Source organism: Oryza glaberrima, chromosome 4 (genome assembly GCF_000147395.1).
Source record: "Oryza glaberrima chromosome 4, OglaRS2, whole genome shotgun sequence".
Lineage (NCBI taxonomy): Eukaryota > Viridiplantae > Streptophyta > Magnoliopsida > Poales > Poaceae > Oryza > Oryza glaberrima.
In genome coordinates this window covers 15,255,097-15,399,275 of record NC_068329.1, presented here as the reverse complement: position 1 = coordinate 15,399,275, position 144,179 = coordinate 15,255,097, and the positions used below count along the sequence as shown (strand labels likewise).

General features: G+C 42.1%; 8 protein-coding genes, 1 long non-coding RNA gene and 4 pseudogenes across 14 annotated transcripts in view; 8 read left to right on the top strand and 5 right to left on the bottom strand.

The window, feature by feature from the left end:
- The window catches only part of LOC127772180 (protein DETOXIFICATION 16-like), a 9,029-nt gene extending 924 nt beyond the window's left edge, over window positions 1-8,105 (bottom strand). The window contains exons 1-8 of one of the 3 annotated variants that reach the window (XM_052298176.1): window positions 7,992-8,105; window positions 4,229-4,426; window positions 2,498-2,791; window positions 1,460-2,004; window positions 873-959; window positions 734-790; window positions 348-586; window positions 34-152 (exon numbers count right to left, since the gene is read on the bottom strand). In XM_052298176.1, coding sequence (XP_052154136.1) covers window positions 34-152; window positions 348-586; window positions 734-790; window positions 873-959; window positions 1,460-2,004; window positions 2,498-2,758 — 1,308 coding nt within the window. In that variant the 5' untranslated portion in view covers window positions 2,759-2,791; window positions 4,229-4,426; window positions 7,992-8,105. Of the gene's footprint in view, window positions 1-33; window positions 153-347; window positions 587-733; window positions 791-872; window positions 960-1,459; window positions 2,005-2,497; window positions 2,800-4,228; window positions 4,427-7,991 lie in introns of all 3 variants that reach the window. The other 2 variants (XM_052298175.1, XM_052298174.1) reach the window with 2 other exon arrangements.
- A 3,530-nt stretch (window positions 8,106-11,635) lies between these two features.
- LOC127769332 (uncharacterized) lies at window positions 11,636-14,870 on the top strand. The gene is made up of 2 exons (XM_052294883.1): window positions 11,636-12,475; window positions 13,755-14,870. Exons 1-2 carry the CDS (start codon window positions 11,636-11,638, stop codon window positions 14,868-14,870), a joined length of 1,956 nt encoding a protein of 651 aa, XP_052150843.1.
- A 5,936-nt stretch (window positions 14,871-20,806) lies between these two features.
- LOC127769512 (probable magnesium transporter NIPA2) lies at window positions 20,807-25,755 on the bottom strand. 4 transcript variants are annotated; one of them, XM_052295101.1, is made up of 9 exons: window positions 25,567-25,755; window positions 23,878-24,047; window positions 23,656-23,712; window positions 23,389-23,479; window positions 23,144-23,304; window positions 22,596-22,723; window positions 22,376-22,513; window positions 21,843-21,935; window positions 21,056-21,357 (listed from the first exon to the last, which is right to left on the bottom strand). In XM_052295101.1, exons 2-9 carry the CDS (start codon window positions 24,002-24,004, stop codon window positions 21,199-21,201), a joined length of 954 nt encoding a protein of 317 aa, XP_052151061.1. In that variant the 5' UTR covers window positions 24,005-24,047; window positions 25,567-25,755; the 3' UTR covers window positions 21,056-21,198. The 4 variants fall into 4 exon arrangements, with proteins under 4 accessions (XP_052151059.1, XP_052151061.1, XP_052151058.1 ...); XM_052295098.1 differs by lacking the exon at window positions 25,567-25,755 and adding an exon at window positions 24,668-24,868; XM_052295099.1 differs by lacking the exons at window positions 21,843-21,935; window positions 25,567-25,755 and adding an exon at window positions 24,668-24,977 and having other exon boundaries at window positions 20,807-21,357.
- A 14,779-nt stretch (window positions 25,756-40,534) lies between these two features.
- Window positions 40,535-43,799, top strand: LOC127770688 (homeobox-leucine zipper protein HOX29-like; annotated as a pseudogene).
- Window positions 43,800-44,671: 872 nt separating this feature from the next.
- Window positions 44,672-49,434, top strand: LOC127770686 (nuclear transport factor 2-like). The gene is made up of 9 exons (XM_052296496.1): window positions 44,672-44,891; window positions 44,975-45,118; window positions 45,217-45,550; window positions 45,635-45,888; window positions 46,502-46,664; window positions 46,749-46,870; window positions 46,962-47,027; window positions 48,428-48,494; window positions 48,938-49,434. Exons 1-9 carry the CDS (start codon window positions 44,826-44,828, stop codon window positions 49,186-49,188), a joined length of 1,467 nt encoding a protein of 488 aa, XP_052152456.1. The 5' UTR covers window positions 44,672-44,825; the 3' UTR covers window positions 49,189-49,434.
- Window positions 49,435-49,623: 189 nt separating this feature from the next.
- LOC127770687 (chloroplast envelope quinone oxidoreductase homolog) lies at window positions 49,624-52,999 on the bottom strand. The gene is made up of 4 exons (XM_052296497.1): window positions 52,735-52,999; window positions 51,580-51,721; window positions 50,787-50,878; window positions 49,624-50,574 (listed from the first exon to the last, which is right to left on the bottom strand). Exons 1-4 carry the CDS (start codon window positions 52,816-52,818, stop codon window positions 49,882-49,884), a joined length of 1,011 nt encoding a protein of 336 aa, XP_052152457.1. The 5' UTR covers window positions 52,819-52,999; the 3' UTR covers window positions 49,624-49,881.
- A 24,159-nt stretch (window positions 53,000-77,158) lies between these two features.
- On the bottom strand, window positions 77,159-79,180 carry LOC127772326 (uncharacterized; annotated as a pseudogene).
- Window positions 79,181-88,303: 9,123 nt separating this feature from the next.
- LOC127770810 (putative wall-associated receptor kinase-like 16) lies at window positions 88,304-96,626 on the bottom strand (annotated as a pseudogene).
- A 4,499-nt stretch (window positions 96,627-101,125) lies between these two features.
- Window positions 101,126-109,617, top strand: LOC127771156 (wall-associated receptor kinase 2-like). The gene is made up of 3 exons (XM_052296995.1): window positions 101,126-102,043; window positions 107,940-108,104; window positions 108,246-109,617. Exons 1-3 carry the CDS (start codon window positions 101,170-101,172, stop codon window positions 109,424-109,426), a joined length of 2,220 nt encoding a protein of 739 aa, XP_052152955.1. The 5' UTR covers window positions 101,126-101,169; the 3' UTR covers window positions 109,427-109,617.
- A 1,397-nt stretch (window positions 109,618-111,014) lies between these two features.
- LOC127770808 (zinc-finger homeodomain protein 11-like) lies at window positions 111,015-111,567 on the top strand (annotated as a pseudogene).
- Window positions 111,568-112,009: 442 nt separating this feature from the next.
- On the top strand, window positions 112,010-113,953 carry LOC127771158 (uncharacterized). The gene is made up of 3 exons (XR_008017103.1): window positions 112,010-112,458; window positions 112,999-113,100; window positions 113,645-113,953. It is a non-coding gene; the product is annotated as an uncharacterized LOC127771158 (long non-coding RNA).
- Window positions 113,954-118,892: 4,939 nt separating this feature from the next.
- Window positions 118,893-130,018, top strand: LOC127771155 (wall-associated receptor kinase 2-like). Its single transcript, XM_052296994.1, has 3 exons — window positions 118,893-119,912; window positions 128,151-128,291; window positions 128,619-130,018. Exons 1-3 carry the CDS (start codon window positions 119,033-119,035, stop codon window positions 129,815-129,817), a joined length of 2,220 nt encoding a protein of 739 aa, XP_052152954.1. The 5' UTR covers window positions 118,893-119,032; the 3' UTR covers window positions 129,818-130,018.
- Window positions 130,019-133,710: 3,692 nt separating this feature from the next.
- Window positions 133,711-138,217, top strand: LOC127770807 (wall-associated receptor kinase 2-like). The gene is made up of 3 exons (XM_052296603.1): window positions 133,711-134,584; window positions 135,046-135,186; window positions 137,004-138,217. Exons 1-3 carry the CDS (start codon window positions 133,711-133,713, stop codon window positions 138,215-138,217), a joined length of 2,229 nt encoding a protein of 742 aa, XP_052152563.1.
- Window positions 138,218-144,179: the final 5,962 nt, after the last annotated feature.

The following is a 144,179-nucleotide window of genomic DNA, read 5'->3' as shown; positions in this document are numbered from 1 at the left end:
TAATGTTTTCTCTTATGTGAGCAGTAGAATTACCATGCCACCAAGATGGTAGACGAAGGCGAAACACAGCGCCGCTGGAATTCCCACGAGGTAGTACGCTCCAAGGTTAACAATGGCACCAACCTTTTGCCACCCACAGCCTCTTGCAACACCTGAAGAATCCCTCACTGTCAATCATTTTCTTGGGGATAATATGTTTGTTAAAAACCATATATACAAATCAATCATACATAGATGGATATGAAAAGAACCGATTAACGCGTGAAAAAACTCAGACAATAGTCTCTCAATTACATGCATTTTTTTTTCATTTATTTTTGGTTGAGATCGAGCATCGATCATCTGACCTGACAGAACACACTGCAGGTCATCGAAGAGGAACGAGACGGCAAGAATGGGCATCATCTTTGCGACGTACTGGACCACCTCCTCCTCGTTGCTGTACGCGTAACCCCATAGATGGCGCACCAGGATCATGGCGAGCCCGATCGCGACGCCGACGCCGAGACCCAGCACCATCACCACACGGCTGGCCAGACGGGCCGCCTCCGGTCGGCCGGCGCCGAGCTCATTCGAGACCCGGGTGCTGAGAGAGATCACGAAGAACAGGGCATTGTGATGTCGTTAATTTGTCATTGTAAAAGTTCATGAACAATTGTTTTGATGAAAAGAAAAACAATAAATTGAAAGCAATATTTATGATAAGGTGTTTGATTTGATCAATATATCTGACCTTATGGCTGAACCAAGGCCGAAAGGGATCATGAATGCCAAGGAACCCGAGTTCAGGCTGCAGGAAATTCAGTGGTACACGATCAGAGGAGGCAAACTGGATGCAGAATGTGTGACCAAATCATGAAAACATCACTCACCAAATGGACAATACTGATGCTTCCAGCTTCGGATTTGGGAGTAGTCCGGAGAGCAGCACAAGGAGCTCAAACGACCACCACTCCAAGCTACAAAACATGCAAATTTCAGCTAAATTCGACATGAGACAACGAAATTTACCTGAACTCAGAGTGACTAGCACAATAGTTTTCTTAGAGTAATTTTACCGTTCTTAACAAGGTACCAAAATGTATCATATTTTCTAATACTCCTATAAAACCTGATATCTCCTGTTACTAAATTTTTCAGTCCAAAATTTTGATATCCATAGGTATTTTCTCAAGTACTATAAAATTTCATGAGTATGGTGTTGTGTGCTTAGAGATGCACTTGATAATACAGTATTAACTGGTAAGGGATGTGTGGTTTCAATTCCGAGGTCCCATGTTTAGTCCCCAACCTGCTTACAATTCCTTCTTAAAAATAGTTTGAAGAACATCTCTACCTCCGAATCTCTCCTTTTGTGTGTGTGTGTTGCGTGCTGAGTATTGTGTGCGCGTGTACATCTATCGTGTAATGAAGAAAAAAGTACTATAAAATTTATTTTTTTAAGTAAAAGGAAACTTACCAGACCATGAGAGCAGAAGGAACAGCGAGCCTCATGAAGCCGACCAAGTCGTGGAACGCCTCCGACGAGAACCCCGTCCACGTGCTCCGGCACGCTGGCGACAGCCTGACGTAGGCGGCCAGGGCGGCGGCGTTGGCGAGGTAGGCGACGGCGTTGGCGAGCGCGGCGCCCTTGCTGCCGAGCCCGGCGCCGTACACCAGCAGCCAGCACACCGGCAGGTGGCACGCCGCGGCGGCGCCGGAGCTGAGCATCACCGGCATCACGGCGTTCTGCGTCTGCAGGAACCGGACGTGGCACTGCAGGGGCCCGTACGCCAGCAGCGCCGGGATCATCCACCGGATGTAGCTCCCCGCCGCCGCCGCGATCTCCGGGTCCTGCCCGAACAGCAGGAGGAGCTCGCCGGTGTAGGCCCAGACCGCGGCGACGCACACGCTGGCGAGGCCGAGCACCACCATGGCGCGCTGCTTGTACACGCCCACGAGACGGTGCTGCTTCGCCCCGAACGCCTGCCCGCACAGCGTGTCCAGGCTGCTCGCCATGCCAGCCTATACCATGGACGATGTGAACCGGATCGAACACGTACCAAGATGTCAACGAAATTCAAGATCATGTCGGGACTGATGGGGAATGAAAATGAGGTTTTGGGGATGGGTAATTTACTAATTTTATCATCTTTGAGCTCAAGGTATCGAGAAGTACCAAAATTTTCGAATATAAAATTTGATAACTCCATGTATTAAGTATCTTGAGGAAACAAAAATGTTTAGTGTAAAATTTAGATACTTCAAGGTATTTTCTCGAGATGCCACGCCAGATCAAACAGATTGAACATGTACTAAGATGGGAAGCGAATTCAATATCATGTCAGGAATGAATATAAGGTTACGAGGATAGGTAATTTTATAGAAGGTATCGAGAAGTACGTCGAATATAAAATTTGATATTTTTAAATACTAAAAAAATTTAGTGTAAAGTTATCTCGGGTTACTTTCTTAGGAACCGTAAAATTTATATTTGAGAAAGGATTGGTGTGTGTACCAGGAGGCTGAAGCCGGTGACGCCGGCGAAGGAGGTGGCGATGGAGGCGCTGGAGAGCTCAAGCTCGCCGAGGTGGCCGACGAACATGACGGAGATCATCTGCACCACGTTCTGCAGCAGCCAACCGGCGATGAGCGGCCCGGCGAGGTACAGCTGCTTCCTCACCTCGGCCACCACCGCTAGCCTCGAGCTCCCTCCTTTCTTCTCCTCGCCATTGCCGCCTCCAAGAAGAGGCTCCTCCATGCTTGGTGGCGCCGCCATGGCCACGCCCCCCAAGCTTAGCTTCTTGCTCTGCTTCTCAACTTCAAACAGAAAGATGAGTGTGTTTACAATTACAGATGAGGTGAACTACTTACTGAAGGTTGTGAGCAACAGCAAATCAGTCAATAATCTGACAAGTCCTTATAAGGGCTTTGCGATTAATTGGAGGAAACTGCGAGGAAACGAAGCACACTAACTTGACAGCCAAGTTCAACGTGACTAAAAGGCTAAACAAGCTGAGGAAAGAACAAGATACGTTGTCTTATCTGGCAAAGTGATTATGACAGTAGTATATATATACTATCTCCACCGCAAAGAAAAAAAAATGTAACGATCTGGATAGCAAAACGGTCACCACAACGCTAGTTCGAGCAAAAGTTATTATATTTTAGGACGAAAATAGTAGTATTGTAAAAAGAAAAGTACGGAACAATTATAGTATTGTCAAACTATTTTGGAAAACAAATAAAGTATGTTTTCAAAAGTTGAACCAAAAATATTCAAAGGGATATTGATGGTTAAAGTTTAAATGTATTGCCAACGCACATTCCAAAATGTCGCATATTTATGACTGGTAAGAATATTTAAGAAAGGCTAACGAATAGTAAAGAACTGGATTCTAAGACTGTTATCACCACTTCAACAGCCAAACAGATCCTGCTTCGATATGGCTGAAATAACTTGCAGCCAAAGTGGTGAAGTGCAGTAGGGAAGAAAAACCAAAGGAAACAACAGTCAAGCTTGGCAGCCAAGTTCAGGCGTTCAGCATGCCTGACATAATACTATTATACTCGATTAGGACAAGAATGTGTAGCTAGATCCTTTGCACCACGAGTCAAAGGATGAAACAAATTATATATACTTTTAGGTGGCGAAATCAACCAGACTTCCTCCTCTTCCCTCTAGTACTTGTTAACAGAGTCAAACAGGTCATCTTCAGACTGTTTAAATTTGTGTACACTAATCCACGATTTTAGTTCCAGTTAGTAGTATATATTGGATGACTAGATCAAATCATTTTGAAACAGCACATGTCCAAATTTCCAGCTCTTTTAAGCTTATTTTTTCATGCCTGACGCTCACGTGCCAAAGAGACCCATTCTCGACGACATGCAAAGACTCACCGTTGCAACAAATTATGAGGAAAAATATGCATTTGGTTCAGAAGTTCAGAACCGCAAAACTGAACCAAAGAACGGGAATTTCTAAAATTCAAATCATGTCAAGCGGAGAAATTTTGTAATTCTTTCGCAACGAAGAGGCAAATCCGAGCGTAACAGATTTCGCTGTTCCGAATTATTAGCGACAGAGCAAATTCAAATTCATCGAGATAAAAGAAAAGAAATTCCAAGGCGTACGTCAAAAACAGCAAACTCCTCCCGCAGAAGCCGATCTCTCCGGCGCCACAAAAAATTGACTAATTGAGGAAAGAAACACATGACGGGGAGCGACAGGTGGAGCCGTACGTACCGCAGGTCGTCAGCGTCGCCGGCGGCGAGACGCCGGAGTGGAAGGAGAAGGCGCCGCCGCCGTCCGTACGTCCTCTCTCTCCTCCTCCTCCACCTCGGCTAGACGAATGAAGGGCGCGGCGGCGGACCAGGAGGCGAGGCAAGCGGCTAAATGGCGAAAACGAGTGTTCGGCTGGATTTCATATTCATTAACCCCTTCCTGAAAAACTTATTTTATCAATATACCAATCGAGAAAGCTTATTCTGAAACTATAAGCCTAGATGAGGGGTGAAAAAGGTCGAAAATGGCATCATTTTATTACTCTCTCCGTTTCATATTACAACTCTTTTGACTTTTTTTTTCTCAATTTTTTTAAAGTTTAACCAAATTTACAAGAAAATATAGTAAAAAAACAAACATATTATCAAAATATATTTAATATTAGATTTAACGAAACTAATTTGATATTTTATATGATGCTAATTTTTTATGTAAGTTTGATCAAACTAGAAAAAAGTCAAATAACTTATAATATGAAACGGAGGGAATATTATTTTTATGAAAGCAGTATCGATTCGATAAGGAATTTTTCATATTTATGAATTTAACCATTTAGTGGCAACTTCAATAAAACACACAAAAATTAGAAAAACTAAATTTACAGTCAGCAACAATCAGTAATGATATCATTTATTATTATTTTTACAGAAATAGTTTCGGTATGGTCAGAAAATTTTTATGCTAGGTCGTTCCCTCTCATGCGACCCTCGATTGGACGCTGGCAGCAATCGTTCCCTCTTATCCATGTTAGGTCGTCATACGATTATAACATGTGTGTCTATCTATTTAAGAGAGAGTCTAAGACATGGTCCAACTCTAACTCTAATATACATATGTGTGTCTATCTATTTAACATTAACATTGACCGTCACACGAGCAAGGGCTTGGCTCGAGGGATAGTAGCTCCGGCCATGCCTTGAGACCTTGACGCCGATGAGTCCGGCGTCGACCCAACGGTTTAGTTTGTACAGATATATTTACCAAATAATTTTAATTAAGAAGGGCTAAAAATGTTTAAAAAAAACACAAGTGGTGCATAATTTGGTGCACCGATCGATCGAGCGGCGACTTCCTGCGGTGGTGGGGCCATGGCTACCACGATGAACAGCGAAAAGTAAAGATCTATCGGATCAGTGAAAGGGACTCTCTCTCCTCTGCTCCTGGAAAGATTCAGTCGCCTTCAACCTCCAGCAATATTTTCGATTTCCGCTGTATGATCGATCGATCCGGTGGTGATCGACAGACACTGTTCTTGGCACGGCACGAGCGATCGATGGTGACACTGCCAGACTGACCGTGATGAGTGTTCAGCGAATTCCAGCCAATTATAGCTTATTTTTGTTCCCCCCCCCCCCCCCCCCCCCCCTGCATCTTCGGTGTCGGATAATGAATGGCTCGATCGATCTCTTGTACTTGGCGTCCATGGGAAGAGACAAAAGCAGCTAGAAGGCCGTTGTTCAAAAGATCTTTTTTTTTAAAGAAAAGAACTAATAATGTTCAACGCATCGGTGTCGATCTCTGGGGCACTCCACAACACCAGCTGTGTGAAAAAAAAAAAGATTCCAAAACAGTAAATTTCAAAAAAAAAAAAAAACTGTTCTAAGGCATTTGTAATACACACAATATCGTTTGTTGAAAAAAATCAGTTTTATGATTTGTTTTAAAGAACTCAAAGATATTTTAAGCCAATATGTTTCGTGGAATCTCATACAAACTCCCTCCGTCTTAAATACAGTTGTGGGTTTCCGTGTCCTACGTTTGACCGTTCGTCTTATGCGAAATTTTTTTATTAGTTGTATTTTTATTGTTACTAGATGATAAAACATTAATAGTACTTTATGCGTGATTTATTTTTTAAAAGAAAATAAATAAGATGGATGGTCAAACATTGAGTACTAAAACACATAATTGCAATTAAAATGGGACGGAGGAAGTAGAACACTTGTACAACACTACATTTTAAACAATCTTTTCGAGAGTATATATTCCTATTAATATGCATAAAATACACAAACGTATATGCACTTTCAATGAGCAATGTTATTTAAGGAATTGTTGTCGTTAACTTTCATCTCTTACTCTCTTTGAACATGGGTTAAGAGTGACACTTGCTAGTGTGTGTATGGAGTGTGCATCTGTGGCTAGGACTTAGACCCTAGGATTACATCCATAATCATGTTTATGTTATATTATCCATTAAAAATTTGAAGAAATCATACAACCCATTAGCCATTAGTTGATCTAGGTGAGTCCTAGGCTTAGGTAATATCGGGCTCCGCCACTCTGTAATTGTAAAAAGAATAACTTGTTTCTATCATTTGATACATTTCCTTCCTTACTCTACCACTACCAAATATGTGGAGTTAGAATTTTAGATATAAATTTCTGGTAGTTCCTATAAGAACAAGGATAAATAAATGAAAGATAATGAAAATTCTTCACGTCTGACGCCCGATGGGGGAAGAGAAAAAATCGGGCGCCCCACGCCTCCCGCCCCTCCCATGCTCGCGCGACGCCCCCACAATGTGCACCACCACGCGTGCCGTTGCAACAAACCACCCGCATATCACGGAAACATCCTATTAGGGGATTCGTTTCATTTTTTGTTCCACCAACAATATTTTAGCTAGTGTACTCGTGATGTTTCACTATATATAGATCAAATGTTGCAGTGGATTTTTTATATTGTTTTAATAATTTCATCTTGATGGACACGTGGTTTGTTGATGTACACGGGGTTTAAGTGTTGCAATGGCTTTAAATCGTTTGTTGCATACGTTGAATCAAATTGTTTCATCTAGAGATCTGATTGTGTTTTAGTTTTTTTTAAGAATTGAAACATTCTTTCGCTATTTGCCGAAATATTATTTTTATATACGGTGAAACGCGTCCGATTTTTTGGAAACCGATGTTTCATACGTTGTAACAAAAATGTTTCATGTGGTGATTTGGTTGTGTTTCAGCTTTTTATTACAAGATTGAAACATTTTTTATCTACTTGGTGAAACAGCGTCCGATTTTTGATAAAAGAAAATCGGGCGCCCGATTTGTAGGTGCCTCGGAAAGATAATTATTGTTTATTGTCTTTACAAATATATACTCTTATGTATGTGCATGTCTTTTAGTTTTGCTAATATTTATTCTAGCTAGGCTATGTCTGAATGTCTGCTAGCTTATTCTACATTTCTACTGGCATATATTTATTCTATTAACTTTCGTATCCCTAAAATTTTAATCCCATATTCGCCACTTTGCAGCAACATGCATGTATATAAATGCACAAACAACCATCAGCAACCACACTTTATGGAGAAGACGGCTAGGAACCCACTTTGAAATCATTAGTTCCTAAAACTCAACATTAGAGATAAAATCACATCATCACCCACTAACAAACAAGTATTCATTCAATCATCATAAAAGCCCATGCAAGTAGAATGCATCATCTACATTTTATCATATTTTAAAGTTTCACATATAAGCATGTCAAATTATGATAGGGGTGTTACGAAATTTGTGGGCCTAATTAACGCTCACGATTCGTTGCAAACAAAGTACAATTAACACCGAGATGAAAAAAAAAAACATCTTGTGTGTTCAATTTCAAATAAAACATCTTGTGTGTTCAATTTCAAATAAAATATATTGTGTATTCAAATTGACAGAAAGGCAAAGAAGAAGAAGTAGAGGCAGCAAGAACAGAGTAAGATGCGAGAACGCGTACCGCAGAACAGAGAGAGGAGAGGAGGAGATCGATAGAAGCCGTCGTCGTCTCCTCGTCCTCCTCCTTCTCCGGCGAGCGGAGGAGGCCAGGGACGGATGGACGGGCAGGCGGGGAAGCGGGGGTGGAGGCCGTAGCTAAGCTAAAAGGCTGCAGCGAGAGAAACGAGTGGCGCCAGCACGCGATGCATGCGCGTCTGCACTGCACGGTTTGGTTGAGGGGGGGGATCCAAGCCAAGCCGAGGCGGCTACGTGCCTACGTGCAGTCGTGCACGCGATACGGCGGCAGCGTGACGACGAGCGTTTTCATTTGCCCTTTTTTTTTTTCTCTCCTCCTTTTTCTGACTCGATCTCGATCGGAGCTGACGCTACTGGGTCTCTGTAGGTTGTCTCGTCCATTGGAAGGGACGAAATAAAGCAAACAAGGTGATGGTTTCATCTGCTGTTGTGTACCTTGAGGATAGGCAATGAGCTCTAGCTTCTACAGTCGTAGCACGTGGCACCTCAGCTCACATGGTATATGAAAACCTTAGGTTTTATTGACTGATAAACAGCCAATGCTCTGGTACGGAGTGTGAGCGTGTGCACTGTGCATAGGATACACTGCCCGGTTTGCACTGGTCCCAACTCGCGCTTACTCCATACTTGCAAACAGAGAAATCGAACTAAAAATTACAAAAAGTACTACAGAACATTATACAATTCCAACGGAATAGCTAACGTCACGATGATGTCATCATGTTATTTATATACTTGATCTAGCTAATTCCTACGGGATATCATATCCGATACTTACGATACCGTGCTGACATCATGTTGGCGCCAGCTATTCCATTACAACGGTATACCGTTCTTTAATCTCCCTAAAAAAATATTATTGCATATCATACACATTAAGGAAAAGGTATATATGAGGTCCCTTATCTTGTCACCAAATTACAAAATCCTCCCTCAACCGAAAAACCAGATATATAATTTCCCTCAGCTTACAAAACCGGGTCACTCTAGATCCTTAGGCAGTATTGACCCTAGTTTTATTTAACGTAGCAACTGAGTCAGCGTGGAACCCACTAGGTCCCACATATTAGTGAACCACAGCTTCCTCCTCTCTCTTCTCTCGTCTCTTTATAGTGCACGAGCGAGCATGGGCGGTGGCCGGCGGCGAGCAAGGAGAAGAGCGACGGAGAGGAGATAGACGGAAGCGATGCAGGCTGGCTAGCGAGCTGGAAAGGCTACAATGGTGGGTGGGCGGTGGAAAAGCAGCAATCGGGCAGCATCTACAGCGGCGCTTATCTCAGCGGAAAGGCGGCAGCATCGAGCTCGGGGGTGAAGCCGGTTTACGTCAAGGACCCCGCCCTGCCGAGCAGGACGCACCGGTTGCTGTTGGTGCGATCCATGGTGGACATCATCGGCCACCTCCGCACGTCCCCATACCCCCGCCTTGACCTCCCCACGCCCCACCTTGACCTTGTCGCACCTCGCCTCGACCTCGCCGGTCGAGTCATCCTCCCACCTCCCTGAGCGCCGCCTCGACTGTGACATCCTAGCCCAATGAGAATGAGGCATGTGTGGCCCATGTGAGCTGTGTGCGTATATTTAGTACCACCTTGCTAGTTTAGCAACGATGGAACCGACTTATAAGGCCTTTGTCCCTCCAACCATGCCACTTCCGGTTTAACCCTTTTACACAAAGCGAGGATGAAAGTGTAAGTGGTCTGGTGTGTGTAAGTGGGCCCGCCCGTTGATTGGGCTGGGCTACGCGGTTCTGGAGGGAGGGTTGTTACAAATGGTATCAGAGCCGACCCTCGCGGTTGCGCGTACGGGTCAGTGTGCACAACCACGTACGAGTCAGTGTGCGGGCATTGCCTGTATGCCTCTATGGCTGGGTAAGTTGGACCGACAGGGACGTCGGGTCCTTTGAGGGGGGGTGTATGTGACATCCTGGCCCAATGAGGATGAAGCATGTGTGGCCCATGTGAGCTGTGTGCACACGTTTAGTTACCACCTTGTTTAGCAAGGGTGGAACCGACTTATAAAGCCTTGTCCCTCCAACCACCTTGCTAATTTAGCAAGTGTGGAACTGACTTATAAAGCCTTGTCCCTCCTCCCTGCCTCGGCTCTCCCGCAACGCCACCATCCCCGTTCATCTTATCCTTGCCCGTCTTCACCAACAAGCGTCTCTCCCGCAGCCACCTACCTCCCGTGTGCAGGGGAGGAGTTCACTGGTGAGTCCCTCCCCCATGCTCCCCTATTGCTCTCCACCCGTGCTTCCCTGCCTCGGCTCTCCCGCAACGCCACCATCCCCGTTCATCTTATCCTTGCCCGTCTTCACCAACGAGCGTCTCTCCCGCAGCCACCATCCCCGTTCATCTTATTCCTGCCCGCAACGCCACCATCCCCGTTCATCTTATCCTTGCTCGTCTTCACCAACGAGCGTCTCTCCCGCAGCCACCATCCCCGTTCATCTTATTCCTGCCCGCAACGCCACCATCCCCGTTCATCTTATCCTTGCCCGTCTTCACCAACGAGCGTCTCTCTCACAGCCACCATCCCTGTTCATCTTATTCCTGCCCGTCTTCACCAGTGAGCGTCGCCACCGTCAGCCGCCGAGCGCCTCTCCTGCTGGCCACCACCCTTCCCTTCTCCAGTTCTCCCAGTTTGACACCGACCATCCTAGAAGCTTGGATTGAGATGTCGCCGAGTACCTCTCCCGCCGGCCACCACCCTTCCCTTCTCCAGTTCTCCCAGTTTGACACCGGCCACCCTAGAAGCTTGGATTGAGATGCCGCCGAGCGCCTCTCCTGCCGGCCACCACCCTTCCCTTCTCCAGTTCTCCCAGTTTGACACCGGCCACCCTAGAAGCTTGGATTGAGATGCCGCCGAGCGCCTCTCCCGCCGACCACCACCCTTCCCTTCTCTAGTTCTCCCAGTTTGACACCGGCCACCCTAGATGCTTGGATTGAGATGGGAAGAGAGAAAGGATAGGGTGGTCTTGGATTGAGATGGGAAGAGAGAAACGATAGAGGTTGAAGAGGATTGATGTGTTGACATGTGTCCCGCCGGCCACCACAGAGAGAAAGGATAGAGCCACCCTAGAAGTTTGGATTGAGATGGGAAGAGAGAAAGGATAGAGGTGGAAGAGGATTGATGTGTTGACATATGGGGCCGACGTGGGTCCTACGCTGACTCGGCCTCCACGTTGGACAAAAACCAGGGTAAATACCGCCTAAGGACCAAGAGTGACCCGGTTTTGTAAGTAGAGAGATATCATATATCCGGTTTTCCAGTTGCGGGTCAATTTTGTATTTTCGCTGACAAGATGAGGGACATGTACTTTTTCTTACACATAAATGAACCAGGATATCGGTCCATCAATCTGGGCCTCAGCTGGCTAACATGTTTAGGCCCAATTCTAAATAGTTCTCAATCTCCGCCCATCCAAATTAGGCCCAAAATTATCCCCTCGCAACACCCTTCTTTAGTCCATATTACCTCCCCTCACCGTCCTTCACCCAAATCGCCTCCTCCTTCCCCGCCAAAACACTCAACCACCCCCAAATCCCCCATCCCCCTCTCTCCTCTCTCTTCTCTCCTCTCTCGCCAAGAACGCAAGAACGCCAAGAAGAGGCCAAGATCGCGAGAACGCCCATGGATCGGCAGCGGCGGCCGAGCTCACCCTCCTCCCCCTCGTCGGTGCGGACGCGCGGGAGGAGCCCGATGTCGCCGTCAATGCCGCAGCCGCTGCCGCTGCCGTCGCCGCCGTCGAGCCCCCGTTCTGGCGCCACCACCACCACCACCACCTCGGTGCGGGCGCGTCCGAGACCACCGACGGCGCCGCCCGACGCCCCCTGGCTCGCCCGCTCCGACGGTGGCGCCGGGTCATCGGACGTCGCCGGGAGCAGCAGCGGCAGCGGCAGCAACGTCGACGAGACCCTCGCCGCGATGAGGGACGCCGCCTGGGCAAGATTCTACGCGGTCATGGGGAAGGGGAAGGGGAAGGCCGGGGAGCGCGGGAGCTTCTCTTTCCCCGACCTCGGGGCGCCGCACGACGTCGTCGACGCGGCGGCGGTGGTCGACCACTTCGCCACCGTGGAGGCGGAGAGGAGGGCGGGGGCGAGGGCCCAGTTCCTGGACGCAACGATGGAGGCGACGGCGAGCGCGCGGCTGGGGAGGGTCAAGAGGGAGCTCCTCGTCGACCGGAGGGTGCTCGACCACGCCGGGCTGGAGCGGTGGCTGCGGCGCGGCGAGGCCGTCGCGGAGCTCGCGTGGTTCGCGGAGCTCTGCGCCGGCGAGGGCGGCGAGCCGGTGCCCCCGCTCGAGCTCTTCGAGTCCGCGTTCCGGGCGCTGCAGGCGGCGCGCTCCGACGAGCTCCACCGCGGCGCCGGTTTCAGGAAGCGCTGGGTTGGCCCGGCCGCCGTGCCGGAGTTCTTCCTCTGCCCTATCTCCAACAAGGTCATGGTGAATCCAGTCGTCATCTCCTCTGGAAAGGTGTGCCGAATCTTTCGCTGCTTCCTCAATTTCTTCAGTTCTTGTGGCTTGTTCTTGTGCTGTTCTTGGTATTCAATTCATTTGCATACCCTGCTTGGACATTGTAATTGATGTTCTCTGATAGTTTCTACTACTAGTTTCTTAGTGCTGGATTGGTACAAATGTTGCAAGATCGCTTCGGATTGGTGACAATGTGGAAATATTTTCTTAGTGCGATCTCTTAGCTTTGTTCAATTTCTGTCTGTGAGGAACTGAGTTTTTATCTAGAATTATAGTCCAAGGAAAATCCGTAATGGTATTATTGCTTTCGATTCAAGAAGTGCCATGTTTTGTTCTTTCCATAACAGAAATCCTCTTGGGTTGCTTGATCCTTGTTATGCTGTTTCTGTCCTGCCAGGGTGTGAATTCGGATGTCCTATTACTTGTTCTGAATAACTTGTTTCCACCTAGAGATTGTTTCAGAAAACTTTATCTAGAATTACAGTCCAAGAAAAATCCGTAATGGTATTGTTCATTTGGATTCAAGAAGTGTTTTTGTTAATCATAACAGATTTCCTCTTAGACTGTTTCATTCAAGTTCCTGTTGGAATCTTGTTAGGTTGTTTCTGCCAGGGTGAATTCAGATCCCCTAGTTGTTATGCTTACATGTTCTGAAGTACTTGATTCCACCTAAAGTTTGTTTTAGAAGACATTATGCTTGCTTCTTTGGGCCATAGGATATGATATCACCAAGGAGAATAAAAATTATAGCAATTTGTAAGAGTTGTTTTTCTTTGGGAGTTATGTTTGCTTCAAACAAGGAAAGAAACATTATCCTGATGTGAAGAATACCCTGAAGGGCTGATTTTCAGCATGTTGTCAAGTTGTTCTCTTTCATCATGTAGGTTTGAGCAATGGCCTTTTACGAAAGCCGATTCAGGGACTGAGCTGTCATTATAAGTTAACCCCTTTCTCAAAATGGAGCTTTTGTCTGAATGATTCAGCAATATGCCTGGAGTGAAGCTAGTTGCAGTAGAAAATTACATATGTTAAAATTTGTTTATCTTTAAACTTTTGATCGTCTAGTACAAGGCATTTTTGTTTATCTTTATGTATCTTCATTTGTCTTGTTAAATCTCCCCTTATATAGTTTGCTAATTACTGTACTTCTTATTCTTATTCTGTTCCAAGGATTTATCCCTTTTGTCAAGAATAAAAGAGAGCTTCCATAGTGAATATTAACTCCCTGATTCTACTTCTTGTTTTTTCATCTCACTGATTGCATCTGTTGTGTCTACAGACTGTTGAGGTTTTAGCATTGGAGAAATGGTGGAGTGAAAATAGACGCCTCTGTCCAGTAACTGATGAGATTCTCGACAACAGCATATTCATCCCCAATATCCTCATTATGCTGTGCACAGCACTATGGCGTACAAGAAACGGCATTACAGATGTGACAACAATTGCAGAACCACCAAAGATTTCTTCTGAGGAGGAAGCCCTGTTCAGGGAAATTAACCTCTTGGCACTCTCCCCTAGCTTGTCTGACAAAACATTTGATGCCATATTACGCCTACATGAACTCATCAGCAATGCGCAGTCCTCGCTCCTGCATCTGCTTGGCCAAAGCCCAGGGATGATTGCAAAACTTGCATGCCTCTTGCCAGAGACATGCCTGGACCCTGATCCCGGATTGGACGACATTATCCTCAAGATCATCGCGAAGACAGCTTCCTACAACCCCAATAAGGTGATATTAGGAGATGATCAATATGCCATACCTGTGCTGATTGCAAGGGCATTGCTAGGGCCTGTGGACACAAGAGTCAAGTGTGCTCAAATCCTTGGGTTACTGGCTGACAACTACTACAACAAGATCAAGATCGGTGAACTTGGAGGCTTCGCTGCGCTGATGGAGCTGCTGCTCTTGGTAGGAGACAGAGAAGTCAAGAGGACGGTGGCGATGGCGATCGCCAGTCTCTGCGAGGCCCAGGAGAACTGGAGCAGATTTGTCAGAGAGGGAGTAGCAGATGCTGCTATATCCTTGTTGCGCGATGACAACCTAGTGGATGAAGCCCGCAGCATCTTCTTGAAGGCTACTGGTTTTGAGCTGGCCATGACACAGGTTCTGGATAAGCTGATGTCATTTGGCGATGATGCCAACTGCTTAAAGATGGTTGAGAGCATCTGGAATACCTTCATCCGGACGAAATTAAGACGAAGGCGCCCCAACTTTACTCATGCATCTTCCTCAACAAGGGCCAGTGACGTATTTTCTGATACATCTTCTGACGGGAGTGTAGAACTGCCTATGCACGTTGAATTGACAGACAAGGCCGAGGACGATGTTAGGACCATTGTTTCATGGCTGCAGAGGAGGACGTGCTACCCGCGGACGTACAAATACGAAGATTGATCATTGGCAGGCCAACATGTGTAAAGAACAGAGAGGAGTGTAACTGTGGCTGGAAATCATACCTGATTCTTGACAGAGCACATTTTCTGTTAATCTGTACGTGACGGTAGCTCAAGTGCTCAACTCAAGCTAAAGAGTTGTTCTGATCTTTTTCTGAATGTCAAACTGATAAAAGATAGTATCTGAAAATAGCATTTGTTATATTGTTTCAGTTGTACAGCTGAGATACTGTATTGATCAATTCTGTCATTACACATTCCTGAGAATTAATATAGCTTAAATGGATGTTGCATGAAGTTGAGCTGCATACTTGGGAGATATTGTGAGTGAAGCCGTCTGGCTAAATATGAGCATTGGAGACCAACATTTTGAACCCTTTTTCTATGATAATTAGTTATCTTTTTCGAGAATGTCATAATTAGTATGAGATAGTGTGCACTCTGGCATATCTGATCCTGATCCTGCCAGATTAAGATTAAGAACATATATACAACATGACCTTATATTTACTAGTACCATCGTTTTGCAGTTGTTTATCTGTACCACAATTTGTAAACAAGAGTCCAGCTCCAGCTGCTCTCTTGATGCACTGTTTACCGTCTGAAAACCGCAGGCCTTTTAAGTTGAGAACTTACTCCTACCGTTGAAGGAATGAAGTTCTATAGATGGGCAGCAATTTCCCCAGCCAAACCATCTCAAAATCCATCAGCTAAACCATTTCTTCATATGGGTTGGACAAAAATCATTTTATCAATGGAACTCATCTAATAAAATTTGCATGTCCATTTGCTTAATTCACCTGCCTTCTGTCAACGCACCCAACATATATGATTTATGCCCTTGTCTGAAAAACATCCTGCATCTATATTTTTCTTAGCAATGACATGACCATGGTAGATAGATCACAAAACATAAGGTATGTAATAGCCCATGAGTTAATGGCCCTGCATCTGTATACTTATATTATATATATATGCCCTAAACAAAAAACTGTGGATTGACTGATCTCACCGTGGTGGCCATAAACGTGGTTATATATATATTAGATATGTATAAATGTAAGTGCCTAAGTGGTGGGTGTGTGTGTTAAGCTTGATCAATTCAAGCCATGGCTGAAGCTTTTCCTGGGGAAGTACTTGCGCGCCCGCAGCTGCCGGCCGTTGATGACCAGCTTCACCAGGTGTTCCCCGCCGAGCACCGCCGCCGCCACCGCCGCGTGGCGGAACACGATCCTCCCGTACGTCGGCGGCTGGCCGGCCGGCGTCCGCTCCATCATCACCTTCTCCAAACAGTCGCCCCACCTCCTGCAGATGATGTTTGCAGGTTAGTTAGTACTTATGGATGCCTGCAAATTCTGAAGATACTTGGTGTTTGGTGACATTCTACTACGGATTTGACAAAGTTTTCTGAAAACCAACATAAATGGGAAAAGGTTTTTTTTTCGAACGATCAGCACCAGACAACGCGATAATTCATTGGATGGAGTAGGAAAAAATCACAAGACTATTGCCTTGGAAGATAATAGCCAGGAAAGAAAAAAATTCCACCACTACCACCACGCACCGACAACACCTACGCACAGGTAAATGGGAAGAGTTTGAAAACCATGATCATGGAAATAACACCTCTCAAGTTTGAAGTCCCCCAAAAACAGCACACTCAATCTGTATCTGATGGAGATTGAAACCTGGTTCTCTAATAGACAAAAGATGATCAAATATTTTAAAACATTAACCACATTCTTTCAAAACAAAAACAAAAAAAAAAAAACATTGACCATATGTAAGAGAATTCTGCGAATGCCACCGTAATCCCTCATTACTTGGGAAATACGATAGTACATATCGTGCACTGCCGAATGAAAACTTACAATTTTTGTTGCATTTTCTATAACCTGGATTTACATGATTCAAGATGAAACTATTTATAACTTGAATGAAAAATTGAAGTTTTAGTTATTAAATTATAAAACATCGAAAATCAACTTTCGAAAAATATATTGTAATGATCTTAAGGCAAAAGGTTTGGAGATTCAGAGTTTCTATATGTTATACAGTACACATAAGAAATTAAGATCCAAAAACAGAATTACTCCAAAATGTTAACGCAAGAAAGTTTCAAGATAGAAAGAGGTGATGAAAAGCAAGGGCAAAAATACCATTTTTTTTATCTTTTATTATTCTCTCAAGGTGATTAATTTGTTTTCCCAATAATAAATGCATGAGTTCCAACTAATCGGTCAAAGTTTATCGCATGCACGCAATTAATTACCAAGTGCATTGAGAAATGGAGATTGAGCTACGTACTCAGTGAAGTACTCTTCGATCTCTTCGCGCGTTAATGGCGACCCCTTGGAGAACGTGATAAACAGCGACCGGCAGCCGCCGTCGCCGACCGTCGCCGGCGCCGGCGCAATCGGCCGGCGGTACGGCGCCGCCAGATCCGCCGGGAGGACCGCGCCGCCGCCGCCGCCGCCGCCCTCCTCGTGGCGGCGCAGCAGCGCGTACAGCCTGTCGTCGAACACGAGCGCCCCGACGCCGTCGAGCACCTCTGCGACGCCGCGGCGCGGCGCGTCGTCCGGGACGAGCGCGAAGAGGCGGCGGACGTCGACGCCTCCGCCGCCCAGGACGGACGAGATGAGCGTCTCCCCGGCGCCGGCCCAGCGGCGGGCGAGGTCCAGTGCGGCGGCGCCGCCGTGGAGCACGGCGCGTGCCTCGGAGGCGAGCCGCGCGGCGTCGTGGCGGGTGCGGACGAGGCGGCGCGCGCGGTCGACGGCGTCGACGCTGGCGCCGCCGCCGCGGCGGCCGAGCCACATGAGCAGCGCGACGGCGTTGCGGGCCGGGGGAGGGGGCACGCCCAGCGAGAGCAGCTGGTCGTAGGCGGCGCGGTCGACGCGGTGGAAGGCGAGGACGTCGCGCACGGTCGGCTCCGCCATGGCGAGAGCGCGGCGCGGCGAGGCGCGGCGAGGCGGTTTATTGGTGGCGGCGGGGGGAGAGGAGACGGGGAGGGGGGTGACGTGGCGTCCGTACGCTTTCAAAACGACGCGGCTGCGCGAAGTGGCGCGTACACTGAAAATGGGGGAATTTATTTCTTTTTTTTCTTTTTGATGGGCAGTGAGAATGGATTAGAAATGCAATGGAATTCGCTTCCTTCCAAGGTACACTATACTTGCACAGGTCAGCCATTCAGCTTTGGGATTGAGATCCTCTACAGTCAATGCACCGCGTCTTTGTCACTGACATGTAGGTCTGATGATCTACGGGCCCACATGTAAGTGATAAAGGCATGGCACAGTCGATTGCAGAGGATCCTGATCATCAGCTTTGCGGTTATACGAATTAGTGAAAAAATATATTACCTTTTTTTGAAATTTCCGATCTTCTCGCACAATATTTAACCATTCATTTTATAAAAATTTAATATAAATATGTAGAATATAAGTTAAGATTATATCCTATTTGATAAAACAGGTCATATATAACAAAATAAATAATATTTATATAAATGTTTTCAATAAGACAAATAGTTAAAAGTCAACGGTGTAGTCTATTATAAAATGGAGGGAGTTTTATTTTTCTATACTTTGGAAGGGTGAGTGGCTATATATTTGCAACATCGTGAGATGAATCATTGTCAGGGAAGTTAAATCCTCTTTAATAGGACGGCAGAAGCGAGAGGGCTACGGAAGTTGATCCATCCCATAGTTTGTTTGGAAAAATTCCCTTTGGGAACTACTCCATCGCATCATTTACTCTTAAACTTATTAATCGTAACTAAAATTAAAATTTTACAATTTAATTTTGGTGTTGATTTTAATGTTTTTCCATAATAGTAGCCAAGAACGCATGTATAAAATATTTACCCATAAAATTATTTTTCTATCACTAATAAGCGTTGCGCCCTATAATCAGCTATAGGTGAAATGATAGGACTGTTCACTAGAGCCCATTTAAAACGAATGAATGATATGAAACGGAATAGAAAAAACATATGATTTTGGTAGGGATACATGTACAAAGCAATAGAAAAACTGCATAAACCACATGAATTGGATGAGAGACTCAAAAGAAGAAATTTTAGAAAGATCGAAGATCTTTGCTAATATATGGGTTAATTATTTTTTTTCATGGGCGTCTGCCCTGAGAAAAAAATCGAAAAAAAATCGAAAGCTCGAAATAAGAGAAAAAAAAATCAGGCACTTCAACTTCCCATATTCTATCACTTATCTCCTCCCATCTACTATAGACTAGATAAGTAGCTAGCATGTTGTTCTCCCCTCACTCCATTCATTCATGTATGCATGCACAAGTGACACCTCACCTATGCCATGCATTCATGCATCCTTCGTAATATAATTTTCAAATGATATTTTCTTTCAAATTACTTTTGTAATCTACAATCTGATTGCACTACTAAAATTATTGCAATTAAATATTTACAATAAGATCATATATGGTTATATTCTGATAAAAATAGTCTTTTAAATGGATTTATTTTAATTGTTGCTATGGTTTTATTTAAATATTTCAACTAGTGCTTTTAAGATATTTCACTAGTCAATTTGTAAATGTTGCACAGTGTGCTCTTTGAAGTGTTTGAACAAATATTTACAATGCTTCATCAGTTGCAGTCTAATGTTCATACATAACTAAATGTTTCGATAATATTAAGTTCTTGCAAATGTATTTTATCTTTCATTTGATTTTTTTTCTTTTATATTTTACTTGTTGGGACGTAATATTTCACATAGTGGTCATTGGTTTTACGGCCAGTATTTTTTGAATGGTACATTTCTTTGAAATATTTTATACACCGAACTAAAACATTTGACATGTGATGATAGATCTTTCTGTAAGTGATAAAAAGAACATTTATTTTTTCTTATTAAAATATAATCATGTGAGATCTTGTTAAAGATTTAATTGAAGGAGTATAACGGTGTAATTGTATTATAAATCAGATAATTAATTTAGAAAAAAAAAAGTTTGGAGAGGGGGAGGTTAAGATAGGAAGGAAGTTCCTAACATACTAGCATGGAGATTAGTGGATGTCGTCTATGGCCATGCATGCTTGCACATATGCTTCTTTCATGCGCTAGAAAGCTAGGCCGCTAACCAATCAACAGGGATGGGAGTAGAGCAGCGAGGGGGAGTGTCCGACTCTTAAAAAAAACACCTAATTTGGAATCGGCTCCTAATATAAGGGATTTTACCCTAATTATGGCCGGAGTTAGTATGTCTCAAGAGTGGGGTTATATATCGTAAGTTGTCTTAAATCCAACATAACATTACAGTGGAACTTGCTGCATATAAAAAAAAACATAACTGATTATGCTTGGTTTGCAAGACTAGGTGGCTCATTCCTCCTCAAGATGTCCCCATAATGTTAAACCAGGTCAATGGTTTTTCTTATGACCTAATTTTAAGCACATTACGGCACCTCCAATGCACATGTTATTTGCATATCCTCAAGAAAAAAGGGGAAATGCAAGAATTGTTCTTTTTAGCTGGTGGTTACTACTTATTGCAGTCAACTTTTATATACGTTTTGCAAAAAACTTTCTATATGAAAGTTGTGCTGAAATAAGCAAAGGCCCACCATCTAATTGAAAGTAAACAATGCAAGCATTATGCCTAATATGGTTGCTTAGGATTTTGCTTTATTGTTTAGTCAGAAAAATATTGGCAATGTCAAATTCTTGGCAACAAACCTACTGAATGAAGTATTCCATTGGTAATGCTGATCTTTTTAGGGTGGCTGGTTTATACAATTAAGCAAACAAACTTGCATTTCAGAAAACGATCTTACACTCACAGTTAAGGAAACATGGACATGTGGTGGTTACGGTCTTACGGTGCCGGACCTTTTACGCCCCACACATTAGAAAACAGTAAAAACAAAATAATTGCTTTGCATATAGCCTCAAAAGCGAAATATCTGTAACAGAATAATTGCTTCTTTAATTTTGAAAATTCGCATGCTATACGTGCAACAACACATAGGAGTTGATGATGAGCCATTGCTTTGGCATTTCAAAGCGCGCACTTACACTCATGAACTGTATTTACAAAGGAATAGAACTTTTAGTGCTCCTTGAACTGACAAAGTGTCCCTGATTAATGTATCAAAATAACCCAGTGAAAAGCATATGATTCTGCATCTATATATATATATATATATATATATATATATATATATATATATATATATATATCCCCTAAATTTCCAACGAGCTAAATCAGTATCATTTAAGTGGCTCCACGGCACATGGTGAGTTGTGATCCTAAAATGTACTTGTATATGTTAGATGCTCAACATATGTGACTAGCTAATGATTCTGGAGTTCGCATTCTCCTCTCAGCGAAGATGATTCAGATTGTTCGTTCCCCATATCTCTGGTCTTGTGCAGAAGAAAAGTTCCTGCAACAATTGTCACAAACCCACAAAGCTCGGTTGCTATCTGCGTTGCATTCTGAGAGGCCCAGTCCTGGAATGAGCATTTAGGGGCCATCAAATATGTTTGTCAATCTCCAAAAAAGTTATATTAACAATGGGCTAGCACCTATCGGAAATGTTTAGTATCGAATGGCGGAAGATGAATAATGGAATATCATGCATAATTCAAATATTAGTTTTTTGAGTCAAGTTAAAAAAATTGCTACAAGTTCAGTAACGACAAGAATCTCGACACAGAGGCCCATTTTATGAATACTGAATTGTCATGCATACTGGCATGAAAAAAATTTCTTGGCCAGCAATGCCATACTAGACATGAATGCACCAGCTTACAACGGATGTTAAAATTTTAGTTTTACACAGCAAATTTTAAGATGATGCCATATATAGCTTCCCGTGAATAAAGTCTCAAGAAACACATTGAATTTTCAAGTCTGGGTTTCATCAAATAGGAAAGTGGTTTACAGTAGAAATATCACATGAACTAACGAAAGATATGATCGATGTGTAAATCACCTTGTACATGATCATGTTGGCAATAATAGTAAGAATAGTGAACATCACATAATAGACTGGAGAGACAACAGCTGTGTTGAATGAATCAAGGGCCTACAATAACAAAAAAAAAGTTCAAATAAAAAAGATAAAGGGAAAAAGACAATATTGATGTCAATATGCTGGCCTCACAATGCCAGAAAAAAGATTTAAATTATTAGAAAATGTAAAATTAAAGAAATCTAGGTGCTAAGACTCTACACTGAAGTATGTCAATGCAAAAGATTCAGTGTGAAGTAAATAATATTTTACGACAAGACAAGATGTATGTTATTGGAATAAATCATTCATGTAAGCTATATAACAGCCTCAACTCTCAAGCATTTATTTTTCTGAACGGAAGACCCAATTACATTGGAGTAGGCTAGAGATGAAACCCATGTTGAGCCACAACCAAAATAAATAGATAGTAACAACAATAACATCTATCAGAAACGCCGTGATCCCATCAAGTAAAAAACTGCTGAATGTTTCCTTAAGATGTGACCGGTTACCTTGTTCAAGTAATTCAACTGCACTAAACAGCATATAACCACCACAACAATAAAGAACCAGGTTGGGACGTAGATAAATTGATTCACTCCATTAAATGAAAGCTTCAAGGCAATAGCCACTGCTTTTACACTGATAACCTGCCTCAAGTATATTACTTCATCAGAACATAATGGATCAACTTGATTCAAACAGTTCAGTTATGATGCATAGCGAGCCTACCGTAAGAGATCCCATCAGAGAACAGATTGCAATATATGCGAGCATTTTCCTTTGTTCCGTCCGATGAACGACCCAGAAAATCAAAATAAGTGCAACAACTACTGCCATGCAAGAATAGACTATGAAACCTGCAAGCACAATGTTACACTTATGCATCAAAATGAATTTTGAGAAGGCAAGTAGTATCCCTAACCTGTAGAATATAATCACGAGTACTAATTCTGGTAGAATGATGGAAAAAATATCAGCATAATGAATGATTTCTCCAAAAAACAGTCATGCAAGTGAAAATTCTCAAGAAACTGATTTTTTGAGCATCATTTTCTTATGTGTATCAACCAAAAAAATTGAGAAGCCAACATGTTTAAGGATGCAAATAGACCCTTAGATAGAATTCTTCAAAAATTGCAAAATAGTACTGCTTCTCTTGTTTGCCAAGTTACATTTCAGATCAGCAGGTCAGCACTTTCTCCAAAGGTAAACATACAGCTATATCTACTGAAATGACAACTAGAACAACTGTTAAAGCCCTTTGAGATAAGAGCTACCTGGTTGAGTTGCAAGATGCCATATTTCGTTAACTGAATCGATCTTTTTCTCCTTTGGAGCATGTAGAACTATACCAACTGAACCAACAACGCATAATATGCAACCAACAATACCAAACATATGCAACCTCTCCTTCAAAATAAAGTGTGCTAGCACTGCACTGAATGAATAAAAGTGTGTTAAGGAAACATCATACTATTGATTAATCAAAATTATTTCCTAGATGCAAAGATATGTGTAAAACCTGAATATGATGCTCAGCGCTCCTAGAGGAGTGACAAGTATTGCAGGAGCAAATGCATATGCTGCGAAGTTGGCCACCTCACCAAGAATCACTGTAACAAATAGATAAAATCTGTAGTGTGAACTTATGTAGAAGCTACCTCAGTAGTTCCAATAATTTCTTGTCATAAATATGTATCATATAACAAAAGGAAACTGGATTAGACTGAGAATGCCTTCTTTGCCACACATTATCAACAGAAAAGAGCACAATGTAATCCATACTTACTAGCTGTCATCCCTATCCACCATAAAGGTTCATATAAGTATGAGTATCCTCCAGAACCTGCAAATCATAAGGATCAATAATGGATTATAATGAAAGAACCTATGTACATTCTACTTGAAACATAACTGCAGGACAAGGGATTTGAGCATTCTTTAAAAAAAAAAAACCTTCTATGCAATGTAGAAAATGAATTATTTAACCAGAAACAAGAGGAGGCACAACCTGCTCTTACCCCAGCATCCCCAGCTTTCTTCAACCCAATCTTCTTAATCACAAAGCTTGAACCAATAAATGCACTTGATGATGTGGCCAGTGCGAAGCCCCTCACATTGTCTATAGACATCACCATCTCTGACAGTCTATTTGCTTTCCAAAACAGAAGAATCCAATATCTGTCCTACACAACAACAGAATTTCCATTCAGTAAACCACTTCAAACTGTTCAGATTCCGCATCTCGAAGAAACACAACAATCTCGGGTTATTCCTATTAATGGATTTTCATAAGCCCATCCCTACAGAGGAGAATATGATGTGAATAATCACATGTGTTCAACATTTCTAACGCAGATACTATAGGTGATAGAATCAACTCTGCGTGCCAAACTGTAGCAGTAAGGTTCATCCATAACCATTACAAGAACAAGAAGATAACCTAATAGGGAACCACTAAACTATTTCAATTTTTTCGAACAACCTAATAGGGATCCTACACTTGTATCTCTCAGTAAAAATAATCGTGGGCATGTATTTATTAGAGGCTTAGAGCTCACAAGATTCTGTTCACGGAACAGAGAACTTCTAGTTTGATAAGGAAAAAAAAGATAGAATAAACAATCTATAGAGCGGATTGTCGATCCAAACGAGTTCAACAATTCAATTGGAATTTTCCGATTAAGGTTGGAACAAAAGGGGAAAAAAAGAACGTGGTGGGGGGAGTGCACAGGCAAAACAGAGTGATGAACAAGCCAAATAATGAAAACAATACAAAAAAAAAAGAGGTAAAAACATACAGCAACTACCACAACTTTTAGTTGTACGACCAACAAATAAAGTCTCCAATCGAGGTTCCAAACCACTTGATGAGAAGTCGGTTCCAACGGATCGCGAAAAAGATCGGTCGTCTCTCATCCACTTCCTTGGAAACAGTGAGTTTCATTTTCATGGGCGACTTCCGTTTCATTGGCACCTCAAATTACACACACATTATGAGGCACAGGGAAAAGGACACGGCCAAACTCTACGCATATAGATACTAGACGATAAAAAGAAGAAGGCCAACACGGGAAAAAAGCATTTTTGGAGAAAGAAAGGCGCAGGCTTTTGCACGGTCTGTCCAAGCAGGGCAAAAAAAAAAAAAAAAAAAGGTCGATATCGACGAGGCGATTGCGCTAGCGATGTGGGTATTCACGCTCCAAATTATTGCTTCCTCATCAAGAACTAGTACTAGTAGTAGTACAAAGAACAAAAGAATCTGTGGCTAATTGGCGAGCAGCAAAGCAGGAATGCAGAGACAAGAACTACACAAACACGGATCACTAAACCGATTTCGTAGAAAGTGTAGCACATGATTCTCTCCCGATCATCATCAACAAAAATAATAATAATAGAAGTCTCAAAATAAAATCTATCTCTGGTAATGGTAAACGCTAAAGTCTCAGGATTAATCTAGGGTTGAAACGGCAAGAAAAAGAAAACCTCCCGAAACGAAACGAAGAGAAATCGGTATTACGACTGACAGAATAAAGACCCATCCCTCCCCACTCCCCACCACAGCCGCTCTAGGGTTCATCCAGTTCCACGAGGAGGCGATCAGGCGGAATGGCGGGACAGGGACAGGGACAGGGACAGGGAGGGTTCACGTACGTACTTACGGCAACCCGGGGGGGAAACGCGAGAGTGTGTGACGAACCTGCCGGTGGAGGAGCGATCGCGGGCGGGGGGAGGGCGCGGAGGAGACGGCGACGGCGGTGGCGGCGGCAGCGCGGCGCGGGGAAGGAGGCGGTGGTGGTGGTGGTGGTGGCGGTGGCGGTGGAGATGGCGGTGGGGATCGTGGAGTAGTGGGGAGGGAAGGTGGTGGGGGTGTGGGGAGTTGGGGGGGCTGGGCTCGGATTTTTGTGAGGGGAGAGAGAGAGATCGGGTTCCGTTACTATTGGAATTTCGGAACACACGGGCATGGGGCTTGGCACATTGGCAGCCACCATATATAAATATAAAAAATTAAGGGACATAAATAAATAAATAATACTACTTTCGTTTAAGTCAAACTACTTCATGTTTGACTAAGTTTGTAGAAAAAATTAATAACATTTTCAACCCAAGACAAATTTATAATATATTCAATTATTGATTTAATGAAACTAATTTGGTATTATAAATATTACTATATTTGTCTATAAACTTAATCAAACTTGAAATAGATTGACTTTAACTAAAGTTAAAACGTCTTATAACCTAAAACGGTGGGAGTATTAGTTTACATGCCAATGTTATTAAGTACTCCCTCCACCTTAAAATATAGGAACGTACTATAGATGGGACACACATTCTAATATTACGAATTTGGACAGAGTGTGTCTCATCTATTAATAGGTTCTTATATTTCAAGATAGAGGTAGAAATAGTTTGGTGCTCTATAGTCTGGTAGTGTTTGAAATTGGTGAAGATGAATGTTACGTTGGCGCACGTAAAACGAAAAATTATTAACACATGATTACTTAAGTTTTAATAGTTACAAACTTGACAAATTAATTTATTTGATATTTTAAAGCAACTTCTATATAGAAAGTTACCGCACGAAACACTTTGTTTAGTAGTTTGAAAAAGTGCTAACGGAAATCGAGGTAAAATTTGTATCTTAGGGTATGTTTGGCATCTCCAGCTCCCTCTCTCCTAGAGCTGAAGTTCAGCCAAACAGTTTCAGTTCCACCCAAAATAGGAGTGAAACTGGGTGGAGCGCTCTCATAAAATGAACACGAGAGGTGGAGCTGAGTTTAGGCAGCTCCACAACTCCACTTCAGACTTAACTCTTGTAGCTAAATTTAGGAGTTGAAGCTCTATTAGAAAAAAGAGGACATACGCATGCTTATATTGATTCTAATGGTCTTTTGGTGAAAAAAAAAACCTATTGTCTTCAAAAGTAATATCTTCATTTTTTATATAAGACACCATTAACTTTTCGCATAATGTTTTACTACTTCTCTTATTTAAAAATTTAATATAAATAACTTAATGATAAAACATGTCACAATAACATAAATATAATTGTATAGACTTTTTAATAAGATGAATTGCCAAATATTATGTTAATAGTCAGCATCATCCACACACTAAAACTATGGAAGGAGTATAGCGTTAGTGTTTTTTTTTTCAGAACCATATTAAAGACTGGTAAAAATTATAATTTCTTAAAAGTCCAAATATACAGATATAATTTTTATACATATAATCTATATTTTTTTAGAAAAAAAATGATTGCATGAAAGATAAATACACTCAATTATCACACACGCCACAATTACCCGCTCACAAGTCGCGATAGAAAAATTATTTTCTTTTGTTTTTAAATAACTAGCGGCGGGTATTATTCAGTTTAAATTTTGAATAGTCGTCTTTTAGACTTTTACGTAGAGGATTTACAAATGCTAAAAGATGCCATGTTATTAAAGTGCGAGCCTGATTAAATTTATATAGTAAAATCAAAATTATCAGTTATCTGAAAACAGATGGACTAGAAGAATTCTCTCACAAATCAGCAAACGATCCTGCGACCCTGTCACCCTAGGCAAGCTGGTGTGCACGATCCTGAGTTTTGGATCGTGCCCTGCCACGACTCAACGAGAGATTGGAAAATATTTCGGTTTGGACGCACGTCGAAGGTGTACGGTTCTTGCGTGCATTTTGGGCCTTTTGGCCCACCAAATCCCTTTGATAACCGTTCCTCTACTTGGTAATCAGTAGCCTAATGAATAAGTCTATTCGGTGTCCCTCCTCTTTTACCCTTGATTAAATTGCATCCATCAACTGCAAAAACCGTGTTTAACACCACTCTAACTTCAAAAACCGGTGTAAATTGACTCCTTCAATGATTTGGAAGCGGTTTCAGTTGATGTGGCAGGTTGATTTGGTCCAAGTGTGATGACGTGGTAGCTCAGTCATCAAAGTAGTTGAAAATAGAGCTGAATGCCACATGTAAGTGACAAGGTAAAAGTAAAAAATGGTGGAGCCCACTTATCAACCACTTCTTCCTCCCTTCAATCTCTATCTCTTCGATTTGGGGTTGGACAGAGAAGTAGCCAAGAGCTCTCGGATGGCGCAAATCTCGATGGGGAGACCTGTACTAATGTTGGATGTAGCAGTAGTCCAATTGTGACGGTTGTCGATGTAGCCAGCAAGGGCGAGAAGGATGTAGCCATGGCTGCCGTTGTGCATGGCGGGGGCTATGGTGCTCGATCGATCAGTCCACAGAAGAAGTACACAGTTACCACTGTGCAAAGGTAACCTACACCATTATTACTTCATTCAACTTAATCAATCGGAAAAAGAAAAGGGTTAAGGGAAAAAAGAGCCGGTCTTGTCCCGTATGATGTAACGGTCACTACTCACTTGTACATCACTCAACTCACTGTTCGTGCTTTTCCTACCCTACCACTCGCTAACTATCGTTGGAGCTTGTGGCCACAAGATCCAACACATTAGAGGTTGGGGAAAAAAAGCTTGGAAGCAAGGAAGAGCGCGCCGACGACGCAGAGGAATAGAGATGGAGAGGAAGATGACAACGATGACGACGATAACGACACTCTAAAACTTATAGACACGTGGTGGGTGAATTTGCCGGCTTCGATCTCATGGCTGCCAGATATGATGGTGGTGAGCTGGTGGCCGTGGATTGAAGCAGCTAGAGGAGGGGAAAACGATAAAGACGGCTAACAATGATGATGATTTGTGGGTGCTTGAGCGAACAAATGAAACAAGAAGATGATGGGAAGCATTAACCCGATGTTACGCTGCCCCTGCGCCTGCTTGTCCCTCATCTTCACCTATACCAATTTGTCCTCACGTTTTTTGCGTTTCTCTCAAGCCTGGCTATGGAACTTTTTTTGCACGAGCTGGTACAACCTCTAGTGCACATATAGATACCTAAACAATCAGTCAATCACCGTGCAATATCCCCTCATACGAACCACCCTCCATCTAGGTAAATACACACTCCCTCTCTACCATACGGTTGAGAGGCCGATGCAAGTGATGTACAATGAAAACGACTAGCTGCCATAGTACAACGCATAGCCGATCTAACGTCTCTAAGAGGAAGTTAAATAGTATCGCCATTGATGGGCTACAAATTTGTACACATCAGCAATAGAAGGTACCAACAGATGTTACGGACAATAACTAGTTGCTAAGCTACATGCCCATGCTTCTCTAAGCAACTGATTTTTATTTTTTTTGATAAGACTAGTTTCCCTCGACCAAATCTTGTACCTTTTTTGATGGGCCATGGTCTATGTAGCGCCCGTTCCGTCTTGGCGCCTAGCGGGAAAACTAGCTCTTAAAAATCCTATTTGCGAAATCCGTTTCTTTGCTTGTTGTCTAGTGCCCGTGCCATCTCAGGTCTCAAGTCCCCGATCCACCGTCGAGTTCAATCCCGAATCCAAATCCTTCCCAAATCAAATCCCTCCGCAAAAGTCTATTTTGCCTCCCTAGGGTTCGATGGGCCGAATCCCCCTCGGCCCATCTCCCCCTCCCTCCCCGGCTCGCTCTCTCTCTCTCTCTCTCCCTCTCCCCCGCTCTACCCGAGCGCTGCTCGCGCGAGCCGCGCCGAGCCCTCCCTTCTGCTCCCGCTGCCGTTCCCGCCGACGCCGCCCAAATAGCCGCGGCTCCCCGCGCGCGCGCGCCGTGGTGGCCGACCGCCTGGTCGCCGCCGCCGTCAGGCTCTGCCCGCGCCTGCCGCCCGTGTCGCCGCTCCGCTCCAAGCCGGTCCACCGTCATCGCCGTCGTCACAACCCGGCCTCGCCACTCCGCGAGCTAGCCTCCAAGGGCCGGAGGCAGAGCCCTCCGCCCTCTCTGCCGCGTCGCCCTCTCTCCCTCCTCCTTTTCCCGAAATGGAAAGGAGGCAAGCCTCCTTTCCCTCTTCCTTTCTCCCTTTTCCTCCCATCGCCGGCGTCATCCTCCCCCCCCCCCTCTGTCGCCGTTTTGGCTGCGAGCGCCGAGCGCCAGCTCGCGCCTTGACCGCCCAAGGTCGGTTTCCAAACCGTCATTGCCGCCCTTTAAAGCCTAGGTGCCCTCCCTCCCTTTCTCTTCTCGTTTTGTCCCATCGTCTCCACTCCATTGTCGCCGCCTCCCGTGCTCTGTTCGCCGTCGCCGTTCGCCGTCGCGCGTGTCGGAGGAGCCGGCACGAGCGAGGACACGGAAGGGGACTCCGGGCGCACCCTCTCCTTCCTCCTCCCCGGCCCGAGGCCGGAGAGATCGCTCCCGTGCCGTCGGCCTCTCGTCACTGCGCCCCTTCACCCCGCACGGTAGTGTCGCCCTCCGTTCTCCCTCCTCGTTCCATCTCCTCCCCTTAGACTCTGGTAGTAGCACGAGTAGCCTCCCCGTAGCTAGCTGGCGCCGCCCCGACCGTTGCCGCCGCCCGCCGTGTGCTCGCCGCCGTCGCCGCCCGAGCTCGGAAGCGCCGCTCGTCGCCGGCCCCGCTCGGCATAGCTCCGCCCAATCCGTCGCTAGCAACGGATTCCCGTAGCCGCGTAGATGCTCTCACCGCCGGGAATCGACCCCTCGTGACCTCATCGCCGTTTCCCCCTTCTCCTGCCGCCGGTTGCCGCCGCCGCAATCCGCCGCCGTCGAGCATCCCCCGGCGAATCCGAGCCGTTGGCTCGTCTCCTCTCGTCCCGTGCAACCTCCCGGTGTGCTCGCTTTCGCCTGTATCGCCGTGGTTCGCTCCGCCGCTCGCCGCCGCCGCCCGCCGTCCGTTTCGGCCGACGTCGTCGTCTACCTCCCGCCGGCCCGCGTGGCAGCCACGTAGGCGCCACGTCGGCGCCACCTCGGCCACGACCGGATCGGCTGACCCGGCCAGCCGCCCCCTCCGTTTCTCTCCCCGTGCGCGCGGTCCACCGCGAGCCGTGAGGCTGCGCGTGGGCCCGTCGCACCGCGTCCTCCGCGAACCGCGCGCATGCGCCGCGCCCCCCTCCCCAAACCCTAGCACGCCCGCGTGCACCTCGCTCACGGTGAGCCGAGCCGCCGACAAGCGGGTCCCACTCGGGACCACGCGGAATGGACCCGGCCCACCGGCTCTTTCTCTCCCCTCCCCGCTCGCGCGCGCCATGGGCCGCCTTCTTGGGCCGGCCGGCCCATTAAGCTCGGCCGAGCCGCCCCTTTCTCTCGGGCCGCGCCCTAGCCGCCCGAGGGAAGTCTAATTTCCCTCCCTCTTTCTTTTTCTTTTCTTTTCTTTTTCAAAAAGGGTTTAAATAAATCCTTTTCCTTTAGACCAAAAATCCAATAATCTTAGAAATTCAATATCTTCCCAACCGTAAGTCCGTTTGACTCCGTTCAACTTCCAAAATTCCTCAAATCTCGAGATCTATCTAATGGCACGCTTAGAGGTCAATAATAGGGCTTTATTTTTTGCCGTTTGTTGAGTTGCCCCGTTTCGCGTGTAGTGTCGGAGCCCGAAGATCCGCAGTGCGAGGATTTCGAGGATCAAGCTCCAAATCTCGAGCAAGGCAAGCCACCTTTGAACATCTTGAGCCTATATTTGAACTTAATTAATTTGCTTGCAAAATATTATGCATTGATAGGATTGCACTTGATCTGTTTGCCCCGTCTGCAAGGCAGACCGGTGGGCCTACCCAACTTGTTGCATCTGATCCCTCCACTGTTAATTGTTATACCATGTTCCCTTGTAACCACCTAGTCGCGCCTCGATATTCGTGCACTCTGTGCGAGTATCGACGGTCGCCTTCAAACTTAAAATCTGAGTAAGTTCTTGGGTAAAACTTGGATTTTTACAAAAGACTTGAAAAACCCGACACCTGGGTCGGTGCTTGCGAACTAAATGAATTTCCAAAACCGCGGACCGGGGAACGTACCGGGAGTACGGTTTCCCGCTCTTGCACTTAAGGACCGTTTCCTTGGAATTTCATCCGAACATAAGACAAGTACGACCACATGGGTGGAATGGGACACCCCTGGCTGAGTAATTAGCCAATCGGGGGAGCCTTGATGCCAAGAGACATGTGGATTCGCCGGGGTGGTGTCGGGGAGGACCCCTGGGCTTCCTGGCACAGTATGGTCTGGGACCTAATCTGGTGTTGGTCTGGGACCCCTCTCGTTGGCATATGGTGAACCTGTGTCGGCTTTCGAAATGCCTTGTCATGAAAGCCTTAAGGTCTCTAGTCGTGGCCGTTCTGCACGGGCTGGATGATCCGGGTTAGTAATGTCGTGTGGGTAAAGTGTACCCCCTCTGCAGAGGTTATTAAACTGTCCGAACAGCCGTGCCCACGGTCATGGGCGGATGTGAGGTGATTCCTAGCGTAGTTTTGTTTGACTACTGCCTTGTGAAATTTTGCTGTTGTGAAATGGGTTTGATGTTTGGAAAATCTGCGGCTGATGGGACCAGCCAGGCCCGGGTGGCCGTTTGAAAGCTATTGGCCGGGTGCCAATCTTGATCAATTCAAAAGACTGATACATTGCACAAACTCCGACCGGACGAGACGCACATTCTCATCCGTGTCGTTTGAGAAGCACTCACTTAGTTGTTTCAGGAAAGAGTTCAAATAAAATCAATTGCAAAAACAACAGCCCTTCTTTGAAGCCTGCATTAAACACTTCTTTCCCATGGCTTGCTGAGTACTCTCGTACTCACCCTTGCTCCTTATAAATTATTTCCCCCCCCCCAGTTGCTGAAGAAGATGAAGCGGATCCCGCTGACGAGGAGTTCCTTCAGGAGCAAGCCGGCTACGATGAGTTTTAGGGTTTCGGCCTAGTTCCCAAGTCGCGCCTGTGATGTGTGGTCCAAGTCTTGGCTTCCGCGTTCCTTTTGTAATGCAGTTGTGAGCTCGGGATCTGTCCGCAGCCCAACATGACTGTACCCCTACTCTATAATAAAGAGACCTCTGTTGCTGTGATATTCTGTCTTCCTGTTATACCAGCACTGTTTCCTGGGACTGGTATCAATTAACAGGTTAATTTGGAGCGTCACGGGCTAGTTCCGCTCGGGACTAGTTCGGGGCGTGACAGTCTATTGGGCAAAAGCTAGGACTGAGAGCTGGTTTGTATAGATCTCCATGACTTGCATCGTTTAATGTACTAAACCTCGGCGCTTGCATTAGCACCGGCTGCCTTCTCTCTTCGGTTTTCTCTCTCTACAATCTGTTTGTTTGATACGGATGCTTGTATCGCCGACTTACAATATTCTATTATACCCAAGGTTGTCATTATTAGGATCCTAGGTAGTATAGTTTTGCTCAAAGTAGAATTGTATCGTAGGATCGGGATACTATGAGATTTTTTTTGAAGTTTAATTTAATATTTATATTAATTACATATAGCCATTGTATAAAAAATATAGTAATAATATATGTCATGCAAATAGAGACACTTATCAAGAGAAAACCATATTGGTTTTGATATATTTAACTGATTTTTATATAAACTTGAGCATATTTATTTATATTATTTTCAAACCATCTTATTTTAAATAATATTTTGTAGGATTGTATGGATCGTAGAATCGGAGTACTACCTAAGATTTCATAGGATCATATAGTAATAAATAGTAGAATCAAGATACTATGAAAATTAGGATACTCTGTTCGTTTTTTCTACAAGAACATGATAAAATTTTGGATACTCGTGACACGCTTTTCAAACTGCTAAATGGTGTGTTTCGTGCGAAAACTTTCTATATGAAAGTTGCTCTAAAATATCAGATTAATCCATTTTTCAAGTTTGTAATAATTAAAACTCAATTAATCACACGTTATTACCACATCGTTTTGTATGAAACACTTAATCTTTATCTTTATCTTTATCTTCATGAGATTCAAACGCCACCTATGGTATCGGTGGGATCAGTATCGTTTCCGGTTTGGTAAAATCATAATATTATAAAATACTATATAATACAGATCGGGAATCTGATAACCTTATTACGGCCCCGTTTGGTAGGGCTTCAGATTCTGTGATTCTAATTCTGATTCTCCCTGAATCAGATACTGAAGAGAATCAGAATCAGTAATTTAGGTGTTTGGCTAGAAACGTTAACTCGAGATCCTAATAGGGAAACCCAAAGATAAATTGTCTATATAACCCCTGGACTAAAAAGATATTTGATTGATATAAATTTATTCTGACTGAAATGGTAGTATTAATATTTGTTAGAAGTACTTACGAATATGCACAAATATTTTAGCACAATTACTTGTAAAAAAGACCAAGCTTCCATATAAGGTTAAACAATACAGGAAGTACATTGCATTGCATCAAAGACAATATCCATTACAATATTCCACTCATGGATTGATTCAGTTCTTGCAAAAAACCGTGGTTACAATTTTCCAAGGAGAGCAGAACCAGCACAATACATATTTCTAAGGATAGTTCTTCCAAAAAAATCTCTCTCAGATTTTTTTGTAAAAATCTCAGTAGCAATGAAGTGTTCTTTGGTACCAAATACAGCACCACATTCCTTCACTAGAGCCATGACATCTTTGATGGCACACCCTGAAGTGTCCTCCCTCCTAACAAGAGACTCAACAGATGCAGCTGACTTCTCTTGATTATCAACAAAACGACTCATTTGTTCATAGAACCAATGTCCACCACTAGTCTTTGGTTTCTTGGCTTCCTTACCAGCTGCTCCCTTACCTCTCTTGGGAGGAGGTGTGAAATTCTCATCTTGACTATCATCATCATCACCTTCATTCACAGCTTCTGTATCAACATTAATAGTAGTGGAAGGTTGGGTTGAACTCTGGGGTAAATTTCCACTAGAAGGATTCTAGTGGTCATCTCCTGTGTTTCGAAGGTCTTCAAATATTTGTTGGAGCAAATGTTCATTTTGAATCCCCCGTAACTTGAACTTTGTACAACCTGGCAAATCCTAAAGAAACAAAAATGGAATAATTAGAGCAATGACACAAATATTTGCAAATCATGATTAATAAATTACCATGAACACAAATGTGTAGCGTACCTTCTTGGCTCTTGATCACCAATCATCAGATGCAACGATAGTAGCCCTAGCTTGGTCCCAACCTAATCTTGTCTCTCTAGCCATCAGTTTCTTCCATAGATTATACTCATTCTTCAGCTTGCTCCATTTATTCTTGAACTGCAGCTTTTGATAGCGTAAGCCAGTCTTTTCTTCAAATTTTGCAATTACATTATCATACCCCACCTTGTTCAAATGAGTATTTGAGCGATTTCCTATCCTAACTTGTTCAGCGAATAACTCACAAACTATCCTAGTGTTTTCATCTGTCCATTCAACATTATTTGCAACTTGATTTTCCTCTACTACTGCTGCTGCCATCTGCAGTACTTATGAAATAATACATATGCAAATCAGAGCACAGATGCACATCAAAATTATTTATTAGACATACATAGATCAGAGTGCAAATCCACATCAATATTATTTACATGTACGTACACAAATCCACATCATAGTGAGCAGGTTCAGTTCTACTATTTTGCACAACAGTACAACATACATATCTAATCAATTGGAGAAGTTCAAGACATGGTACCTTTGCCCAGTCAGTGCTTGTCGTCCTGTTTAGGGAGCTCGACGGAGAACGGCAACACTGGCAGCGAGTGGCGTTGTCGGCCGGGATCTGTAGGGCCAAGGGAAAAGAGGGGAGCGGCAGGATTGAGACCAGCGGTGGCTGGGATGGTGTGGAAAGGCTAGGCCACGGCGACTGCTAGCGGGAGATGTCGTCGGCGATGGCGGCGCTGGATGTGGAGCGCCGTCGCCTGGCTCCCGCAACCCTAGCGCGCGTGATGCAAGAAGTCGAGCGATTCTGCTCAGGTGGATGGGGACGACTGGAAAGAGGGGTATACCTAGTGGCAGGCGGGTAATTTTCTGGGAAAAATATGGGGACTTTTGGTTTGATTCTCAGTAGAAGCTGCCTTTCCGCTGATTCTCCCTTCCTTCGTAAAAAAAGGAATTGATCCCGGTTGATTCACTTTGGAAGCTAAGGGGAAATTGCCCGTTTGGCTCAGCTCCAACCAATTCTAGCTAGAATCGCTCCTAAGAATCCATACCAAACAGGGCCTACAACTGCTCTAACGATTCTTACCACTCACTCACGCATAGAAGCCAACCCTAGTCACTCTCCCCCTCGTACAGTAGCAGCACACACCCCCCTTCCCTCGCTACCGTTCTCGGCCAAAATTCCCACCACAATCGGAATATATAAAGGGGCGCGCAAGGGGCGAGCGAGGAGGGGTGCCACGTAAGGATTTTGCTACAGTATGTACAGTGCGCGGGGTGGTATTTTTGCGAAAAGGCCCTCCGCTTCGCGCGTAATTCAGCTGCCGTCCTTCATGAACAGTCCCACCGAGTTGTTTATTTATGTTTAGGCCCGTGGTGAATCCTGTTATTACATGGGAGGAAGGGAAATGTGGCGAGTTAGGGTCGCGCTGTAAAAATTGAAAGACGAGGGTCTTTTTCACAAAACGCCGCTTACCCAGCCCCAACCATAGCCGCCGCCGCCTGCTGGATTTTTCACATTTTGGTCCTTTTGAAAAACTTATTTCGCAAATAGACCCCTGAAAAAACTTATCCCAGAAATGGTCCTTTTTGGGGCGCCAGAGTGGCTGGCACCGTCATCCAACGGGACAGCGCCAGCCTCTCTAGCGTCGTCCTCCTGCCACCATGGTGCACGCGAACCGACGTGGCAGGAGGAGGGCGCCAGCCATGCTGGCGCCGCCCTAGGGAGGAGGGCGCCAGCATGGCTGGCGCCGCCGCCTCCATTTCTGTTTCTCTGTATAGAGTTGCAACGGTGTCAATTTTTATTTTATTTTTTCAGATGTTTTTTCACACTCAAGATCACGATACAACCAACCACAAAAAAAAAATTTAAACTCGAACTACCACTTAAGCTAAGTCTGAAAATATCTAGCATACCACTTAGTCTACTTTGCACCTTCACTAAAATTAGACCATAACTCCTTTAGTAAAACTCTTTGATCAGCATGTTAAACATAATGCACTCTACCACTATATGAAATTACTTAATCTAATTCAAAATATAACCACATGAAATGACATATATAAGTTAAACAGTACATAGAGATGTAATTTTTTTATTTTTATTTCATTTTTTTGATATTTTTTTCACACTTAGGAGAACATAGGAACCAACCGTATAAAAAATAAACTCAAACAGACAAAATATGTGACATGTAGAATTTTTCAAAACTCTACCGAAATGGACAAAATATGTCATCTATTAAAATAGGCGTAACTTTCTCATACGGACTCGGAATCAGGCAAATAATATATGCACGGACATCTATAGAAAAAGTTACATTCGATTCTTCCCCGCTTTGCCGGGTTCGGCGATATTAAAACCTCCAAATTCCGCTTGCAAGATTGTGTTTTCGAGGAGAGAAGTTTTTCGGTGGAGCTTTGGAAAATTCCACATGCCACATGTTTCGTCCGTTTGAGTTTTTTTTTACATGGTTGGTTCCTGTGAGTTCCTAAGTGTGAAAAAAATATCAAAAAAATAAAATAAAAATAAAAAAGTTGCACATCTCTCTCCTCTGCACTAGTTCGGAGAGAGAGGAGAGGAGAGGAAAAATTCTAAATGTCACATATTACGTCCATTTGAGTTCAATTTTTCTATGGTTGGTTCTTGTGTGTCCCTAAGCGTGAAAAAAAATTTCAAACAAATAAAACAAAAATAAAAAATTTCGGGGGGGGCGCCAGCCACTCTAGCGCACTCCCCCTAGCCACCTCAGCATCGCCCCGCCACGTCGGCAGGGGAACGGCGCCAAAGAGGCTGGCGTCGTCCTGTTGAACGACGGCGCCAGCCACTCTGGCGCCCCAAAAAGGACCATTTTTGGGATAAGTTTTTCTAGGGGTCTATTTGCGAAATAAGTTTTTCAAAAGGACCAAAATGTGAAAAATCCAGCCGCCGCCTGCTCCTCTCCTCGTCCCTCCCGTCTCGCCCTCTCCCTCTCCTTCTCCCGCCTCGCGTCGTCGCCGCCGCCTCCTCCCCCGCGCGCCGCCGCCGCCGCCGCTGCCCCTCCTCCCTCTCCCTCAGCCATCCTCCTCCTCCGCCGCCGATCCACTCACCCCTAACCCTAGCCACTGCCGCCCGCCTCCCCTCCTCCCTCTCCCATCCTCCTCCGCCGCCGGTCCATTCTCCGCCCTTCACCGCCTCCGTTGCCGGCCACTACCGCCCCCGTCCACGCCTCGCGTCGCCGCCCCCATCCCCGTCCCCGCCCCGTCGCTAGGGTTTCGTCGCGAGCGACCTCCCGCCGTGGAAGCTTCCACCTTCCTCCTCCTCCTCGTCCTCACGGCCGCGGCGTTCGCGGCGGAGGCGGTGGGGGACGGGTGCAGCGCCGGATGCGAGCTCGTGCTGGCCTCCTCATCCTCGAGCGCCTCCACCCAATACTTTCTTCGTCCTCGCCTCGTCGCATCGCTCTGTCTCCTCCCCTCCCTGCCTCTTCGGTTTTGTCTTCATTTCTTCCCCTTTCGTGCGAATGGGACCAACGGCGGATCAAGCGAGGGCGCCGCAGATCGACTGGCGGCGGAGCTTCTCCCCATCCTTTGGAGCTGCGTTGCTGGTATCATCGTCGTGTTTCCCGCTGTTGGTGCGTGTCTCACGGAGGTAAGGTTTGCAGCGTGCATAATGATGTGTGGTTGAAGTGTGAACTCAGTTTTGTGTTCCTTTTTTGATATTTTGTTTTTCTTCTTTTCATAGAAAGAATGGATGGGAGTAAATCAGCAGCGGTGTGGATTGTGCTCTGACCTCGGCAGGGGCGAATCCAAGAACACAGCGATGAGATCCGATGCGGTTTGTGGCGGACCAAGCGTGCCGGCCGATGGAGATGGTTCTCTGCATCTACGCATTCCCCACCAACATTGCTGCCCTTGAGGTACAAATCAAGTCTGATAAAACACTGCCATCCTTCTTGTGTTACATGGTGGCCTCCTCGTCCACCACAGCGGCGGTGTCGGTAAACAGATTTGAGAGGTAAAAACATCCTTTCTTGTGTTGCTTTACGGCCATATTTGAGAGGAGAATAGCATGATGCTGCAGTTTGATTTCACGGGCTTTCCTGCTTGCCGTATTCGTAATCTCGGCTTTCATTTCAACTGATTGTTGGGGCCAAACCTATGGTGGCTCGTCACTGAGGTGGTGTCATTAATGGAGGCGTAGAGTGGCAAGTGGTGGCCAAAGCGGAAGGACCTGGTGTGTTGTGCTTGCGCCGGGCCACTGGCAGTGCGAGGCCACGGCGACGGTCATGCTGCCGTTGTCCAAGTATGGCTGCTGACCAATTTCCTCCCTGAAGTAGGTGAGGTTAGCCCGATAGGAACACATACCACCTATATTGTGATATTTGGAGCTAGGGCACATTCAATCATGTTATTTGATCTGTAGCATCAAGGTTGTAAAATTATCAGTTTTGCAGAGGATTTTTGGTCATCAAATTGGAGTTGATGATATTCTTGAGACACTGAATTAACTAATATCAAATATATAATCTGGATTTCCCTTCAACCCAAAGCTGGTTGATGTCTTGGTATCTGCGTGCATCCAGGGGTGGCTCTTCTGCAGGCGATCAAAAGGGCAGCGACAGCATGTATTGACGAACGCAATGTGCTTGCTGGCCGAATAGACATGAACACATATCACTGAGAGGGAGTGAAACAGTGTTGACTAGTAGCCTGCTTGGTTAGTTATTGATCAAGCTAAAATGCACTTCTTTTTCTTGATCGGTATAAAGGGCACCTTTTTTTTTCTTGCAGCATTTTCATATGCACCCTATATTGCCCACACCACCATCATCTATAGGCAAGTAGTATGTTCATGTGCAAATTCTGCAGGGATCAAATAAATGTCATTTCCCCTGATCCATTATTCGGCTATCTTGTGTACTTGATGCAGATTTTTAATTTCTTATTGCTGCATGAACTATTTCTTTTGGACGGTCAGTCTCAATTCTTGCCATCAGCCCATCATTAACCGAGAATCTTTTTTCCATGATTCTTACTGTTTCAGGTGATAGAAACACCTGATTGTTATGGGTATACCGGTGTTCCGCTACTACCATTGTAGTAGGGTGGTAATAGCAAGAGGCCGAAAGGTAAGGATCAGGCTATAACATTGGGCCATTGGCAACTCAATTAAAAGGTAAGTATCTATTGGTCACTGAGCTTGACAACTTTGATGATCGTATTGTACCATTGTTTCAGTTGTAGTGGCCATTGTTCCTGTTAAATGCAAGTTGATACTAATAAATCCATCGAATAGAGGCCTTCATATAATTCAATGTTTAAGAGAAACCAACTGTGGACTGGAGTTCTCAGATTAGTTTATTCAAACCACTTTTTTCTAGCATGCAATTATTTCGTGACTTATTGCATTCCCTACAATTTTCATTGACTTAGAGGAGGTTTGGGCCTTTTTATTTTTAATGAGGTGCAGCAATCTGTCCATCTCACTCGTTGGTGCAATTACATTTTTTGCTTGATTTTCTTCACTGCTTTATGATGGCTGAGATAAAAACTTATCTGTGCAGCTTCATGTTTCTGATGCAGGGGTAGGGTAGTTGTCTGGTTGTTCATGTTCTGATTTAACCCATTAGTGTTGTGCTAAATGGAAGGTCAAGCTGCTCTACGCGCAGGCAAGAACAAACAAGCCTGAAAATTTCCGTGGCAAACTCCGAAGCTGAAATCTGTATTCAGTCTTCAGCTCTATGCTCCGACGACGCTGGCGCCGGCTTGCGACTTCTGGCTGCTGCAGTACACCTCCATTCTCGATGATGGAAGCTTAGTGGTTAGTTGTCTGATCATGGAGCGCAAAACAAATTATCCATGTGCTGATGTGCAATTAATACCAAAGTATTTGTGTGTCACTATGGTGTCCTGTCTGCTTGCCTGAATGTTCTTGTTCTGAATTCTGAAGGTGTGTGAGAGATCACTCAGTAGCAAGCAAGGAGGCCCAAGCATGCCACTTGTCCAGCCTTTTATCAGAGGTGAGATGCTTCCCAGTGGGTTCTTGATCCGACCTAGCTATGGTGGAGGCAGCGTGATACATGTCGTTCATCATATGGACCTGGAGGTAATAACTAATAACCATTACAATTTCTTGTCCAAATAGTTCATTCATCTAGCATAAAGAAATTTCAACCATTTTTTTTGTGTTCACAGCCTTGGAGCGTGCCTGAAGTTGTGCGACCTCTGTATGAATCTTCTGCCTTGGTTGCGCAGAAGATATCGATGGTGGTACGGTAATTATAGTACCCTGTTCTTGATGTTCTTGTTGATTTGTAAAAATTATTGCCTAATTCAGTCATGCAAAATTCAGGCTTTATGCTGCCTGAGGCAGGTTGCCCACAAAGATACCCGTTCTGTGATCACAGGATGGGGAAGGCAGCCTGCGGCTTTGCGTGCTCTGAGCTAAAAATCTCACCAGGTAGGACTCCTGAACAACAGATGCTTCTTGGTTCTTGCCATGAATCTTCTCCAGTTCAAAAGTGTGAAAAATAATTTTGCATGCTCTCTTTTCAGAGGCTTCAATGAAGCTCTCAATGGGCTTGCGGATGATGGATGGTCCATGATCGAGAGCGATGGCATCGACGATGTTTGCATCTCTGTCAATTCATCCAAAGTGATTGGTTGCAATGCAACATTCAGCAGTGGACTCCCTATTTTCAGTACCGGTGTTCTTTGTGCCAAGGCATCCATGCTGTTGCAGGTTAGCTTCACTATGAAACTAGAATTAGTACTTTCTTTTTGTTTGTTTCGTAATTGCCAATATTTTTCATACAATATTTCTTCTGCTGTTTGCTAGGATGTCTCTCCTCCATCACTGCTGCAATTTTTGCGTGAACACCAGTCACAGTGGGCCGACAGAAATTTAGATGCGTTCTTCGCCTCCGTGATGAAACCAAACTTCTGCAATTTACTCATGTCTCGTCTTGGAGGATTCAGTGGTCAGGTCATACTTCCTTTAGCACACACTTTTGAACCTGAAGAGGTAAGTCCATCTTCTACTGTCTGTCGGTTACAAAAAAGGTCCTGTCTAATTTTGTTTTCCTGCTCGATGTTTTGGTGCAAGCTAGGAAACACCAGGAACTAGGAAAATACACTGGTGCACCGTGATCTGTTCCTCTTGCAGGTGACTTCTTGATTCATGAAACTTATCACCAGTTGAAGAATCATTTCTTTTTTCCTCTGTAAAACTTGTGCTCTTGCCCTGGTTGCAATGGCAGATGTACAATGGAGTAGAGGAGAGCAGTGCAGGAACATGTTCAGAGCTAATCTTTGCACCCATCGATGTATCGTTCAGTGAGGATTCTCCGCTGCTGCCTTCCGGTTTCTGCATCATCCCTATCGATTCTCCTCTGTAAGTAAATCTCACACAATTAGATAATACACTAGTATTTCAAATCAAAATTTCTGAAATTTTTATGCTATAAAAAACATAATTCTTCTGAATTTTCTTTCCTTGCAAATGTCAGGACGCATCTAGCCCAAACTGCATGCTGGATCTCGCATCCATGCTCGAACCCGCGACGCCACGGAGCAGGATCAGTGCCGTCAATGGCAGCGGCTGTGCTGCTGCGCGAACTCGAAGGCAGTGATGACGATCGTGTTCCAGTTCGCGTTCGAGAGCTACCTGCAGGACAGCATGGCTGCCATGGCGCGGCAGTACATGTGCAGCATCATCTCGTCGGTGCAGAGGATCGCCGTGGCGCTCTCGTCCCTCCCGGCGTCGCCTCCGCCGCGCAGCTCACGCCGGCGACTCTGGAGGCGGCGGCGCTGCCCAGATGGATTTGCCAGAGCTACAGGTTTGTGGCTTCACAGCTGCTTGTAATACAGTTCATATCTGTAAGATTTTTTAAAAAAAAACAATTCGCTTTTCAGAACTGATGATGCTTTGCTTATGCAGATTTCATTTTGGAGCAGTTTGGCATCATCCCAGTGCCATACTCTACTGCTCTCTCAAGGTTTCTTCAGCCTCTATTTTTCTTTTTGTGATTAAGATACAGATTTTTCCTCAATTTTCATATATACGTTTTTTTTAACTATTGAACTATATATTTCGAACGAATAAATTTTATATAGAAGCTTTAAAATATAAGATAAATCTATTTCTCAAGTTTAAAATAATTAAACCGTAATTAGTGAGATGTTAATGATTTTCTCGTTTTACCTGTCCGAACTTAATCTTTTATCTTAAACTCGAATGGGGCCAGTACTCAATACTGTTATGCATGGAGGATTGCTTGTTATCTCAATTTATTTCAGGGACTTTTCAATCTTTTGTGCAGCTCGACTGAAATTTTGTTTTGACACAAATTCACCTTAAAGTTGACAGTGTTGCACACCATTAACCATTTGATTTTTCATGTAGGTGATGCCAGTGTTCACGTTTGCAAACCGAAGACGGAGGCGCCAGGCGCAAGGTGGCGGAGGAGGCGAACAAATCCATGATCATCAGGAAAATCAAATTTATGTTACCTAATCTATCCAACAAGTGAACAAACTGGAGGCAGCTAAGACTATATAAGAAACTGAAAAGCAGGGCCGTACTCTTTTGACCAAGTTTCGAAGTCAGGCTTGCAAGGATAGACTAAAGCTCTTCTATCAGTCTTTCTTCTCTTAGCAAATTCTCATTGCTAGATGTCAGATCATCTTGCAAACCTCTTATATCATTTATATCATTTTCCATATGCAAATCTGTGCTTCATCTCTAAATTGTAATGACTGGGTAAGCTCTCTGGTCCTCCCATGTCCTTGACAATAGCAGCAATATGCTTCTACTTTTCAATTTATCTTCATTCTCACAGGTAAGTCTTGTAATTCATCTTCTATTTGTGCTAGCCTTGATGTTAAGTCTGCATTTATAACGGTACTCTTGAGTTTCTAAGCTAATCTTAAATTTTTGCGTCATGTTCTGTAAACTGTAATTCTATCACAAGCATCTTCACATCTTTCCCAAGCTACATCAGTGGGTTCCTTATATATATTTCACTTGCACTGAGTTATTTGGAAGAAGGTTCTTTCTATCATTTTTGTACAATTTTACTAAGGTTTGTGTTTCCATGTTCTGCTCATGAATTTTCCCACTCATTAACTATGTCTTCTTTGATCTTACTGAAGAAACATTCCAGGATATTCAGAGATGCGGAATGTATCCACAGACTATGGGAGCCTGAGCATTTTTGTCTTTCCAAGGATCGACCTATACTCTATTGAATATGGCCTTAGTATGGCAGCTGCTCATCATGGTGCTAACCCCATGTCCATAGCAATTCAATTTTCTTTTTATTCTAGCTCATAGTATGAACTTGAAGCGATTTGTACCAATAAATTATGAAGTGCATAGAAACAATGTATTTATTCTCAGACGATGAAACTGAAGAGCTTGAGTAGAATTACTTCACATGTGAAAGCGAGTACTCATTGTCCTATAGCTGTAATCATATTGTTTGCCTTTTCTTTTTAAGAATAGTGTTGTTTGTTTTGTTAGATGAGCTTCCAGGCGGCGCGCAAAGGCGCGCCCCTAGCTCTAGTTCCATCAATCATTCGAACCGCGCGAGATGCCGATGCCGAGATCCCTCCATCCATCCATCCCACAACCACTGAAACCACACACACGCTACGCACGTGACACCCGTGCCGCCGCGGGAGATCTGAATTCTGACCCCGCCACCACCACTCCCCCCACCGGAATCCCCCCTCCCCCGCACGCGCGCCCCCCGCCGCTCGCACGTGCCGTAGTAGCGTACTACTCCTACTACTCCACTCGTATAACCCCCGCCGCCGCCGCCGCCTCCCTTTCCCCTCTCGCCCAATTTTGCGGGAAACGCCAAGCCCACCACCACACCGCGACTCCGCGAGCGAGAGAGGAGACAAACCCCTCTCCACCTCCCCCCAAATCCCCCCAAAACCCTAACCCCTCCTCCTCCTACCTCCCGCCCGCCACCATGGCCTCGCCCCCGCCGCCGCCGCCCTCCGCCGCCGCCCCCGGATCGCCGCCGTCGGCGCAAGTGGTAAGCGCGCGCCTCTACTCCTCCTGATCCGCCGCTTGATCCGGCGCTTGACTCAGATTCGTTTCGCGCTCGCGCGCGCGCAGGTGGGGAACGCGTTCGTGCACCAGTACTACAACATCCTGCACCAGTCGCCGGATCTCGTCCACCGCTTCTACCAGGACGGGAGCCGCATCGGCCGCCCCGCCTCCCCCGCCGCCGCCGAGATGGACACCGTCACCACCATGGAGGTCTCTCTCTCTTCCATTCCGGCCTCAGATCTGGGCCTCCCCGTGGCCGAGTGATGGTTTTCGGGGGAGCGGGGGATTTGAACTGTATGTTGTTGTAGGCGATTAACGCGAAGATCGTGTCCATGGACATCGTGCGGGCGGAGATCAAGGCGGTGGACGCGCAGGAGTCGCTGGGCGGGGGCGTCACGGTGCTCGTCACGGGCCACCTCACCAGGAGCGACGACGTGCGCAGGGAGTTCTCGCAGTCCTTCTTCCTCGCGCCGCAGGAGAAGGGATACTTCGTGCTCAACGACATCCTGCGCTACGTCGGGGGGGAGGGGGATCAGGAGGTGAAGCCGGAGCCGGAGCTGGAGATGTCGTTTCCGCCGTCGCAGCAGCCGGATTCGGTGCCTGCTCCTTCGGCGAATGGCACTACCGTGCCTCGGGAACAGGGTGTGTGGTGTGGTGGAGCATTTTCAGGGCTGTTTCTTTGCTGTGAAGCTTATGGCCAAACTGATTGTGTTTGCCCTTTTGTAGAGGCCTTCTCGCAGCCGGAGCAGCATGTAGCTGATCCTGCACCCAATGCTCAGGAGGCTGATCTGAATGGCGAGGAGGTTTATAACCCACCGAACAACACAGAAGGGCCTGTTGTGGAGGAAACACCGATTCCTGAAGTTATAGATGAAGTGCCAAATAACGTAGCCGTGGCTATGCCGACTCTGTCTGCCCCTGCCCCTGCTCCTGCCCCTGTACCACAAGAGGAGGCCCCCAAGAAGTCGTATGCTTCAATTGTAAGTTTTTGAAGGCTGTTTGTCTTTCATCCACCGAGCTGAAAGTCACCTGCCCTGGTTGATATTAGAACTTTGCGTTTTTTAATGCTTCTGAATGTGATCATGGGAATTGGGAGGAGATATGCATTTTTCATTCCTTCATGGAGTTCTGGATGTGTTCCAACCTCGAGCAAACATGCCTAAGTAATTGCTAGGATTTTTCTAGGTTCATGATGCCTTTTAATTTCTGATGTGTAAAGCTTCAAATGAAGCTTCCAGTTCTGAATTTTAAATGGCGCCGGCACATAAATTCAGCTGCAAATGTTAATAATGCACTACACTACAAAAATGCAATTTAGCTGCAAATGTTAATAATAATCTTCACAATACATATGCATGGGAGTATCATTTTGGTAATTGGGTAATGGGAATTGTTCTATGAAATTGAAATGTTAATTCTTGATGTCATTATTATCTAGTTTCAATACAAGTAGCAACTTAGGTGGAAGAATTTTTGAAGCTAGTTGGTGGCTATGATCTAATTGGGTAACATGTAGTTATGTTGCATGTTAACATTTTTACATTTGAGTGCTACCTTGTAAGATTGTCAACTTGCATTTTTTGTGTGATCTAGGTCAAAGTCATGAAAGAAATTCCACCACAAATATCCGCAATTCCTTCCAGGCCGGCACCACCAAAACAAGAGAAGCAAGTTGCTCCTGCGCCTGTTGCTCCGGTTGCTGATGCTCCAACTTTCAGTCCTAATCCTGAAAGCAGCAACATTCAAGAGGCAGAAGGTATTATCTAAATTCAAACTCGCAGTTCAAATCTTTTTTGTACCATTGGTGTCTGGCTGAAATGTTTTACAATCATTTTCAAAGTTGATGCACACGCGATATATGTACGGAATCTGCCTTTAAGTGCCACACCTGAACAATTAGAAGAAGCATTCAAGAAATTTGGCGCTATCAAGCCGGACGGAATCCAAGTTAGAAGTCACAAGGTACTTTTTTTCATAGCTGTACATAATGATAGAGCTCTAAGTGAGTCCTAATGCCAACTATTTGTCTTTGTATTTCCATTTGAAAACACAGATTCAAGGGTTCTGCTATGGGTTTGTGGAGTTTGAAGATCCCAGTTCAGTTCAAAGTGCAATTGCGGTAATTCCATCTTACTAATCTCATTGTTCTCTGATATTGAAGAATGCTCATCATCATTTATTTCATTTAGTTATGAATGACTTGTTGCAGAATGTGTATTTTGGTGTTAAGTGCATTACATATGTGACCAAAGAGTTGCAGTAAGTTTGTTTGGCAGGGGTTCTAAGAAGTCTTTTTAGGAGGGATTAGATGTTTGTGAGGCCATATATAAACATGATACTCATTCTTTTAATCTTTTTCTTGTATGACTGTTGTTTGCTCATCTTTTAGCAGGCAGAACTAGAGAAGTATATGCAATGATATTGTTATTTCTAGTTAATTAGGTTTTGAACTACTAGTATTTATAATTTACATTCTAACTTACTGCACAACATTATAGTTAGTTTTTTTTTCCAAATTACAGTTTGACTATGCCTCGTCAAATTTTCCTGGTTTTAGAGGTATAACAGATTATATAAAATAAATACTTTCCGTGCTAAGCTAAATTGACCCTGTTTTCCTGAATCACTTGAGTCAACTCTCCCTATATATCTGATATTTTCTCATAAAGTGTACAGTGCTTGTTGTCCTAGCCATCAACTTTTTTCCTTTCCTTTTTATGGTGGTAGCCTGATGGTGCTAAGCAACCTTTAGCCCACTGCTGTCTGCTCAGTTGGTGGAATAAATGCCATTGGAATGATAGCTTTCCGTTGTTATTTGCTCGTAGGCCTTAGACTTGTGCTTCCTTTAGTTTATGATCCCAATGGTTCTGGAATGTGGAGAGCTTTGATCCCCCTACCCTCTGGCCCCTTGTATTTTTAAAGCACGGAGGCATTCATGGATTTGGATTAGTGGTTAAAGCTTTTATGATCCTGTATGTGTTACAGTGGCCATAATTTGACCAGCAAATGTGGAGCTGGGAGGAATGATTATCGCTATTCTCAATACCTTAACACAGGCATGCCAGCACTGTTGGAAAGGAATGTTGTATTTTCTTGACTGTTCCATTTAGAAAGTTAAGACTGTCAATGTGCTAGAGAAATATATCTAGTTCTGATTCTTTGATTTGACAATACATTTTAGTGATGCCGATAATTTGACCATGTGTTAACTGACAATGTAAACGGAGATTTATGTACAAGGGAGAAAGAATACACAAGTCTCCACTGAGGAGCAAAACTACACTCGCGCTAATTAAGAATGCAGTTGCAACTGCTTTCTGTCATTCTTTGCTCGGAAGTGTTTTTTTAGTGTTGTGAGAACTATTACTGATGTTAGAAAAAACACTACCTTGACATGTTTTCTTATCTAATGATGAATCAGCTTTAACAAGACTACAAGTTCTGATGCGAATACCAAAAGGAGATATGATAAGTGCAGTCAACTGTATTTTTTTATCTGACAAACTCTTTACTCTGCAGGGTTCTCCTGTGACGATAAGTGACCGGCAATGTTATGTGGAGGAAAAGAGAACTGCTGGTTCACGTGGTAAGCTCATAAAGCATTGCAATGTATGTCTTAAATATAAATAGCGTGTGATTCCATTTGGATTTTATGGAAGAAGTTCTGGATACGTTTCTATCTGCTGTTGAATTGGCACTTGTGACAATTAAATATTTGACGTTGTTCACATTTCGTTCAAACTGCATTGGTTTGATCAGAGATGTGTTCTGTTAGTTTGCGCTCGCATTTATTATTACAAATAATGTCTTTTGCCTATCAGAGTCCATACACATTGCTTCTCCTGGTTGTATGCTTAAATTTCTGATTGAAGAGCAAAACCAAATTGCTGAACATCGAAGTTTTTCTGTAGAATTCATCGTATCTAATTTTATCACGTGCTATGGCGAACATATATTTCTGTCTGCCTACCTATTTTGTTTTTTTTGTCTCTCTTCTGTTAAGTCAACATGTCCTATTTCTGGTTTCAGGTGGTGGCAGAGGAAGGTTTGCTCCTGGTAGAGGTGGGAACTTCCGAGGTGAAGGCATGAGAGGCCGCGGGAATTACACTGGAGGGAGGGGCTATGGAAGGGGTGAGTTCAATTATCGATCCGACTATGGAGGCAGAGGCGCTGGTAGAGGTGGTTCATCACGTGGTGGTGATGTTGGCTACCAGCGGGTTGACCACTCTGCTGGTCGTGCTGCTCGGGCGCCATCGGGCACCAGTGCCGTCGCAAAGTGAGCGAGCTAGTTGCTATGCCTCGGTTGCTATGCGTCGGTAAAAAAGTTTGATATTTTCGTGGGTTGGAATTATCAACATTCGGGAAGAGGGTATGTGTTGAGTTGGGTTTATGTGAGAGATTATCAGCAAAAATCGGGTCATAAATTGAAGCTTCCCTTGTTTTGTGGCAAGGGAGAGCAGTGGTGATATTGGTTTACTAATTGTAGCATATACGTCTATTCAGAATTTCAGATGTAGTCCTGGTAAGCTTGCCCCTTTTTGGAGTACCTGATGTTTGTTTTTCCCCCTCTTTTTGTGCACCTCGATTCTATTACGAATGAGATAGGTGATGATTTATAGATTCAAAAATTTGCATGGGAGTTATTTTTGTTTGTGAATTGTCAGTGCAATGGTGGTTAGTGTTCGCTAGGGCCTGTGCATAAGAGCTGCTGCTAGTTGGTAACAGTGAAAAGTAACATGTAATAGGATCAACAGAAGCAGAAGTAATCTCGATGTATAATGCTCAGATTTACAGCTCCTAAATTCTTCAAAACGCTGAAGAGATAAACAAATCTCGAGTATATATCATCACCAAGCCATATCATCAAACTAAACAGATACCAAAATGACTAGTATTCCCTATTCTGTATTGCTATGTTCCAACCAATGTAAGTTCTCACCCATGAACAAGAACTGAACAATGTCAACATGATATCACCCTTCCATCTCAACGACGATCTTGCCGGTGGCGTGGCCGTCGATGCTCTTCTGCCACGCCTTCGCCGCGTCGCCCAGCGGGAACCTCGAGTCCACCACCGTCCTGAGCTTCCCTTCCTCCACCAGCCCGACCAAGAACTCCAGGTCGGCCTTGTTCGGCGACAGCAGCAGCGGCACCAGCCGCTTCCGCCGCAGCGTCACCGCGTGCAGCGCCGAGGTGAGCATGGCTGAGAAGTTGGGCGTGATGTCAACCACCTTCCCGCGGGGCGCCATCAGCGGCTCGAACGCCGGCCACCCGACGCCGACGGTGCAGTGCACGACGCCGTCGTACCTCCTCCCCGAGGGGCTGCGCATGGCGGCGCCCTCGGGCGTCCGGTAGTCCAGCACCTCGTCGGCGCCCAGGCCCCTCACGAGCTCCGCGTTGCGGGCGCCGCAGGTGGCCGTGACGTGGAGGTTCGCCAGCTTGGCCAGCTGCACGGCGTAGAGGCCCACGCCGCCCGAGGCGGCGGTGACCAGCACGTTCAGTGGCTCGCCGGTGCCGTCGAACTTGGCGCCGATGGACCTCAGCGCCTGCAGCGCCGTGCCCGCCGCGATGGGCAGCCCGGCGCCCTCGGCCGCTGAGACGTTGGGTGTCCTCTTGACGGTCAGGTTCGCTGCCGCCACGGCGTACTCTGCCAATCCACCTCCGTTCTGTTGCAACAGGAGGGATATTCAGATATTGGTTAACCTTAAAATTGAGATGTACTCCAAGATAGGATTGGACTGACAATGATGTGTTTATTTTCATGATATAGTTAAGTGTTTTTTTTTTTTTTTTTTTTTTTTTTTTTTTTGCAGGGCATGATATTGTTAAGTTGAAATGGCAAACCAAAAAACATGACACAGGAGTGGAAAGAACTTACCATACTGTTCAACATAGCGACAACTTGATCACCTACTGCGAAATCATTCACTCCGGGACCAACACCAGCAACCACTCCTGCAACATCGGTCACTGCAAAATAGATCATAGAGATGCAGCTATTAGCATATGTTTTACTGGCATAGGTGCCGGAAGAAAGACATGCCTAAAATGTTTTACTCTCTCATCATGTCTAAAATGTTTTACTCTGTCAGATATGCTTAATTCAGTTGTGGGCTGTGTACATCCATTGTGGATATAGAGGCCGGATTTTAATCCATTTTCTAAAAAAAAAAAGCTTAATTCAGTTGTATCACACATATGAACAAAACATGCAAGAAAAATCATAATTTACTCTATCATCTGAGAATTAATACTAAAACTAAGTTTATTTCTGTGAATCTTTGATAACAGAAAATACTTGGCGTGTTCTAGAATCTACACAGAGCATCAGTATCGCCAACAATAAATATACAAGACAAATTTAGTGAAATGTCAGTTCAGTGGTAATGCTAGATGTTTCAGTTTGTGGTAATAGTTGGTCCTGCGCCCGTGTCTCCATCCTGAATTCTATATATGAAAAGATATGTGGTCTCTCCATCCCCTCACAGATTTCTAATTCCCAACCCAGCCGACTTAATTTTGATTGTACTCCTCAGAAGAAAAGATGGAAAAATTCCACCATATCTCCCTGTTGCGTACGATTAGCCAGCCTTGCGGCGGCAAAAGGTACATATGAAGAAGATATAGAAAGATAAGTGTTTATGATTCCGCAGCAAGAATATGTAATTTACCTGGGATAAAAGGCAGTCTACGAGGCAGCAGAGGACGCAGCATCCCTTTCTGAATCTTCCAGTCAACTGGATTGATGGTCGCTGCCTCCAGCTTCAACAGCACCTCGTTCTTCTTTGCCGAAGGGACCGGGACTTCAACATGCTGCACAAGGAGGAGTATCATCACATAATTTGTTCACAAATCTCTTTAAAGAAATGTAGAAACACAGAATAAGAAGCAAAGTGTTGGGTGAGTGCGCTCATGCAGGGTCTGATCTCTACAGTTCAGCCTTAAATTAGGCTTGTTTTTGGAAAGAGTTGGGTCACTCAGTCAATTTGACACACACAACAATGGTCTGCACCATTAGTTCCAAAATAAATTTACTTAGTTTCATCTATATTCATGTAAAAAAAGTTAACTTATTTTGTGATGGAGGGTGTTGCTGCCAAGTTGACTCCTGCACTCTAGTTTAATAGACTAGATTATTACTATATAATTTGGTGCAGGTCTTGGGACAAAGAAAAACTTGGTTCGATTTGAAAGTGACATGGAATTTAGAACAGGAGAATCATCAGACATCTAGTACTAATCGTCAAGCAGGATATCATAGGCCGACTCTCTGTAATCCTGTAGGCTCTTAAACGGTTAAATCCATGAGCATAACAATCATAAAAAAAACAAATCTCTATCTGAGCACATAAGCACATAACCAGATGAACCGATATGGACTTTTAATCAATGGGGTGTGACCGTGTTACACAGAGCACAAACGAATTAAGCAAAGAGTAGCAAAACAAATAATATCAATCATCTGGCAATACTGCTGAGGCTATCATCGTTTGGCCAATCGCTGATAATACGTCAAACGGCGTATTAGCAAAACTTTCATAATAACTTAAATACTAACGTTGAAAAAGAAACCACGATAAATAAATAAAAACCTGAAAATCAACTCCGAAATTAAGCTTTGAGATTCAAATTTTAGCATTGGATATAAGTTGTAGGGCATGAACTCATCGCCCGACCAGAGTGTACCGCCTCGAACACTCCGCCTCAACGAAATTAATTACTACTACTACGGTACTACCACTAGCAGCAGAGCAGAAAAAGAAAAGGAAGCGCAGAGAGAGAGAGAGAGAGAGAGAGAGAGCAGTGTGGCGGAGGGCGTTGCTCACCTTGAGCCCGGCGGCTCCCCCGCCGCAGGCGTCGTACTGCACCGCGCGCATCATCGCCGGCGGCGTCGCGGCGGCTCCGGCCATGGTGGGGAATCGAGAGAGGAGGGGAAGCGGAGAGACGAGACGAGGAGCGGAGAGGAGAGGGGGGAAAGACGAAAATCTCGCCGGAAGAGAGCGAGAGAATCTCGTCTCGTTTTGCTTCAGGTGGGGGGATTCGCTGCGGTTGAAGCCTCTGGAACACGTGTGTTGTTGGTTACTACGCCTTCGTGTGGTACGCGCGTATATATACGCTAGTAATGAATAATTTCTTCGCGTGTGTGACGTGTATTACTAATGTGGACGGACTCGTGTCCAGATTCTTCGTAGGGATATATGGGGGGCCGGCGTACGTACGCGTCGAGGGATCTCCTGGGTTTCGAGGGAGGGACGCGTCGTGTGGCGTGGGCCCACGCTGTCGGTGAGGGTGGGTGGGTTGCTTCTGCTTGTGTTGTGCGACGAGCGTGGGATGATGATCTAGAAGGTACGAGTAGGACGGAGACGAGGGCGTCACACGTGACATGATGCGGCGCGTCGGCCCGACCCGGCCCACATGTGAATGGGAACGGCCGCGGCGTCGGCGTGCCGTGTTGGTTGGAGGGAGCGGCGTGGGAGGCGCGTCGCCCCAACTGCCGAACGTGATGCCTGTGGCTGCGGCTAATTTACTGCTTCCTCTGTATTTTTAATATTTGACGCCGTTTACTTTTTAACCAACATTTGATTATTTATTTTATTTATTTTTTTATAAATATGAAAATATTTATATCATTCTTAAAGAACATTTAATAATAAATCAAGTCACAATAAAATAAATGATAATTACATAAATCTTGAATAAGACGAATGGTTAAACTTTGGACAAAAAAGTCAACGGCGTCATATATTAAAATATGGAGGCTCCCTCTGTCCCTTTGGTACCATTTTCAACCATACCATTTTTTTGGTAAAGTTGTCAAAAAATATCTACATTTAGTTTATTGCTAAATTTGGCAAATACGTAAAAAATCATGCCAAAATATTGATAATTATATCATCTTGCTAAAATTTTGGCATTGCCAAAATTTGGTAAAGTTTATTTTAGCTACAATCGCCCTAAATGTTTCATGCCGTTGACCTTTTTAAACATATTTTGTTTTATTTTTAAAAAATTAAGTAAGTATTAATTCTTTTCCTATCATTTGATTCATTGTTAAATATACTTTTATATATACATATAGTTTTACATATTTCACAAAAAATTTTGAATAAGACGAACGGTCAAACATATTTAAAAATGTTAACTGCGTCAAATATGGAGGCACTCCCTCAGAAGGTCTTTGTTTGATTAATTCCATCCACGAGAAGATTAAGGAAAATGTGAAATTAATCTTCTCAATCCTCCTCCAGTATCTTCACTAAGTGACTTCCATGATTTTAGTTGTAGGACTTCACACGAAGTTATTTTTGGGAATACAATTTAAAAATACGATTATTTATCAGGAGACACCTCGCACATTAAGTTTGTGCTACTGAGGTGATAGGGGACTCACCTTTTCATATGACATGATCAAATCGCACCTGTGTGACCAAAGTTATTTCTTATTTGGGTTTAAATTTTGGTGAAATACAAATTTCATTGAAGTTAATTACAAATTTATTTAAAAATTTCAAATTTCATTTTAAAATATTTGGTTAAATAATTCTATCGCTGTTGTTTTTCTTTTTAACAACTGAAGATATTCTCAAGTTATCAATTGTTTTTTCTATCACTGAGCTACCACAAGCGTGAGAGAGGGCAATACCGCAATACAATCACCTTTAAAGAAAACTAATACTCAACTAACAGAGGAGCATTTAAAGATTAAGGTAAAATTCGTGAAATTGAAGAGATTGAGGAAATTGTTTGTGCACGTTGAGAATTTTCACTTAATAACATGAGTCACTCTGTGAAATGAAGGCGATGATCTTGTATTAGAGAAAAATAAATTAGGGTGTGCTCGTTTGAAGCATAAGAGATAGAAAAGTCAGTTCGTTTTCTATGCGCACACTTCTCAAACTTCAATGGTGCATTTTTTTTAAAATCTACATAAAATTACTTAAAAATCATATTAATTTATTTTTAAGTTTTAAATAATTAATATTAATTAATTATGCGCTAATGGCTAACTTTGTTTTGCGCATCTTCTCAATCTTCTTCTTTCCCCTTCTATTGAATACACCCTTAGGCCAAGTTTGAGGAGAGGGAAGAGAAGATTGAGAAGATATGGAAAACGAGGTGAATCATTAGTGCATGATTAATTGAGTATTAACTATTTTAAACTTTTTAAAATAGATTAATATGATTTTAAAGCAAATTTTATATAGAATTTTTTGCAAAAAAAACATACCGTTTAGTAGCTTAGGAAGTGTACGCGCGGAAAACGAAACAAACAAACTCACTGTACCTCCACGAAGTGCACATACTGTTCATGAATGCTGAACCGATGAAATTAAGACTCTATGGTATAAGTGCATGTTTGGAAGAGCTTAAGATTTTTATAAGCAGCTGGTTGATAGCCAATTCATAAGAATCTAGAAAAGCTAAGTTCACAGCTTCTGTCTTTTAGTTCATTTTCTTTATTCCGCAACTACAGCTTCTTAGAATATGGTTGAAAAGCTAGACTGTTTGCATGGGCAGAACTAGAACAAAATGGAGGAGAGAGTCACTCGCTTACTTTACTCTGCTTTGGATGGAGTTTAAACTAATACGGGTGCCTACTCACTCCGTCCCATAAAAAACCAACCTAGTACAAGATGTGACATATTCTAGTACTACGAATCTAGACATACCTCTGTCCAGATTCATTGTACTAAAATATGTCACATTCAGTCCTAGATTCGTTTTTTTCGGATGGAGGGAGTAAGTTTACACTGAAGGGTTGCATATATAGTGAAAATATATGAATTATAGCTAAAAACTTTTCTTGACCAGGTTTCTGAGCAACCTCTCTTGCACTATAGCTTCACCCTACTGTTTAGGGAGCTTCCGATTTTAGAAGAAGTTGTAGCTGCCAAAAGCTTCTCAAACAAGCTCTAAGAATGGATCTGTCATAACAAAGTTTCATAAATACTTTCCAAAATTTTCCCCTGCTTTTTGTAAAAGGGAGTTACAACGATAGATAACAATTATTTGGAGCTACTGCAAACTCATTTGTACCTTTAACCAATGAACAGATAAACAATTCTAACAAAGTTAGATCATCAAAATGAACTTATACACTTGTTATCTTATTATCTACTTCCTCCATCCTGAAATATGTTCATTTTTCATACATGCCATACATACTATACAAAACTAAAATAACCAGAATACCCCTAGCTACTTTATCAAATTCTCACATTTATCTACTCCGAATACAATCACACTCTACTTTCACAAATTCCGATGCAATGAACTTATTTTGAAACAAATGGGAGGAGGTAAAAATGAACTTATTACGAGATGGAGGGAGCAACTACTACTCCCTCCGTCCCAACTCCCAAAATATAACAACTTTTAGCACATAGGATTTGTCATAAAATATAATAATTTCTTCACCAACATTCTCTTCACAACTAATCGCAACCCTCCACCATTCATTTTTCTCATCTATCTCTACTTCTCAACTAATCATAACCTCTCACTATTTAATCTACCTACTTTCTTAATAACCGTGTCCGACTCTAAAACTTTCTACTACCTCCGTCCCAAAATAAGTGCAGCCGTGGAATTCCATGTCTAACGTTTGACTGTTCGTCTTATTTGAACAATTTATAAATTTTTTTTAAAAAATTAGTCACACATAAAATTTTATTTATGTTTTATTATCTAATAACAATAAAAATACTAATCATAAACAGAGGAAGTACCTACTATATATATTCTGGGACGAAGGTAGTAGTGCTTTACATGCTCAAAAACATATGCATATGAGCAGCAACAAGTAGCGAACATGAGCCTAAGGGAGAGTTGAGAGAGGGAAAGGAGAACATATGTAAAACAAGATGAGTAATTAGCACATGATTAAATAAGTATTAATTATTTAAAACTTAGAAAAAAATATATTAATATGATTTTTAAGAAACTTTCATATAGGTTTTTTTAAAACACACACTGATCAGTTATTTATTAGTTTGTAAATCATATGTGCGTAAAACAAGACAAATCTTCTCCCTTCCCATCCTACTAGAGTAGGAGTTATATGCCTGTGCATTGCAATGGATTTATACCATTAGAAATAGTTTATGTCCGGGATGTGGATATGATACAAAACAGAACCTTTTTATCCAACCACCTTTTTTTATTATAGAAATGTACCCTTCACAATGGACCCGTACCATAAAAAATAGGCTAGAACTATAATATGTGGATTAGTATAAGTAGGAACTATTTTTATCCAACCAGGTTTTCTCTTTTCCGATTTCCTTAGTAAATTTCTGGTTTTTTCTCCCTTTTTTTTCCCTTATAGCGAATTTAATTTTTTTTCTATCCAATCAAATTTCGTAACTTTCTGATTTTCTTAGCGATTTTTTTATGCGGATCATGCAGGAACCATTTTCCTCCATTTTTTTCTGCTTTTCTTAGCCTAAGAATCTTAGGGATTTTTTTTTGCTGAGTGCAGTGACCATTTTCTCTATGGTTCTTTTTAGCGCGAGGGTGGAGGCGCAGGGATGAGAATGACTTTGTTTTTTTCATTGTAGCAGAGAAACGAACGCGACCAAGTTTCCTTAGCCGATTCAGTTGGAATTTCTCGGTGCCTACTCTTCCTAATAGGTCCCATACAGAACTGTTTGCTTATAGGCAACCTATCATGAATCATATTGAACTCTTCGTATCACCATTGTAAATTTGTTGTTAGTTTGTAGTGATATGCGAAAAGTTTTATTTAAAGAACAATCTGCTACTACAACATGCATATGGTTATTGAGATGCTTTATCTCTTGTCGCTGGGATATCCACTTAGGTATATATAGAGAGATGAACCACGCATTGATGTTACACCAATTTATCAACATTTCTTAAAACAATGACTTATATATATAGTTATATTGTCGAGTACCTATTGAAGTGCAAGCACATGGCTTTCGAAAAACCACCGTCTAAATTTCTTTAATTTGAATGTTCCACAATAGTAAAATCAATTATGATATAATATCTCTACATATCCTCCAATTTAATGACCGGTTGTACAAATGGAATGGACGGCTTCAATGATGGACTTCTGCACATTGGCCCTTCAGAACTCTATTTGCTTTTCGACAAAATTTCTTTTGAATCTTGTGATTTGCGAAAGGACCAACAGAAGGGGAAAACATTTGAGAAGAGATATGCCCATATATCACTACTACACAACCAATTTTTGCGTGCGGCTAATATGGTTTTTGCACGCGCCCAGGGGTCTGGGAAAATCGCGATTTTCGCGTGCGGGTGCCTCACCCGCACACGAAAATCGGATTTTTGCATGCGGGCGCTTAAGCCGCCCACATGAGAAAATAAAAAATCAAAAAAAATAGAAACAAAACCCTAACCCTAATCCGCCGCCGCCGCCGCCCTAGCCGAGGCCCGCCGCCATCGCCCCCGCGGTTGCCGGTTACGGATCTGCCGCCCGCTCCCGTCATTGGCGCCGGATCCGTAGTCGCCGGCCGAAGACGCCCCTCCCCTCCGCTGGATCTGCAAGGGGGAGGGGAGGGGAGCCGAGGAAGAGGGAGGGGAGGGGAATCAACTCACTCGACACCGGCTTGTCGCGGCTGAAGCCGCCGCACCTCCACGCCAGCCGCTGACGCCGACGCACCTCTAGATCCACCTCCGTCCCACCACCTCCCACGGTCGATGGGCGCGGCCGGCCGCCTCCTGCCGCCGAGGGGCGTGGGCCGCCTCTCGCTGCTCTGCCGGATCAGCCGGTTCCCCGCCTCCCCTCCTTCAGATTTGCAAGGGGAGGGAGGGGAGGGGCCGCGTGCCACCGTGGTCGCCCGCCGCCGCCGCTGTCGCTGCCCTTCTTTTCGCCCGCAGCCGAGGGAGAGGGAGGGAGGGGCCGAGCGCCGCCGCTGTATCGCCCGCCGCCGCCTGCTGTCGCTGTCGGTCGGCCGAGAGAGGAGAGGAGAGGAGTGGAGTGGGAGAGAGGGAGAAAGTGAGGTGGGAGGGAGGTTGTGGGCGGAGGGGCGCGAAGGATATCGAGCTCGATGTATTTTCGTGTGCAGGTCAGTTAATAGGTTTATTTTTGCGTGCGGTCCTGTTATGTGACCCGAACATGAAAATTGATTTTCCTGTGCAGGCGATGGCCTGGCATCAGTCCCCCCATTTTTCTGTGCAGTTCCACTTACGAACCGCATGGAAACAAAAGGGGCCCCGTCCAGGAAAATCTATCCTGCAGTAGTGTATATAGAGGCAGCTACGCATTTCTTTCCTTTTTTTTTTGCAGGCACGAGTCTTTTAACATTTCACCCTTGGTATGTTTCATTTGAAAAAATCAACAAATAGTTAAATCAAACACAAATAATTTTATCATGTTTTCCAAAGTTAATGACATGTCGTAAACTTGTAGCAATAGAACATACTCCCTCCATACTCGTAAAGTAAGTCGTTTTGGATAGCGACACGGTCTCCAAAACACAACTTTGACTTCTTATTTCTATAAAAATATTTATTGAAAAAGATATATGTATACTTCTATGAAAGTATTTTTCAAGACAAATCTATTCATACAATTTTTATATTTTCAAACTTAATAACTTGAGAGTTATTCATGATTTATATTCCTAAGATTTGACTTAAACATTGTCCTAAACAACTAAACGACTTTCTTTACATGTACGGAGGGAGTACTGCAGAATCAGATTTGTCCTTTTGACATGATCTTGTGGATGTTCTTATGTAGTTTGCTCCATTACATTGTGAGGGAAGAATAACTGATCTCCAAGACCATCATTTGTATGACAGACTTGAAACAGGACATCAGTTATGTCAGTTGAACTATAATTTAGGCGACAATTAGCAACATAAAATAATATAGCAATTATACTTCTCATTTCTTGCGTGAGATTAGGCATACAACTGGTTAGTATATATTATTAGTTACATGTCACATAAAAAAGAGCAATGATGTGTAATGTAACCAAAAAATATATTGTAAAATTGTTGTACATATTACTCCCTCCGTTTCACAATGTAAGTCATTCTAACATTTCCCACATTCATATTGATGCTAATGAATCTAGACTGTCTAGATTCATTAGCATCAATATGAATATGGGAAATTATGTCTAGATTCATTAGCATCAATATGAATGTGGGAAATGCTAGAATGACTTACATTGTGAAACGGAGGAAGTAGATAGTTAGCTCGCTTCGCATCGGCGTTACCATAACAATTGCAATTCGTATTAGACCCAACCGCTAATGTTTTGTTACTATAACTAATGATACAATTCAACATATACATATATAGTTTGGTTCAATTTTGTATTTCACATACAAAAGAAAACAAATGCAGATTTGGATCGACCAAAATCTGATTGGTTTTGAGAGAGGCATTGATTCTTTTTTTATATAATTAGGTAATAAATAAATTTTTTGTTCCATTATATTTGGCTTGTGTAAAGCATTCTGCACAACTAAAAAAAAATACATCAGAGATCGTTATAACCATAAGAGAAAAACTACGGAACGGGATACCGTTCCAACCGATTGGAGCGGAACAGGCGTACATCATTCTTTTCGCGTCGCGCAACCCTCCATGCTCCACTATCCACTCTCTCCAATCGTGCGTAGTCTCTTTGCATGGGCTGCTCCGACTCATCACACGCTCTAGCCGGCCATGCACTACATGTCTACATGCATCGAGAGTTACGAGCCTTTAGTGCTATGTGTAAGCTAGTTGGGTCATGCAACTCGTGCCCACTGACCAGGCCATATATACGTGCATGGTTAATTATGTTGTTATATCCCTCACAATATCAACTCAGTGAGCTAGTAATGTATCAAGCATTGTATTTATTGTTTCACCCTTGCCAGCAATTAAGTTTCTATATGGAGTAAATTGTAAGCTATAGCTACTGCACTGGGCGATATTTTCTAGCTATTCAATTATTTATACCACTCCGTAAGAAAAAAAAAAAGAAACCATGGCATTATTCTACTTCATGTTTTAGAGACAAGCATCTTTTAATTACAAAACCACATGGTAGTTATTTTTTCTTTTATGAACATGGTGGTTATGTATTCAAATATGAGACCATAGTTAAAAGCATATATACATCCCATCATATTCTCCGTCCCAAAATAATGGTATGCTGTTTTAGGCTGTGTTCCCCCCCCCTATTTTCCCAACCCACCTCTCTCGTTTTCCACACACACGCTTTTCAAACTGTTAAACGGTGTGATTTATGCAAAAACTTTTTATATGAAAGTTTTTTTTAAAAAATTATATTAATCCATTTTTTTAAAAAAATAGTTAATACTTAATTAATCATGCAATAATACGAGCTTCGTTTTGTGTGCCGGGGAGGAGGGGTTCCCAACCCCTCCTTCCGAACACAGCCTTAGTGCACATTTCTTCAGAATCCAGTTTACTTCTAAATTATCAATTCAAGTGCACACCCTAAAGTTATTTTCCCCCATCAATTACACCATGCCCCGTCCATGTTCTTATGTATGCGCCAAGAAAATTTAAGAATTATCCTGGGGAAATTCAGCCTATATGCTGGCAAGTTCTGTAGATATAGATAGTTACACACAGGCATGAGGACTGTTCAATATTGTTGCAAGAGAAAGTTTGTGTATTACCCCTCTCCCGCGCGCAAAAAAAAAAAGAATCATTTTTATGATGGTACGTCATCAACAAAAAAACTGTAGTATATAAAAGCACTGTAGCAATATTAACAAAACTGTCAAGCAAGATTGTGTGTTTCACCCTTTCTCATTTTGCCTCATCTAGTAAAAACTCAAAATTCCCTCCGGTCATAGAGAGAGATTGTACCATGCATGTATGCAGTCCTGGATCAAGCTATGCCACTAGAACCGAAAGTGGGTGGAATACTCCATCATCTAGAGGGAGGAATCAGCCTAATGGATAACTGGTGTCTCTAATCTTGTACGGACATATTTCCGTAAAATTTCACTTTTGCTACAACATGTAACACGAGACATCGCCATCCTGTATAGCTTAAGTTCCTAGTGTCTCCCTTTCCTAAGACTCTTAAGCTGTCTACACTTCTATTGCTACTTTTATGCATGAAGAGAGAGGGGTGAGGATCAATACATGCCAAAAGAATCAATGTTTTTTTTTACTTACTACTAGGTTGCAGTGCTCTTGCTTGGTAGCAGCTATTTATTGATTCCATAATATTTACTACTACATGATATAAGGATTAAAATATTTCCTATTACTTAGCTTGGGAGCACATTGTGGATGGCCTAGCTAGCAAGCATACATGCGAGGACAGGTACAAACCCAGCTGGCCTAACCCTTGTTGGGCTCCATTTAAATATTTAGTATGGTAAAGAATTAATTAGCTCCATCACTAGTAAAAAGTCTTTATTAGTGCTGGTTCCAGACCCCTCAATTTAGCGGAGCCAATGAGGATGATCATTAATGGTACCAGTTCTACATGGACTTCCATTCTCAGGCTTTAGCTATGTTCTAAAATGCCTCTTGTTGGACTGTTAGTTGAGCTGTATTGTTAGGCAGTGAAAAAAAATATATTGTAATTATATCTCAGTTCTAGTTACTCATTTACTCAATAGGATTGTGTGAGAATAGGTATATGGCTGGTTAATAACTTAGTACAATTAATTACACGACCACATAGTTGCCTCTTTCATGCCGCATCGTTAAACCCCTCTCTATATATAGATTCCTTATAAACTATAAATAAAGTATTCTCCATAATCAACAAAAATTCACAATATGATTTTACATGTTCTGTATCAACAAAACTGTCAAGCAACGAGCGTGTGTTTCACCTTTCACATTCTGCATCATCTAAGTCAAAATAATTTAAATTTACAAAGGCCAACAAACACATGCTGCATGAAGAAACTGTAAATGGATGAAGTAAAAGCCAACAAGTTTAATTTGTCCATGGTTCTTGCATGATGTGAAGAGCATGCTAATCTTGATTGCAGCCGTACCAGAGGTCATGGCGTGCGATGCTGTAAATCATTCAGACGGGAATCAACATATTGGATGACCAGGTCTCTGACTGTGGCTGGGCATATTTCCCCCAAACATCACAGTTGTACGGCACCATGCAACATTTCAGTTAAAATCTGTACAACTCGAGTTCTTGGTGTCTCCCTTTCCTACAAACTCCTCTCATTTGGCGATTTTCTATTGTAATTTTTCTCCTCCCAACTTGTAATGAGACATGATGAGCTTATATTGTGGGTTTTACGAAAAAGGAGTTTCCAACATCTACTATTTATTGGCTAGCGTACTTGCGAACAACGGCGAGTCCAACCCATATTGAGTTCGGATCCATTAAAATTAGCAAGGAGAAAAAATCTAGCTCCATGGATTTTTAGTTTCAAGCAGCCACATGCCTTGGATCCATTTTCTGCAAGCTAGCACAATTGCCTGTTTCATGTTGAGCTTATAAGTTGTAACTTCGTTGCAGTAAAAAAGACCTTTGTAAGAGAGCTGTGTTGATGGATCAAGCAAATATGTCATGGTGATCCAGAAACTTTGTTTTAATAGTCCTCATGATATTTAATCAATGAATTTAATTCCCTGTGTACCCTAAAAACTCACTCAATCCCTTTCATACCTTTGAAATTTACCCGATCTTTTCTATACCCTTGGAATTTCAACTTGATCCCTTCCATGCCCCTACCGTTACATTTACCTTCATTTCACTACTACGTTTGGTTGCAAATGTCTTTTTTGCCTTTGATGCTTTAGGTTTAAATATAAACTTGAAAAAGATTAAAAATTTTGTTTGAGTGCATAGTATGCTCATTTTATGAAACTAATAAGACTAAATAATTAGTGCAGAAAGTTTTGACATAAATTTTGAAGATAATACAAATATAATAAATTAAAATATTTATTTGAAATTTAATAAGACAATGGATTTTTTGATCTGGAGCATTCATAAAAAAAATATTGTGAGCATTGGTGGTCCTATCTTTGTATGAATGCTCCTCTTTTTTTTATGACTTTTTAAGAAATAAATACTTTTTTATTTCATTATATAAAAATAAATTTTATGATAAATAATGCATAGCACAAAAACACTCAGTCTCATGCGACAAACTTTTACATTTTTAATAATGTAATCCTATCTTACTATAAAGTTATCCCCCACTAACTCCTTAAGCTTAAGATGTAAAGATGCCACATCATCATCCACTAACAATCATTATATTTAAACATCATGCAAACATGCTATATCTTTATAGTTTTTATAATTTAAGAGCTTTTCAAATACAAATATATTAAATTATCATTCAACATAATTCACATAATATTTCAATATATATCTTTATTATGTTTTATGATATCCTATATACTTATATAGTTCATCCTCACTTAATTAGTGCTTAAATAAATGATTAATCTGTGGTACAAATTATCTTTCTCATTTTTTCCCTCTAATTAAGTCAAATAACATCAATTGTTTTTAGCCTTTAGATGATTAATCTACGGTCCAAAATATCTCCCTACTTTTCTTCTTCCATAAAGTCATACCACCTTACTTTTTACGTTTGAATCACTATTCTACATACTATTTAAATTTAAATTATCATAAACCACATTAATTTACTTAATCTGATGTTATCTAGCTATCTTACACGTTATTTTTTTATTGTTATCATACTAAATTCCCGCAACAATGCGCGGGGTTTCACCTAGTTCATAAATTTCTATGTTCATCCAAGGGTAAAATGGTCATTTGTGTACAAATTAGACGGTCAATTAACGGTCAACTGACGGGAGGGGTATGAAAGGGATCAAAATCAAAATTTAGAGGTATACAAGGAAGTAAGCAAAATTTAGGAGTATAGAAGGGATTAGCTAAAATTTCAGGGGTATACAAGAGATTTTCTCAATTATTAATGTACCAAGCATTATTGTTGCACCAATTCAGTTATATTTTTAGGTAGGGGGCAAATAGAAGCTAGCTAACGTTCAATCAAATTTTCCTGCTACTAGACTGATTATCGATGATTTTTATAACTGTTCAAGCATTTATACCCCTCTGCAAATAGAAAAAGAACAAATGCATTGTTCTATTCCATGTTTTAGAGGAATGCGTCCTTCAATGCAAAATCAGTGCCGTACATTTTTATTCAAATATTAGACTATAATTAGAAATGTTAACACATCCTACCGATTTCTCAGGTTGTTTAGAACAGTATTTATATTTGTAAATAGTAATAACCTCTGCGACACATTTAGCCTTCAAAATTCAATTTCCTTTCTAATTAGTAACTCAAACTCATCCCCTGCAGCCATTTTCCAGGTACAAGGCACTCGGTTCTTTCTATGCCCGGATCAGGATGAACTCATTAGAAAAAAAAAAAATCTGAGAAGATCAACTGTTGAACAGCGATCAATTTACTGGTGCTGTGAGAAGAAAGGCTAGCCTTCTCAGATCTGCCTGTTCAAATGCAATAGAATCAAGCACATACAACCATAGATGTTCTCTGTCCTGGTAAGTGAAGTGAAACGGTTGTACCAGGTGTAGATTATGTCATCCTTGTTTTGTCAGAGTGGTTGAACTAGAGATTCTATACAGCTAGTATTCCCAGCACCTCCCTTTCCTACAAGATACTTTGGTAGTTTGATTCGATGTATTCTTTCTCAAATATTCTTGTTGTTTCTGTAGGGAACATTCTCCCTCTTGAGGAGCTTATATATTGGACTCGCAAAAAGCTTGGCCAACATGCATGCGTGTGAAATATATGACTGAATTTATTTGAACACATATAATTAGATCAGCCTACCTGCAGGAAACTATTAAATTGCACATAATTAGTACTATCCTCATGACTGAAATACTCCATTCATTTCATATTATAAGTCGTTTGATTTTTTTTGTCAAACTTTGTTAGGTTTAACCGAGTTTATAGAAAAATTTAACAACATCTAAAATATGAAATTATTATCATTAAATCTAACATTGAATATATTTTCATAATATGTTTGTTTTGTGTTGAAAAAACTACTATATTTTTCAATAAATTTGGTTAAACTTAAAAATGTTTTACTAAAAAAAAAGTCAAACAACTTATAATATAAAATATAATAATATACAACTACTATATCCATTTTTTATATATGACATCACTGGCCTTTTAAAGATACGTTTAACCATTCATTTTATTAAAAAAAATATAATTCTTATTTAATTATTGTATTGCTATTCAATTTATTATCAAATGATCTATAAACATGACTTAAAATTTTTTACATATGCATAAAATTTTTAAATAAGATAAATTATCAAACGTTTAGAAAAAGTCAACGATGTTATATATTAAAATAGAGGTACATACTACATAATTTTCTCGGTTTTGTATCAACAAAACTGTAAAGTAATCCGTGTGTGTTTCACCTATCTGGCTAGCCTTTCACATTCTGCGTCGTCCAGTACATCGATGAAACTGAAAATGCCATGAGCTAAAAGCCGGCAAGGTTGTCGATTTCTCTGCATGATGTTCAGAGCATGCTAACGATTACGTTGACGCTACGCTTATGCACGATGAGGGCAGTGCTATTCCCATAAAAATGCCATGCTTGCAACGCCGTGCAGCCTGATGGATGGTCTGCTCACATTGTCGCGGTATATTACCCTAAAAAATGGCAGTTGCCGCATCATGTAGCATCTCCTTCATGATATGTACAGATTGGGTTCCTGGTGTCTCTCTTTAATTCCTACAATCTACTCTCATTTGACAATCCTCTACCATACTTTTCTCCACTAGCTTGCTCCCTGACTTGTAATGAGACATGATGAGCTTCTACTGTGAGTTTTACGACAGAGAGCATCTAGCCTTCTACTCCCTCCGTCGCAAAATATTACAACTTTTAGTCCTCAAGATTTGTCCCAAAATATAACAACTTCTCCATCAACGTTCTCTTCCCAACCAATCACAATCCTCCACCATTTACTTTTCCCATCTACCTCAATTGCTCATCTAATCACAATCCTCTACCATTTACTTCTACCTACTTTTTTAATAACCGTGTCTAACTCTAAAACTTCTTATATTTTGGGACGAATGGAGTACTATTTATTTATTAGCATACATACGAACATGGGATGGAAAAAAAATAAATATTCACAACTCTTAAATGTGGCAATTAAATATTTGTTATCCGGACCCAACACTTGAGGGTCCGCATGTCATTGACACATGAGAGTCTACGTGTCATTGACACATGGATGACAACTAGTTAAAATGCCAAATCTAAGAGTAATAAATAGTGTCCAATTCCTGGGCCAAACCAACCCATATTGAGATCCACTAAAATTAGCACAGTAAAAAAGTCTAGCTCCATGTCGTAGATTTGAGCCTCATACTTTGGCTCTACATCTACATGTGAAATGCTGCGTTATTCAATTAGCTTAAATCTCAAAACAAAGTACAAGAAGTTGACATTTTCCTAGCTACATATCAGACAGATCTATCATCTAAGGAAGAGGAGTGTACATGATAAGGGAGAATTGCTAAGATGACTAGTATCCATGGCACCTTGTAACTACTGACCTGACCAGCTAAAGTTCCTAGTGCCTCCCTTTCCAACTCCAGTTCGATATCCATCCTCGTTTGCCCTGAATTCCAACTTGATCACTCATGTTGCGATCGAGGGCCTGAACTGCAGAAAATGGTGAACCCTGTTTTTTTATATCCTAGATTGTGAAATGCCCAGCATATATACATGCGCCATTGTTTCCAGTTTGTAATAAATTGCATGTGATAAATGGTTCAATGCTGAACTTATTATGCACTGGATTGGAAAGGTGAACCTATATCACTGTATCAAATTGCAACCTAGCTATCTATTGGCTGGTATCCGCTACAGCAAAATATTCTCCTGTAATATAACCATAGTATAAGGTATTGCAACAATGTTTCACAACTTAGATAACTGTGCATCAGCGTTACAATCATAATTACAATATAATGGGTATTAGACCCTATCGCTAGAGTTTTGTTACTAATTAATGGTACATTTCAACATTACATAGTTTGGTTCAATTTTGAATCTCCCAGACAAAAGAGAACAATTACAGATTCTGATCGTGCAAAAAGCTGATTGGATTTGAGAGCTGCACTGAAGAGTTTTTCTTATGGTCAGGTAAATAATATTTCTAATCCTTCATATTGGGAACATGTAAATTATTAGAATCCCGTGTTGTGTTGTATATTGAAGAACTCGAAATCCCTCCTTGAAGATTGTTATAACTATAAGCTCGGGCACTGTGCTGTAGCTGAATCTGACGCTTCAGCGCATTGGTAAAAGTTTGTAAGCAAAGAGAATTTTCCCAGTGCCTCCTTCTCCAAGCAGTCTGGTTGACTCATATGTCTTATTTTGACATATTTTCTATATAGTATACTATGAAGCTAGGATTATGGCCTCTATCATGGCACCTTAATTGTAACTGAGCTGGGTTGGACTGTGGTATATATGAAAAGAATATGGACCTTTATTATTTTCAAGTAACGTTTGGGGGTGATCAAGATGATTGTTAATTATCATATATCCCTCATCACATCAACTCAGTGAGCTGGTATTCCGTCCTTTTTCAATATATGGTGTTGTTGACTTTTGGTTGTGGCGTTTGATCATTCTTGTTATTTTAAAATTTAGTGAGAACAGAAAAAAAAGTCATGCTGAAAACACTAATGATAACAAGTCACCATAAAGTAAATAAAATTTACATCAGTAAGATAACACCGCGCCTATAAGCCAATAATGTCATATATTTAAAATTAGAGGTAATAATGTATTAAGCATCAATGTTGCACCCACTTAACAGCGCGGGATTATTTGTCTGTGTGGTGTAAATATTAGCTAAGCTACCACACACTTGGTGATAATTTCTGCTACTCCCTCCGTCCCAAAATATAAGCATTTTTAGATACTGACACGGTCGCCGAAATGATACTTTGACCAATAATATGTATAAAAGTAAGATGTTTTAAATAAAAAGAGTTGCATACTATAATAGTTTGTTTAATGCTAAATCTAGTAACATCAATTTTACATGATTATTATTTTTATTTTTTTCTATTAATAGTCAAAGTTAAAAATGTTTGACTTGTGCTACTATGCTAAAAATACTTATATTTTGGGACGAAGGGAATACTATATTGATTATTAATGATTTTCTAGCTATACTATTATTTATACCCTCTGTAAAATAAAAAAGACAATGGCATTTGTTCTATTCCATGTTTTAGCAGAAAGATTCTTTTTAATAAGAAAAACAGATTGAACCTAGTACATGAATTGATTATTACTGACTGTACCCAACTAAATTATCAGCCATATATAGCCAACACAAAATAGGCAAAAGTATATGTCATGTGCGTTGGTCGACCGTAGGCAAGTGTAGTTTCCTGGTGCGTCTCTTTCCTATGGTCCAATGTGGAACCATTTGTCTACTGCAACCCATCACACGTCTTTAGCCTTTAGGTCACCATTTGCTGTAGTGATGCATCAAGCAACTACTACATCATGACCATCAAGATGAATTTTCTTATATTGCTTGTCACATTTTATAGATAAATGTGAGATAGGACAAGCCTTACCAGAACAGGAACATATCCTATGCAGTATGCACGCAAACTTCCCGTGCACACTCCGTGTACACCAACTAGTAAATAACTCAGAAAATTCTAGAAAAAATTGGAGACATACTTCCAATAGTAATACACCCATGTGTGAAATCTTATCTCAAAATTCATTATATTTTAGCCGTTACAAAAAGGATAAAATTTTGACAGATTTTTACTCTTAAAAATGTCAGATTTTTTAATTTTTTGTTACAGCTAAAATATAAGGAATTTGAGTATGAGACTTTGCATATATATATATATATATATATATATATATATATATATATATATATATATATATAAATGCCCAGTTGTTTATAGAATTTTTCATGACATTTACTATTTGGTGTGCACGGAAAGCTTGTGTGGATAAGATATGTTCCTTATAGTACGCATCAACTTCACCCATATTTTTTTAATATGTTAATTAAAAGATTGAGATATCCACCATTTAAAAGAAAATAGACTTTAAGCAAATAAGAATTAATGTAGCTACCTACACTTGGCAATGACTGTTTGCTTCTACATTGATTGTCACGAGCTTTGGCTTAAGTCAGGTGGATTAAGTGACAATTTAAACAATGAGATCTCCAGCAATTTGAACTCCATGAGTTTCTTTTCCCACATTTCAGGTAATTTTGTAAAAAGCTACTTGAGTATGCTCAGGAATCTGAATAGGTACTATATAACACTGCTGATAATTCATTTATTCGTTTCCAAAATGGCCCTCCCTCTTCCGTGAAATACATGGGAAGAAGGAAAAATTCCTTCGAATGTAGTGTTGTAAATGTAAGAGAGTACAACTATAGCTTTGAGAAGCATGTAGTGTTCTGCACGCTTGCACATGTCTTATGAAATTTCCAATAAAAAATGATTTGTGATATATGCCTACATAAAAAGCTGTTCGCATGCTTCTCAACCATTAATTGCTACATAAAAATTGAGAAGAGATAGATGCAACTGCACCTGTAGCATGTCGCGCAGGCCTGAGTCTTTTAAAACGAGTCATCTGAATTAATTGGCAAATAGTTAATCAAACACAATATCATAATTTTACCACAGTTTCCAAAAATAAATGGAATATTGTTTCAATATAACGGACTGCTTAACAAGGGGCAATTGTGTTGTTGTCAACTCCAATTGTGATTTTACCCCTTCCTTTTAACACGTGATTTTGCCCTCTCTCTCACTCCTCTCTATCCTCTTTCGATCTCTCTCTCACTCCTCTTTCGATCTCTCTCTCACTCCTCTCTCCTCGATCTCCTCCCGGCAGCGGGCGCAGACGGCAGCGGCGGACGGCGGTGCGCGGCCCCTCCCCTTTAGATCCGACGGAGGGGAGGCATGGGTTGGCGGCAGACCGTGGCGTGCGGCCCCTCCCCTCCCCTCCCTCCCCTTGCAGATCCAGCGGAGGGGAGGCATGGGGGTAGCGGGCGTAGGCGGCGGCGACGACGGCGGCCCGCGGCTCCTCCCCTCCCCGATGGCAACAGGAGCGGGCGGCGGATCCGGCATTGGCGACGGGAGCGGGCGGCAGATCCGTCACCAGCGACCGCAGGGACGATGGATCCGTCGTCGGCAACCACGGGGGCGACGACAGCGGGCCTTAGCTAGGGTAGCGGCGGCGACTGGATTAGGGTTAGGGTTTGGTTTTTCTTTTTTTTGTTTCGATTTTTCATTTTCACGAAAAACTCGTGATTTTCGCATGGCCTGACTCCGGTTGTGCCCGTGCCAGCCCGACCCAATAGCCGTGCCATGCTTGGGCTGCTACCTCGGCATGCTGGGTCAGCACGGCCCGACCCAATGTTCAGGGATGCGAAACAGACTGATGCTCAACCATATGTAAGGCACGTCATAAAGAATAGGGAGGAAAAATAGACTTATTATATGGCACGGCCAAATAGTAGGGATGTAAAATAGACTTATTTTAGCTATATATATGTTACAGCCCAAAGAGGAGGGAAGGTAAATAGATTTATTTTAAAGAAGGCACGATGGGCCGCCCGTACCTTCTTGCCGGCATGGCACGGCCCGACTACTGGTGGACCGTGCCTGGGCATGAGGTGTAGCCTGTGGGCTAGCACGGCACAGCCTGAAATGCTGACCGTGCCGTGCTGGCCCGATTGCCTTGGGCCGTGCCTCGCCAGGCCGTGCCGGGCGGGCCTTATGGCCATCTATATTCTATACAATACAATGCTCTAGATTATGAATCATGCTTTCTAGTTTCCAACGCATTTGGTACGAAATGAGTTGAAATTCCTTTTTCCAGGTGATATGAAGTTTTACATCGTGGAAAGCAGAACGATGGAAGATTTAAATACATGAAATGCAGATTGGACTAGGATGACATCGAAAATATTCTTGAAACCTGGGAAGATGAGCTCTCAACCCTCTCCAGTCGAGCGGGGATGGAAGATGGATCCGAAGAATTACAGTTTTCATAACAGAATCAAAATATTGTAGAGAAGGTTGAGATGATAACTAAGCTTTGGGAGACGCACTGTGGTTGACCAAGACACAAATGTACCTTGGTGCAGCGTATTGAGCAAGTGGCATTTCCTGATGCCTCTTTTTCCAAACACTCTGATCCGGTGCATATACGTCTCATTTGCTTATGCAAGCTAGAATAGTTGCCTCTTTCATGTCACTTCTGTTAACTGGGTTGCTGTGGCATGAAAATGATATATAGACCTTCATTCTTGTGATGTTGTAAAACGACTGTGGTATGGTGATATGAGATGCCTGTTGTCCATGACCCCACATTATATATATCAGCTCAGCTAATTAGTAATGTACCAAGCATTATTGTTGCACCTACTTGGAGCAGTTCTTTTTTTTTTTTGGAACATATACTCCCTCCGTTTTTTAATAGATGACGCCGTTGACTTTTTCTCACTTGTTTGACTGTTCGTCTTATTCAAAAATTTTATGCAAATGTATAAGATATAAATCACATTTAAAGTACTATAAGTGATAAAACAACTCATAACAAAATAAATTATAATTACGTAAATTTTTTGAACAAGACGAATGGTCAAACATGTGAGAAAAAGTCAACGGCGTCATCTATTAAAAAACGGAGGTAGTACTATGCGTATAACCTTTCCGTGCATATAGCAAAAGCCACAAAAACTTCTAAAAAAATGAACATGTACACCTGATAGTATTACACATATCTGTTAAATCTCATATTCAAATTTATTATATTTTAGCCGTAAAAAAAAATTGACGGTTTGAAGAGTAAAAATCTATCAGAATTTTGTATTTTTAGTCTAAAATATAATAGATTTGAATATAAGATTTCACACCTAGATTGGGAAGTATGTGTCTAATTTTTTTAATAAATTTCTTCTTTAAATTTCGTAGTTGGTGCACGGGAAGCTTGCATCGATAAGGTATTTTAGAGTAAATACTAGCTAGTTACCACTTGGCAGTATTTTTTTTTTGCGTGCTACTAGATTGATTACTGATGATTTTCTAGCTATTCAATGATTTATACCCATCCATAACAAATGGCAATATTGGTCATATTTTTCCTCATTTTAGAGGCATGGAAGGTACTTGTTTGTATCCCAACACCAGACCAAAATTAAGAACAAAACTTGTACATACATTCTACCATATTCTCCTATAACAATGGCAGGGCACATTTGTAAACATCATGCCCTTTCTTATCTAACTATTAATTCAACAAGTGGGTGCATCCTGTACTAGTCCGTTTCCTTGTCGATGACATCATGTCATGGTCTAATCTTCTCGTAGGTCTGAAGGATCAGCACATATATACAATTGGAATTTCTGACATGATCAGGCGTGTGTCTAACTAATTCGCAGCTATGGATTTTTGCTGAAGTTGCAGGAAGAATTGCAAGAGCTTTTCAGATATGCCAATATGACGCAACACAGTCAATCGAGTGCTAGACAACTTCCACGCCCCGGTGAGTGAGGCGGTTGCACTACATCTAGGGCCTGTTCACTTTAGTGCTATTTTCAACCTTACCAAGTTTTGTTAAAGTTGCCAAAAAAGTGGCTACATTTAGTTTGCTACCAAATTTTAGTAACTATATAAGAAATCCTGCTAAAATTTTGGCAAGTTACCAATTAGTTTTTTTTGGCATCAAAGTGAACAGGCCCTTACATTGTATCCTGCTTTCGGTTTTGTCTAACGATATATGTAAGAACAAATTCTATGACTCAAAGTTCCCAGTGCTTCCCCTTCCCACAGGATATATACTTTGGTTCTGAGTGCATATGCCTCCCCTTTCCCATGATATATACTTTGGTAGTTTGTCTAATTTCTTCCTTTTGAAATACTTTTGTTGGTTCTCGTCAGCATCCTCTATCACAATGAGCTCATTTACCTGCTGTTTCTACCACAGAGAACGAGTGCTTTGGTTGCTTCAGTTTATTGGCCAGCAAGGATTTGGAACATGAGCCCCTTATATATGGTGCTATCTACTGGTAGTAGCAAGAAACTTGAACCGTTGATCTCATTCGATCGAAGAGTTTAGATTTATTTGCACTACCACCCTATTTAGCGGTAGTAAAAACATGAAGTGACATTATTGTAAAAAAAGATTTTGGAGGGGTATAAACATCATTTAGCAGTGATGAAACCTTTTTCTCTTTTTTTTGACTTTTTCGATGGAATATGAACGATGCTAACGAAACGGATGATCACAGATTTATCTACCCCTTATCACTGTTTAGTACATTACTAGTATGTCTTTAGGGGCTGTTCAGATTGTATCTAAAATAAACCTAGTTGGCAATATTGCCATGTTTTGGCAGGATTCCTTATGTGTTTACCAAAGTTTGGTAAAAACCTAAATGTACGCATATCTTTGTCAACTTACCAAAAAATGGTATGGTTTGAAGCGACATTAATCTGAACAACTTCTTAATAACGAACTGTTCAGATTATTTTTATTGGTTGTATAATACTACCAGTGGAGAGTACCAAAACATCGCTCTTGAAAAAGACGTTGAATTAACTCATAGACATCAGTACTTCAGCCTTCATTGGGCACTAAACCGGTAAACCTGTCTATATATATAGGACTGTTATAATCTGTAAATGAAACACTTTCTTGATCATGATGGCACATCATAAACAGGATAACTACAGTACACCCTACAAAAAATCAAAATAACTGCAGCAACATCAACAAATCTAACAATCAACCGGTGCGTGTTTCACCATATCACTTTTGGATCATCGATGGAGACAAATGCCGTGGTCAGCATGCAGTACATTGGGAAACTGTAAAATGCCATGAGAACATAAGCAGTTAAGCACAACAGTACTGTAGATGTGGCGCTGCTGAATGAGTGCAGTGCTCCATCATTTGGAGGAGGAACAGACATGATGGACGATGAGTAATTTTAGCCAAGGTTTCTAATATTGTTAGGGCATATTTCCCTAAAAAAATCACTGTTGCTGCACGATGTCTATAACTGTACTACAGCTGAAGTTCCAGATGGCTCCCTTTCCTACAAACTACACACTATCAGTTGACTTTATATCCTCCATTATAAATTTTTTGTTTTGCTCTTGCTCCTGAACTTCAAGTGTGAGACATGACGAATTTCTCTTGCTGGTTTAATGATAGTGGATGACAAAACCGTTGAGTAGGCTAGCTATTTATAGCTGAATAGCTGAATTTGTGTTTTTTGTTGTGAGATGCATGGATTGAATTTAGTGTTGCGTATGTTCGTGGAGTGACATATAATCCATGTTTTGAAGTTACTTTATAATCTTTCATGATCAACATGCAAGATATAAGTGCATGCGTACTTGAGTTGTAAATTAGAGATGGACTTTTCTAGATCAACCGTCTTTTGCTTACGCAAGCTATAGTTGCCTCTTTCATGACATACCCTTTAATCAAGTAGTAGGGGTATGGAAAAGAGGATGAGCCTTTGTTGTTGGATCAAACTAATGTACTACTCAACATTATTATTGCAACAAATTGTCAGCACTTAGTATATTTTTTTGTATATATGGAGTAAAATAATGTACTACTAAGCTATAGCTACCACTCTGAACAGTTGTACGGATCAAGTTCCCAGCGCCTCCTTCTCCTATAATATTCTTTAGCAGGTTGATTAGATGCACTAATTCTTCAATTTCCCAAATATTCTTGATCTTTCTAATGAACATAATCTCTGTGGAGAACTTGAGAAGCTTGCTTTCAAATTAGCTGTCTCTACCAAAGAGTAGATCATTGCCATTTATTGAAGAGCATACATGTGAAATCGTCGATGTTGAATTAATTCAAGCACACATTAGGTAGTTCATCCTGCCTGCAGAAAATTGTCAAGATGTCCTTAGGCAGTTCAGCCTGTCTTCTGGCAAGCTTTATAGACACAAGGGAGAACTATGTCCATGACTGAAATGGCCACATGAGAAGGCGATTAAGACACTGTAAGAGCAAATATCCGTAGAGTGTGCATGAGGATTATTATTGTTCATTGTTGCTGGAGTAATTTCTGGTTCTAATTAATTAAATCCCTCTCTATTGATCCCTTGTAAACTATAAAGGAAACATCTTCATGATGGTGCATCATGAACAAAAATAACTATACGATTTATATACTTTCTATCAACAAAACTATCAAGCAATAGGTGCGTATGTTTCGTCTTTCACGATCCATATCATCTAGTAAAAATAATAAAAGGAACTCAGTTCTACCAAGGTTATTGACAGAGCTCTACCACAATGGCAGGTGATCTGTGCACATTACATAGGAAACTGTTAATGCAGGCTTGTCCATAGTTCTTGATGTGTAGAGCATGCTAATCTTTAAGCTTTGAAGGAATGATTGATTGAAAGTAGCATGCCAATCGATGCTCAGGTCTACGGTTGTGCCAGGCCATATGTCCCTAGAAAACCACAGTGACCACTCCTTGTAATGTCTCCAGTAAAATCTGAAGAGATCGGGTTCCTGATGTCTCCCTTTCCTGTAAATTACTCTCATTTGACAAGCCTCTACTGTACTGTTCTCCTCTTGATCTCCAACTTGTGAGACATGATGAGCTTCTATTGTGGGTTTTATCGATTGGCATAAATGCCAACAGAGGATTGATTAGTGAGGTCACATGGCATATCGCAAAATTTATTATTTTCTCGTCTCCCATGTCTATGGGTCATCAAGGCGAAGGAGTCTGGCATAATAAAACATTAGATGCCAATACTCTGTATAAATTGATTTTACTCTGTTTGACTAGTGTAGTAATTAAAAACATGTTCTCTTTTCTCATGCCTAAAGATAAAAAAAATGAAATAGTAAAAAAAATGCATTATCAAGTACCATTTGTTCGGATGTTAGTGACAATGCCATGGTGTGCAATATTGCTTTTACACAGGGAAGATATGATACAATTAATAGCAAAACCAAGATTGAGTGCTAAGTAGAAGAAAAAAGAAGTGCACAACAATATACAAGTAAACTTGAAAATATTCATCAATGAAACTACTATAAAATTAACTTCTTCAACCAAGTTTCCATGATCTCTTATTCATACATGACAATAAAATATGCACTGCTGCATATGAAATTCCATAATGTTTGAATTTTAATGACACGATGCTCGCCAACCTCAAAAGAAAACAACACACATAACCTTGCCTCAGTCAACAAAAGTATAGATCCTCTTTATTCCTGTAAATGTCAAACAACTGCTTAGAGCACTGTATTGCATATTCCTGGATGAATTTGGGCCCTGTAGCATCCGGTTCACTAGGTCTTCTTTATTCTTCTTCATTGGCCCATTAATATCACCATCCAAAAGAAATTCTGCCAATTGTGTTGCCCTATTCACAACAACAAAAGAGGAGAATATTTTCAATAATTGAGATGATCAGCAAAATTGTTACATAGTTACGCACACGGCACACATGTATGTATGTATGTATGTATGTATGTATGTATGTATGTATTCAATTGGAGTATAGAGTGTCGCTTGTTTGTGATGCTTTGTAAAAAGTAAAATAATGTATGTAAGCTTTTTTAAATTCATTTCACTAAATCTATGTTAGTTAGCATTGCCTTTCAATTTTTTTAGGAAAGTTAACCAAATATGCAATTTAAGATGAACCTATCTATTACATCACATTGAAAAATGAGTACAAATATCAAGAATTAAATAATAGTACCCTATGAAATACACCACATAAAGAACCTAGTGACGGCATTGAGCATGCATGCTTGTAAGGTCATCACATAATCAACATAGTAAATTCCATTATATTTTGTCAAAGGAAAGAAAGACTTTTAGTTTTATATCTTTCTTTCTCCTGTATTATAATAACAAAGGCAACATAGGGTATATATTCATCATTTTCTATACATAAGAACTAACAAAGTGCACCCCAATCATGGAGTGTCTACCTTAATTTCTTAAGAATGAAGAATATACTATTAGTGTATCATATAAATTAAACTAAATAGAAACTCTATAAAAAACACCATACTGACAATTCCTATAAAGCATTTAATAATGCATTCCACAACATAAACTGTTAATAGTAACTTCAAAGAGCCTGATAAAGCATTTTTCTAATAAGTGGTTCCTATAAAGCATTTTGTTAATGACAGATCATATATATGACAGCCATATAAATGTTTCTTAGAATAACCATTCTACATAACAGTCATGAACTGCAGTGAAAAAAAAAAAGTTCATCCTCAGACACAAAAACTAAAAAACTACAAGATTCCAATAAATTGTAGCTGAAATTCATACTCAAATATTTATATAACTAGTTTGTAAATAAACTATACAGTACAGTATGTATATATGTATGTAGTAATATGAATAATTTCCCTTCCTAGCATTCAAACCTAATATTTAACATACCTGTAAGCCTGACTTTCATTGAGTGAAGTAAATTTAGTTCGTTCTTCACATGTCGATTCAACCATTAGCTTCTTTTGGCGATAAAGAGCGCAAATAGCTCCCATGCAAAGCTCCACATTTTCCATGAATCTGATAACCATATTTTCCTCAGACTCCCACAAGCTGGTTTCGATTTTTGACAGCAGAGATGCACTTTTACTGCTGGATGGGAGCACCAAAGAGAAGGGTACTTGCTCACTCATAAAGGGGCCTCCACTTTCTTCCATCCAAACATCAAAAGAAAGTTGGTTCATCAAATTATTCAAGTGCAAATGAGATAATTGGTTCTGCATCTCTATATTTCCCTTGTTTGATTCTTCAACCAAGTGTGGGCTCATATCAGGTACAGAGGCACAACTAGTTGCTACTAGTGCTGGAGCTATTGGAGAACCACCCGTGGATATCAGCCCCATGGAAGGAGGTTGCTGCATAGATGATGGTATCAAGGGAGCAGTTTCCTCTTCAATTACATATTCTTCATCAACACTTCCCAACTCAGAGAATACTGATCTCTTGTTCCAACTTCTCTCTTGATTATCTGATTCCAAAAGTAAGGGTGGACCTACCAAGATCGCTGTTGGAGGGGGTACTGTGGCTACAATCGGTAAATCTGACAATGATACATCCATGGATGCGGGAACTGTGGATGACAGTGGCAGTTGCAATTGTAGAATGCACTTGAAATTATTTGACATGGTTGGTGCTGGCTTAATTGAACTCTTGCATGGCCTCCCCCTTTTTTTGGTGCTCTTGAGGTTGTCGATGCAATGAGGATTCTTGCGCAAAACTGGTGGGACAATCATGTTGTCCATGCCGACCCTCTTCCTCTTGCTTGAAGAATATGAATGATTGGTGCCACCTACCTCATTTTTGTTGGAGTCAATGTTAGTCTTCTTGCCACCTTCACTATACGCGCACTCCTTGGCTAGAAGATTACACTCCATCTGAAGCGCATCAATCTTGGCTTGTAGACATGCCTCGGTCTCGGCAGCTCTACGCTCACGCTCGCCAAGCACATGTGCAGCCACCTCGTAATCAGCCATGCGATTTGTGGTTTGGAGGTGGCGCACAAGGTTGGCACCGGAGAGTTGCGCGAGCTCGGCTACGGTGTCACCATCGGAGGCCATAGTGATGGTTGCGGCGGCTCTACGCCTAACCTAGCCTAGATTGGATCTTGGGGAAGGGGATTGATTTGGGAATTGCACAAGTGGGCGATTTCGTAGGATCTTTAATTTGGGAATAGCTTACTAGTATTATTGCCATCATTAAATAGGGTAGTACAATTGTACTATGTACTACGCTACCACTCTGCTCTGACCTATCATCTTTTCTACTTTGGTTCATTTGACACTAATTAGTTTTTTTTTTTGGGGTGCAGGGGGGATGCGTGTTTGCATTACCTCCAAAGTTGGCTCGTACTAAATATTCTACAGGAGGTAAAATTGATCCAGGCATGTTTCTTAGCATCTCAATTTTCTAATGCCTCATTTGTCCCTCCAAATACAACAATGAAAATGTAATTTCTTAATTTATTCCGTGAAATGTAAAGTGTGGAAATATTTTTGCCAGCTTGCAAATTCTATGTTGATGTCCACCTATCCATCATTTATTCTTGTTTGAGGTTACTACTTAAACTCCAATGCGAGTTGTATATTCTATTAAGGCCTCATCTAAACCGAAATATTGACATACAAAATAAAAATAATCTGCTATGGATTTGAATTTGGGTGCAATATATTTTCTTGTGGGGATAGAGGAGAGGAGGGGGGATAGGGGTTTGGTAATGACTCTGCAGAATCAAGATGGAGGAAACATATGTAATGGCATCCAAAGTAACACGAGCAGAGTTCAGAAAGTAATTATCTGCGAGTAATGTTGCCGAGTGTGATTTTGGAGCAGAACACAATGCCACTACCATAGAACTCCTTGTTCTTGATGCCCTGTTACCGATTAAGCAAGAACCAATATTGATAGCGGTTTCCTAACCTCTAGGACTCATACGTGCAATGAGAAGAGAAAAACTAGCACCGATGATCCCACATTAGTGCTGGCTTTTTAGTTGAACTGGCATACCAAAATAACTACTAGTGCCAATTTTTTAGAGGAATCGACACAGAAAATCAATCTAGGCAGCGCACTGGCTGAGCCAAGCTGTGCCAGGCAAAGGGTGATATTCTTTAAGTCTGGTGGTATCTGTCTCCTGCTGTCTCCAACCCCTTCTCCCCATCTCATTCTTTACTCGCCGGCCTCCATGTCCCCACCATCATTTGGGTCCCGTGTCCGCCGGTGGAGACCTCCTCCCCAACCTCTTTGTGGCCGCTGTGGAAATCGCTTCGCCCTCACCTCCTCCACCGCAGCCCTAGCAGAAATCCTTGTTCTATTGGATCACGATGCCTCCTGCTAGTGCTTGTCCTAGTGTGGTCCAGTGTCGAGGTTAGGTCCTCAGATCTAGCTGCGATGAGCTCAGGGGTAGTCAAATATGGCTGCCACGAGTTCGGGGGTGGCCAGGTCACCTTGATCTTTGATGTATCGACATTGGGAGGGAGCAATGACGATGATGGCAAATGCCTCCATTGCCCGAGGCAGAAAGAGCTATTACGCCCATGGCTACTGGTAAAACTCGTATTCTGACTCTTTATATCGCTGTACTTTCTATCAGGGATACATCCCTGTTTTTTCATGGAGTTCTAAATACATTCAAGCCTTGCAATTCTATTCTAATAAAGCATGTGGCAAATGGGCTGTTTGTGCTCGGTAAGCACCCACTTTTGCCTGCATGATGCCACATGTACTAGTAAGGTTATAAAGAGTAGAAATGAGTCCATTGAAAAGTATTGCACATGCAACAGCAATTCAGTTAGCCACCGTCTCTTAAATTTCACGTACTACTAAGGTTAAACAGATTAGAATGAGCCATGTTTTTAACTGATCAAGGTTGTTTGCACCTCTAGTTTAACATATTTCTATGAATACTATTAGCTATCAAAAAGAAAAAACAATATAATGCACATTAGCACATATGTTGCGTCCAAGACCATACAACGCATGTTGTACTTGATTTTCTCTTCCAATGAATTTAATTTTGTAATTTGAGTATTTTGCAATATGAATGATTCACAAGTCGGGCTAAAACTAAATACATTTGGATCTTTTTCAAAACTACATACAAATTGGACTTCATTTTCCATTCTCATCACTTTACAGAAAAAGATTAATTATCATTTATCAGGAAATTCTTTTGTATAGATTCTTATTTTTCCCCTTTTGGAACTCCGGCTTTCATCCTACTGGTAATTTTTGTGCACTCTTTAAGAAAGGAAAAGGTAACGTTCAAAAGTTTAATCTTGCACCAGCCATTCAAGTAGTGTTGTAATAACGGTTTAGCAGAGACCTAATTAAGAAAATAAAATAAAAGGGAAGACATATGGGAAACACTATTTGTAGGTAATGCTATTAATTGGTCTGGGTATTGCCTTTGGAATTTTTCTTCTACATTTGTGTGGGGGTATTCCTTTTCTGCAAGTATAGAAGGTATATCCAAAAGCAAAGAAGAAATATTTTAAGAAATACCAAGGGCCTTCTTCTAGAATCACCAATATCTTAAGATGAAAATGCCAGTGATAGCACAAAGATTTTTTCTTTGGAAAAACTAAAGAACGCAACAAATAACTCTGATCCAACATGTATTCTAGGTAGCAGAGCATCTTACATTGTAAGAAGGTATCTTATCTGACCAAGGCTATGAAAAATCTTAAGATCACGGTAAAAATAGTTTAATCAATTCATCAAATGAGGTTGCAATATTATCTCAGGTAAATGATCGAAATATCATCTAGATGTTGTCCTGAAATTGAGATCCCTATGCAAGCGAAATTTAAAAGAAAAACTTATATTTTTTGTTGCAAAATGGAGATAATACAAAGCTCATGCAAGCTCTGTAGCAATCCACAAACTGTCATCCCCGGACAACAATAACTTGTCACTACTCAGATTATCCTGGATAATACTGAGTAGTGAATCATCACAAAACTTGTGTGAAGAGTGAAGCTTGTCTAATTACTTCCTTTGGGGGAAAAAACAATGCCCATAATAGAGATAATTTCCTCTTATGTTCTTGAGGAAGCATGTGAGAATGATATAACATTGTTGCCTCTCCTGCTGAGGACTCTTGAGGAAGAAAGATCTGCTGTATCTTGTCCTGAAGCTTTGGAAATTGGTCATCCAACAAAGCTCATGCATGCGATTTCTTCCAGTTGTGTCATCTGCTACGGCGAGAGCTTGTGCCGTTTGCTACCCAGAATACGAAAGGAAATCCGGTTTATCGAGTACAATGGTTTGGTCTTATATTGTCCGCCTTCATGCATTTTTTGTGTTTTCCTACAAATTTTTCTGGCCTTCATGCGTACTGGATTCTGATTTGTCCGTTTGATCAATTTCAAATTTCTGTGAAGGATAGCTGTAGTATTTGTGTTTTGCGACAAAATTGGAGTTGAATCCAAAATTCCAAAATTGCTTGTTCTCCAGCAGATAGCTGCACCCTCCTATAGTGCCACATCACTTTGACACTTTTTTTACCTTGATTCTACTTTGCAGTTCCTTTACTTTTTTTAAACCTTATTTGCCTACTAAATGTACGTACAGTTCACATTATTTTAGCTCAGCAATGCTTCAAGACTAGTTGCTGTAGCTTAGGCATCCTTATTATTTTGGCTCTCTCTATTTCTCCTATAATTACAAATGGTGCATTTTTGTGTTCCGTATCATCAGCAAAATCAATATTGCAATTTTTATGTTCCGTATCATCAAAATTAACAACCAAACAATAAGTGTGTTTCACCTTTCACAATTAATTTCTATCATCTTGCCAAAAATAAATGGAACTGAATCTTCTCTCAGGTCATTCAGAGAGCTCTATCACAGAGGTCAAGAACTCAAGACCCCATGCTGATAGCTAGCATGCCGTGTTGCCCTGTCCCTGGGCTGGGCTGTGGCTGGCCTGTGGCGCTGTGCTCCATCATTGACATGACTAACCAATCTACTCCCTCCGTTTCGAAATGTTTGACACCGTTGACTTTTTAGCACATGTTTGACCGTTCGTCTTATTCAAAAACTTTTGTGAAATATGTAAAATTATATGCCTACATGAAAATATATTTAACAATGAATCAAATGATAGGAAAAGAATTAATAATTACTTAAATTTTTTAAATAAGATGAACGGTCAAACATGTGCTAAAAAATCAACGGCGTCAAACATTTCGAAACGGAGGGAGTAATATATAAGCATGTAACTATGATTTTCTCAGATCCCTAAATTTGCTGGGCAATATCCTCCTTACTAATAGTCGGAGCATATAACTTTTTCCTTAAAAAGACAAGACCCAACTTCCTTAATACAGCTCGAGTTCCTGGTGTCTATCTTTCCTACAAACTACTCCATATTGACTATATGTCTTATTGCTCCTGAATTTCTAGTGAGGAATGATGAGCTTCAATTGTGAGTTTTATGATCAAGGAGTGTCTAGCCTCTACTATTTATTGGTTGTATACATGTGAATAAAAATGATCCGACCATGGTAAAAGCTCTGGACTAGCCCAACCCATGTTTTAAATGAGTCATTAGTACTAAATCACTAAAAGTTTCTGTATTTAATTCATGTATTAAACTTTTTAATGAATTTCAACAAAATATGGTTAAAAGCTATAGGAATGTTTAAATTTTGGTTTTCAAAGTAGGTTGCCCTAAGACGTGGTCTTGAGAGAGAGAAACATAATTTACAACTGCTCACATACATGCTTATAGAGAAAAGGAGAGGGACACAAATTACAATTGCAATGTTTAACTATTTCTTCCAACTTTTGTATGTTCTTAAAATATCATTTTCTGCTTTCAGATAACAACTAAGAATATTTTATAGTTGAACACGATTACATTAAGAAAGTTGGTAAAATTTAATAGGAGAAGGTTGTGATTGGTTGAGAATTTGAGGTAGATAGAAAAATTAAATGATGGGGGATTGTGATTAATTGGTTGTAAATAGAACATCGTTGGAAAGGTTGTAACAGTTTGGGATAAATTCTGAAACTTATACCTGTAAGTTGTTATATTTTACGACGGAGAGACTACCAAATTCCACCCAAAAAAGAGCTTCACCTTTACAACATTTCATGTTACAATTACAGCATTCTCAGCATCAACCTGAGTACAAGGGTTCAAATGTTTTGTTGTACTGAGGTGTAACGGAGCTGTATACTAGCTATCTTTCATACAGGTCAAAATTAGCATGGTGGTCAGTGGTGTGTTAGAATTCTTTTAGCACCAGAGCAACTGGGCCTTCCGGCCCGGATGTGACACGGCCGGCAACACGGCCAGAGGCATTGCGGCCAGCATATATATGCAGGCCGAATTGTAAAGGGCCGGTGTTGGTTGTGCCGGCCAGAGAGCGTGGTTCCATTATTTATGCAACTGTCTTGCTAGCTTGCACCAAAACACAACGCTCTTCGTCGCTGTCCCTCCTCCTCTTCGGCCGCGCGGCTGCGGGGGGAGGACTCCGTAGACTTCGGGTAGCCGGGCACCCTGGGTCACCAACCACCGCCGCTTGCACTACTATAGGAAGAGAGAAGAGAGAAGACGGAAAAGAAAAAAAAATATGGATGGAAAATATGGCGGCAGTGATACAGTTTTAATTTTATAAAATTTGAATGGTACAGCTACCGCACGAGTAGACGAATCGTCACTGTCTCTCCTCTTCGGACTTCGGCCGGCAAGAACAAGAAGGCGTAAACTACGTCACCGCCGGCGATCTGCTCATCACCAGCACGATCTTAATTAGCACGTCAGCCAGTGCTCACTGATAAACCACTAGCGCTGGTGGAGAAACCATCTTTGGTCGGTCTAGCGAAATCCACAATAGTCCTGGTTACAGTACAAATCGGGACTAAAAAAGGATTTCTTTAAGTACCGGTTAATAAGAGCAACGGGACTATTTGATTTTTAGTCCCGGTTCTAACACTATCAGATCTTGTCAAGTCCCCCGGGATCTATAGGGCATTCTACCTTCTAATTAAATGAATGGTGGCATGACTTTGTAGCAGAGCTGTTGGCTTGACGATCGTGCCATGTAAGAGTAAGTCTGGATTCGATTAGGATGTAAATGCGGGGTTTTAATCCATTTTGTAAAAGAAAGTGTAAGTCAGCAAGTCATCGTGATTATGAAAGAGAGTTTGTCTGCAACTTCTCTCTGTGTGAAACAATAGTACAATGGCATCTATACTACGTGGGTCTTCTTGGTGATGACGTTTCGAAAGGATCCACTAAATTCGTACCAGCCATTCCTTTTCCAACCTAATGAAAAGAGCTTCTTCAGATCAGCCTGGTCGAGCAGCTCACGAAGGAACAAACGGCTGTAAACAGTGGTTGGACCATTCTGGTACTAACTTCATTCTACTTCAATTATAACTACGAAAGTTGGCTATATATGTACATCTGATTTAGATGTAGAGACGGGGTTATTCATTTCTAAAAAAAAATATCACTATGAAATAGTCCTTAACAACCATGTGCATTTTCTCTATGTATATTTACAGAACAAGTCGATTTTGATTTTTAAATGAGGAAGTTCATTTTAAAAAAATAAACTTTAATGGTAGTGTCTAAAAATGTAACTTTTTTTTAGATGATGGAACCTTTGGTTCAATGAAGCTATAACCACTAATTACGCAATTCGCTCAACTAAGAACACATATAATCTAGGAAATCACGAGGTAAAGACTAATACTCCAACACTAAGCGAGACATACACTAGTATGAAAACGATTTTTGTGTGTAGTCGAAAAGGATTTCCGCGTGCGGATCTCGCGCCCGTCTGCAACAGGGTGTCTACAAAAATATGATTTTTTTCGTGCGGGTGGCTTATGTGGCCCGCACGCAACAAAAAAAAACCCAAAAAACTAAAATCAAAACCCTAACCCTAGCCGCCATCCGCCGCCGCCCTTCTCGTGGTCGTCAATGTCACCATCGCCACCGTCGTCGTCCGCCGCTCCCGGCCGCGTCGCTGCCTTCCGCCATTCCCGGCCGCGTTGCCGCCGCCCACCGCCGCTCCGGGCCGCGTCGCCACCACCCCCCGCTGAATACGGGCGGGAGAGGGGCACCGCCTCTAGATCCGGGTGGGCGAGGGGTGCCGCCACCAGGGAGTGCGCGCGAGGCCGCGTTGCCAGCAGCCGGTCCCAGCCGCAGCCCGCACGCGAGGCCGCGTTGCCATTGCCCGCCGCCGCTCCCGGCCGCCATCGGCTGGCGCAGGCCGCCCCGCACCTGTCGCCCATCGTCGCTGGCCGCCCCGCGCTCGTCGCCCGCCACCGCTCCCGGCCGTCGCCGGCTGCCTCGCACCCGTCTCCCGCCGAGCCCGCCACCGCGCCCCTGCGCCTATGGAGAGAGAGACGAGAGAGATAGAAGAAATATCAACGAGAGAGAGAGAGACGGGAGAGAGATAGAAGAAATAGGATAAGGATGAGTAGGTGGAGAGGATAAGATAGAAATTTTTGAAGTGGTTGACAGGAAGAAATGCCTGAGGAGGGATGGGATTTTGACGTGCGGTGCTCTTAAGATGCCCGCACGTGAAAATCGATTTTCGCGTGCGGGCATCTTAAGGATCCGCACATAAAAATAGGAGGACGATTTTTTCAAGATGCGGTCAGTTATGGATCGTCTGGAATCTGATGAGGGGTTTGTCTAAGAAAATCGTTTTTTAGTAGTGATATATTTATTCAATTCTAATAATCTATCTGAAACGTCAAAATAGTTCGACGCTATGTAATGGCAAACTTCAAGAGATAAGCTTCTCAATTTTGACCCAAATTCAGAGTGGCCACCATTAATTCATGGTGTATTTTGCCACTTGTAGCGAAATCATATTCTTGACATATCGCGTTATTTAACGGGCATGACAAATGTTCTCTTACCACGCCAATAAGAATGAAACGACAAAAATGTTTTAGATCTTTAAATAATTAAGTATTTAAGGGATTTATTTATACAATTATATTACAACGAGATTTACGAAATAAAACAAAATCGCCATTAAGTGACATACGGATAGTACAATTATAATTGTCTAGATCACAAATAGGAACAAAGACTCCCAGTTTATATGCAATGCCTAGTACTAGAAGACATGCATAGACTTAGAATAAGTCCAAGTCATGATAGGATCAGTAGAATTGGAATCTTGACTGCGAGAGAAGTTGCAGCGGCATAGAGATTCCCTTATCCGTTTGGCGGCCTGGACGCTGCCAGTGGCCATGTGCCTTGGGGGCTCTAATGGGCGATCGATCGCTAGGGCTATAGCTCAGCTATCAGATCCGCCCCGCCTCCCCTCCTCCTCTTCTCCCCCTTCCTCCTCCCCTTCTCTTCCTACTACATTACAGCACTCAAAATTTTTTTAAAAAACAAAAAGTTAGAAAAATTTATGTATAGAAATACTATATATAAAAAATTTGAATTCAAATTCAAATTTGAATCGGCTATGTAAACTTTTGGCTTATAAACTTTGGGGCTATAAACTTTAGGTATATAAACTTTAGATGTATAGAAATACTATATATAGAAAATATTTCAATTCAAATTCAAATTTGAATCAGATATAATTCAAATTCAAATTTGAAACGGGTATATAAAATTTAGGTCTATAAACTTTAGGTGTATAAACTTTAGGTGTATAAACTTTAGATGTATAGAAATACTATATATAAAAAATATTTGAATTCAAATTCAAATTTGAATCGGATACATAAACTTTTGACTTATAAAATTTAGGTCACTAAACTTTATATGTGTAAATTTGAGGTGTATAAACTTTAGGTGTATAAATTAACTAAAATAGGAAAGTAATACGGTGCCGAAAAAGGAAAGTGGAGGGAGGGGGGACCGCGCTAGGGGCGATCGCTGGTAGCGATCGATCGCCCCTTAGCCTTTCCGCTGTGCCTTGTCCGGTTCCAATCTCAGCTGCAATACCACAGGAGACAGCCATTCTTGCTACAATAACATTTCTCAAGGCATGCAATAATGGTAGCAATATGCAAGACAGTCATTTGATTTATCCAAAATAAAATGCCACGCAGATTCTCGAACACTAGCAACAAGTTCACACACATGGACTGGGTGCCAAACACTCACTTACATCGATGACGTCGATGGATCAAGCAGATATATAAGCAAGATATCTATCATCTTGCCAGTTCTGTGCTTAGCATGGCTTTCTTCTCGAGGCTGTAAACCCCGGTAGTCTTGCTATCAGTTTGCCATGAGGATGTTGTACGCGTATTTGCCATCTCTGCCGTAAACCTAAGACCCGCAAGCACGAGCGGTGGCTGTGGATATTGCTGCACTTCATCTGCAAATGCAAGTTGCTGAAGCTGCTCTGCCACATACCTCATCTCTGGCCTTGCCGTACCTGGAATAATCAAGCACTGACTCGCTAGCAAGTACTGCAGCCTGATGGATCACTCTCAGGTTGTCTTCATTAACAATGTCACTATCAAGGAGTTTAATGAGTGTGCCATCCGTCATAGCCTCCTTAAACATTGAGGTCAAGGTCTTCCTTTCTTTTGATAGTGGCCTCTTACCAGTTAGAAGTTCAACCAGAATTACTCCAAAGCTATACACATCATTCTTAGCTGTGAGCTGATACTCAAGCAGGTAGTCTGGGTCAAGATATCCAGGTGTGCCCTTGGGCGCAACCTGAGTTTTCTCATCAATTGTTGAGCAGCCAAAGTCAGACACCTTTGCAACCAATTCTTCGGTGAGTAGTATGTTTGCTGGTTTCACATCACCATAGAGTATCGGGTGTGGTAACGAATGGAGATGCGCAAGCGCATCGGCAGACTCGGCGGCAATCCTCAGGCGGGTTCCCAAAGTGACATGGCAACTCCTGTTCCTTTGGAAGTCCAATAGCTCATGCAGTGTTTTATTTTGCACAAACTCATAGACAAGCATGGGTGCCTCAAATTGTAGGCAACAACCAAGTAGCTTGACAATATTAGGGTGGTTGACACGACAAAGTATGACCAGCTCCTGTACAAAGTCCATCTTCCTGCTCTCATCAATCTCCTTGCACCTTTTTATCGCAACAATAGTGCCATCTATCTCTGCCCTGTAAACTGTTCCCTGTCCTCCTTCCCCGACAATGTGTGCCTTGTCGAAGTTATTTGTTGCAGTTTCGATCTGCCCTCTCTCATAGAGGGTAAACCCAACATTGCCCTCTACCTTCATCATTTCTAGCAGTAGCTGACCTCCATGTTGTTGAAAAAATTCATCTGTCTGTCTTAAAAGAGCTTGTTTTTTTGTGTTCTGTCTGTGCCGGATCACCTCCCATCCAAGGAAACCAAATAGACCAACAAATACACAGGTAACAAGCCCTGAAAGGACGGAGTTTTTTCTTTACTGAAAAGGCTTAATCATATGTTTGAACTTCAATATTTTGGCATCAATGTACATGTTGTACTTAACAGTCTAGGACACACAATTAAGCAAACCGTAAGTTTTAGTGTGTTCAAACAATCATTCCCTTCGGTCTTTTTCAGTTAAGCAACACCCCCCACCCCCCCCGCCCCCCCCCCCCCCCACAAAGAGAATTGGATGGGATTTTGAGGGCCCCTCAATTTCATCCAATCCTTTTTTCAAGGAGATTAATTGAACAAGTCCACACCTTAATTTTCTCTAAATCCACTTTAATCTACTTGACAGAGAGATTAACTGAAAAAGGCTAAAAACATTGTTTGGCAGCATGGGGGTGGATTGGGTGAATCCCCCTCTCTCATCATCCCCAACTCCCTTCAATACCCCTCAACCTAACCTATTAACTTGTATGTTTGGGTCATGGGGATTATGGTGGGGATAATTTGTATCCAGAATTAAGAACTTAAATAGTGCACCAAAGATTAAATGCCATCAAAACAAGCCCTAAGATGTTCTGTTGTAACGCCCCGACATTCATTAGCCATTAACACAGCTAAATCACACCGGGGTGTTATGCATTACCTGTGATATAGTACCAGTCCCAGGATACACTAGCTGGTACACATAGAATAAATGTGGAATCAAAGTAAACTGCTTTATTACATCACTGGGTAGTAGTCCTTGTATAAGTTGCTATCATGGACAGGCCCATAGATGAGCAACACAACATTACAGAAAACCATAAAAGCGACGGCGCAGAAGCGAACAGCGCGGAGCACTAAGCGACTAAGCAACCATGCACTAGGCGAAGAACCTAGGCATCTAACTTATCCCACAGGCGAGGCTTGGGGCTAGGCACGAAACTTCTAGAAGTCTTCATACTCGGCTTGCTCCTGGAGATACTCCTCGGCGGTCGGGTCGACATCTTCATCTTCAAACTCTATATATTATTATAAGGGCAAGGGTGAGTACTTTAACGTACTCAGCAAGCCGGGGAAAAGGATGACATGTCGGTTTAACAAGGAGGCTACGGTTTTATTTGCGAAAGCTGCCTTTCTGGCAAAATGATTTATTTCACAAAACTCCTAGTGAGTGAGTCAAGTTTTAGTTGTCGGGAGGAGGCTCACGCCTCGACCCATTCCACAAGTTGCTTTGCAACAACTTGTCACGGTTAACGAACAACAAATATTTTGTTTCCTCTTGGTTCCTTCTCACTTTCCACAACAACACTAATCCACACAAAACACCTGGTTATCCCAGCACATCAACGCCATCATCATGGCCCTAACAACACCTCAGTGTCGGACGACACCCCAGGTCACACAGACCCGTTCCTAACCACTCAGGTTAGCCGTCTGCCACACAGGCGGACTCTGGTAACGCTCCCTTTTCAGTAACCACTTTTCCACAAACCTTTGTCAAACAAATCTACGCTATGAGAAAAACCTTACACTCGCCCTTGATCGTGGGCACGGCTGTTTGAACAGTTCATTAATCTCTGCAGAGGTTGCACGCTTTACCCACACGACACGAAACTTACACCGGTACTGGCCGGTACCAGAAGTTCGTGATAAGGCCTTTCCAAAGCTAACCCATGAAAATCACATGCCACCTAGTTGGGCTAAGATCCATAGCCGAGTATCAGGCAATAACAGCCGTCATCCACTCAGGAAATACCGAGGATGCCTCCTACTCCTACTGGTACCACGCCACAATAGAGGCAAAAAGACACCCATGATGGGCAAATAAATGTGTAACACTTCGTCTCCTCATCCTCGGTATTCCACAACCATTGGCACACCAACTCCCATGTGATCACAATTTACTTAGCCAGAGGCATCCCATAATACCCGTGTGGTCGCACTGTAACGTGTTCGGATGGATTTCCCAAAGGAATCGGTCCTTAACGACAATACGTAGCCAAACCACAAAGGCATGACTCCGCATCATCACCACTTTCACAACACATTTTATTTCACAACTCCTCGGTACAACGTACCGGATTTTTAAACATGTATTTGGAATAACCCAGGTTTCCCACACGGCAACAACGTAAGCGTGGCTAAGCGGAACTACCTCGGTAATCGTATAACGATACTGGCGCAAATATTTGTGGAGCTATCAAAGGTATGCAAACATCAACCTATGAAATATAAGTGCGACTACTAGGTTGGTCCGTCGGTTGTATAAACAATCCGAGGCCTAAACATGTTAATCGTGTGATCTAAACAATGCATCTTTGCAAACAACATATCATTGAAAATATAGGGGCAATGTGATCAAGGGGGCTTGCCTTGCACAGGGTTGGGGTCTTCTCCTTCGAAAGCGGTGTCCGGGGCTTCTTCGAACTCGGGCTCTTAACGCGAAAACAAAGCTAATAAACAAAAGGCAAATAAAACAAGCTCAAACTAGAGAAACAATAGTGCCACTATGTAGATCTCAATTTTAGAAAAATTTCAGAACTTGAACGGAGTCAATCGGAGTTACGGTTGATTTTCTATGAATTTTCAAAGGTAAAGGGATTTTTCTGGAATTTCATTTATTGGACGGCAAGGGAATATTCCGTTGGAATATTCCGCTAGAGTAACAGCAAAGAGAGGGGGCCCACCTGTCAGCGGCCAATGGAGGAAAGAAGGCGCGGGCCCGGCTTGTCAGTGGCTTGAGAGAGGAAAGGGAGGTGGGGCCGGCTTGGCAGCAGCTCAGGAGGTCTTCTTTCTCCTCCTGTCGCTTGCTTGCACGGCTCGGCCCTGGGATGGCGACGCACCGCGGCGATGGGGCGCGGCGAGGCGACCAGAGGCCGAGGGAGGTGGCGGCGGACTCCGGTGGGGCTCCGGCGGCGACGGCGGCGCCGGGAGGCGAGGCTCGGCTTCGTCTTCCTGCTCTCGCTTTGCTCGGCTTGAGGCGGCAAGGTGCCGCGGCAGCGGGGCGCGGCTCCGCGGCCGGCGGCCAGGAGAGGCGGTGGCGACCTCGGGCGGTGCTCCAGCGAGGCACCGCCGGTGACGGCGGCGCTAGAAGGCGCGGCACAACGGCTATAGGTGGCGGTACAGAGAGCAAAACGAGGGAGAGAAAGAGGAGAGAGAGATGGGAATGGTGTGGGGAATTTGGGAGAGCTCGGGCTCCTTTTATAGGCGAGCAACGCAGTGGCGAGCTGGCGGTCTAGACGCGGGGAATCGGAAGGTAGGCGGCTAGCTGCTCGGCCGGATTCCTGGGAGGAGGGGTCGGCGATGCGACGACATGGCGTCATGCACCGGTGGCGACTCGACAGCGAAACGACACGAAGGGACGTGCAGAGAGCGGGAACGGCGGCGGAACATGGGTGACGCGCGGCCGACAGCGGCTACGGCCGGGATTTGGGGCGGTAGGGCTAGAGAGGGTTGACGCGAGCGACGGTGGCGACTTGACGCGAGAGAGAGGGAGAGACGCGGCTCGGCGGCTTCCCGGGAGGAGACGGCGACAAGACGACGAGGCGACGGCGAAGGGACGCGCGTCCGCGAGAGCTCGGGATGGGACGGCGCTGCGTCAGCGGTGGTGGCGACGCGACATGGCGATGGAACGGGGATGACGAGGGGTGGCGTCGACGCGACGGGCGACGGGACGGCGAGGTGATGCCCGCGACATCGGATGGACGGCGACGGGACAGGGGATGACGCATGCGGCGGCGTGGCTCCGTGTCTCCTGGAGAGAAACCGGAGCGCGGTCGGGCTTGGCACGACGCGGCTTTGGCGCGGCGCGGGCGTCGGTTTGGTGCGGGGGAGGTGCGGCGCTGATGTTGGCACGACGCGCAGCGCACGGGAGAGTGGCTCGGTGCAAAGCGGCTCGGTGCAAAGCGGCTCGGTCACGATGGTGGAACGGTGAGGCGAGTCGGTGAGACATTTCGTCGAACACCTTCCGTGCGTGAGCTGGCCGGCCTGAGGAAGGAGATAAACAGTAGTGGGCCGAGTTGGGCCGGCCTGCTCGGAGAGCTGAAGAGAGGAGGGATGGAGGGGAGTTGGGTCTGGGAGAGAGAAGAGAGAAGGAGGCCCAATTCAACAGTGAGCTTTCACAATTTTCCGGAGATTTGTAGAGTTTGAATTTTGGGGAGAATTTTGGGAGGGATTTGAATTTGAGTTTAACCTAGGGTTTCATGGGATCTTAAAGGCAATTCTAAGAGAGGATTTGAGATCTATTTGGCACAAAAACAATTAAGAACCAAATTAACTCCAAATTTTTAAATGACAAGATTTTAAATAAATGAAAATAAAAATACGGGTGCTACAAACCTACCCCCCTTAAAAGAATCTCGTCCCGAGATTCCGCGACTACGCGAACAACTCCGGGTGCTTATCTTGAAGGTGATCCTCTTGTTCCCAAGTAGCTTCCTCTTCTGAATGATTACTCCACTGAACCTTGAAAAACTTGATTGTCTTTCGTCTAGTGCATCGTTCCTTTTCGTCCAGAATCCGAATCGGTCGTTCCTCGTAAGTTAGATTTTCTTGCACATTTATTATTTCCAGTGGAACCTGCTCTTCTGGCACACGAAGACATTTCTTCAACTGAGACACATGAAACACATTGTGCACACCGGCGAGTTCTGCAGGTAACTCTAACTGATAGGCAACTTTTCCACAACGTGCAGAAATATGATAAGGTCCAATAAAATGTGGTGCTAACTTTCCTGCCATTCCAAATCTTTTCATTCCACATAGGTGTGACACTCGTAGATACACATGATCTCCAACATTAAACTCCAAATCTCTTCGACGATTGTCAGCATAATTTTTTTTCTGTCTAGACTGGGCTACTCTCAAACATTCCCCGATTACTTTCACTTGTTCTTCTGCTTCCTTCAGAATATCTGATCCAAAAATTTTCTTTTCTCCGACGTCTGTCCAACAAAGTGGAGTTCGACATTTGCGCCCATACAAGGCTTCATTCGGGGCCATCTGTATGCTTGCTTGATAACTGTTGTTGTAGGAGAATTCTGCATAGGGTAGGCACAAATCCCAAGTACCGGCAAAATCCAATGCACAAGCTCTCAATATATCTTCTAGAATCGGATTCACTATTTCTGTCTATCCATCAGTCTGAGGGTGGTAAGCTGTATTGAAATTGAGATTGGTTCCCATGGCTTCATGTAACTTCCAGAAATGGGAGGTGAACTGCGTACCTCTATATGACACAATCTTCTTCGGGACACCATGTCGGCAAATTACTCTTGTTATATATAATTCTGCTAATTTCTTGCCAGAATATGTAGTCTTCACAGGGATAAAGTAGGAACCTTAGTTAGTCGATCCACTATTACCCAAATGGAATCATAACCCGAAGATGTCTTTGGAAATCCTGTTATGAAGTCCATTCCTATTTCTTCCCACTTCCATTCCGGAATATGTAACGGTTGTAATAACCCTGCTGGCTTCTGATGTTCAGCTTTTACTCTTTGACAGATATCGCTAAGGGCAACATACTCGGCAATATCTCGCTTCATTCCAGACTACCAAAAATGACTCTTGATATCCTGGTACATCTGGTACTTCCTGGATGGATAGAATAAGCAGACTCATGAGCTTCTTGAAGTATCAAATTTCTTATTTCCTTTTTGTTGGGCACGCAAATACGCTTTCCGAACCAAACTATTCCTTTGTCATCCACGGAGTATTCTGAGGCTTTGTCTTTCTTCATCAATTCCTTGATATTCATAATTTCTTCATCGCCTTCTTGGGCTTCACAGATTTGATCCTCTAGAGTCGGTTGAACCACTAGGGTTGCTAAAGTTCCTAGCTTAACCATGTTAATTCTTAGCTTTTCCAATTATTTACACAACTCTGGATGATGGGGTGAGGTCACAAGAGCATTACAGTGCACCTTCCGACTTAGGGCATCTGCAACGACGTTTGCCTTTCCGGGATGATAATGTATTCCAACGTCATAATCCTTGATTAACTCAAGCCATCTTCTTTGTCTAAGGTTGAGCTCTGTCTGAGTAAATATATCTACAGTTTAATGGTAATTCTCATGTTCTTCACATTCATCAATATCTACAGTGGAATATTAAATTTATTTAGAAAATAAAAGAATAATTAAATATCGAGAAATATTCCATGACTATAATAAGTAATTAAGGATGAAAACTATAGAAATTTAACATATTCACCTTGGCAGCCGTGTAATAGGTAAGGGTTTTCTTGGTATCCATGAGTACAGTTGCAGATGTAGCCGGGTCCACTGGACGAGTTGACGCACACGCTGTTGCTGCTGATGCACGCGTAGGAGTCATGATCTTTCTGCGCTTCCACGCAATTGCTCGCGTTCTGCACAGCCCAGTCAACGACCATTGGCACCCGCCCGCCGTTGGTATCGATGAACTGCGATGAATTCATCACGTAGCTCCTCCGAAAGCTAAATCTCGATGACTCCATCAGCACCGCATAGCTGCAGCTGCTAACATTGTAGATCTGCGTCGTGTTGTAGTCTGGATTAAACATCGTATTGTAGGAGGTGTGCCCCTCGGTGATGGTGGCCTCGCAGCAGCCTGTGCCGGAGCAGGCGCCATCCATTAGGCTCGTCAAGTTATTGCCTTTCGGCCCGCAAAACGCCGAGCACGCGCTGGCGTACCGCATGTCCTCCCTGTCTCCAGCTGCGATGTACGCCACCGTGTAGCACCCAACGATGAACTTGTTCTCGGTGTCGGAGAGCCTGTGCGCCTCGGGGAGGTAGACCGTGTCACTGGACTCATTTGTCATCCCTTTAGTGACGCTGTCGTAGCAGTAGGAGCTGATGTTGTTCCACACCCGTGCCTTACCATCTAGCAGAGAGACGTGACCGGTGGCAGGAAGGGCTTCTTGCCCTCGATGGTGTCACGGCAAACGAGCTCGAAGCCGGGCCACGAGCAGCCGGCCTCAAACCCGAAAGGATACGAGATCTTCACGTCGCCACACGCCGTAGAGCAGTTGCTACGAGGAGGTGGCGGCGAAGCTCCAACAGCGAGCAGCACCGCCAACTGATCTACAGCACAAATCCAAAGTAAGGATGACAACAATCTCTGGAAATTATGCATGGCTTTCGATTGTGTTCCTCCTAACCAACTGCTGGATGCACCTTTTTTTTTTTCTCCCTTTGGATTGGAGAGGTGGTATTGAATAATTAGCTTTCTTAAACTGTAAAAGTACCGTGGATTATATATAAAGTTTTCCGAGAGGACCTAGTCGTATCGTGCAATCGTATCATCCTTTGGTAATTGGACTGCAACAGTTCCAAGGCAATGCATTATACAGACTGAAAAACTGTTTTACATGTGAATGTTTCTATTGTCTCTGAGTATGTACTTACCATATATTTAAATTTAAATGTAATAAGAATGTGCATATGTTTTGTTGTATAGGTACGTAGAGGTACAAAATTATAATAAACGATCTAAAAAATTTCTAATAGAAAATATGACAACTTAATTTGTTACTATCTTGCACTAAATATTCGACTGCAACAGTTCCAAGTCAATGCATTACAGAGTGAAAACATTTTTTTACTCTGTTTTGCTCCATCAGCTTCATCAGCTTCTCCAGGAGTTTATCCAGCGCGTCGCAATCTTTTCTTCATATAGGAGTACTTTCCAACGCGTTGCATCAGCGCCACCGCCCTGTAGACGACCTGCAATTGATTCTTTATAAGCTTTTTTTTTTTTTTTCAAAAATCCACTGATTCCTATTAACCCACTAATCCCAACAAAACCCAGTAATCAAAACCATACCCACCCTTACTCACACCTTCATTTTAATTTATCAGTCTGATGCTATCCCAAAAAGATCGATCCAGGCACAGAATGCAGGTCAAGTAAATCCCCAATAACACACCAAGCAAAATGCGCTAAAGGACAGGTAAACAAAACATGGTCTGTTGTTCCCAGATTTAAGCACAATTTGCATTCATCGCCCCAACCCCCTCTCCTCTTCCACTTTAATTAAATGCCATTCAGCCATTCAAGTTACGTCAAACAAACATTACGAGGCGCGCGAATAGGAACCCTAGCACTAGCATAGCAGTGCTGGTGTCATACTCATATGGCATGTAAATTTGTGCTTACGACGACCTGTGTTAAACGAAACAACCGTGCGACGGATATATATATATCATGCATGCTCTTAATTACGAAGCCATTTTCTTTTCCAACGTAATGAAAAAGTACATTCTAAGACCCGATCGCACGTACAATTAGTAAGGCTCAATTTGATGCGCAAGTAGTGATTGTACCACGCTGGCATTAATTTAAAATTTCTGTTTCAGTTATTACTAAGAAATACTATATGAATTTGCACGTACCGTTGACAATATTGTAATCAACTGAGTTGTTACTACAAAGAAGTCCATTTTACAATATTTGACTTTGTGATAAGAGGAAAAGAGAAGGAGTGATCTTATTAATTATTTTCAATTTGAAAAATGGATTAATATGTTTTTAAAGAAAGGATTTTATAGAATATTTTTGCAAAAACAAACTATTTAGCAATTTGGAGAGCGTGCATGTGCAAAACGAGGTGAACTATTAACACATGATTAATTCAGTGTTAAATATTTTTAACTTGAAAAATATATTAATATGATTGTTTTAAAACAAATTTTCATCTCTGTTTGAGAACGTTTAATATGATTAATTAAGGGTTTATATAGAACTTAGCAGTTTGAGAACGTTTGTGTGAAAAATAACAGAATTTTCATCTCTGTTTAAGCCATTGCCGAACTCAGCCTCATACTGCCTAAAATATCAACATATATAAACATCGAAACAATTGTGCACTGCAGGATCACAAATTAAACTTGGCAAACCGTACACTTCTGAATCTTGTCCATAAGTTATAAGAGTAATTTTGCTTTAAGAAAACCAATTGTTAGGGTTGCATGGAAACACAAACTAGACATGCTGTCAAAAAATGATTTACCATCAAAAAATAGGTTCCCATCAGAAAAATCCCACAGAAAATTTCGTGAAGGGAATATCTATCGGGTCACTTGCAGGGAAAAATTAACCGATAAACCTCAGGTTTCCATGTCTAATTTTCTGTCGTTTCACCAACAGGAATTAACTTTCTGCGTACTGTGTCACCAACCGTCAAAGAAATTACATTCCACAACATCCGCAGGGCCGGGGGCACGGCTAGCTATAAAATTCTGCAATGACAACATGGTCGGTGCATCGCGTCTAGATGAGCTGTGTGGGCAAAAGATATGTTTTTATTTAATTGTATATCATTATAAATTTATTACAAATGTTTAGAAAATATATTTAAAAAGTCACATAACACTGGTGTGGCATGAGGCAGAGAAAATTACTCTCAAATTTAAAACTAGTAAATGATTTAAAAAAGATCGTACAAAATTTTCAATTGCTTTGTGGATTTTTTATAACCTACTCCTTCTGTTCCAAAAGTATAGACATTTTTAGGACTCAAGTTTGTACAACAATCTTAATATTTCTCTGCATACTTTCTTATCCGCCATATGTTGGGGCTCTTTGGCTTAGTAGGAATGATATGGTTTTTCATAAAACATCATCAAAATCTTATTTGCAGGTATTTTTCAGGGCAACATATTGGCTTCGGGGTTAGGCTCAACTTCAAAGGCAAAATGATGATATCAATCTAATAAATGATGCATGTCATAAACTTGAGTCGGCAATTATATGCATCTTTTCGTCAACTTCGGATGTAGATTCTCAAATAGAATTCAGTAATCTTGTGTTGGTCTTTATTAGTTTGTGTTTAGCTTATGTTATGTCAGTGTGTGCTTAGTTTGTTCATGAGTGGACTTTGTAATAATTGGCTGTAGCTCGTTGGGCAAAGGCCGGAATGTTATTCCATTATTAAAAAAAAATCACAATCATTTGTGACCTCAATATTTTATTTCTATTAAAACTCTCAAAAAATGATTAACCTATGGAAAATTTGGCTATGAAAAAATAAGTTATAGAGTAAATTTCATAAAACTACGTATACTTTAGCCAAACCATAAAATAAATAAAATTTAGCGCCAATTTTTTTTATTAAATTATAAATTTAAATTTAGGGCTATGTTGGAGCTATACACTTTGTAGTTTTATGATTAAATTGTCAGTAAATCTATAGTTTTATAATAAATTTGTTACCTAATCTATAGTTTTATGATAATCCATCTTAAATATATAGTTATGTGGTAAATTTGATTTTAAATCTGTAAGTTTATGATACTGGACCTTAAATTTGGAATTATTTGTAATTTTAAAATAGTTTTATCATATTATCTGAGATATAATTGGCCTGTGACAAATAGAGTTGAATGCCAAAGATGCCAATTTTACTATCCATTATTTATATGTCTTATTAATAATCTGTAATGCAACTTGCCATTTCTCCATAATGTGTTCTATATTTTACCAAATTTTTCAAAGGGTGCGGAAGCCAGGTTTAATTTCTTAGGGCTCAGTCAAGATGTCGATTGGTGGAAGAGGTCGTTGCGACACTCCCATAAGGCCTCAGGATATATTTACTCTAGTCAAATGATTTTTCATGTACTAATACCTACGTTCTTTTAATTTGTTCTAGACATTTTTAACTTATTAGAGCGTTCGACGTGTGGTTGACTTTGTATTGCATGACTTCATATCAAGATATTCTAATGAAGTTGTAATATGATGAAAATATTTCTAAAAACAAATCTACTGGTACAATTTTCGAAAATGAATGTTTTATAATTTCAAAGCTATGAACGTCATAGATTAATTCTCGGACGCCAGTTAAAAATGGGAGTATATATATTGACGGAACCGCACATGAAGCAGCATCGTGGCCGATAGCTTTCATTTCATTTTCTTGGAGGTTACCTTGATACATCAAATTACGATCGAGTTAATCTTTCCAAAGCCCACATTAATTACTTTTTTGGCTGTTGAATTAGTCAGTTCTTATCAATATTTAAATTTTTTGTCCACATATTACAACCATATGTGCATGAATCAATGTACCACCACATGACAACAACATGCTGGGTGTACAGTTACAGTTGTCTAGATCACAAATAGGAATATCGACTCCGGGCGCTAAGCTATCCCTATGTGAAGACGAAGACTTAGAACAAGTCCAAGTCAAGGCAGGGTTTGTAAAAATTAAAATCATTTTAGCTGGAGTACAAGCTCGTTTCTCCTACGTCCATGGAAGAAGTAGCGACTGCTATATATATATCTTACCTCCTTACAGGTAGGTAGGTGAAGCAATAATCAAGGCCTAGAACACAACACCAACCATAAAACTCAAATCGTCCATGTCTCCATTCCACATAGTACTAGCTGTTCTACCGTGGCTCTGCACAGTGGTATCGGCAGGTGATCTGCCGTCCAACTGCAATAGAAGTTGCGGCGGCGTGAAGATCCCTTACCCTTTTGGCCTTGAGCCTGCCTGCGCCTTGCCCGGTTTCAACCTCACCTGCAACACCACAGGACATGACAAGCTATATTACAATGAGGTGGAGATACTCAGCATCTCGCTGCTAGAAGGCCAGGCACGCATGAGGATGGACATCTCCTACTATTGCTACAACACTTCTGGCCAGATGGATGGCTCGGAATGGTCGTTGGACTTGACGAATACACCGTTTAGGTTCTCCGACAATGGCAACAAGTTTACGGCCATTGGGTGCCAAACGCTTGCTTACATCGACGATTTGGATGCAACCGGCAGGTTAACAACCGGGTGTGTGGCTACATGCCGGCAAGGTGACCTCTCAAGCATAACTGACGGTGCATGCTCGGGCATAGGATGCTGCCAGACAACTATCCCCAAGGGGCTCCAGTATTACGAAGTCACATTTGACTCGAACTTCAACACCACGGAGATCTACAACATGAGTCGTTGTAGCTATGCGGCACTCATGGAGTCATCCAGCTTCAATTTCTCCAAGAACTACCCTACTTCTTTAGCGTTCTATGATCATTATGGTGGGCAGGCACCGTTGCTCGTGGATTGGGCCATCGGCGACGAGACCTGCAAGGTAGCGCAAGAGAAGTCCAATTATGCCTGCATAAGCAAAAACAGTGAGTGCGTGGACTCGCTCAACGGACTAGGCTATAGATGTAACTGCTCTACAGGATTCCATGGAAATCCTTACCTGAAGCCAGATGATCCCGGCAGTTGCAAAGGTGAAGTTTCTTACAGTCTAATATAACAGACATTATTTACCAAGTTATTTTGATATCAAAGAAATATCTAAGGTTGTGACTATTAAATGTGAATTCAAGACGAACATATATACTTATTAAAGAAAAAGCAAGAATCTCTGTGTGCACCGCAGATGCATAGGCCCATATATCGGTTATCTTAAAAATATACATAAGATAGATCTTCTTATTTTGAATATTTTACAACCTAATTTTGCTATTAATTTAGGGGTTCTTTTCATTTTAGAGAAAAATCCATTTTACATCATATACTTTTGCGGTAGTCTAAAAGAACAACCGTTTATTTTTGGAATGACACTGTTCGTATCAGTTTTTTTCAAGCCATTCACTTTACATTCTTCAACCAAAACTTGGTAATTTTTTACTTAGAGCAGCTCCAGTGTGTGGAGAAATCGAACCGTGAGTTAAAAATATAGAACACGGCACATTGGGGGAGTCCATTGTTACGTATCAGAGGGCATAATCGACCTATAAACATGAGTCAATGTTACGGAATTAAAACATATTATTTATTATATATGATATATCTTAGTATTAGTATTATGAGTCTGGACAAACACAATCATTAACTGATTTTAACACGGGTGTCGTGTGCTTGCTCCGTTTTTAGTAGCAGGATCAGACGTAGACACGTGGTGTGGCTGTATTTTTTTCTTTTTCCTGACTATAGTCTCCTAGGACTCACTGCTAGAGTCCTCACTGCTAGAGTCTTTAGTCCCGGTTTGAAACCCCTTTTATCCCGGGTTGTAAACTGGGACGCCCAATCCAGGACTAATGCAGTTGTAATAACCGGGACTAAATGTTTTTTTTTTCATTGCTTTTTGTTGCTTGCATATATAGATTTCCCCAGATCGAGTTGCTGCTGACATCCCCAAATCCCCACATCAATTGATGTCACATATCAAATGAACATATTATTTTTGACATCACAAATTCACAAATCAAATTCGAGTACATCACAAAATTCTCCAAAAAAAAAAAAGAACATCACAGTGTCGGTGCCATCCTGGTGTCGTCCTCTCCCTAACGACGAGCGCCCGCCGTTCTCCGCCACGGCATCCACCGGCTTCCCTTCTGTCGCCGCCGCCTCAAGCTCCTCCCCATGCCTTCCCCGCTGGTCCTTGCTGATCTGCTCCACCCAAGCCGCCGCGACGTCGCGACACCAGCCTCCCAGGGTGCTCGGCTCTCCGCCGCCAGCCCCATCACCCTGCAATGCCTTCTCCCGTCATCAGGATGGTGGCACGGAGAGGGAGAGAGAGGGAGAGAGAGGGAGCGGTCGGAGAGATCGAGAGAAGAGTCGGAGAGGCGAGACCCGTTGTCGGCACGGTGGCACGGAGAGGGAGAGAGAGAGGGGGGGGGGAGATGTCAGAGAGATCGAGAGAGGAGTCGGTGACCACGAGGAGGGCGGCGCCGCCGCCGGCCGCCTCCTTGTGCGTCGCAGCTTGCCGCCTCCCCTCCCGCCGGATCCAGCGGACGGGAAGCGCCGCCTGCTAGAGATAAGTGCGAGAGGGAGAGAGGAGTCGCTGGCGTGTGCGCTAGAGATAAGTGCGAGACAGAGAGAGAGGAGAGAGGAGGAAAAAAATATGAGGATGGAGGAGTTTGCGATCCGATCGAGCAGGAGAGGATAAGTGCGAGGGATTATATACGACACGTCGATTTTTTGCCAGGTTGGTAATACCGTCCGGGACTAAAGTTACTAGGGGGCCAGACATTTTTTGAATCGGGACTAAAAATAATCTTTAGTCTGGTTGATATTGCTTTGGGCTTTTCAACCAGGGAAAAGATCTTCTTTAGTTCCGGTTCCTATTCGAACCGGGACTAATGTGAATTTTGTCATCCGGCCAAATATACGTTCTCCAGTGGTGACTATAGACTATGGACTTGTATTTTGTTTCTGCTTTATCAATAGAAATGTCGCAATAGTGTGAGTTGTTTTTTTTTAAGAAAAGGCATCAACTGATTTATGGCTGGGTTATTGCACACAAAAAGAGGACGCGCAACCTCTTTTTAATAAGCCTTTATACTACAAATTCCATTAAGCATCCTACAAACGCTCCCAAGCCGCTACTAACGCTCCCAAACTGTCACTTGGCACTCTAATAAATTAGAGAAATCCAACAACTTCAATAAAAAAAAAGCAAAATATCTAACCCTTGATTCTCACTTAATACAGCGGGCCCATTATTTTACACCATTAATTCCATTTTAAATAAAAAAACCAAAAACCCTTCTGCCAAAAATCCTCTCTCACTCCCCTCCTTCATGGGCCTGTGTACGTACGTTCCTCCCTCTCACATCCTCTCTTTTCTTCATTCCTTCCATGTTCTAATTATCTACATAAAAAATATTATCTTAAAAAATAGATAACTAAATAATTATATTGTTTACAACATATTCTATTTAAATATATTAGCCATGTGGTCTGATATAAAAGAAATACATCGTTTGACAAAAACTCCTGCAAATAGCAAAAATTAATAACATATACTCCCTTAATTTTCACTTAAACCATGGATCTGTTTCTTATTAGATCTATTAAAATATTATTTCTCATTCTCACTTTTAATCTGCCATTTCTATACGAGAGAAAATACGTAAGTAGTATCCATCCGAAAAAAGATTGAAATAAAAAAGATTAAAAAAACACAGATTAAAAAGAAAAATTCATAGCTAAGATATGAAAAAACCAGCCCGGCCTATTAGCCAATTAATATTAAGTACGATCCATCCAAAAAGGATCGAAATAAAAAAGGGAAAAACAAAAAAATCACAGCTAGCTGGCATATATAAAAGGACTAATCCGGCAATCTGCTCACTGCTCAAGCATTGATATGCACCATCGTAAGTTTGTTGAGAGCTAAAGGATAATAAAATTTTGAAAACATTTGATTTATATCTCCAATTAAATATAGACTTCCATGGTTACATCTGTCGGTGTCTTCATGGAGGGTTACATGCATGCATGGATCCATGCATGTATTAACCTTTGAAAAATATATGTTAGTTTTATACTCAGTTTAATTCTTTCTATTCTTGACAATCTACGTATCTATCTACGTATTATATACTGAAAGTCCATTAAACTTTATACAAACACTTCTACACCACACATAGCATCCATACAAACACTTCTAAGCTGCCATGTAGCAATGTTATAAATCACATAAATTCTAAGAAAAAAATGCATTTAACCATTGGTTTTCATTTAGTTTGGTAGACCCATTGTTTTATCCATACAACTACCTTAAAAAAACTACCAATTAAATTTATCTTTAGAAGTCCCCACTTTTAGGTGCACATAAGTACAGTACGTACGTACCCACGCAGGCCATATGTTCCTCTGTTTCGTTTTGTTTTCTTTGTGAAATCCAAAAACCAATACACTGTTAAAATGTTTGAATTCAGCTCAAAACTATATTTGGGATTCAAAAGAAATTCATAGTGTGCGATTGGGATTCTTATTGATTGTATCACTATTTTATACTTTGATTTGCTCGAATATATTATAGTAATTATGAAGGAAAAATTCATATACTACCGATAACATGCAAGAAAACATAGAAAAGTTTAAGTCCATTAAACAACTTACGAACACTCTTAAACTATTACACGATACTATAATAAATTAGAGAAAATCATAGAAATTATGAGAAAAAGATAAAATATTACAAGTTTTGCTGTTGGGGGAACGTGCTCACTATAAATGGGAGTAGCCAATCCTATAATCTCTTTAGAACTCAGCCTTAAATTTATTACTTAGCTACTAAAACGCTAAATATGTAGTATACAATATACTTGATCAATTATAACTTACGAGGAATATTCTCCCTACCACTCTGTACTAACCCCTAAATCATATTGCTTACGAGGTATCTATGCACGGTGCATCTAAAGATTGGCTCATATAAAAAACTTGCAGTATATCTCTACAACAATAAAATTAATAAAATAGAAATAACATGCATGCGCATGTTTTTTCCTTCACATGGGATCGAGACAATCAAGCTGCTACTGCAAAAGTTGTTTGGTTATCTGCAGTTTATTTATGCAATGATAGATGATGATTTGATCTATGTGGGTTAACAAATTTTAAAATTCATGTTATTTCTGTACTCTATCCAAAATTCGTTTGTTCTCTGCTTTACACAAATTTTAAAATTCATGTTATTTCTGACCTACTTCTGACCTATATATATTTTGAATCATGTGCTACAAAGGAACCTTCAAATTCTTTCACTGAGAGACAAAGTCATAATATTTAAAATTCTAATAACAAAAATTATGACAGTTTAAATAAGATGCACGCGCAACTGTGTGGGCTAACTTAAAAAGAAAATGAGCCTTCATTGGGGTGAGGATCGATAGTGGTGGGCCTCGGAAGGACTATATAGCATATTATCCACAAGCTAGCTACTCAGTCGCTATACGTAATATGGACTTCATTGGTTGTTAGCTTTGTTAGAGCATGTGTGCAATCGGTCAACCTGGAGCGGTGATAACAACTCCACGTCGGCTTCCCTGCTGTGTTAGAGGAGAGAAGGACAGAGGGAGAGAAGAATAGCAGAGAGAGAGAGAGCGCATATCAATAAAAAATATTCCTTCCGTTTCGATATATAATAATCTAATCTCAATATATGATAATTTTTTTAAAAATATATAGCAATATATAGATCTCATCCTATTCTATGTTGCTATACATTATGACAGAGGAAGTATATATATCAATGGTTTCCATTATTGACGATCGTAAAATATAAAGACCATATATTGTAGTACGGGTAAACTATAGTAACAGGCTATAAATGATGTGATATTTTACCGCTAGCAAGTTGACGGTATTGTTAAACCTGCTCTTATATTACTAGCTCACAATGAGGGGGCATATGAAGCTACGGTACCGTATTGTACCCAACTCTGAGCGATGAAGCAAGAAAGATATACTCGTACCCCAACCTTTGTGTCTCATGTTTTGTTCTTTACTTTTAGATTACCAGTTTTCTCCCTTTCATATATTCCTGTTTTTACAACTGTTTTCAATCTTTCCCACCAAATTACTTTTTTTTCAATTTTTTTATTTCCCCCCTTAAAAAATTTCTACCATTTTCATTACTTCTATTTTTTAAAAAAATCTATCCATATATTCAACTTTTTCTTTAAACTATTGTATTTATCCAATTCCTTTGGTGCTTTTATGGTGGTGGTGGTGGTGGTTGTAGGTTAGCAGAATATAAGAGAAATTCATGATCAGTTCTACGAATTGCCACAGACAATTGCACGAGCACATTTCTTTCCTTTTGCCATCGCTGTTAGCCTTTCGTCACATGCCCTCCCTTAAATTCATACGAAATATCCATGTTACCCCTAGAATGTATGAAGTACTTCCAAGGCTTATTTATACTTTTAGTGGTAAATGGACTTTTTTTTACGTAATAAAGGAATACTACACCGGTAGCAAAAATAAAAGAAAATCGCTTGCAATGGCATTTGCTCTAACTCACGTTTGTTGGTGGTAATTCTTAGCTCGTGACTAACGACCTTTGCTATAGGCACTTTCAGATATCAAGTACTCTTTCCGGTCAAAAATATTTAGTGTTTATGATAAAGTTTAGTCTAATATTTGAAACATTGGCCATCAATAACCTACTGTACAATTATTTAAAAAAAAAGGTATACGGAGATTATCATAAACTTAAAATAATTCATCAACTCATTCTATAACATACAAAATTTGATGATCAATTTTTCAAAAGTTTAACACATGTTCATCATATTTACCTTTGTTGTTTATGTACCTTCATGTAATATTTTTTTTTGAGATGTAACATTATGTTTTAACAACCTTTACATTTGATTTTAGATATCAATGAGTGTGAAAACCCTGAGAATTATTCTTGCTATGGAGAATGCAACAATAAACCCGGCGGGTTTGATTGTTTCTGTCGTGCGGGTAGCCAAGGAAATGCATCTATTCCCGGAGGATGCCAAAAGGAGTACTTCACACCACGAGCAAAACTGACAACTGGTACGCACATATTCCAACTATATTTTGCAACCCCAACATCTTATGATCAAAATGATGCAGGCATCATTGTCAAAGTACATTGGTGTTAAAACCCTCACTTAAACGGCCTTCTTCCAGTCACTAATATTAGTTTTTTTATAGGAGCTGTTGGCTGTGTATTGCTTGGCCTATTTGGCTTCCTTGGATGGGAAGTGATACGGCACAAACGAAACATAAAAAAGCAAGCTCTATTAAGGAAGACCGATGAATATTTTCAACAGAACGGAGGACAGATATTGCAAGAAATGATCAGAGCAGAGGGTAACATCACGTTCAATCTATATACCAGTGGACAGATCGAGGCAGCAACAAAAAACTTTGACAAGGCGTGCATTGTCGGGAGAGGGGGGCAAGGAACAGTTTATAGGGGGTTCTTAGATGGAGCTGCTGTGGCAATAAAAAGATGCAATAATGAGATCGACGAGAGTAGGAAGATGGACTTTGTGCGGGAGCTAGTCATACTTTGTCGTGTTAACCATCCCAACATTGTGAAGCTGCTCGGCTCTTGTCTACAGTTTGAGGCACCCACGCTTATCTATGAATTTGTGCCGAATAAAACACTGGAGGAGTTGCTAGACCTCCATCGGAGCAGGAGGTTTCATATCACACTAGGAACCCGCCTAAGGATTGCTGCAGAATCTGCCGAGGCGCTTGCGCATCTCCACTCGTTGCCTCATCCGATTCTCCATGGTGATGTGAAGCCGGCCAACATCCTTCTCGCAGAGGGATTAGTTGCGAAGGTGTCTGACTTTGGTTGTTCGACCATTGATGAGAAAGCCCAGGCTGTGGCCAAAGGCACGCCAGGTTATATTGACCCGGACTATCTATTTGAGTACCAGCTCACAGCCAACAACGACATATATAGCTTTGGTGTCATTTTACTTGAGCTTCTAACTGGTAAGAGACCGCTGTCCAAAGAAAGGAAGAGCTTGACCTCATTGTTTCAGGAGGCTATGATGGATGGCACGCTTGTTGACATCCTTGACAATGATATAGTTGATGAAGATAGCATGAGAGTGATCCAACATACTGCTGCTCTAGCAAGTCAATGCTTGATTGTTCCAGGTGCAACGAGGCCGCCAATGTCACTAGTGGCGGCGGAGCTTCGGCAGCTAGCACTAGCTGAGGAAGTGCAGCGATGCCCACAACAGCCATTGCTGCTTGAGGATCTGAGTTTTATGGAGATGGGGAGCACAGTGTCCACATGGTATGGTAATAGCAGAACCAGTGGGACTTTTAGCCTCGAGAAGAAAGCCGTGCTGAGCATAGAATTTGCGAGATGATCATAAGTCATTTGTTTGTTATATTGAACCATGCAAGTTTGTGTTATATTTGTGTTATTCCCCACTTTAGAGGTGGAAGAACGGTCCGTCGTGTAGTTGTGTAAAAAACATGTGATACATTATAGTAGCATTTTAGTGTATTTTTAACTTATAATCAGCAAAATTGTAATAAAACAGCTAGTGGTGGTAGTTTTATATGTATATATATAGGTTTAATAATTGTTTACCTTTCTTAGATATATCAGTTTAAGCCGTACAAGTTTTTCAATGGCAATGAATGCAATCTAAGGCTAGAAAAGAGTGGTCGCAAGTTAACACGCTACTCCCCCGTTTTTATATGTTATAAGATTTGATTTTGATAAGTTGAATTGAAGCCACTATGAGCTGGTCCTGCGGGTGTTGGCTCAAAGCAGTAGGATTGGGCTGAAATCAGTCCAACACCGATTGAGTAATTTGCATTGCTTTTGTGTTTAAACTAATTACTAAAAATAATACTTCTATTATTAAAATCAACATGGTAGCTCCAAAAATTCCAAGAAAATTTTGTAAAGTACTTTAGTTCAGGAAAAATTGTACTCCCTCCGTCCCATAATATAAGGGATTTTGAGTTTTTGCTTAAAAAGTTTGACCACTTGTTTTATTCAAATTTTTTAGAAATTATTATTTATTTTATTTGTGACTTACTTTATTATCTACAGTACTTTAAGCACAACTTTTTGTTTTTTATATTTGCAAAAAAAAAATTTGAATAAGACAAGTGGTCAAACGTTGCAATCGAAAACTCAAAATCCCTTATATTGTGGGACAGAGGGAGTAACAAATAACTCACACCATGATTTATTCAGAAATTGTATTCGCTTGTTTATTTCATTAGTTTATTTGATTTGCACGTTGTTTTAAATTCTAAAAAAAAGTAATTTTTAAATGTGAACATCGCTAGGCCAGTTCAAACACTCTTGTTTTGAAATTGTTTTAAACAAATAACACTTGTGACGAACTAACATTGCCGTAAAATTATGTCGTTGGTCGGTTGACCTCATATGACAATATAATAATCATCACGATACGCCATTAGACTAGTTTAGGAAGATTTTTCCTTGATTTCTATGACGAACATCTCATTTTCGTCACTAAGCCACACTGCCACCTACTAAACGTCATAAAATGAAATATTGTAATGACGAATAAGTCCGATGTCATAAGAATTTACATAGAAGGTCAGATGTGTTGTAGTGCCACAAAGGTATCGGATTTCTCAATCGGCACCAAGAAGGCGGCACTGATGTGGAGAGGAAATATGTGCCAAAATTCCGGTGCCGGTTTAGAACCGGCAACTTTTAAGGTTCCACAAATAAAAAAAAAAGCCGGCTCGATGTCGAGCCGATGCATCGAGCAGCTCTCCTCTGCCCCGACCATCCAAGAACACAAGAACATTCGAAATCACTAAGAACAGTAAATTTACTAAGAATGGACCGAAGCTGCTGCTGCTCACCACGCCACATCGCAGCTGCAGTAGAAGTAGATCGATCAGAGAGAGGAAGAGACAGATCGAGATAGAGAGGAGGAACAAGCAAGCAATCAGGGAGCAATGGAGCAGCAGCAGGAGCGGCCTCAGGAGGTGTACAGGGAGTGCACGCGCAGCCACGCAGCGAAGCTGGGGACATACGCGAACGCCGGCTGCTGTGAGTACACCCCCAACGATGGCCTGCTCTGCGCGGCGTGCGGCTGCCACCGCAACTTCCACCGGAAGGACTTCCTTGATGGCCGCGCCACCGCCGCCACCGTCTCCGCAGGCGTGCCGGGGCGTCTCCACATGCACCAATGCTGTCGTCCCCCAGTGGAGGCGGGCTGCCGGGATACATGCACATGGCGGCGGTGGGTAGCGGAGTAATCGACGGCAGCGGCGGGCACGGCGGCTCCGGCGGGAGAGGCGGCGGACGCGCGGACCAAATTCACGAAGGAGCAAAAGGCGAGGATGCTGCGGTTCGCGGAGCGGCTCGGGTGGCGGATAGCGGGAGCCCGTCCGCGCACCCAAGGACGGCGACGTGGCGCGTTTCTGCTGCCGCCTGCCCCTGCCGCCACCTCCATCCTGCTGCCGCCAGCCGTGGCCACCGCCTTCCCGCCGGATGGGAGGGCACTGATGCCAGGTCGGTAGGATCGATGGAGCTACTAGAGATGGGAAGGCTCCCGTGTGCTAACTGGTGTTACCGTGCGTTTCTCTAAATACACGGTAACTTACCGTGGGTATCAACATACACCCGGTAACACCTGAAACATACCGTGTGCTGAAGTCAGACTCACGGGAACTCTAGAATATACCGTGTTTGTACATAGGGAACTCGGTAACATGATGCCTTCCGTTTGTGCACGTGCAGGTCCGTTTGGCGCAAAGGGGATTTTGTTGTTCGTGTGAACGGAAATTTGGTAGCGGCAAACGGAAAGGAAGGTTCCCGTGTTTATTTTGTTTCAGCACACACGGGAAGTACTGGAACCATTGAGTGGTGGCCCACATGTCCGATACTAAGCCACAGTTCAAGATAATTTCAGTTGAGAAAAAAAAAAGGAAAACAAAAAAAAATCTAACCCTAAGACCACGCACAACCCACATAGATGGATCGATCCACCTCTCCCACCTCTCTATCTCTCTCTCGCACCCCTCCCCGCCGCCTCTTCCGCTCCTGCTCCTCACCGCATCTGTACGCCGCCCCTCCTCCCCTCGCCGCACTTGTGCTCCGCCTCCTCCCTCATCGATCCACTGGCGCCACTCTCCTTCCTCCTTCATACCACCACCCATTCGAGCCTTTCTCGGCCGCCGCATCTCCTCCGCTCCTGCGACCAGATCTGCCGGGGAGGAGGCCATGGCCGCTAGATCCGGCAACCCAAGCCTTCCCGCCAGCGGATCCGTCCGTCTGGAGACGAGGAATGGCAGAAGAGGAGACTGGATCTGTGCCCTCATCCCCATCTCGCGGTAGCTTCGTCTTCCCCCGCCTAGGGCGAGTGGAGAGCGCTAAGCTCACCTTGGTGTAGTAAAGGTATGGATATCTGTTGTCCGAGCAGGACCGTAATAGAGTTCTTAATTTAGTGCTCTAGTAGATCTGAGTTCTTGATTCTTGAAAGAAACAAAGAACCAAAATGTAGGTTATTTGCATCTGGTCATGTGCGCTTATATGCCAAGTCTGATAGAACTTGGAACCAGTGAAATATGCACTCAAAGTTTATCTTACTGATTAGTGTAGCAGATTTTATCAAGAGGTGTGCACGCAAAGACGCAAAGTAGACACCTAATATATGTAGCACTTAAATGCAGCTTTTGGGAATAAATTTATTTCATAATCTCCTATAGGCATTTAGCAATAGACACATGGACGAAGTGTTTTTAGATTATCAGGTTGTTTACCCAATCGGTTTGCATGTGACACTTGTACTCTTGCTGAAATATATATTTCTTTTGGTATCTGGTGTGCCCATATGTGCTTGCTGATGGTCTGTATTGTGATGGCAATAATTAAGTGATGATGAAGAAGACTCATTTGATTTCTTCTACAATTTCTTTTTATTTTCTGTTTTGGTAGAACTGATGAAGATGACAACGATGAGGAACACTTTTTTGTTGGAATATATATATACACTGGTGACAAGCAATATGCGTACCAGCAGTGGGGCTGATCAGAAAGGTATTTACTTTCATCTATAACATTTGCCAGTTTTTTGGGAAAATCTTGCTACAATGATTGCGATAAATGTTGCCATCACTTATTTTTCTCCCTACTGTATATTTAGAAGTTTCAATCTAAATTGTATCTAAATTGTAAAGGTTATGTCTGAGTTATTATTTGTGTTACAATCCATTGCTTCATCTAGGACTTTCTGAAAAGAGTTGAAAAGAATTATACTTCATGGTTAAAGCCCCAAGTAGTATGCTTCAATACCGAGAATAAAATACGGCCAACTCCACATTTTATCAACTGAAAAACTGCTCAAGTTATATTGTCGATCGTTCTTAACCATATTTTAGATATTGACAGATCTGGTTGAAAGTTTACAAATTGAGCATCTGGTCTTAGTTGTCACAGTGCTATGTTTTAGTTTAGTTAGCATGTAATAGTTACCTTTTTTTTTTAAGTAAGTAATAGTTACATTTTGATATTAATTTTGCTTCAATCGTACAACTTTTTGCATGTCTTGGTCTCTTTTCTTACCAGTTTGTCACAATTGCAGATATATTCAAGTATGAACTCCAGGCTCTGTACCATCAGTCAACTAAATAAGCTGTTGCTAGTTAATCAACTAAATAAGTTAATAGGTGTGATGTACTCTTCTGTGCTTGCAGATAATTTATAGACAAGTCAAAAATATGTTTGTGCAGCTGCTCGATAAAGAGATGTAACAAGTAGCTCCTAGATATATAGCTAGATATCGGACAAATGTATAAAAAATTGTAGTGTGGACTTGTCTCTCAATTGTACTGAATATTGTAAATTGCTTGTGCATTGAAACCTACATTTTGTGAAATCTATAATTTTTGGATGCGCAATGATCTTATGAGCTCGATGGTATTATGGTTATGATGGAAATGCTAATAGTAACACGTGGTAATTAGCAGGGGAAAAAATCTACTGAATAATGCCAAATGTTACCGGGTGTTCTGGAAACACGGTAAATCACTGTTCCGTTTTATTCCGTTAAAAGGTCTGTTACCGTGAGTCCACGTACACCCGGGAACGTTACCGTGTGTTTCGGTACACACGGTATAGTTCTGGCCATCCCGTGCGCAAAATCGCAAAACCCTCGGGAAGTGCGCATGGTAAACCGATGAAGCCGCCGTGTGTCCGTTACCGTGTACTGGTACTCGGTAACACTGTTACCATGTGTTTTTTTGCCTGTTACCGTGTGTTTACGACACACGGGAGCCTTCCCATCTCTAGTAGCGAGAGAGCCGAGACAGAGAGCGGAGAGGGTGTGGTGGTTGAGCAATTCAAATCCCCTGCGGTACTGCACATGCAGTACTACTCACAAACATGCAGGCTCAAGGGTCTGTGGGGTCCATATGTCAGTAAGACCCTCACTCATGGTTGAGATGGAAGGAGAGGATAAGGACGTAAGAGAAAGACGAGGAAGAGGAGACGATAAGGACGGAAGGTCACCAGCTCGAGTCAATTTTAGCGGTGCTGGTTTTTCTGAAAAGACCAACACCCGGTTTTTTATTAAATGGCACATATAACATATTAAAGAGTCGGGTTTCTTAAAAAAAATTATCCTTTCTTATTTTCTTACTTTTTCATTAACTGACTGAAAGTAAAAGATTTAAGGAAGAAAAAAGGATTAGAAAAAATATAGTTAGAAATCACATCACGAAAATCTACTCTGATTTAAAATCAGGAATAATATGCAATAAGCCGTAAATGTGTCATTTTTTTTAGCACCCCGTAGAGGTGGGAAAAGGTTTATAAGTGACGGTTTTAGCACTTTCGGCACCTATAGTGTCGACCTCTATGTGCCTTTTTCCAGGAGTGGACTGCTACTTGTCTCAAACTTCCTCTTTACACCGGTTAAGCTCATCCAAATAAGTGAAAGGAGAGTCCTTTCTCGCAAAATTACGTGTCCACGTCATGAAGAAAATTTAAACCGTTCGATATTATCACCTGCCAATCTGAACCATCGGATGGCTCAAATGGCAAAAAAGATCATGAAGGTCCTTTATGAAACTTCTATGAAAACTAGACCCTTCCACACCCCTAGAAGTCTCGAACTGATTGTTGGTATTTCTTACGATCCCAGATAAACTCGTAAGTATATGGAATACCGCTGTAGCACTTGATATCGAACACAGAGAACGTGAGTAAATCTAAGGCTAAGACTATCCAAGGACAACAACTATTGGTAGACTAGCTAGGCCAGAGAGGACTTTCTATTTGTTTTAACTATCTAAGCTAAGTTAAACAATAATTTGCTATCTGTTGCTTCGGGCACTAACCCCTGCTGGTCTGCTAGCGTGGTTCCGGCCGTAGATCTATGATGTATCTGAACATGAAGGATTATTAGGACGGGATTCAGGGTTGTCATCACCTGTCATCTACATCTGACGAATCTGTGGTATACACAACAGACAAAGGTAATCTCTAATCTATACACTACGTCTAAGTTGTTAATTACTACTCCAATACTTGCGCAAGAACTTTCTTCTTTATCCATAGTCCTAGACTAGAGCACTTAGTTTGAATACTAAACAATGAACCCACAAAGATGGAGTTCTATCTTACTTAGATTGTGTTGTTGCAGAAACCGAAATTGGGCCTTGTAATAGACTAGGCCCATCTTTGAAGTGTCTCCCTCCACCACCATGAATCTGCACTTAACCCTATATTCTTCTATAAATGTTTATGTACACCCACTAAAACAATTAGGTTTTGTTTAGTTGAATTTTGCCAAGTGCTATTCACCTTGTCTCTACTACTCGCTCGATTAATCCGCGACTATAGATTCAGAGCCCCAATTAGATCTACCGCTTCAATCACAACTATTTCTTTGTGCTTAATTACCCCTATTCGTGATATTTAGATTGCATCTTATCTTGTTCTTGCAGTGTTCTCTCGTTTACACTGTAGGGATCATCAACCGCGTGTCACTGTTGGCAAGTGCCACACTCAACCTGTTAGGGTCCGTCGGCGCCTCCGTTGAACAAGCTCCCCTTCTGTCTCCATCCCAGCAAGCTCCGGCAGCCACGGTGCCGCTAAGCGTGGCGCTGCTGGACGAGAAAGGAATCGAGGCTGAGGGAACAACGTGCCATTGCAGTCTTCTAGTGATTGCCGTCGTGGTCAGTTGCTTCCTAGAGCACAACGCATCTGGGGAGGAAGACGACGGACGAGATGGCGCATCGAGCTCATTGGCTCCCTCTCCTCTACCACCACCGCTGACCGCCATTGCCTCCGGCCACAACCGCCTCCTTACCACGGATGAGATTGCAAGCTTAAGTTCACCAGCTCCCTCGCCTCTTGGTCGACCGCTGACTGCCTTGATCGATGGCCACTAACCATTGGTGTTGCCTTCGTCGTCGGTAGCCATTGCCGTTGCAGCCTTGCTCGATGACATTGGGGAAAAGAGGAGAGAGGGGGGAGGGATGATAGAGGAGGATTACATGTTTCACTAACATGTGGGTCCCATCTGCTGACTCAACTAGTCAAATAAGTCAACCTGCCACGTCAGCAGAAACCACTTCCAAAACCGTTGGAGAAGTTCATTTGCACCCGTTTTTAAAGATATGGAAGGCATTATACATGGTTTTGCGGTTAAAGCCTTAAAGGTGGTGATTCAATCGGTAGCAATAGGTAATGGAGATAAAGACTTGTACCCACTGGACGCAGACTGAATTCTAATGGACCTGTATTGGTTATGCCGAGCTGAGCGTCACCATTCAGGCGATGATAAGTCAGTAATAAGTCGTCGTGATTACGAAAGAGCTGTTTGCATCTTCTGTGTGAAACAATAGTACAAAGCAATGGCATATATGTTCCCTGTGTTCTAGGTGACAAGTCGAAAGAATCCAAGTTGATATCAGCCAGAGAACACGTCTCGTCCATTTTTTTTTTCTTATATATATATATGAGGAGGATCGGAATCCGGAAGTCCATTTGAAGACAGTCAACCTCATTGATCGATACTCTCTAGAAATCTACGTAAACATCAAAATAATAGTTGGACAAGTGTAACGGCAAACATCAAAATAAAAGCGTATCAATTTCGACCTGAATTTAGTGTAGTCTTGGTACGATAAGATACTGTGGCACCACCACTAATTCATGGCATGGTAACTGTGATTTTGTCACCTACTTGTGGCAAAATGCTTGAAGTATCTGTTTAAACGGCGTGGCAAATGTTGCCCTACCACGTCAATAAGAATAAGAGAATAGCTTGACCGAAAAGGTTTAGATTTGTAAATAATATAAGTATTTAAGGGGTTTATGTGTATAATTATATTTTTTAAGGATATTGGTACAGTTATATTGCAACGAGATTTATAAAATTAAAAAAATTACACTGTTTAATGACATATACGAATATAAAAGGGGTTTCGGAGATGCCATTTTCTCTTTTGAGGAAGACAGACTAATTTACAAGCCGTTGCGAAACAACGGTTATGTAATTCATCGCTAATCATAGATAGAAGTTGTTCTATCTTTAGGTTGGTGTTCTAAATAGTTTTTTCAATTAAGTTATGATGTTATAAGTCGTGGTCTTTCACCTGTAAACTATGTAATAATTGGTAGATTTCTTCAAAGAAAAGATCGATATAAATTTTATTATTAAAAATATATATACTAGTTGTACAATATTATTGTCTCATTTCTAGACCACAAGTAAGAAAAATGGAATCTCCTCGTGAGTAATAAGAGATGTGTCTACTAGAAGACATATATATAGACTAGGAACAAGTCCAGGTCAAGCCAGGATCATATCTATAGAATTAGAATCTTGGCTAGCCGGTGGACTGGATTGTTTTCCAAGTCTATGGAAGCACTGCTACCTAGTCTACTATAATTGTCTATTACTTCTTCCGTACTAAAATTAAATTAACCTAGGTTGAAATAAGATATAATCTATCTAGATTTGTTATACTATTTGTTATATTTTGTTCCATCCTAATTAGCCAAGTTGGTTTATTTTTGGCATGGAGAGAGTGCCTGTGATTCCTGATTCATTACGCCAAGCAAAAACTCGCCTAGCATAATCATATTCCATGACGCCGTTATTCCTCATACTACCAGCTGCTCTACTATGGCTCTACATAGCGATTTAGGCAAGCCCGGCCGATTTCTACTTAAACATCTTTCTAGCTGATTAATTGTCCGTGGGTTGCAACGGAGTTTAACCTCATCTTTCTAGAATCATATTCTATCCGTCCCTAAATATAATGAATTTTGGTGGGATGTGACACATCATAAGACAACGAATTTGAACACAAGCCTATCTAGATTCGTTGTTCTAGTATATGTCACATCCTACCAAAATCACTTATATTTAAGGACGGATGGAGTATACCCCATTGTCTTGTGATAGACCATATACTTGCATCAATCAAATTTTAGTGGTTAGCTCACGTCATGTACAAATAATTGAAGTGACTGATTGCTGCACATGATTATAAGCTAGTCCAAACAAAATTCTCTTTGTTTTGTAATTTTACTTTAAGGCCATTTGCTTTAAATGTAAAAAAAAAAAAAGGCTAGTCACCACATATAGGTCCCGTAAAACAGCGATAGGTGATGGTGACAGAACCAACACCATCATTGATGCCTTCTATAAGAGGATAGATATTTCTATGGACAAAGCGAGCATAGAGGCATGGATTGAAAAAGATGTCGGGTATTATAGTTATATTACTGAGATGTACAGTATATGCGTAGACTTGGTACAAGTCGTTGGATATCTTTAATTCTTATTGTATACTTTATATATTTTTTGTGGTTAATGTACCAAGTAGATACATGGATGCTAGCGGCTCCGCTCATCTTCATATACGAACACTCATCTAGCTAACCGCATGAGCTGCACAACTACACGACCACCTCCCAAAAGGAAAAGTATAGTACACCACCAGATCGAAACCATATGGTTTGCCATAGAGGTCGAATAATGCTATGGCTCGCGATAGCGTTTGCTTCGGAGCTCCTCACAGGCGGGGCAAAGGCGGAATGCCCAGACACCAAGTGCGGCGGCGTGGACATCCCTTACCCATTCAGCATCTTCGGGCAAGACAGCTGCGCCGCCATGAGTCACTTCAAGCTACACTGCAATGACTCTAGGCCGTTCCTCGGAGCTTTCGAGGTCCTCAACATCTCCCTTCAGCTCGGTCAGCTGCGGGTGCTGAACAGGATATCTTCTTTCTGCTACAACACCACTTCTCAGGAGATGGAACAGCATAAGTGGAACAAGACCCTGAGCGCTCCATTCAGGTTTTCCGACACCGGCAACAAGTTCACCGTCATCGGGTGTCGAACACTGGCTTACATCACTGATAAGGACGACACGGGCAAGTACATGAGCGGTTGCGTGTCCGCCTGCCAGCAAGGTGAAGTGACGAGTGCCACTAATGGCTCCTGCTCCGGGATAGGCTGCTGCCAGACAGCCATCCCCAAGGGGCTCCAAGACTACACAGTCTTCTTCAGCAAACGCCTGAACACTTCAGCGTCGATGTACAGTGCCACCAGGTGCAGCTACGCTGTGCTCATGGACTCGTCCGACTTCAATTTCTCAACAAGCTACTTGACTTCGTTGGAGTTTAACACCACCTATGGCGGCCGGGCGCCAATGCTACTGGATTGGGCTATCCGAACAGCGAACAACTGTGACGAAGCACAAAAAAATCTCACGTCATACGTGTGTAAAAGTGACAAGAGCGAGTGCATCAACTCCTCTAATGGACTAGGCTATATATGCAATTGCACTAACGGGTACCAAGGAAATCCTTATCGTCAGAACGGCTGCCAAGGTAAAATTCCCTGTAATCCCATCACAGCTAGAATTTTGGAATTACGCGATTACCCTCAGTATTTATTAAAATGTAGGAAATAGGTTTATAATGCACTGATAGTTGATTATAGTACATTTTGTTTGGGCTTTAAAGTACTTTTCCCAACTTATATTTGTAAATATGCGATCTCTTTTTTTTTCTCATAATACCCCTTGCACTAGTCATATTAGTGGTGTATACTACCCATACTATGAGGATATTTTTTTTATTTGTATAAAGTAGGTCTGAATCATGCATGTACTATTGTGCATACGGTCATACGATTTACCTCTTTGTAGTTAGGCTGGCTATGATGGTAGTTTATCGATTTTGTGGTCTCAGTCTGATTTTCCCAAATTAACCGAGAATTGTGTGGTTTGGCCTTATTCTCTTAAGTTATCCTGGTCTTTAATATAACGCGGGCAAATTGCCAAGGGACATTTTTGAAAGAAACACAACCTTGACCAGTTTGGACTCAGCCTGGCTGAATCAGGCTCCAGATTTTGTTATAACGAGTGCATTCAGGTGGAACGCATTGATGAAACACAGTTCATGGTCTAATCAAAAAGTTGATTGAATTAATAAGATATGGCGTTGTTTATCTGTTATTTTGAAAGCACGATGCATTCTGGTCGGAAACCTATTATTTTTTTTACCGAATGGTTAGGCCGTTGCCGACGTTTTATATAAAGAAGAAGTTGTCCCATCTTGAGGAGAAAACGAGAGTTAATTAGAGAAAACTATGCGAAAAGCATAACTACTACACCAAACAACAACTAACAAACTTAAAACTACAAGGCTACGAAAGTCAGAAAAGCTAGGTTCAATAAACGCTATTCACCACAAGGTTTGCAAAATGAAGTAGCACGCTAGAAGATCAAACAAGGGTCCCCCGCACGGGCAGATACGCAGCATTATCATCATCACACCATCACGAGCGACTCCAACTTCGGTAGGAACGCCAGGGTCAGGACAACCTTGCCGACCAACAAGCTTACTACCCCACACTGGAGAAAGGACTCAAAGGGCGAATTGAAGTCCTATTTGGTCATCGTTGCCAAGCTAGCACCTGCGCAGTAGCTCCGGCATCCTAAGAGGACAGTAGCCAAGCCCCGCCTGAAAACGAGCATGGTTTTGATTTATCGTTGCCAAGCTCGTCGATCACCTTGACGCTGCAGCTCTGACTTCTCAAAGGCCATCCTTAAGAGTCAAAGCAGCAAGACTATGGAATTGTTTAGCTCAACGATACCTTCAGGAAGAGAACGATGTCATGGTACGCCGCTATCCTCGGCCAAAGAGTTGGGCTAGGTTTATTGCCGCAAAATCCAAACATGGTAGGACGAGGAAACGAAAAGGATGCCTCCAACAAGGAAACAACACTCGTAGGCGTCGTCATCCATGCTTTCGCCATGGCCTCCACCAACATACTATGAGCACAGTTCCACCGCCCATGTTGTGCCCGCTCTCAACCGTGCAAGCAAGCACATTTAGCCCATCACAGCATAACGAGTTGGTCTTCTGTCCTACATTATAGCCACCATCATCCTCCAAGAACTGGAGCCACCATCACCACCAGAAGCGCCAATACCACCGGCGTGCCAGGCCGGGGGGAGGGGGGAGCTGAGCTCGCAGCTCCCGCCATTGACCATTGTCCTCCAACCGCCATCGCCACCATCTCACCAAAAGAGATCCTCACACACGAAATGAGTCGGCCATAGCAGGGGAGAACAAGATGGAGACGACTGGCTAGCATGGACTAACTGACTCCGGTAGCACACATCACTAGCCTCCACGCCAGCTGCCGTGTCATCCCATGCCCGTGGCCGCACTCCTGTTGCCACCGGCCAGACGTGCCATGCCAGGGTCGATTGCAGCCTTGCCACCACGGCCACGGCTTGCCCGCTGCCGGCCTCTGGCTGCCACAAGCCACGCCGTGCCCGAGGCCGGCGTCCTGCCGCCGCTAGCCACGCCCATGCCAACCACAACCTTGCCACCACAGCCACGGCATGCCAGTGGCCGGCCTCTGGCCGTAGCTAGCCATGCCGCGCCCGAGGCCGGCATCCTGTCGCCGCCCTAATCGCCCGCTCTCATAGAGCCTGGATGGACCCGAGCTCGTTGCTCACAGAATTTCGACCAGGAGAGAAGAGGCCCCGCCACCACCGTCCTTGCGACCCCACAGTTTCCGATGGCCCGCTAAGGCGGCGGTGAGGGAGGAGCAGGTCGGGGGAGGCCGGCAACTGACCGGCGAGATGGGTCACCATCTGTGTCACACCTATGGAGCGACGCGGGCCGGGGGCCTCCAATCCAAATCTAACCCCTCTGTTTTCATTTCGAATCACATATTATATTTTTTTAACGAAAGGCCACAAAGAAGGGCCCAGCTTTTATCGAAAGCTTGGAAGAGTATGGCGGGGAATACCACAGCGAAGATCAGCAAACATAAAACACCACCCAGGCCACATAGGCAACAAAGTGCAAGTAAAACTGGCAGCTCTAAGACTGAAAGGAAACAGATAACAGCGAAACCAGGTATCCAAAAACTCAACCCCACTTCCCCCAATCACCACACTTACACATGCATGCACGCCATGCACACACTTGAAGCATAAAACATACATAATGGTGGCACATGCATACAGTACGCAGTCCATATCACCACTAACAGCCCTAAACCATCATCTCTGACGAATAGGGCCCTCGTCATAGATGAATGGTTAGTGATTACTCCACCTCATCTCTGACGAGCCAAGACTCGTCATTGGTATGAGGCCCCTGTGACGAGTGATAATTAGTACCCGCCACAGATGAATACACTGCCTGTTATACAAGAGACACACCTCAAATGGGATCAAGCAGTGAACCTGTCACAGGCATAGTTATTAGGACCGGACCAGACACACACCTCAAATGGGATCAAGCAGTAAACCTGTCATAGACTCACAGGTGTCAAAATCACTAAAAAAATCAAAAGGGGTGCAAGATGCAACTACAAACAATTACATATATGGTGGTCGATGCTCGAAGGATGGAGGAGGCAACGCCCGGTGGTCGTAGACGGCAGCGCACGGGGATGGAGGAGATGACGCCCATCGGCTGGATCTGCATCTATCGATGATGGAGGAGACGGTGCCCGGCGGTTGGATCCGCATGCCGACCTCGTGGAGAATAGATTCGGCGCCCAGCGGCTGGGGGATGGAGGTGGCAGCGCCAGGTGGTCAGATGCGGCGGCCGACACATGGGTTTGAAGGAGATGATGCCCGATGGCTGAATTCATGTCCCCCAACCTCATGGAGGATGGATCCGGCGCCAGGCCGTCTAGGGATGGAGGCGATGGTTCTCAATGGTTGGAGGCAGCGGCCGACACACAGGGTTGAAGGAGATGACACCCGGTGGCTAGATCCACGTCCTCCGAGCTCGTGGATGACGAATCTGGCGCCCGACGGTCGGGGGATGGTGGTGGTGGCAGCGCTCGGTGGTTGGGGACGGAGGAGGTAGCAGCTGGCGGTAGGGCGCGGAGGAGGTGGTGACCAGCGGTAAGGGTGAGAGAAGGCGGCGCTTGCATCGGGGTGGAGTTTGCATGCATAGGGAGGGAGGAAGAACCGAAGATGTGGACAAGGGAGAGAGTGGGGGAGGGTATCGGTGGATAGGGGAGTGATTTACTTTTTCTCGTGTCACCTCTGATGAGTAGAAAAGTTTAATATCTGTCACAGATGAGTACCTCAGCCGTGACGGGTACAAACTCAACAACAGCCATCACACAGAAAATGTCACCTGTGACGAGCCTATATATATATTGGCCCATCAGAGGTGTTCTTTGTTGGGTTTACAAATGGGTCTGTCACAAATGAGGCCTTACCTGTGACGTGCCATATCCCTAAGCCTCATCTGGAACAGGCTCTAGTTCAACCCGTCAGAGATGAGGTCATTACTAACGAGGCTCCTTGACCCATCACAGATAGACCAAAACTGATAGACCGATCTGGCTAGTGAAGCCCACCAAAATGTGCATGTGTGTGTCCTATTAGAGCAAGTATAATAGCAGGTTATAAATTGACTATAAACGCAAGTGGAGGAGAGACGCAAAGAAAAAAAAAAGAGTGTTGGCTCTAATGCAAGGGCTAACTCTTCACATGCTCTAAAATAGATGCATTGAATATATAAGTGAGAGAAAGAGAGAAGAGAAGAAAAATTAGAGACAACCTTACAACTCATCGGTTATACATATTAGCTTTAGTAATGACTTATCGCTAGTAGTTGGCTACACTATTCAACTTACTCTTAGACTTGATGGACATACATCAAATCTAGTATTTAACCCTTTGCCTAGGTGAGGTGAGTTCACAACTCCATAACCACCCATCCATTTATCTTAAAAAAAAACACCAGTCCATTTAGCACATGGCTGGATGAAATGCTTAAATAATTTTGCTATTTTTAGTTCCCTTTATAATCAATTTGTATGGGGTGTATAATATATTACTCCCTCCGTTTCATAATATAAGACGTTCTAGCATTGCTCATATTCATATAGATGTTAACGAATCTAGACACACATATATGTCAAGATTCATTAACATCTATATGAATGTGGGCAATGCTAGAAAGACTTACATTATGAAACGGAGAAAGTATGTTCTAAAAGTCCATTAAACTTCCTTGAAACATTCTCAAACTTTCATGTGACACTCTAATAAATTAGAGAAAATCCTAAAATTTCTAAGAAAAAATATATCATATATCCCTTAATTTTCACTTAAATCGGTGATCCTTATTATAAACCATTAGATTATAGTATTTATCTTGAAACAAAGTAAATAATACAGTCCCACCTCTTGTCCCGCGGCATAGGTAGGTACGTAGAGTTCCCCTCTCCTTCCTTTTTCCCCATATAAACAATTATCATTAGTTATTTAATTCTTTTAAATAATCATAATTTACAATCAAAGATTATATCATCATATAACTCATTCTAAACAGGGGTAACTAAATTAGCTCTATAATGATTGGAAATAAAATTTACACCATTATATTTTTATCCATTAAATTAATAATATAAGATAATTTTCATTTAAATAAGTGGCACATTACTTTGCACTATTATTTTAAATAATGCACTGTTTTAAAATAAAGTGTATACCATTATATCGTATGCCAATAAAAATTAACAATGCAATATCTATATAACCTAATTTACACTTACAATTAAACCGATGAACTCATTATTTAAACCATCAAATCTATCTTTAGTTAATAAACAAAGCCTCCAAAGTTCTCTCTCTGGCCTGCTGCACAATGTACGTCTGCACCTTTGCCATGCTAATCAATTTTCAGGTTGTTTATTTCCTTCAATGCCACTGGCCCTCAATTACACTAGATGCCAGCAGCCGTAGCATCACAACCCGCACTCAAGATCACATTTATGGCAGCTAAAATGATCACGATCATTGCAGCGCTATCGCTTCACCATATATAAAATCATATATGGATTACGATTAGTTTTCTTAATAACATGAAAATAAATTAAAGGTGTGATACAAGGAGAGAAGAATTAAGCACCATGGGTTAAGTTTGTCCAACACTTAATCTATTTAAGCTGAAACAAAGAGTTGATTACATAATTAATAATAATTATAGTGTATTGTGTTCGGTCGGATTTGAATTTTGTACTATTTGTTCATGCAGGCAAAAGAAAATCATGACGTTATAAATTTAAGCATAATATTAACCAATATCAATAGACTTCCTACAAGGACAAGGATTAGACCTCTTACTAGGACAAGGATGTTATAATAGAGTTTAAGGTCCTATTTTTTTTTCGATTCCATATTCTAGATTTTGATTTGCACGCTTTCCAAGTTCCTAAATGGTGCTTTTTGTGAAAAATTTCTTGGAATACTTTTTGAAAATAACTTTTTAACTTTATTGAAGTTGATTCATTTGTTTATACCCTCAAATTGCTATCACACAAGTCAGGTAATTCATCAATTTTAGCTGCCCTAAACCCTAAATATTACATATATTTTTTTAATATGAGTCATGGTGATCGATAGATAGTCAAAGTCATAAGTTGAATCAGTAAGAGCTACTTCGAATAACTGTAAATAGGTGCTGGCATTAATAGCCATTAATTAGACATCTAATGACTTTGTGGCAACATAATTTCTCTCTACATGTATATAAACATGGACGAAGCTAGAACAAAAATTACAATGTGTTCTGTACATATATATTACGTGGTTAATATTATAATTACATGTGTTAAGCAAAAACATGCTTTGGGGAAAAAAAACATTTTGGACCCTACGTCCCATGCACAAGGAAGGAGCAACGTGGTGTTGCACCTATATTTAAACTAAATAAGTAGATAAAATACGGAAAAGCTAATTGGCGCGTACGCGCCACCGGCGCGCACGCACCGGCCCACACGGCCCATTTTCGAGCGCACGCGCTGGCGACGCGCTGGCCCTTTCGTGTGTTCTTTTTTTCTTTTTTTTCGTCGCGTTTCTTTTTTTTTTCTGTTGACTACCGCACGCATATAGCAGTCAAGATTTAAAACTTTCAACTTAAGATTTTTTTTGAAATTTCAAACTTAGATTTAAAAACTTTTAACTCGGATTTGAAAATTTTCAAGTTAGATTTAAAAACTTTTAACTCGGTTTTGAAAACTTTCAACTCAGATTTAAAAGCTTCCAATTCAAGATTTAAAAACTTTTAACTCGGATTTGAAAATTTTCAAGTTGGATTTAAAAACTTTCAATTCAGACTTGAAAACTTTCAACTTGGATTTGAAAACTTTCAATTCAGACTTGAAAACTTTCAACTCGGATTTGAAAGCTTTCAACTGAAGATTTGAAACTTTCAACTTAAATTTTAAAAAATTCAAGTCAAGATTTGAAAACTTAACTCGGGCTTGAAAACTTTTAACTCAAATTTAAAAACTTTCACCTTAAAATTCAAAATATTTGACTTAAATTTGAAAACTTTCATATAAAAATTTAAAATATTCAAAAATACGCATGCTAACACTTAAAAAAACTCAAAAGAAGGAAACAGTGGCGTCAAAATAGGAGATTGAGAAAAAAAAGAGAAAAAAAAGGAAATGCGCCAAAATAGGAGATTGAAAAGAAAGGAAAAAAAGAAATACGTACAGACGCTAGCTGGTGCGCGCGCCAGCTCCTTTCCTGGCGCGCACGCGCGTGCTAGCAACCCCCGATAAAATATGGTCTATACATCGAGCAAATAAGCGGCCACCCTATATTTGCAAAATTTGAGATATGCCACCCGTATCTCAATGACATGTAGGACCCACATGAGTCAATGACATGTGGGTCAGGGTGGCATATCACAAATTTTGCAAAATTTGTGTGGCATGGTTCAAATTGTCCCCTATATATATGAGTGTTGGCATTACACGTCCCTTGTGCAAAGACTTATTCTTTAAGTATGAGTATTTGAACTGCCAAAAACAAAATAGGTGAACCAATTTTTTTTGTTAAGTAGTCGTGATTTGTTTTACTAAGTTTGATTAACTCTGAAGATGTAAATCATATTGAACTTATTGATCATAATTTACGTGACAAAATTGTATTCTTGGTATAACCGGGTTACAATATAGAAATAATTAAACTTTACTATAAACCACTTCATTCTAGGTACACTACACATACTAATTAAATATATATAATTGTGGTCTTATTTCAAACAAATATTGTTTCAAAGAAAACAATCAAACATGCATAAAAATAGAGAAAGAAATTAGCTTCAAATAATTGTTGATATTTTGCACTGCCAATCAATTCCAAGTTCTTTAAAACTGTGGAGAAAATATAAAATTGTTGAACTTCTATGGAAAAAAAATCAACCGTTAATCATATCTACACTTAATTTGGTTGTCACCACATCATGCGTCTTCACGAGGGTTTGTCAATACAATTTTCCTACAATAGAAGTGCCCGTGCATACACGCGGGCTACCTTCGTAGTTAGAGAAAATCCAAGAAATGCCCATTGAAACTTGTACTACAGAAAATATGGCATGCATGCGGGATACTCATAGTCAATTTCTACTATTAAAGTCTGATGGTTACATCCATATCCAATAACAAATAAGTGAATAAGATCTTCTAAATGGATGGCATGAAATTAGTTTGAGCCATACACTAAATCGCAAACATGGCTGAATTCCATTTCATAACATCATCCGTATTTTGTTTTGCAGATATTGATGAGTGTGAAGAACCAATTAAGTACAAGTGCTACGGAAAATGCAGAAATAAGGATGGAGGCTATGATTGTACTTGCCCGTTTGGTACACGAGGCAATGCATCCACTGGACGATGCGACAGAGGGCTAGCTATAGGTACACAGAAACTTTTCAGTCTTGCAATATTTATATAAGTTTGAATAAATTATGATTTTCATGTTACATGCAACAATATGTGAGAAAATATATAGTTCTTAAAAGGGGCCAAGAGGTACCAATTTTTCTGTGCAAAATTTCGTGCCTCCTAGTACCAGAGATACTGAGAGAGAGACAGGTACAATATTTGGCACTAGAAATATGTTACCTTCTGGTACCTTCCTAAGTACTGTAAAAGCACTCTCCATATATTTTTTTAGTATGACTACTTATCGGCTACTTCCCCATCGATTTATTTGTGTTTAAAATGTTTACCATTCTTGCCAGGAATTTGTGCCTCTCTTTTGGTTACTCTAACGACTTTACTTGGAATAGAATGGATCAAATATAAACAACGAATCACAAGACAAGACCTCATGAGACAGAGGGAAGAGTATTTTCATCTACGTGGAGGCCAATTGTTAAGAAATATGATGAGCAGAGATAACAACATTCCATTTATGTTGTATGACCGAGATCAAATTGAGTTAGCGACAAATCGCTTCAACAACATGTCAGTAATCGGTCAAGGAGGTCAGGGGACTGTTTATAGGGGATATAATCTTGATCCAGACAACAACCCTGTTGCAATCAAGAAGTGCAAGGGATTTGATGAGAATAGTTGGTCAGAATTTACTGATGAGCTGCTCATACTTTCTCGAGTCAACCATGAAAACATCGTCAAGCTTCTTGGTTGCAGTCTTCAGTTTGATGTTCCAATTCTTGTCTACGAATTTGTCCCAAATAAGACTTTGTACAATCTAATCCACATCCAAACTGATCAATCCATCAGAACAATGGGAATCCGCCTAAAAGTTGCTGCTGAGTCTGCTAAAGCACTTGCATATCTACACTCATCACTGGACCACCCAATGATCTTACATGGTGATGTCAAGTCCACCAATATACTTCTCACCAATAATTTTATTGCAAAGGTTTCTGATTTTGGGTGCTCTAAAATTAGGACTGCGGATGAAAACTATGATGTGGTGAAGGGGACAATGGGATATCTAGATCCTGAGTACCTCCAAAAGTTCAAGCTCACCGATAAGAGTGACGTTTATAGCTTTGGTGTAGTTCTTCTTGAGCTCTTAACCCGGCGAATGCCATTATCCGTGGAGAAGGTCAGCCTCGCGTCAATATTTCAAGAGGCCATGAGAGAAGGCCATTTCCTTGAGCTCATAGACACAGAAATATTGCACGAGGACAACATGGGATTGATAAGCGATCTAGCAACTCTAGCAAGCCAGTGCTTAATAATGACTAGCGAGAGCAGACCAACAATGAGCACGGTTGCAGAGGAACTGCGCCGGCAAATGGCGGGACAAGTACAACAAGACCAAGGGGTACTTACAGGTATTAGTTCTACATTGGCACTGACAGCAAGTTCAGGTGCAAACACATCGGAGTATTTCACAGGTGAACCATCCACATGTTATTACGACCTTGAGAGGGTGGCCTCAATGAGCATAGAATTTGCTAGATGACCGCACGATTACTACATGTTTTGTTGTTCTTGTGAGTGCTTCTATTTATATGCCAATAACATTTGTCTTCTGTATCTTCATTCTATATAGTAGTTATAGATTATGTTTGTTAAGTAGTAGCATGTCCCGATGAGAACTTTGTGTATCACAAGGTGTGACTAGTTAATATAATGTAATGGTAAATATATCCAGTTTTTTTAAGACTAGTGCATTGATCCTCTCGTTAATTTATCCGAATAATCTCTATTCGCGTCCATCTGCTGCATTTTTTGAAGATGTGTCAGACATGAGAGGAACATCTCATTGACAATATATTACCTTTTTTTTGTCCTCTAAGTAAGTCGACATCTTCCATATGCATGTTTGGAGCGGTTGTGCCAATGAGTTTTGTTCATTTTACATTATCTTCTAGTGTTAAATCACGAATCACGGAATGTTACACATCTGTTTATACACGGTTAGTTATGTCTAACATCATTACACTCGCAGCAGTGTCTCTTCTTATATTATATTGAAAGAGTCAGTTAGCCCCACTTAGATTGGGCCTTATTCGGACGGTGAATGGCCGTGATTGAGGCCCGCTTTGCCCTCGACGTAGAATGGCCTTGTTTGGCCTGACGATGCATCGGACAGCGATTAGCTCCGAGAAGGGAATTTGCAAGCTCAAATTGAGCTAGAGCCGTCAAAAAACATGATGCAGTACCACCACGATCATGTTGGAAACAGAAACCTTGCTCTGGTAGTGTGTACGCATGTACCTGCGATACCAGGACGACATGCATATGCATGGCGTCGCTCGATAATAGGGTTGCCGGCGTCACATGGCGGATAGAAGAGCTATCGGAGCGGCGCTCCTATGTGTAACGGACACCGGGTAGCTTGTCTATTTTTAGCTGTTTTAGATCATATCAGTTATTATTACGAAGAAATTAGACTATAAGTAAGAGTTGGCGTTTCACAGGTGAGAACGAGACGAGGGAAGGTGAGAGATAGTGCTTGAGTTATAGGGAAGTGGATTTTTGTTCCTCGAGGGGACATTCTCTCGTTTTGTACATGTCGGTTGAAAAGTCATCAAAAAATTTGAAACAAATTAGTAGGGTAGATCAATATGTGATATATCTTTTCGCAAATATGCGCGTTAAAATTCGACTTATACAGCTGGAAACAAAAATAACAAATTTGATCGTGAATTACTCGTTCTATTCATAGTCAATTTTTTTATTTTTTGTTTCTACTTGTATAAGTTGTGTCGGAGATATGGGCCTGGGGGTATGCAGAGTGAGGAGAATTTACCTTCCCATCCTCCCACGTGGCCCTACAGCTTGGCCCTACCCCCGCACCTCGCGAATCGCGGGAGCACCCGGGGGGCCTCGGGGTGCCACGTCATGTCCCTCGGGCCCTTGCGCCGTTTTGCCCCAAGGCCCCCGCCCAGCTGCCATGTGGCGGGGGGAGCAAGCGGGGAAGGGACCTACACTGTACCGCCATCAATGCGTGCAGCGCCCCAACTGCCCCTCGCCACATTAAATGCGGTAGGGGCAGATGTGCGGTACGGTGCCGCCCGACTGACGCACGTCAGTCAGGAATGACCGGTCTGTGACCGGCCTGTCACCAGTCACACCTGACTGGACGGGCAACCGTGCCCCCACGTCGCCTCTGTCCTCGGCGGAGTGGAGGTAGGTATGACCCGTCCTGTCAGAGGCATGGTTCGGAGCTCCCTCCACGAGAAGGACGGTCGTCACAAGTCTTCACCCATTTATGAGAGAATAACAGGACTGTCCCCTGTGTCAGGCGGGGGACGGCGCTGGGTCCCGCTCAAGGACGAGTTGAGGCTTAGCTTCTGAACGAAGGCACGGATCGAGATCCGATCAAGATAGGGTGGGTCCCCGCCCGATAGAAAAGTAGGTAGAGGCGGTGCATGTGGTATCCCCTTGAGCTATAAAAGGAGGACCTTACCCACCGAGAAAGGGGACGATACTCGATAGACCTAAGCTCTAGGAAGAGAAGGCAGGCGAGCTCTCCGGAGTTTAGGAACCTTTGTAACACTCATCCATAATTCCACATACAGGAGTAGGGTGTTACGCTCGATAGCGGTCCGAACCTGTATAACCCCGGTGCCCGTGTGTGATTGCGGAGGGATCAGGGCGGATACACAATCTCCCTAAGCGAGCCTCTTCCCCCGGCCGAACTCACAAAAGGGGGGTCTCACGATCTCCCGTTAGAGAGGGTCACTCCTCGACAAGTTGAAATTGAATTTGCATGTTTGTGAAGTGACATATCACATATTGATCTATCCTACTAATTATTTTCAAATTTTTTTGATGACATGACATGCAAAAATAAGGGGATATCCTCTTAAGGGGTCGGATAAATTGAGTTTTTCGAGCTTGAGGGCACAGGGGGCAGCCATTTCGCGTTAACTTGGATGGTCTGATACATGCTTCGGCCGGTTGTACTTCCGGGTTTTCTCACGATCCGATAGCAACAAAAAAGGAAAGAAACACTGACAGTTCTTTTAGAAGGGCAATGATGAGCCAAGTTCAAAAGGCCATTTTTGTAATTATTTTGAAGCAACAGCAACAAACTCTAGATGAATACAGGCTCAGCTCGCAGGGAATTAACCATGCGCATGCACAGAACGATGAAAATTAAGGGTGGTGTATCCAAACTCCAAAGCAAGCTCCGCGCGTCTTCTTTAATATTTTCGAGTTACGGCAATGTATATTTGGTTGGCAGAGAAACGAAATATAGTATCGTGTCTCTAGTCACTGAGAATCATATATACTATATAGAGAGACAGAGGAATTTAGAAAACGAGTAGACCTGATCACGTATATTACTTTGCCACGTGGAGCAGCCGCTGGGTGCCTAACAGATATCAGCCAACACCTCCTCCCATGTTTAAATTAAAAATAAATAAAAATATAGTATTCTTTGTTTACCTTTTTGATGAGAGGGTCCTCTTGATTTACCGGCCGGTTCCACATGGAGTTTGATTGATTCCACAAGACATTACTTTGAATCTAATTAAATATGCAAATGGAGCTTTGAACCAATCGCAATATATCAAACGGTGTATACCTTACTTATTTTCTCGATCCGATTAACATCCATAAGAGGGAATATTCTGAGGTTTTAGATTTGTCTTGTTGATAGATTGGACACTCTATCAAAGTTTGAAATTAGATTGTTTGGACTTATTTGAATTTTCTTATGAATATTTTTATAGTTTCTCCACAACAAATAAATCTCAACCGTTCTTTGTCTGGAGCCATCGAGATCGAATACAGATATCTCTTTCTTTATTCCATCGATGTCATAATTATAGAGAAACATAAAATTCCCCCCCCCCCCCCCCCCCCGCCCCCTCTTTTTTACATTGCTTTAGCACATTTGTAAAATGCACAATGAATAATTGTTTGATGTGAGACATGTTATTTCATAGTATTTATTTATGGGAGAAATCAGAAATCCTTGCAAAATGATAGACTTTGCATATTTATCATGAAAATTATTGACACGTGCCTTTGAAAAATTATTTGTTGAGTACTCGACTAGCTAATTAATAGGAAATTGCCAAGTTAGAAACTTTGAATTAGTAATCAGTTATCTAGTAAGATCTACTTCTCTGCATAGACCTGTAGAATTACGCGAGGGCATGCATAGACCTACCTAGAAGCCTAGAAGTAGAACAGGTCCAAGTCAAAGCATCACACGGTTGTGCGTAGCTTGATCTGTCGTTTCCTACGAATTTATGAAAGATCAAGCTAGCTCTAGCTAATTGGACTTATGAATTATTTAGAATCCCCGACTCATATATATTTAGCTAGCTATAGGTTCCGAAGAAACTTACCCAGAACAACAGCGTGGAAGAATAGAAGATTCACAAATCATCCATGCCATTCCACATGCTAGCTTCACTACTATGGCTCTGCTGCGGAGGGATCGCGGCATATTGTTCGGCCGCCTCTGCAGCCATCTGCGTGAGAAGCTGCGGCGGGGTAGAGATCCCTTACCCGTTCGGCCTAGATCCTGCCTGCGCCCTGCCCGGCTTCAAGCTCACCTGCAACACCACAGGAGATGGCAAGCTGTATTACAAAGGCGTGGAGCTGCTTAACATCTCGCTGACGGAAGGTCAGGTACGAATGAGGATGGACATAGCTACCTATTGCTACAATAGTACTTCTGGCGGGATGAACAGTATGAGCTGGTTGTTGAACTTAAAGGGCACACCATTTAGATTATCCGACTTCGGCAACAAGTTCACGGCCATCGGGTGTCGAACGCTCGCTTACCTCATAGTAGACGGCGAGTTAACGACCGGGTGTACGGCCACATGCAAGGCAAATGACCTCATGAAGCTCACCGACAGCGTCTGCATCGGAATAGGTTGCTGCCAGATGGCTATCCCTGGGGCCCTCCAATCCTATGGTGTTACATTTGACTCGAGCTTCAACACGACGGAGATCTACAACATAAGCCGTTGCAGCTATGCGGCACTCGTGGAGGCATCCAGCTTCAACTTCTCCCGAAACTACTCTGTTTCATCAGCGTTCAACGACCATTACCATGGCCAGGCGCCGCTGCTCGTGGATTGGGCCATCGGAAACGATACCTGCAATGTAGCACGAAAGAAGTTAAATTACATGTGCATCAGCAGGAACAGTGAGTGCGTGAACTCGCTCCACGGAGTAGGCTATATCTGCAACTGCTCGAAAGGATTCTATGGAAATCCTTACCTGAAGCCAGAGGATCCCGATAGCTGCCAAGGTGAAGTTGCATACAATCCCATCCTTCTAGGCATTAATTGTTGAGAAAATTGATGAGAAAAAAAAAGCATGACAAATAACGTCATGACTAGTAAATGAGAGATGAAATAAAAACAATATTAATACTACTCACATAACATAACCTTATGCATGCATCCTCTAGACATGATTGAATATCTTCGTAGGTGGTATAAAACATCCATAACGTCAGAGCACACAATACCTACTCAACATAAGCAATTTTTTTTATATTTAATGTTGGTTGACAGTCAATATCAAATTAATATACTCTCTCCGTTCTAGAATATAAGATGATTCAGTTTTGTCATACGTCAAATTTCTCCATTGAAAATATTTTATCAGAGCTTAATTAATCCTCACAATCCACTAAATTGTACATCTATTTTAACAAAGCATCAGACTGAATTCCATCTTTTTTTAAATACCGGAACTTTGTTGCAGATATTGACGAATGCAAGGAACCAAATAAGTATCCTTGTTATGGGAAATGCATTAATAAATATGGAGGCTACGATTGTAATTGCAAGTTTGGTACACGAGGCAATGCCTATGATGGACCATGCCACATAGGGCTCGCTACCGGTACACACAAATCTTTCAATCTTTTCATCATCAATACACACACACACACACATTTCAATATATAAATTATGGATGCATGATTATACTAACATTCGATAATCTTTTGAAGTATTCCTTAATGATTCATCTGAACATGCATTGAACTACGTCATCATCGATCTAATTTAATTGGGTTCAAATTTTATTATCTTTCCTGTCATTAGGTATTTTTGCCACTCTTTTGGTTGCTCTAACAACTTTCCTCCGGACAGAGTAAATTAGGTTCACACAATGAACACTACGAAAAGCAATTTTCACAAGTGGCTAAATTGATTTTGATTGGGGGGGGGGGGGGGGTAAACCAAACACATGTGACTAAACAACTGTGAAAATAAGCCATTTCCACGTGCAAGTAATCACATTAGCGGTGTATAGGATTCAAACTCAAGACCCCTGTCCACACCCATCACCTTTACCATTTTTCGCCAAGTACTTGCTGTTTGGATTTAAGATCGATGCTATTCACTTGACTTCACCTCTCCGAAATTTGTAATGCCTCTATTTGGTTCTCTAAATGATTTTAAATGAAAACGCCAACAATTACAGAGTTTTAGATCAGAGCAAGCTTTACCACTTTGATGTACTCCCTCTGTTCCAAAAAAAACCCACATGTGTCCATGTTCAAACCTAGAATTGGTTTTTTTTGGGACGGAGGGAGTAGAGCATATCTTCAGCGGAGGTAGTTTGACATATATCAAAGATTTTATAAAAATAGATCTGAGATCATGTAACAAAGATTTGCGCCTATAGACGATCTTAAATGAAAAGGTTGACAAGATTTCATCAAAACTTATAATTTTCATATAAAGTTTGTCTTTCACTGACATTATATGAGAAAGTTAGGTATGTGTGTGTGTGTTTCTTTTGAAAAAACTATTTTACCGGTGGACAGCTTAAGCACCTGCTTGTAAAAAGAAAAATGATATTCATGTAACAAATATTTGCGGCTACAGATGATCTCAAATGAAAAGGTTGTCAAGATTTCGTCAAAATCTAAAATTTTGATATAAAGTTTGTCTTCCACTGAATTTATGTGAGAAAGTTATTATGTATATATATGTTTTTTCAAATGATTTTTACCGGTGGACGACTTAAGTGACTCTTGTAAAAAAATGATTTTTATGTAACGGGTATTTGTGCCAATAGACGAAAGGTTGTCAAGATCTTGTTAAAATCTATAATTTTAATGCAAATTTTGTCTTCCACTTTATATGAGAAAGTTAGGTGTGTGTGTGTCTCTATATCTATATCTATCTGTGTGTGTGTGTGTTTTTTCAAAAGAATGATTTTTACCAGTGGACGGCTTAAGCACCCACTTGTAAAAAGATTGATTTTCTTACCCAATGGCTTAAATTCCCACATATAAAAGTGAATTTTCATTGGTGGATGCTTAAGTCGACCAGCTGTAAAAAAGAGGTCGGAGGAAGTTGTCTTTAGTGACCACCTCTTAAAATTGATTCACATTTGGTCTGTGACCAGGAGCTCCTGCATTTTTACAGGCGGTTTTTTTTTGCTTTTTTTGTCACAAACAAAAATAAAGGAGAGTGTTTCCGAAAATGATTTTTTAGTAGTGGAATCAAAATACAAACCTCTTTAGAAAGTGGTGTATGAGCATTTTTGTTGCCTTAGGGATAGACTAGACAGCATAAACAAACATCAAGTCATCAAAACTTTAATCTTGTACCCATGGTTCAGCTAATGTTGGAACAAAATTATCTATCGGTAAACTGATTCATGAAAGAAAATTAGAAGGGGACTTATGGGAACATTTTTTGCAGGAATTGCTATTGGTCTCGGTGTTGGCTTTGGAATTTTGCTTCTAAGTTTGTGTGGGGTGTTCCTTCTCCGTAAACATCGAAGGGATCTCCAAAAGCAACTAAGGAAGGAATATTTTCTGAAAAACAAAGGCCTTCTTTTAGAACAACTAATGTCTTCGGATGAAGATGCTAGTGATAGTACAAAGATTTTCTCATTGGATGAGCTGAAGAAGGCAACAAACAACTTCGATCCTATGCGTATACTAGGTACTGGAGGGCATGGTACAGTATATAAGGGAATCTTATCTGACCAACGTGTGGTGGCTATAAAAAATCCAAAGATCATTCAGGAAGAAGAGATTAATCAGTTCATCAATGAAGTTGCAATACTGTGTCAGATTAATCATCGCAATATCGTCAAACTCCATGGATGTTGCCTTGAAACTGAAGTCCCTCTTCTTGTGTATGACTTTGTCCCCAATGGTTCACTATTCAGTATTATTCATTCTAATCCGAGTAATGATAAGTTCTCATTATCCTGGGATGATTGTTTGCGGATTGCTGCAGAAGCTGCAGGAGCTTTGTATTACCTCCATTCTGCAGCAACAATATCAGTCTTTCACCGAGATGTGAAATCATCTAATATACTATTGGACGGGAACTACACTGCGAAAGTTTCGGATTTTGGTGCATCAAGATTGATTCCTATCAACCAAACACATGTCATTACAAATGTGCAAGGAACGTTTGGTTATTTAGATCCTGAGTATTACTATACTGGGGAACTAAATGAGAAGAGTGATGTCTATAGTTTTGGTGTTGTTCTTGTAGAGCTGCTTCTTAGGAAGGAGCCAATTTTTACAAGTGATTCTGGATCAACAACAAGCTTGTCTAATTACTTTCTATGGGGGTTAAAGGAAATGCCCATCATAGAGATGATTTCCTGTCAAGTTCTTGAAGAAGCATCAGAGGATGAGATTAACACTGTTGCCTCTCTTGCTGAGGAGTGCTTAAGGCTTCGAGGTGAAGAAAGACCATCTATGAAGCAAGTGGAGATGACATTACAATTACTGCGAAACAAAAGACTGAGATCATTCAATACTATTCTAGAAAGCAATGATGAGATACAACCTCTTCTTCCTACAGGACCTGCACCTATACATCATGCTTTGGCAATTGATAATCCAACAAAGCTGATGCATGCAACTTCTTCAAGTTCACATGACTTGCGGTGAGAGGTGAGAGTTTGTGTTATTTGCTATATAGTATAACACATGAAATTATGTTTACCAAGTAGTAACAAGGGTTTGGTATTATATTGTGTGTGTTCATGCATGTTTTGTGCATCTAAATCTATCCTCACAAAGAGGATACTATGTGTACACCTGTTTGCTCTAATAATGGACAAGTTTTATGCGATTTATTGGATAATCGAACTAGATTCTGCTGTGTCGTTTTGCTCAGTTTTAACTTTTCTGTGCAAGCTAGTTGAAAATTTTAGTAGTGTTTTCTTGCAAAATTGGAGTTGAATCCAAAGTTGGATGTTCTAGAGCAGGTGGTGTCCTCCTAGGGATGCCTCACTCAAACAATGCCACATCACTTCCACTTTGTTTTTACTTTGTCAGATGGTCTTAATCAACTTACAATGTTACATAGAGGAGGGCGTATATCAACCATGTTATAAAACCGATCCCGAAATCACCAACGCTAACAAAACACGGAAGAAACACCATGGAAGATCCAAACACGATAACGACACCGAGGCATAATATTTGTTAACGAGGTTCAGCCGAAACCTGAGTCCTCGGGGCACTTCTCCCCGATCTAGCATATTACAGTGTATCAGAGTTACAACGACCCCTTGTCAGACGCCGCCGGCAGCCGCTCCCTCTCGCTATGCTAAGTCGCCATATGCGGTTACAATAGGTCCGCCCTTCTATTTAAGAGAATTACTAGGATAGAGTCCGACTTTTACTCTATTCCTATACATAGTCCAACTCTAAGTCCTAAATTGTAACCTACTCTATTGTCGAAACGACAATAGCTTCACGTCGAAGGATGTGGTTCTCTTAGTGGGATGATTGAACAGTAAAACAATGTATTAATTGATGAAATTTTTTTGGGATCCCCCCATTACATGCCCCTAGGGGGCTATTTATAGTCTCAATACAAGCTCATGCACTCTAGGGTTTAATGTGTAAAAGGAAATTTATATGGGTGCCCTTATGATAGGGACATTAATGATGGCATATAGTGTCTATTCCAGCTATGGGCCCGCAGGTGGGCTCCTTGGGCCGGCCCATGAGTGGAGAACGACCTTCTTGGGTCGCAATGCTCCTTAAGCCCTTTGTCGAAGGTATCATTCCTTCGGGCGAACTCCTTCTGCTTCGCCCCGCGACTTCTCGTCCAGGCGAAACCCTTTAACTTAGTCGTTGTCTTGTAGATCCGATAATTTCAGTAGGTCCGGTCAAAGGCCCTTATGGCATGCCTCCAACAATCCCCTCACGGGCAGGGGTGAGTAGAGAGCTTTGGCCGAGACTATGCAAATATGTGGTATGGCATGAGGCGTTTCGGCCGGTATTCCTGCCGAAACATCTGTTGGCCTACAAAGCTTTGAAACTTGTTATTTTTTTGTGAGTTAGGTCGAATGTTCTGAAAGACTCTCTCTCTCTGTGCGTGTGTTTTTTTTAATTAATTTTGGGCCATGTTACACTGTTCCTGCGGTCTTTTACTGTTCGGCCCATCTGGAGGGGGAAGTTACCACTCCCTCCCCGCAAGGACGCCACGTGTCTGGACGCCATTGGCTGGTAGCCGAACAATCGCACAATCGGGGTTATATATTCCCCCTCCCCCAGGTCACTTTCATTTTTACCACGGTCATTCTCATTTCAACGCATCTGCTCTCAGTGCCCTCACTCCATTCTCTTCCATGTTCGGCCGTCGCGCATGTCCCTTCGCCCCGTAGCCTTGGCCATTTGCAGCCTTTCACCCTGCTTCCGGCACCGCGTAAGCCTGCTAAGGCCACCGTGATCGCCCCTGATATAGGGTGCCTTGGCGAAGACCTCTCTTGTTTCCTTGGCAAGTCTCTCGTCAAGGAATCAGATCTTGCCTCCCTGGTAGTTTCCAGGGCAGGGCAAGGCTTCGTATCGGGTGAAGCTCTGGTTCCGTCTCCGGGTGATGGGCGAATGCTGGTCTTCTCCGCGTTCTACGACGCCAAGCTTCGCTTCCCGTGCGACGATTTCCTTTTGGATGTTCTCCAACTCTACGAGATCAAGCTCCCCCAGTTGAGTCCTTCCGCCCTAGCGCGGATTGTGGTGTTCGACTGGGTGTGCCATAATGCAGGCTTCGCCCCGACAGCAGAGCTGTTCGGTGCTATCTTCACCGCCACCCTTCTTTCCAAGATGGTGAAGACGCTAGCCGAGCCGAAGAAGACGGTCTTTGGCAGCGTCAACTTCATCATTCGACAGGAATGGTCGGATGAATGGCCTGTTCCTGCTTCAATGCCAAAGTGGGATCGCCATTGGATGCAAAAGTGGTTCTACCACAACATTCCCTACGCGGCCGGTTCCGATCGAGCGAAGGCCAACTGAAGCCAAATGTCAAGGTGGACGGTACGTTGGAACCGAGGTTTATACTTCTTCGCAAGGTCGCCCTCCGGCTAAGTACCCACGACCTTGTTGAAGAATTTTTGCCTGTTTCATATTTGCCCCCTGTCCCGAGACTGGTTGTTTTCGCTTGATGCAAACGAGGAAGTTTACGGTCTCCCTCGTCTCATCTTACCTACGGGTGCCAACAGTACGTTTTCTTCTTCGCTCTGTTCTTTTTTATTACTTCGCCATCACACCCCCTTTTTTAGCTTCGCGACCCGATTGACGCTTGACACATCATTTTCTTCCATGTTTAGCTTTAACAGTGCGGTTGCTAGTAGAGGCCGAAACAGAGGCGAAATAGATTATCGACGACTTGACCAAATGAGAGTATGGTCTATTGCTCTCGCGACAGACCAGCGACCGCGCGAACCAAGTTTTTGATGGCGACTTGCCTGCCCGAGCGAACCCGGTCAAGGTTGTTGTGATCGACAACGGAGCTGGGTCATCGAAAAAGCGTAAGAGAGCCGTTGCGAAGGTCGCACTGGGGGGTCGAAGCAAATCCTGCCGATCCACCAAAGCCGACATTCCCTCACCGAAAAAGCGTAGAGAGCCGTTGTGAAGGACGCGGACGACGAAGAGGGGGATGAAGAGGAAGAGGATGAGAATGAGGATGTGGCTGAACAGGATGATCAGTCCCATGGTTACAGTCCAAGCCTGGATCACCCGGACACCGTCGCCGCAATCGAGATCATCGCCTCTTCGCCAGCAGGACCTTGAGGGGCAAAGACCCTCGCGACGATTGCCAGCACGGCGCAGAAAAAGAGGGTTTCGCTAGGAAGAAGAGGCCTTCCCGAATTATCACCAAGGGGGGAGGAGTGAAGATATTTGGGGCCTTCACTGACAAGCGAGTCCTCTTCGCCCGACACCCTGACCTCAACACCCTTCCAGGCTCCAACACAGGACGTTGCCCCCTCCCTCGACGTGGTCTACAAAAGCTTCAACTTGAGCATTTACCTTCTGGAATCCTTGTGCACCAAAGTGCATATACCCAGAAAATTTTGGAGAAATTCAATATGGACAAGTCATATCCTTCCAAAACCCCTATGGTGATCACTAGACATGGAGAAAGAACCATTTAGACCAAAGGAAGATGGTGACGATGTGCTTGGACCTGATTTTCCATATCTTAGTGCTATTGGCGCACTTATGTATATTGCAAATAGTACGAGGCCAGATATTGCTTTCTCGGTAAATCTATTAGCAAGATACAGCGCTACTCCTACCAAATGCCATTGGACTGGAGTTAAGAATGTCTTTCGATATCTTAATGGCACAAGAGATCTTGGACTTTTCTTTAAAAAGAATCAGGATTCAACTTTAATTGGGTATACTAATGCTGGCTATCTATCTGATCCCCACAACGCCAGATCACAAACATGATTCGTATTTTTACAAGGTGGAACTGCTGTTTCATGCAAGTCTTCTAAACAGACTCTAGTAGCCACTTCCACAAATCATTCTAAAATAATTGCATTATATGAGGCATCACGTGAATGTGTATGGCTTCTGTTGGTATTTCTTAACGACATTACTAGAAATATAATTCCCAGCAATGGCGCAGAAATACTCCTGGTATATTATGGTTACAGAACTCATCCGCAAGCGCACATTAAGATAATCAAAGGGTAGAGTGACACACAAGCAGGGAGCTACTCATTCTCATCCTAAATTACCTAAGCTAAGTGGAAAGAAAATAGAAAGAGAATCTATTCCTATACTTCTAGTATACATAGTATATATACATTCTAGTTATCTGATTAACTAGCTAATACCCTCTATCCGATGCCTTCCTGGTACTTCGAGAAGCCATCCCTAACTGTCGAGTTCCTTACGACAACCTGTCATGACCATACAACCGGGGCTAAATACGAAGGAGTATCCTCCCCAGGAAATTAATTTAGGACTATATACACGCGCGGAGAATACCCGTACTGAGCTGTCACCATCAGCGGCCCACCTCTCATCCGCAGCATATAACCCCAAATAATGATATCCCGTAATCTAGACACCACGCCTAAACTACCAGATAATATTCTAATATCATCGTCATGACAAAAGATGTAATTGCATAAGCAAACATTATACCCGTGCCTATGCATCTCCCAGATAAGCTAGCAGTATAATCAGTATAACATGAACATAAAGTTGGCATTCATATACTCAGAAAGTATTTCAATACTATAAATGTATAAAGAAGAGTATTCTAATAAAAGTACAAAGCTTATAAAAGAGGAAAGGAAAGCTACTAGAGCCATACCCGAACTCTTCCGAAGGCTTCCGGACTCCGATTTCTACTCTATTCCGATTCAACTAGCTTAAGAACACTAAAGTGAACTTGAGAGAATATGAGAGAGCTTTGATTGAGGTGTGTGAGTGAAGTGAGAAGAGGAGCTCCTTTTATAGGCAGGTAATGACGGTTATGACAATTGGAAAGGTCGGTAATACCCTCCAACCGCCATTGGGGAGCAATCCCAGCCGTCCATCAAAACCCTGCATCCATTGGCGCTGCGGGAGGTTCGGCCGAACCAGGGGCCAGCCCAACCAGCTCAGGTTTTGGCTAGCGGCCTCCTCTATTGCTTCTCTGCGCAGACTTGTGAATTTTGGCCCAATTCATCGTGTCAATTCTGAGTTCTTAGCCCATTCATACATAAGTCTGATTCTCGACATTGTTCGATTGATTTATCGTCTGATTCGATGGTCGATTCTCCTCTACTTTATGGTTATTATCTGTAAAAGAAGAGTAAACCTAATACTAATGGAATATTATTATTCTAACACAAATATGCATTGCAAGCATAACTAGTTCTCCTCTATTTTGGTAATATTGACGGTCGAACTGATCACTAACGACTGTCAACAGCTTCGCAGAATGATTAACCACATATTAACATCTTGTGGTATTGGTTTACTAAAATGACCTACCTTTATCTATGAAGATAATGCCGCGTGTGTTGTTCAGATGGAAACTGGTTATATTAAGAGCAACATTACTAAGCATATTGCTCCTAAATTATTTTATCCCCATGAGCTTCAGCAACATGGAGAGATAAACATCTTGCAAAATAAGTCATGCGATAATCTTGCTGATTTATTCACAAAATCTCTGCCATACTCCACATTCTTTAAATGTGTCGAAGGAATTGGTATGAGACGACTTAAAAATTTGAATGATTCAGGGGGAGTACCTATCTCTAGAAAATAACCTATTTTCGTTATATTATACTCTTTTTCCTTTGTATGAGTTTTACCCTTTAGGTTTTCTCATCCAAAGTTTTTAACGATGTAATATCAACATAAGTTATATGTCTTATCATTTTTGTTTTTCCCCACTGGGGTTTTTACTAAATGATAATTGTAGACATTATACTATTTTTGGATTATACTATGAGCTTTACTCATAGAGATCTAAAAATAGTCAATTATATATCACGGTTCTCTCCTTATTTTTCCCACTGGGTTTTTGAGGAGTTTTACGTGATGTATTTAACTAACTATAAGTATTTCTAAGATTATCTTTACAGATATCTGGAACAATAAATGAGCAATG

Coding starts and splice junctions, on each gene's coding strand:
- LOC127769332 (XM_052294883.1), top strand. CDS start 11,636: ATGGATCGGCAGCGGCGGCCGAGCTCACCCTCCTCCCCCTCGTCGGTG. Junction 12,476..13,754: donor TCGTCATCTCCTCTGGAAAG/GTGTGCCGAATC, acceptor TTGTGTCTACAG/ACTGTTGAGGTTTTAGCATT.
- LOC127769512 (XM_052295101.1), bottom strand. CDS start 24,004: ATGGTGATGTCTATAGACAATGTGAGGGGCTTCGCACTGGCCACATCA. Junction 22,514..22,595: donor CTCTGATGGGATCTCTTACG/GTAGGCTCGCTA, acceptor TACTTGAGGCAG/GTTATCAGTGTAAAAGCAGT. Junction 21,358..21,842: donor CCAACATGATCATGTACAAG/GTGATTTACACA, acceptor TGCTCATTCCAG/GACTGGGCCTCTCAGAATGC.
- LOC127770686 (XM_052296496.1), top strand. CDS start 44,826: ATGGCCTCGCCCCCGCCGCCGCCGCCCTCCGCCGCCGCCCCCGGATCG. Junction 44,892..44,974: donor CGCCGCCGTCGGCGCAAGTG/GTAAGCGCGCGC, acceptor GCGCGCGCGCAG/GTGGGGAACGCGTTCGTGCA. Junction 46,665..46,748: donor CAACATTCAAGAGGCAGAAG/GTATTATCTAAA, acceptor TCATTTTCAAAG/TTGATGCACACGCGATATAT.
- LOC127770687 (XM_052296497.1), bottom strand. CDS start 52,818: ATGGCCGGAGCCGCCGCGACGCCGCCGGCGATGATGCGCGCGGTGCAG. Junction 51,722..52,734: donor GGGGAGCCGCCGGGCTCAAG/GTGAGCAACGCC, acceptor CTCCTTGTGCAG/CATGTTGAAGTCCCGGTCCC. Junction 50,575..50,786: donor TCGCTATGTTGAACAGTATG/GTAAGTTCTTTC, acceptor CTGTTGCAACAG/AACGGAGGTGGATTGGCAGA.
- LOC127771156 (XM_052296995.1), top strand. CDS start 101,170: ATGTCTCCATTCCACATAGTACTAGCTGTTCTACCGTGGCTCTGCACA. Junction 102,044..107,939: donor TGATCCCGGCAGTTGCAAAG/GTGAAGTTTCTT, acceptor ATTTGATTTTAG/ATATCAATGAGTGTGAAAAC. Junction 108,105..108,245: donor ACGAGCAAAACTGACAACTG/GTACGCACATAT, acceptor GTTTTTTTATAG/GAGCTGTTGGCTGTGTATTG.
- LOC127771155 (XM_052296994.1), top strand. CDS start 119,033: ATGGTTTGCCATAGAGGTCGAATAATGCTATGGCTCGCGATAGCGTTT. Junction 119,913..128,150: donor TCGTCAGAACGGCTGCCAAG/GTAAAATTCCCT, acceptor TTTGTTTTGCAG/ATATTGATGAGTGTGAAGAA. Junction 128,292..128,618: donor CGACAGAGGGCTAGCTATAG/GTACACAGAAAC, acceptor CATTCTTGCCAG/GAATTTGTGCCTCTCTTTTG.
- LOC127770807 (XM_052296603.1), top strand. CDS start 133,711: ATGCCATTCCACATGCTAGCTTCACTACTATGGCTCTGCTGCGGAGGG. Junction 134,585..135,045: donor GGATCCCGATAGCTGCCAAG/GTGAAGTTGCAT, acceptor ACTTTGTTGCAG/ATATTGACGAATGCAAGGAA. Junction 135,187..137,003: donor CCACATAGGGCTCGCTACCG/GTACACACAAAT, acceptor CATTTTTTGCAG/GAATTGCTATTGGTCTCGGT.